Raw genomic sequence first — 144179 nt, 5'->3', positions numbered from 1 at the left:
AGGTAGGAAAATATAAGTCCCCATTTCGTTTCACACATAATGCGCAAGATGTATAATTTTATCCTTGTCATTTACCGAATATACTAAAGAAGGATGAAATAATACATCATGCGCAACATATGTGAAACTAAACCACCCATAGGTATCATATAATACTTGATAATTGGAAAGAAGGACAAAATTGAATAAAACTTCAAATTTTATTCAATTTTATCAGCATTCTGTTCCAATTAGCAAATATCGAAATGATCTAAATTAATTTTGTATTTTATTGTATTTTTAGGTGTATCGAAATAAAATTTTTTTGTAAAATAGGTGTAATTTATGTAACGCGTTAACGTGATAATTGTGATTTGTATTGTAAACAAATGTTTATATTATTGGATACGCAATGTAAAATTTATGTGAACTTTGTCCAGATAAACGCCATCAAATTTACTTTTGTAATTTTTCATATAATTATTACTAATAACTTATATGTTTATTAGACTATTAAGGTAATATATTATATGTATCGGATTTAAATATCCTGTATTTAATAGCATTTATCTTGACTTAGTAAACCAATTTGTTACTTCATTGATGTAAATTACACGAAATCGACGAAACATATGATAATAAGAATTATTGATTGATCTAAAGATTTTGGGGCACATACATAATTTTAAAACATATTTTAATTTAAATTTTATTTTGAATATTAAAAAGTCATTAATAATTTTTTTTTATATGCAAAGGTCTCGTTATTGTATCTCGCGTCAGATAGTTATCTGTGAATGCGTGGTTTATACCGATGAAATTATTTTCATAATGGAGAATTATTCTTATCGTTGTTTTTTGTAAAATCTTTATAAAGTCTATTTGCATGGTTCCGTTGGAGATTCTTGTTGTAAGATTGGAATTAATCCGGAAGGTTTGTAAGCTGTTCTCGGGAATAATAATTTTGCCAATGAGTCAATTACATTTATATTATCTATACATTTTAAAATCAAGTTACGAAATGAATTCAGTGTAGCATATTTTGAAATACAATTGTCTTCGCTTTCTTAATTCTACTAAATGTTCTTCCATTAGTAATCATACTAGTAACAATACTGTCTCTTAATGATAATAAAACTTCAATATTATATGTAATATGATTGTTTAAATTGAAAAATCACATTAAGTAAATTAATTTAAATTTTATACAAATAATTTACTTTATTTTATTACTTATACTTTAATGAAAATGTGGTTACGAATGTATATACTTAATTCTCTATCTGTTAATTGTTTTAAAAATTATTTTCAGGTATTGGACATCCCCCGTCATTCTAAGATATTAATTAATTTAATAATTGCAGCTTATATGTGTATATATCTATGTTTGTAATAAAATGCATGTATTATAAGATTACATTTAACAAATTTTGATTTTTGTCGACTTAGATAAACCAAAATGCTTTGTACTCTTTCAATAATGTTATTGTAAATATATGAATTTGATTAAAAATGTGTGGATGCAAAAAATTCGAGATAAGTCGAATGGGTACCCTCATATTAGCGGGATTATAATAATTAAAATGTTTAGACATACAGAAATATGTATTGGAAATATTATCAAATTTTAGATAATAATTATTTCAATATGAAAATAATTCTTTAAAATCCCACTATTATTGGGTTCGGCTTATCTCGAATAGTTGGTACCCGAGAAACTTTGTACCCACACATATAAAAGATTACAGTAATACGTGTATTTTATTATTATTAAATATATTCCTTCGTAACTACTATTTCATAAGAAAATAATTATATCCATTTCATTTTCAATAAAAGATGATTTTTAGTAATGGCAGAACATATTTTTTTTATTACAAAATTTAATACAATATTAAAAGTGCGATGAAAATGATAAATGACACGCTGCCAAAATTATCGCATAAACAGTGTTGAGAAAATTCCAGATTCATACCTGTAACAAAATCTTGTAACGAGATCCGTTGGTGTTTGACGGATTGCTTAATTTTTCTTTGCAAAGATTTTACGACGTAGAAACGGAATACATTAAATTCGCTTCCTACTATGAAGGTTTTTCTTCTTTGTATCGGATATTAACCGGCGCACCACAACATAAATCTATCAAATTTCATTAGATTATACTTAATAAATTTTATAATAATAAATCAACATTAAAAATAAAAAAATATGATTCAATTATCGTGAATATTTCATTCTATTTTTTATTATTTCAATAACCATTGATTTACTAAAATTTTGTGTTATCATACGTATTTTCGACGTTTTCGTGTCCACATTAACATTTTTTAATTATGCTCATTTTTAATGTATTTTAAACAGCACTTATAATTGTATATATTATTGTATATTTTAAATAATTCTTACTATTGTATATTATTATTGTAATATAATACTGTTATTGTAATATTATTATTGTATATTATTATTGTAATACAATACTGTTATTGTAATATAAATATAATTATTTTGTATTATAATTATTGTATTAAATTGAATAAAAGAATTATATTATATAATTAAAGATTGTATTTATTAGAAAATTGTATTCAAAATGTATGTATATAAAATAAAATAATTAAAAATAAAAATAGAAATAAAAAAAGAAAACAACATAAATACTTACCCGCAAAAACAGGCTGTTATATTTACAATGGCCCGTTTTTTGCGAATGAGTATATTAATAGAAAGAAAAGAGGACCGCCGATAAAATCGGCGGGGGTGGTGGAGGGCCTCTAGCTCGTTCTTGCTAAATTACATCTTAAATCATCATCTTAATATTATTAGCGAATATAAAAATAATAATAAATATTTCTATAAAATCTGTTATTAATATAAAATGAATGATTACAGCTAATTTTATTTAATAAAATGTATTCTAGCAGATTTCTGAAACATGCTTCCAAGTTGTATCTTTAGTAATAACATATCGCGATTTGTTCTCTATCATATTCTGCGTGGCGTCGGGTTTCGATACCACAGACAAATAATGAAATTCAAGATGTTCCAACCCAATGCGCGTTGCATCGGAAATCCTTCATTGTTACTGTGACGCGTGTGTTCGATGGTTGTGTGTATCCTTTCGCCCTTTCGTTTAGAATACTTTAGAAGATCGGATATCCAACCGGTTCGCACGTAAAACGATTCCTTTTATTTCGATTTTTCATCGCTCGTCTTGTCGTTCTCGCTCTTCTTATGCTAATACTGAAGAGTAAGTGCTGATAAACTGTCATGACAAATGATATAAAATTCTAATTAACATTAACCGACGCGTTTCTCATTTTACCTCGGTAGACAAATTACTTTTTAAACGGATCATTTTAAAAATTTATTCATGAAAAAGTTCAATTTTAATCAATCAATTGTTTGTAACGAATCTAATTAGTTTTGGTATCAATTTGTTATTTCTTGATTTATTGATAGCCACTCTAATTACGTCGATGAGTCAAGTGTGATGCGCGTTACGAAATATTTTACTGGGAACGGCGCAACACATTGCATCTTATCAATGGTTTATCAGCATAAGCAAAAGCTGTATGTATTACAATACCGGCGCGCGGCGCTTCAGCTCATTTCGAGATGATAATTGATAACACGTAAGTAGTACCGTGGGACAACTTGCCGCTGCAGCTTCAAACTCGGTCTAAAAATCAATACTGTTTCTCAAATTACAAAGCACCACGTAATCTTGCGATTATTTTTTATCTTTTATATTATTTATTATTTTTTTAAATAATATTTTATTTTGCAACTTTAACGAATGAACGTTACTGTACTCCACATACAGAAAAATACATACCATACGCAAATAATAAATACATATTTGTTTCAAGTATATTTCAACAAAATTCATATATTTATCTGCAAATTTATCGTAAGTTTATCACACACAAGCATAAAATTTATTAAAAATATATTTTGAATTTTAGTATTATAAATTTAATACTTTAATCTTTAATTAAGATTATTAAATTAAAACAATTAAATTTTAACTTATTATATGAAGTCGCTTTTTTAATTAATTTCATAACGTTCTTCAGAAGAAAATAAATTCTTGTAAGTATATAACAATAAACTTTTCTGAATTTATAATAAGTATATTTTAAGATTATTATAAAAAAAGAATTCTTTGATAGAGATAATCATTATTTAAAAAAAAGAAAATAAATTGAGGTAGTAATTTTTTTTCTCAACAATAGAATGATATTCTTCTGTATGTATTTCTCACTGATTTTTCATTGAAAATTTGAATTAAAAAAAATATTTGTTGATATTATCGATATAAAAAAATTATTCTGAAAATATCAGGTGTTCTTCCAATAATAGATTTTCTTATTTGAAATAAATTCTCTGGAGACTTTAGGAATTTTTGCATTGTTAATCAATTATCAAAACTAAGCTTCAAAGAATAGATTTCAGGTCAGAAAATCTATTATTGGATACACATCCAACCTTTGGGATAATCTATATAAAGCGCAGCGTAACGGATAGTGATTTCCATCTGAGAAAAGGCTCAGTGAAAAGACATCGAACCGGTCCGCAAATATTTTCCACGTCGTAGTTAACGTCTCCTCTTTGCGGACATAAACTTGTTGGCTACGTCCGCATGCGTGGTGCAGCATCTATGCGGGCGCGTGCAGTTTGTCTGGGTATGTTAGAGAAACTAGGTAGCCTTGAAGGGGACCTCCGTTTTCTGCCCGCGAATTCTAGCCATCTGCGTGTCTCGTCGCTTTTATTTAAGAGGCGATGAGCGACGTCATTAATTTGCATAGCCGGCGCGCCTATCGCAGTGACCTTGTTTGCTGTGTCATCGTTTTCGAAGTTGCCGGACTTCGAGACATATGGGGTGGTATGCAAGTTTTAAGGCCTTTCGATATACAAATTATGAACTATTTCTTTATATCTTCCAATTGTTTTTATAGGAGCATTCATAGCATTTTTACAGCCTTAATAAAAATTAATACTTTTTAAGTACATTGTTATTTAAATGAAAATTTTCTATGAAGAATGGTTATTGATTCAAAGAACATGAATTCCGAATAATATGAACTACTAGAGTAAAGAAATAAGAGTAGAAATAAGGAATGCGGGTTAATAAGAAATTAGTAATTTATAGTTCGTTTAAGTTGTTATAATTAAAAGCACGTCGTAAGTGCCGTGTGTTCGAAATACGTGACTGGCATAAATTTATTAAATTATAAAAATAACATTAGTCTTTAATATACACAAGACTATACTTTTATGAACGCAGTTCAGATTTAAAAAAGTTAATTTTATTAATTGCTTATTACTGCGTGAAGTAATCTCATATTTGTTATTAAATATATTATTTTGATTTGAAAATTTTAAAGTTAAAATCGCCATGGATCGTTCGATCAATTCGATCAATATTACACTAATTTTTACTTATTAAGGACATTACTTTGAGAATTTAATAGACATTCTCGTCGACGATAACGATTATTATGGCGTGTTTCTCCCCACATACAACCATGAATAGCTTCGCGCAGAAAAAGTTGGAGATTAGGATGGAAAGACGTCGTAAAGAGAGCCTGAGTAGTCGCAAGATGCGATTCCATCATGCTTTTATCTGCCGCACATTCCACGACCAAAATATTTTCAGAATGTGCTTAAAAGACTTCGCGAAAATCCTCCTTATGTTTAGCTTTTTCAATTAATTACTGTATTTTCTTGTAAATTTGTCAGATTATTAAATATTTACGGTTTTATATAATTTTTAATTTTAATAAAAAGTTTTCACACACACACACACATATATATATATGGAGTAAATTAAATGATTACATGAATTTTAAAAACGTATATTTTAATGAATTTGTGTGTGTGTGTACGAAATCAATTTTTTGTGAATATTTTAATCGATGTATAACTCATTTGTTTCTTAATAACTCATTAAAAAATCAAGCAAATAATAACAGGTAATTAATTGATTTTTTGAATTCTCGCTCTAATTCATTGTAAAATAAGTGAATGGCAGGGAAAGTAGCAGAACTAACAGGAAGCAAAGATGTAAATACTTTATCGCCTCGTTCGAGCAATGACTCTTAAAGCGGTGGAGTGTTTCGACGACGGAAAGTGTTTTCCAGACTTCGTGTTCTTCTTTCGTTCAAAATCATGGGATTTCTATTCCTGGAAATACAGTAAACCGCGATGGGCGGAGATCGAGATCGGGTTAACAAACGGCCGAGGGAGAAATTACATGACCCTTGCTTTATATCATTCTATTTTAGCTCGCCTTTAATCAACCTAATCCTTTTTATCAAGTGTAGTCTTTCGTTACGTAGATTGCGTTACGCCGAATTTTCACCATTAATCAGCGTGACTGAATACCTCGTTTTGCAAATCGGACCTTTTTTTACTTACATACCGTGCCTTTCTGTTCGCATACTCGCCAACATAGCTGAATCACACAAAGTCGCATGAGTCACAGGCGTCGCGGCGTCACAACCTTTGCGACGCGACGGTCCTAGCATGAAATTATTTATTGACGTCCCGTCCAATAAATTATTTCCGGCAGGATGCACGTTGAGAAATAGCGGCGGCAGAGTCATCGTGTCCTGCCTTATAAACTCGAGGACAATTTCTGCGAGACAAAGTGTCATGTGGAGCTGGTGCCACGACGCGACGTGGCATTGTTCGGTTGGTTGCAACAAGGCGCTTTCACGGTCGTTACTACCGCTGCGTCGAAAAATGTCCCATAGAAATATAAAAGGTATTCTTTCGAAGGATTTCCCCGAAGGATACGCTAACTCATAGCTTTGGCTCTTTACACAGCAAAAACAGTGGGTCGCACTCGAGGTTCTTATCTCGCATATACTTGACCCTCGGGAAAACGTTAAGCTTCTGCAGCGTGATACATCATTGAGACAAACATTTTTGGAGCCTATACTTTAGAAAATATTTCGTATATCTACCAATCCCTATATCTATGCGTTCTGTTCGACAGCTGATATAATATTTAAGTGAAAACCCTGCCGATGTTTTCACAGGATTATCTGGGAGGAGTAAGCGGACAAAGTATAAGGATATCATGTGTCGAAAGTATCGAGTTAAACACTCCTAGATTTTCTGACCTGTCATCGAATTTTTGTATTATCTACAAAATATTTACATATTTGATGATTAATCAAAGAATTTTATTGAATATTGAAAGAATTGATTTTTTTTATTTTTCTTATTATTATATTTTAATTCTCAAACTTTTCAATATATTCGAATTATATTACTTCCTTCGTAATATTTACGATGGTTGTTAATTAAATTAAGATAACTTTTTCTAAAAAAAAAAAAATAGAAATATAATAGTACTTTTTATTAATATCTAACGATTATTTAATTATTAAATGAGATAATTTAATAATAATGACTACGTTTACTTATACAATTATGTTATAATTACTAACACAATTTACTAAAGTCTCTTGTGCAAGTATTCCTTAATAATTTTTCACACAATACAATTCCATATAAGACACTTTATTGTTCGAGAGCACACAAATGGGGTTGCACGATCTGTGTTCAAGTGTCGGATGCAAGGCCAAACACTCGAAAAAGAGCCTTTCTTTCCACTCAGAAGAATCGTTATAATATGGTGGAAAGAACGACCTAACTATTACCAGCTCGTAAACATTGCATCGCGTGGCTGTAAAACGTCTCGCGAACCGAATATATAGGATCTTTCTGCCATCGCAAGGATTGCGCCTTATATCGTTTGCACGGTGCACATTCGCGACAGTGTATAAAGCGGCATTTGTCCCGCGGGAACGTATCGCTGCTCATCGATTCGACGTGGGCCGACGAAAGGCGAATTTACAACTTCCTTCCTCAATGCGATTCCAACATCGACAACGAGCTTGTGATCTATGATCGAACGAACAGCGAGAAGAAGGCGTGAAGCTCTCAACGGTTCAATAAAATACAATATTAAAACGTAAAGTGTGTGCTCTTATGTTTGTGCGTCATGTTAATTCAAGCGTGCTCAATAGAATTACGCCGACGCGATGGCAATAATGCAGAACACCAAATATTCGTAGAAATCTGCTACATCTCTTGTATCGTATATTTTATTATATAATAACGTTTTTTTAAACAATTTTAATAATTTAAATGGGAAATTTGAATACCTGAATATTTTAGTGCATATTTTAAATTATAAAGTATGTATTTTATTTTTGCCATAAGTAATAAGCTACATTAATCGAGAATGTCAGTGCAAAAATTAGATTCTTTGTGAAAGTTTTGAGTCTTATCTGATTTTCAGACCGTTTATTTCAGTCGCCGAGAACACGCAAACGCGGCGAGAAGTCGCAGAATGCCTGGTGCATTAGCTACGTGGCGATAAATCGCGTGGGAATAAGATTCGCGACACTCAAGTACCATCGTTTTCTATTGGCGGTCTTCTGCGAAAGGGTTTCTAACTACGCACCTTCGTGGAAAAGTCTCGCGGTGAAAACGATATATTTCTATTTGCACGGGAGAGATCGTGCTAACGTTAAGAGTCGATAGATCTTTGCAGTGTAAGGTCGAACGAAATCGCACTTCTAGCATGAATTCATATTTGCAAAGATAGATGAAAATTTTTCTCATTGATGTAGCAGCGATTCGTTTTAGCGGTGTAATTAAATCAGGTAGCTTTAGCATTGCAAAGATGGAATATAATTTGTAATACTTATTTAAATGTGTGTAAAATTTATTCTGACTGTATTTTCTATGAATTTTTATTCACTTCTTAATATTTTATAATTGAATTGAATTATTTGTTGTATGTCACTAAAGTTCTTAGATCTTATTTCTATTATTTTTCTACTTTTTATCATTTTTTTCTTCTATACTAGAATACAGCTATTAGAAAAGTAATTTAAATACAAAGAATAAAAATTAGGGATGAAAAACTTTATTATAATTTATAACATATATTGCTGTGTAAGCTACTTTTGCAGTACACGCTTTGGAAAATTCTGCCGCGGGCGAGTCTCCCACCCCTGATCGTATCGACAAATAAATCACGACCGTCACACAGAAGGGGTAATAAATCCGATGGGACTTTTTCTAATTATACGGCCTGCTTCGTGCTTGCGAACGGCATTGAAGGCGCCTGCTCAGCCGCCGTCCGTTAACAACCGTTCGAATGGCGTATAAAACAAGTCGCTGCGACGTTTTCATTGCGAGCAATGCGAGGGGGGACGAAAGAGTGTATAGTATACCGGAGGGATGCAAGAGAGAAGAAAGTCACCCTCTACGTGAAGCCTTTAGCCAAATGTATACGGTCGTTACGTTAGTCGAGCGTATGTTGACGGGTCTTCGGCTTTCCTCGTGCCGCTCTCTTCTGCTTCTCAATTTCGATTTAAACAAGCCGGAGACGTGGCCGGCTTGGCCGTATTTTTAGTACCGCGAGATCGTTTGAATCTCCTTGCTTGTCGACAACGGCATGCGCATGTTCCCGGCGATGCGATGAGTTAAAGAAGTCTGTTGTAACACATGTGATCCTACTGCTTTGCGGCTTTTTTATATCCTTTTGACATGATAACTTTTCAACTAAAATCTATTACTCGATATAAAAATGAAAATATTTAAAATATTTTTTTCTAATAAATTTTATTTTTAAAAGCAAGAGTAATTTTAACCCTTCGCGTCTGTGTAATCATATTTTTACTGCAGCCCAAGTTTTTTTTACTGTTCTAGACTTTCAAAAAGTGTGGAAAAATTCAAATTACTTTTCACCACGTCTGTCACACACACATATCACTAAATAGTTCTTTGACCAGATATTTTATGAGGGAAACCGGACGTCCTTTATTTTAGAGGAAAATGAAATTTCATTTGTGCCACCTAAATTGCAGACAAAAGGTTAATTGTCGTCTTGTATACATATGTACGTGAAATAGAACAGAATAATTTAGTATTTTAACTTATACTTTATCAAAAAAAGACTTGGTTTACAGTAATTACACACATCCTTCTGTACCTTATAAATTAATGGCTATATAACTGCATAAAACATAGCAACTGGCAAATCTATATATTTTATAAATCTATTGTACATGGAATAGTACAACAAAGGAAATTCTTATTATAAATTTTTTTATTATAACATTTATTTATCATACTTATTATGACATTTGCACGCTACATTTTATTATTAAATATCAAGCAAACACTTCCTTCTGAGTTATTAATGAACATTCATAAGGGCTGATGAAAAGTATGTTACTTCTGCCTAATACATACCATACTTATTCGCTTTAAAAAAAGCGTACTATCATGTGGATTTAACGCATGTAGGTCGCCCTTATACTTAAAAGCTATAACTCTTCCTCCGTAGAAAAACTTTCTTTATCGTCTCGTTAGTACGTCGTCGTTCGAGATGAGAGGCGATTATTCGGTGCCTCAAGAACTCGGAGTGCGTGTCGAATCGATCGGCACGGTCGAGTCGAGATCGGAATGACTCGTGAGCCATGACCAACTATTGATGCACTATCGCATAAATGTTCTCATATTATTCCGCTCTTCCTCTAATGACTGTTTTTCCCTCATGACATTATGACAGAGCGTATGATTAATCACGCAAACGCCATTGAACAAGGCAGTCAGGATTTCTTTTATGCAATCAGCTGCGATATAATGACAATAAAATCCCTAATGAAAATTTTTTGTAAAAGTTTTTATACAAATTGAAACACATTTCAAAAATACTGAAAAAGTCTACATCTTTTCTTATTATAGAATCCTTTGTCTATCTAAATTCTTAATTATTCTAAGATTTCTCTTTCTGAAAAATTAATATGCATTTTCAGATTTTTCATAAAATTTTATCAGAAATTAGAAACTATAGAATGAGGAATCTTAGAAATCTTAAACTACTTTGAAATTCATACTAAAAATTTTTTTTAAAAGTTGTAAAATTTATTATAAACACTAACAAATGCTGAAATTTATATAAAAATCATATAAAAGTCAATTATATGAAAAATTCTCTGAGAAAAATGTTCATTAAAGATAGCAATGCACTAATTTCTAATTTTCGGTCTTTTATAATAAAAGGGCAATAGAGTAACTACTTATACTCAATCATTTAACATGATACCAGAAATATAAGTCTATGCTATTATTATATTTACAAGTTAAAGATAAAAAGACTTTTACGTTGTATAAACCGAAATATATACTTTATTATACAATACATTTTTCTAACACATATAAATTTTACTTTTTGATTTAATAACAGTTCAATTATCAATTAGTCTTAATATAATTTATACGGATTTATTTGTTGAACAAGTTTTGTACATAAAAATGCACGAACGAATACATGTAAGTACAGTTCAGGGTTGTTCAGGAACACGAAAGTACTCGTCACACGTGTGATCACTGTATGAACTTGAGCATTTTTAAGATATTTTTCTGGAACAAACGATGCACCCAGTTGACTCAATGTGTACGTCGGTGTACTTCAAATCGTGTACTATGTGCACTTCGGCCATTTTGACGCAACATTTTTGAAATTAATTGCGGTACTTTATAGATCTAATGATTTTTATTTTAAGTGACCTAGTACCGCGCGGTGTGAGAAAAGGAACTTCTTTCTGAGAGCCAGGAGACTTTTTTCTCGTTCAAGCGAGTGCATATTCTGATGTGTTTCGCGGTGTAGTCTCTATGGCATTGTCCCTCCCGATGACGTGACAGCCGTGACTCGCTTAGCATAAAACAGCGTTGTTCGATCGTACTTGTTAGCATATGCAGTGCGATAGCCTTGCTCGCTCGGAAGCGACTTGTAAAACGCGCTCGTAGCATTTCCTTCTGTTGACATCACAATAACGATATTAATTATGCTATGTAAACGCGGAGAGATGCGGTAGCCGCACTCGAGTTGATGCTTTACTTCCTCGCCATCCGTTATTCACCATCAAATACACTTGTCACCGTTGCACCTTGATGAATTGGCTATTCGCCAATCACTTCCGATTCTGCATCGTTTCTCTAATGGAACTGCCAGTTTGCAAAGCGAAATATTTATTGTCAATACAAGATGTCCAGAAATAAGATATTTTTTATTTAACTACACACACACAGGCGTTTATTTCGAGAAGGAGTTTAAAAAGGTATTTAAAAAAATATTTCTAATTGTTTTTTTTTTTAATACTTTTTAAATTATATAAATGACAAAAGTGTGAGAAGCTATTTATGTTGAAAATTTTATACCGCGGTTATTGTTTAACGGACAAATTAGTATAATTATTGAGACTATTTTTATATATGTTTTATATTTTTACGAACGCGTACAAAAGGTGTTAATAATATAAGGTTTTCTCTCTTGTCGCTTCTTCAAAGGTCGGGACACTCTTGAACTGAACAAGTTACAAAAATTTCATCTTCGCGTTGGAGATCTTCGCAGAACATGCTTGCCGTTACATACATTCTCTTCCTTCTCACTGCGGCATCGTCGAAGCGTGAAAATTGCAACGTGACGTGAAAATGTTTCCTTTCAACCGGAAAGCCGCCGGTCGCGTCCGTTTGTATGATAACTTGTAGAATGGCTTCCTAACGAAGACACAATATCGGCCAATTATGTACCACAAGATGCAAATTTGCATCGCTAATGGTGTGCACAAAGACCAACGGATTTCTTGCGATGGTCGAGCTACCGGCAACTTCTTCGGAATCTTCTTCCTATGCTTTCAAGCGTGTGCATTTGTGGCAACTCCGGTTATTGAATGAAACATTGTTATTAATCATACAATTGTAAAAACGTATCGGAATTGTATTCAACGTTTAATGAATCATTTGTAATACTGCATCATTTACATCGCAATTATTGTAATTTTATACATTATTATGGCTATATGTTTTACAGAATTTCTTTCACTGTTATCATCAGTATTATATTAAAGAATCTGATCAAATATCAATATTATGAAATTTATGTAAATTAATTTAACACATGTTATACATCTTATACTGAAAATTTAAATAATAATGATCCAATAATAAGTAAAAAGATCTTTTGGATTTTAAGTAAAAATAAAATTCAAATTTTTGTAAATATTATAAATAAATCTACAGATTTTTTTTGTGTGCGTTATAACAGGCTAATAAAGCTGATCTTTTGTAACAACCTTATACGTTTAATTGTTTTGTCAGCGCGATTGAGCCAGTTTTTGATAAAAATTATTAATTTTTTTGTTGCGATATAACTGAATAGCATTGGGGTTATTTATCTCAACACACATTTAATTACACATGCATCGATGTTAAACTCGTGTATGTATTAAGGTACAACTAAAAGGCGTCGCAAACAGTGTACATTGATAGTTCATTGATAAGTGGGTTTACCCAGATGTGTGGTAGCTGCGTGGTACCATCGCGACACGCCGCTTGTGCTTTGCAACCGGCAGCACCTGCAAAAATAAATATGATAAATAACGTGATAAATGGTTTTTATCAAGTGACTTCCTGTAAACGGCGTGGATATGAGTCGTCGCTGAAACTTTACTATCACGTGCTTCGCATTTGATATCCTACATGAAAAACTAGGATTGTGCGTCGTCGAATTATTAACTTATTAGCATTCCTAATCACCTTTATTATGATACTACACGATAGGATCATTCTTGAACTGCACATTTCTTTTCTTTAAAAAACTAGGAACACATACATCATGTAGTTAGTTATAACATTTATACATATATTTATATTGCGATATTTAGAACGCTTAGCAAAGCATATTTTATATGTATCTACATTTTCAGATGGTGCTACGGCATCATAGACTTTTATTCATTTATTACTTAAATAATGAAAGCAATATTTATTTTGTTAATTTCTTATATTTTAAGTAATAAAAGATATGGAAGAATGTCAAAGGCCGGTATTCATAGTTAATTTTTATTATTTAGGACTGTCTTAAGATGTCGTATACTAATTATAAGAGTGCCATATTTGCATCTTCAAATGTTACTTTTTAATAATAGCCGAGGGCAAGGTACACGCGAGTTAGAAGCGCGCGACGGCCCTGAGCGCTAACTTCAACCTGCTCTTCTGCAAAAACTACTTGTCGGACGCAACTTTATCACAGGAAAAAGTTGTTTGTTTTAGCATAAAGTATCACGTCTTGTACTCCAGATGATGGAATTTAGAAGCACCCAATATATGTATTATATATAATTTTATAGCAATCTTATGTTAATTTTATTTGTAACTTATTCATTATATTTGTTGATAAGATATTCAAAGAAAAAGAAAATTTCGACAATTGTTATTTATTCATGACAATTGGTATGTTACGTATTCCAAATAAATAAAACAAACGTGATTTATGATGTACTCGCGATGTTTCCGGTGCATTATCTAACGTGCCGATTGCGCCAGCGAACACGTAGAGTTACTGTTCAATTCCGACGGTGCAATTAATTAATCCCGGTATAAAATAATTCTTAACGTAACGAGGAAGTACTGAAAGTAACTAGTTAGAAGGTAGCGGTCAATTACGGGCCGTGTGTCTTGAGGTTACCGAGGGCCCAATGCAGTAACTATCGCATCACTTGCATCAGGCAATGGCGCGTAGCGATACAATATATAGAGTAAATAAATTTTATACGTTTAGATGAACATAAAAGCGCATTTTAGTATTGTATTTCTTTCGACTACAAACATTTACAAATTACGAACTCTTGTAGATTTCATTGCTTAACGTTTTTTAATAAGTAAATATTTTATTTGCAAAACTTAAAAAAAAAACATTAAATTTATATAGTTTTTAATTATATAATAATTTAAAAGTTACACGCGATAGACTTTTTGCTTATTTTATATATAAATTTTTATTTTATAAACTATAATATTAACACGTTGATAATTTTTACAAGTCATAGTTATAACTTACGTTTTAGAACAAAGATAAGTTATTGTAGAAACTATCTTAAATTTAAGTAATTTAGAAATTATTTGTAAGTAATGATTATAATTTTGTATTTTAGAGAGATGTCTAGAAACGCGCGCGTTTAGCAATATTTTGTAAGTTTTATAATCCTGTCATCGCGTGCTACGAGTTAAAATTGATTAGGATGTGAAATAATTCTTAGAGCAACGAGAAAGTAGCAAGAGCAATCAACCATCGATGCAAACGCATAGTAACGTCGATGATGTAACGAGTGCAATTGACCTGAGTTATCAATAAATGTGAAATGGCAGTGTGCAGTTAATTCATATATATAGATAATAAAAAAAAAAGAAAGGAAGTTGTATGACTGTGAACATAGTTTTGTCTTATTAAGGATACGCCGTTAACAGGTCGATATATCACCATTGTGATTATGATTCTAAGATACTATAATATTACGCTAAGATGCACACCCACGCACTTTTCGCTGTTCTCATATGATGATCGCAATTTTTGCGTTTTATTCATTAACTAGCCAGGTATATCGCTACGTCAGTTAATGAGCGGCAATTACCGAATATGCAACGTCGATTATCGCGATCGTCGGGCAAGGTCAGCAATTAGTTGTGCATATTACTACAGCAGTCTACAGTACTCACGTTATTATCAGATTCAATATACTACTTACGTAATAATTGTAAAGAAAACTACTAATAAGCTGTTATAATGGATTTTTAAAAAATTGTGATTCTCAATATTCAATAATCCTATTAAAATTTAAAAATATATATATTTAAGATAATAAAATTAGAATATATTAATTATGAAAAAGTCGATATAGGTACTTAAATCAATATAATATCAAATTATATCTGTAATAATTTAAGATAATTTTAAACATTTCTTAAGTTGCCACTGTTTCTTTTCAATATTCAATATATTAATAATAATAATTTAACTAAACCAATGAAGTTTAACAATTGAACTCAAGAAAATGTATTAAATTCAACTCAAATTTTTATCTAATGGATAATGTTTACTTTGAAATTAATAATCAAAAGTAGATTATAATTTTGACATATATAGAGATTAAAGGTAACAAAATGTTATTTAACACAAGTAATTAATAATAAGTTCTTTTAATATCTAATGTCGTTAAGACAGCATATGTCATGTAAACAGCGAATGTCTTTTTTGTTGAATATTTAAACGGAGAAATCCGCCAACGACTCAATCCGCGTGTGTCAATCAAAAGTTAGTTACGATGTACAGTCGGTGAAATAAGGATGGCCCGACCTGGGTCTCGGTTTAACATACGGTTTCCTGATTTTCGTGGCAATTTACCGCAATTTGCCGCCCACGCGCGAACCAAATGCAAAGCGCACGTAGGTCGTATAATGCAGACGCGCGCCTCTTTATAACACATCGTCCGACTGGAGTTCGTTTAAGCTACAAATCAGACGGATTCGCGCTTCGCTCGTGGGCGATGATCGGAGCGGTCTCGATATGGATCGCGGCTCCGCTTTCCTGCTAATGAGTTGCTCGTATATAAGGTGAATCACGAGGCGGCCGCAATACTTCGGGAGCCAGTCGTAAAAGTCATCTTTAGCAAAAAGATTGCCACGAACACGCACGTCCGGTTCTTGACATGCATTATGAAAAGTATTATTCTTTTACTGCACGAGGTGTAAAACATTACAAACATGAAACGTGTAGAAAAATAGAACAATGTGATAAAATAAAAATGGATAAAATTTATTAAGTTTTATTTAGTAATGCTGTATATGTCATAAATATATAAGATTGTTTTAAATTATCTTATAATTGTATCTTTAAAAGTACATAAATATATATATTATATATCTTATTTTAACTTATTAATATACACAATGATTTTTTGATTTTTTACTATACGAATGATATGGGTCATTTGTGTTCCGGGTTAATTTTCATTACCTTAACAAAAATTATTGAGTGATTTTTAATTTTTACTTCAACATTTTTAGAACGTATAAATATAAGATTGTATATTGAAAATAATTGTACATAAATGTTATAATTATAATATTACCTATTTAATGTACTTATAGTTTTTCAAAGAAAAGAAATATGTAAGACACGAATGATATTCAATCGCGTGTGCTAACTTAAATAAGTATACCGTACTTATTGATGCATAAAAAAATGTAGTTTTTATAGTTCAAATATTAACGGTGTTGAGATTTCGTAATTTTACTGAATCCCTGATAAATCGATCGATTAACTAATTCGATAATCGGATCCGTGGCTTTCCAGAAAAGGTATGTAGACCTTCTATGGAAGGTTGCACCTGAATACGGCATGCAAGATATCTTCTGGTAGAACACGACTTGTATTCCTATTATCCAAGTCGCCTTGAACTTGATTCGGTCGTCGGCACATGCCGACGACATTCTAAAGACGACGGACGAAACCAGCCAAGATATAACCAATTCATCGATCGATTCGAGAAAGATCGTCGTCTACCGCAAAAAGTTGTCTTGATGGAAACTGAATGAACTGTCTATCACGACTAGCGTTAAAGCACACATTAATAATTGTCGCTGTAACAATGATCGAGTAAAAATATAAAAAAAGTTTTTTCTTCCCATCCTACCAAATTTGATAGGAAATTATTAAATGATAATTAACTTTCCATTCGCAATTATTTTTTAAATTCTTCTATCTACAATCTAAGTTTTTTATTCAGTTTAAGTTTTTTTTACTGTTTCAGAATTAAAAAAAATTCAGGGTTACCTTCCGACATCTCCATTAAATTAATAAATCATTTTTGTGAAAAGCTTTATTATAAAAAGAAATTAAAATTTGAGTAAAATTGAGTGTGAAATTAGAGAGAAAATTACATTTGTTCAAAAAAAGTCGAAATTGTAATAAAATTTTATCAGAGGCGCGAGATTCTAGTTTGAATTATCTTTTATTCAAAAAACGCGAACAGACATTAAAATTTTACGGTCTTTAAACATTAAATTAGGTTGTATATATGCTACGATTACGCGTAAGCCGATAGCACGCCATTTTCGAAACGCTATTAAGGTTTAAGGGTGCGTCTCGGTCGGACTTTCGAGATTTAACGCGAATAAAGGTGCTCTAGGCACGCACTTAAAATTACCTCGGACGTTAAAACTGTAACAAATTAGTCGTCGGCGCGGCTGTACGACGTCGTTACACCGGCCTGTCCGCCTGTTATTATTCTCCCTTTCATCGTTTAGTCGCCGCTTAAGTTTCGTGCTCGCCACTAAGGACGGACGCGCCTTCCTCTTGTCGGTGGCCGACCTGCATCCAAATGATTTTCAGAGTGCATTGCAAGCGTGTGCAGTCGCCTTGGGCCGCGGAAAGATCGTTGCCAACTGTAAAATCAGACTCATGTCATTTAACTCTTGACCGTTCTGTGCTGAAATAATGTTACATGTTTGTGTAATCTTATGGACCGAGATCTCATTGAATCCGTTAAGACTTAATGTGCCTACGAACAAGCAGCGAGAATTTTTTGTGAGCGTTGCAGATACTGACTCGTTACACTTCATTGAAGGTAAAATCGCGAAATATATTAAGGACATTGTGTGTTTTACAGGCTTAAACATCGTGAAATTTGCAATTAGCTATCTTCAAATTTAATAACTTTACGTAGAAACAATGCAAAATTCTATTTTGAATGTCTTTGTTAATATAACACAGATCTATACGGTATTTTCTTAAACTGACGATTTATGTAATACATTCTTGCTAAGCCAAGAGAAGTTGCAATACGCGATATTACGGTTTTTAGGTTTTATTGGCTATGTGAAGTTGGCCCCCCCACTATTGTAAATCTAAAAATGACCATGACCATTCGTTTGGTGGTCGTTTGGTGGTGTTTGGTAGTCCATTCCGGACGTTTGGTAGTCAAAAATATAATGAGAAATGTCAAAAAAAGAAGAACGCGCGTGAAGTTAGCCCCCCCATTTCTAAAACTCGGCTTTGCAGACTGCAAATGCAATAATGACCATAAGCATTCGTTTGGTGGTCGCTTACTGACGTTTGGTAGTCCATTCCCGATAATCGGTAGTCGAAATTATATATTGGTAGTCGAAATTATAGCCGGAAATATCAAAAAAAGGATATATGCGTGTGAAGTTAGCCCCCCCATTTCTAAAACTCGGCTTTGCAGAATGCAAATGCAATAATGGCTGTAAGCATTCGTTTGGTGGTCGCTTACTGATGTTTGGTAGTCCATTCTCGAGTATTGATAGTCAGAACTATAACTAAGTATATCAATAAACGGCATATGCTCATGTATTTTACCTGATTATTTCTAAAACTCGGCTTTTTCGATTACATATAATATATAGGCTAGCTGTATTCCAAAATAAAATTTATTAAAAGAATTTTGTAATTTTTTGGACATTGTTATTTTTTTGGAGGTGTGGATTAGAAATATACATATATAATTAATTAAATTAAAAAATGTGTGTTGGTATATCCATATTATTTTTTCTCGTCAAAATAAAATTTATTTATTATATAATATTAATTATAAAATAAAATTTAATAATATAATATATATATAAAAGTGTGTAACAAAAAATAAAACTTTTATGACATTTATAAAAATATCGTGTGAGCGTGCGTGAGTGCGTGTGCGTGTGCGTGTGTGTGAGTGTGTAATATTTATCCTGACGAACTTATATATTGCTGCATGTGGTTCTATCTTTTGTGGTTCGCGTTTTTCCTTTTTTTGACATTTCTCATTATATCTTTAACTACCAAACGTCCGGAATGGACTACCAAACGACAGTAAGCGATCACCAAACGAATGCTTACAGCCATTATTGCATTTGCATTCTGCAAAGTCAAGTTTTAGAAATGGGGGGGGCTAACTTCACACGCATATATCCTTTTTTTGATATTTCCGGCTATAATTTCGATTACCAATCATCGGGAATGGACTACCAAACGTCAGTAAGCGACCACCAAATGAATGCTTACGGTCATTATTGCATTTGCAGTCTGCAAAGCCGAGTTTTAGATATGGGGGGGCTAACTTCACGCGCGTATATCATTTTTTTGATATTTCCGATTATAATTTCGACTACCAATCGTCGGGAATGGACTACCAAACGTCAGTAAGCGACCACCAAATGAATGCTTACGGTCATTATTGCATTTGCAGTCTGCAAAGCCGAGTTTTAGAAATGGGGGGGCTAACTTCAGGCGCGTTCTTCTTTTTTTGACATTTCTCATTATATCTTTGACTACCAAACGTCCGGAATGGACTACTAAACACCACCAAACGACCACCAAACGAATGGTAATGGTCATTTTTAGATTTGCAATAGTGGGGGGGGCCAACTTCACATAGCCGGTTTTATTCTTATATTTTTGTTATATAAATAATAAGTATACACTTAAAATATCTTATCTCTCCACTATTATTACTTATTTATGATAGATTTGATCTAGATCTAGACAATATAATCATCGTGTTATTGCAGGATATGGCGAAACTAGTTGTATCAGTGTGGTCTCTCGTTACCGCAACAGAGATCGTTAGAACGAAACAACTAAATTGGCCGGCTACCGTTTGGAGATTTCCTCAATCATTTCATCAACCGTCATCATCAAGCTTGGTCGTACTCTCATGGACCAAACCAATCTCACGCGATCTCATCGAGTTGTCGCACTAGGGACTAAATTATGTTGTTGCGGTGCAATTTTTAATATACAATTGCTTGTTCTGACTTCTTTCAGTCTAAAAAAAGTATTGTGCAGCTCGTAAAAAATATAAAAAATGCATTCTTAGAATATCACACACGTGTGCAAGGAAAATATTTTAATTGATAAAATAACTACACATATCTCTATTTAAGTAATTTAATTATTTTTATTAAATTATTAACTATGTTATCTTATTTTATCAATAGATATTTATACAAATTTAATTAATATTTTGACTATATTATTTATATTTATAAAGATTTTATCACTAAATTGTTATTTATTTATGGTTTATAAAAACTGCAATTTTAACATTTAAACTATATTAAGATATTTAAAAAGAACGATAAAATATTAAAATAAAAAACGTTAGACTTTTATTAAACCCAGTGTCGAAACATTTGAAATCAGCTGGACAGTTTTTTTTTTTCTTAAGCCACATTATAATTTTTCAGTATATTAGGATTGTCATTTGTTTGACTTTTTATGTGACAAATACGGTAAATCAGACATCAAATTTACTTTATAAAACTTTCGTAAATTCCAAACGACCGATTTCGAAATATCATCGCCGAACGTTCGACTTTCGTGAATAGCAAGATGATTTCGTGTTTGAACGGGCAGCTCTCGCTCATTAATCTAATCGATAAAATCGCAAAGTAATCGATAGCCGCTTGCAGTTACACCGCAATCGCGAACTCTAATACACACAAACGACTTTAAGCGTAAGTAACTGTTACTTATGGTGTCGCTTACAACCAGTGGCGTAGAGGATGTGGTCTTGATTGCGTCTTTTTCCATATACAGAATGATTCGAAAGGCAAGATCAACCGGCAAGGTTATTAACAACACGCATAAAGTAATGTATTGGGTTTTCGATGGTGTGTTCTAATTTCACTAAGCAGTGTATACTAATCAAAGGATTTGAGAGAAACTATTACTTATACTGTCTTATAAACACAGAGTAATTTAAATGCACGCGTAAAGGGAAATTAGATTTCTTTTTGTTCGAAGACGGAGAACGTCTTTCATCGCCTCGTAGAATTTTTTTTCAAGATGATCGCGTAATTTATGCAAGACTACGTTATGATTCCCTCTATCGCAATAACCAGCCACCTGGCCGATTATATTATTATTCCCACGACAATATCCAATCTGAGTCAATGAGGCTTCGTGATGTTTCGCAAAGAAAAATACTTCGCCTTTGACACTTTGCGAAATCATAGCGTGATTGTAGAAAATAAAGCTCAGAGTCGGGTATTAACACCCTCGATACTCTCGACAGGAATTCCAAGTCTTCGATTCAGCGCGTGCTGATTGATCTTTCGATTGGTTTAATAGTCTGCATTGCGAAATTGGTCGTGATTTCTATCACTCCGCTCAGATATGTACAAATCGTAATTCTATAGCGCGAAAAACGATACACAATGATATCAGAAATTGCAACTGGACGCAATATTCTCTTCATAGTTGTTATTTTTAAGGTACATTTTTTGCTTGATGCAACGAAATTCGGAAAGAATATATTTTATCGAATTAATCCTTAAATATCTTTTCGACGTGACACCCATATTTTTCCAAAACTTTTTACTTTTATAATTTTGAAAGTTGGCTAATCTAATCGGCAGATTTGAACGCTTAAGGATACTTTTTCTTTAGCGTAAAAAATAACGTTAATAAGTGAATGATGTTTAAATACTAACGATAAAGAGACCTTATATAAAAAAAAAACCTTTTACTTTTATTTTTCTGATAAATGCAAATTTTTGAAAATAAAATAATTTTCTAAAATGTTTGTTTTCTGTTTTATTGTGACTTTTTTTTATTAATAAAGATACATTTGCTTGTTACCGTTATATTTTTTTATGTTTGACGTTTCAATTAAAAAACGAATTGTTATAACATTTCTATAAAGGTATATGCAATCAAAATTGAATTGAGTATACCGTATTGAGTATGTTATATCCTATGAGAAAATAAACGGTGTTTAAGAGTTAATATAAGGATTCCGCAAGTAAACGATTGCTATAAAAGCAGAATCCTGTCTATTACCGCCTCATATAGCATGCGTGTCGCTCTTTGATTTAAAAATATTTGAGATTAGACTCGATTATCGCGGGAAACCGCTTATGGCGGATATCGATAAGAAGCAAAATGTAAGATTTTTCCTGGAAAAAAGAGTATAACGTCTAATTCTGTTGTATCATGTCCGCGACGAACTGATCCGTGCGGCTTTCGATGATTACGTTGTAGCGATGATTAACGAGTGGCTTTCGGTCCGCGTGTATCTCATTAATCGTCCAGCATGCACGGAAGTTAAGAACTTACCGGTCATTACCGGAGGACATAGTAACCAAGTGGCTAATGCGGAATCCTTGAGGTGATTAATGTCGCGGTCGTGCTATTACCCGCTACGATGATGGAGATGCACTCTTGCATGTGCAATGTGGACCTCCGCGTGCGATGGCACACTTTCTTGTTATGAGACTGCATTAGCCACCTTGTTGCTTTATTCTTTTGCCATTATTTGCAAAGTTAGAAGGAGGTTGAAGATGCAAGCGCTTGCGAAAATGCTAATATCATGAAATAAATCTCCACGATTAAAGAACTATAAACCGTTATGTACGTATAATGTCGCGAATTAAAGATTTATTTGTCAGCGTCGCGGTGCGAATATTTAAATAATTTTCGAAACGATACTGTTTTTACAGACAGCAAAGAGAAATCAGTTTCGCGTAAATTACTGATTCCGTAAAAACGCGAATCTGCTATACGGAATAATAATACAGTAGGACGATTCTGATCGAATCGAAGGACGAATGTTTTACTCCTCAATCCACGTCGGACGAGCGGCATTACTTTTGTTTGACTGTTGGCGATCATGGCAACGGAAGTCGAAGAAGCGGCAGCAAGTTTTTGTGGAATTGTTCGACGCATAACAAGTGGAAAGTATTCCTCGAAGCTCGACTGAAGCTCGATCATTGAATGATTCTGCTCGCGAATATCACACAGCGCATCGCCGCGCCGCTGCGTGATATTCGTTTTGTTGGTCGCGCGGCGAGACGCATGCAATAAATTTCCATCGGTGTGAAAATTCCGCAATCTTAGAAGCTCGACAGACTATCCACGTGGGCACACGTACGTGATCCCATCGGAAGTCTATTAAGTCTCGTCGGCGTGTGGGCACGCGTACGCTCACCCACGCGCGTGCATTCGCCTGAGAGAGGTGTTCATGTGCGATCTTCGCCGGTTTCGCGATGCTATGCAATAATAGTAAAAGATAGAAATTAAAGTTAGAGATTTCACACATTTTTATATTCTCGATAATGTTACCAAAGGTCAAACTTTCTCTCCAATTAAATTTATTCCATGTAAATTAAGGTCTTGATATATAAACAATGCACTCTGGACAAAGAGTCTGCGGGTAGTGATTGAAGAAGAATTAAAATGCTAATTGAAAATGGATAAATAAAAGTTTCCTCGTTGAAATCTGTTATAATTTATTTATGCGTAACTACAGTAAATATTTATTATCTTTGAAAATGCAAAAACGCACTATTTATCAATTAAGTATTTATAATTGAAGAAATTACAATCTGATCATCTTTTCTGTATTGCTATAATTACTCTACATATTGTATTATTTTGTGAGTGTCGCTCTATTTGAGTTTCATAATATCGAAATATATAACTCGTGTCTCTCTCCGTATACTATATCATATTTTGACATGAAGCACTTGGCTATTCATCGTTCGATTACTATGAGATTTCATGCTTATCGCATCGCAAAGCATATGCATTTGTTCTGACTGACGCTTTCAATTCTCTCCTCCGCCACTGTGTACTTTGGTTAAATGTCAGTTGTATCGTCTATCAGTTTCCGCACTTTGCTCCTCGATAAGACTATACTTTGCACTATTTCGCGTGGCTATTCGCCATCAATGACAACGAACATCGAGCACCGCTCGGCTCGAGGCTTAACACGCGTTGCTAGATATTAATCGTAGACAGTGAATTATTGATGAACGATCATAACGTATCGCGGGCAATGCGTGGATGAAAGGCTGGATTGTTGACGTCCGTTGTTGCGACCGTTTTCTGGGTTCCGACGGAGTCACGTGTTAAGTGTGTGCGGTTCGATTGGAATGCGGACGAATTAATGGTGACAGATTCTTCGGCAACGAGTATACATGCTTGTCCTAATTTTGCACGAACTAGAGAATCTCTAATTTCGAAAATTCTTAGAATACTTGTCGTGTTGCGATTTCGCTATTTGCCGGATTAATCTGCCCTTTTTTCTCTCCGGCGTTAAACGACATCACCCAATGACTTTTCGCGTGTTACGAAAAAGTTAAAATTATTGCGGGACTAAAAGGACGGTACAGTTTATACAGTAAAAAATAGGTCATAACAATTGTATAGATTACACGAAAATCTTCGAATTTCCTGACTTGGTAATGTTATGTTTAGTTATTACCCTCAATGAGCGACATTCAGTTGCCTTCGGACAGGTTCCTTACAACTCATAAAGAGTTCGCTGGCCCCTCGGCTTGAGTGTCGCTCAAGCGGTGCATCAGGATGAATCACCCAGGACCGGATTAAGATATTTTGGTGTCTTCGACAGGATAATCACGCGATGAAATAAAACTATACGTTAAGGTACTTTCAACAATCAATTTTTAATCTGAAAGATCAATAAATATGTTCATCGATAATTTCACAATTGTACATAAAAAATGTCTACAAGGAAAATTTGATCAGATAAGCATAGAATTGCATTATGAAATTTGTACTAGTAGGCGACTAGTGGGCGAGGTGGAATAAGGAGAGGACTTACCAGTGTCGCGTCGTTTCTTTATTCCATCTCTCCTTTATTCTATCACTCCTGTAGAGATGACTGATCCGCACAGTCATTTAGGTTTAGTGAACTCACGAATCCGAATTCAATACACTGCCAACATTCACATCCACTCATAAGTTACGTACACTTATATGAACACGTTTTTTGTGAGTGATAAACAGTTAATGAGAATCGAAAGTAAATTCTAATTTACGAATAATAGGAAGAATAGGAACAAGAAGTTATACATATACATGAAGCAAGATAGCGAAAGCTGAAGAAGCTTTTCCTTCATTCTTTAATTTAAGAAAATAATTTATTTTGATTATTACATGTATAGTAAAGTGATGAGTAGAGTGAGAATTATATTACATATATATGTATATTAATCCGACCCTGGAATCACCTGGGCAAAGGCTGTTTTATTATGCAAATACGCGGTGGTTTCGCGCGAGCCACGCCACGAAGATACTAAATGCACTTGGTGGATGCACACGTTGGCAAAGATGCGTTTGTATCGTCAACGAGTCGATCAAGAGATTTGAAGCTACATACGTATATCTTGTACTAAAGCAATTTTTAATAAATCGTAAATAATTATGCTAAATTGCAAATAATTATACTTAAAGGCTTAGTCGAAGGGATTTTCTATTCAAATTAATATGCATTAATTGCAATGCAATTTATTGTGAAATTATGAAAATATTTGAACACAGTAAAAATTGTTAAGAGGATACTGTCTGTATTACATATAGTTTTGTTATAACTTTCAGATCAATTTCAAAATTTCACACACATTCTTAAAGTCTATTTTTTAATTTAAAGTTACGATGAAAATAAATTTTAAGGATACAAAAGTTATAATGCAAAATGTATGAAGTATCTTCTTGCGCATTTATATTTAGAAAAGTAAATTAATATTTATTGAAGTTATGCATATCAATAAACTTAGTATGAAGGAAGTATTCACTAACGTGTAATGTTGTGTTTAATTATTATCGTTGCATGGTGGACGATACATCTTGCGAATGCGTCAAGTGCAATCCTGAATTATGTATACTTATTTGAGTATCGACACGTCGTCTACGGGTAACCATAGTCAATATAGTGGCATTGCACGTTTTATGGGCATGCCATACCACGTGAGTAATATTAAATGCACTTTGTGAATTCTTAATGGGGATGGGATAAACTGCCATCTCGTAACGATCTTACAGTTTTTTTTACTTTCACGGTTGGAACGCCTTTGATCGATGTATAATCAAGGGCTGACGTTCTTCGACGAGTTCCTATGTACTGAGAACTCAAGGAATGCGAGATAGTTGGCAAGTGGCAGAATATTAAATATAGATAATATCGCGAATATATTTTATTACATTTGACACATATTTGCGCGATGAGATATAGTATTTTTTATCTTCTTTTTCAGTCGACTTTGATTGAAGATTTATAAATTTCTGGTATAGTTTAAGAATTACTTGGGAAACGAATTTTATTAATACTATACCTATCGACATTAAGGGACACGTATGATTTGATGCAATATTTTATAATTTTGCATAAGATATAATAATATAATATTATATATTGTTTGTAAAAATATTTTCTCAATTTTAATAATTACATAAGAAATTGTGTGTGCAATGTAATAAGTAGAAAGCGAAAGAATCGAATAAATGTTTCTATAAAAAAACCTTTATTCGCCGATGTATTTTCTCAATTGAGTCAAGTAAATTGTTCGATAATGAAAATTTCATTGACACTCCATTCAAAAGGCGTCATCAGCCCAACGATGTCGAAATTCGCCCTTCGGGGACAGGTTTAAGTGCTAATGCAGCGGTGCTGCGAATTGCATTCGCGCAACAAGTGCACAGCGGCTCTCTCATCGCGGATATGATCGTTGAGAATGGCACACTTATACTCGAATATTGACACGTCGTCGATTGGCAGGCAAGACCCATCGAGAGGCAATTTCCGCACTCTTCGGAGCATTGTTGAATCCCCGGATGACAATGGGGCGCGTGGGCGTCGATGACGGAGTAGTTGTTCCTCGAAGGTGTTTAGAAATCGAAGGGGGGCGAGCAGCGACGGACGGGGACTATTGTCTCACCCGTTGCATTGGTGACGAAGCAACTGCGGCGATTCCCGCTCCAATGCGTTACACAACTCCCGACGAAAAACGCAGGGCATAAAAAGACGCGCGTTGAGACTCACTGTAGCCCCTTAATACGAAAGAAGCCACTTTTCGCATCATCGGCACTCGTAACGATAAAACCGCGTTTTTTACGAGGACGTACGAAAAAGTCTGGATGATTCTTCGCGCTTGTTCCACGAAGCCGACTAAGTAATCGCGATAAATTTCGTCACAAAATCACGAGTCGACGTCTACCTGCGCAAACTTCGCCGATCGCACTGAGCGAAGTTTTGGACACCATACACACACACACACACACACATATTTACGGGATTAAGTGAATTCAAACAACTGCGATTTAATTCCATTTTTTTTCTGATATCCTTTTTCTTAATCGTCTTATACTGCCTGAACTTTAAATGTTCATTTCGGATAAGATAGCGAAGAGAATCGAATGTGTGTGTTGAAGCCAAGCAACAAAAATTTAAACATCATGTTTTGTAATTTTGAATAATTTCATTGAGAAGAGTATATCTTTTATTTATTTTTATGACATCTCTCTCCCTCTTTTTCTCTCTCTGAAAGAAAAACTATTTATTGGTAGCATTATCTGATTTTTTGTGTCGGATATAACAAAGTTACTTTTCATAAAATTTTCTGAAATCTCACTCTATAAAAAGTGAATATTGAGTAAGTTTTAAAACAGTTTTAAAAAAGAAGTTTAATTTTCGGTCTTTGAGAGTGTTACTCTAAAAGTTTTAAAGAGTACAAGAGTTAAAGGAAGAACTTTAGTGATAAGCAATAAAGAACCTCTCTCTCTCTCTCTTTCATCAAATAAAATTTCGTTTTGTTGCAATTCGCTTGATCTTCGGCTCGAATCAACCTACCTCGTAGAATTTCTAGATAGAAATAGTCGATACGCAACGTCCAGCGAGACACTTTATCGCGAGTGACGCGGCTGCGAGGCTGCCTATCGAGAGAGTTCATCGAAGAGAGAATTAAACGGCGGCAAACCGCGACGATAGTCTATCAATATAGATCAGCATATAGTCGTGATTGCATATTATATCCGTAGCTATCGCCCCTTAACGATCGCGGAATCATTCCGTAGCTCATTGACGAGCACCATTGTCGAGCTCGTTGAACGATTCCGCTCTCGTTCCGCCGCGAGGTTTTCCTCGGCGCGGCTTGAAAGCGGACTGGTTTTTGTGGCGCAGCCGCGTGCGCGGATCTCGTTAAATTCCATCTCGTTCTATCGGCGATCGGCGAGCGAGATCTCCGCGGATTCCTGCACCGCTCTGCGCGCAACGCCGACGAGTGTACCTGTATACCTTCTCGCCGTCCGTATACCCTTGTGTAGGTATATATCGCAGGTGTGGCTTGCGACAGGATGTGTCAACGCTTGTGGAAGCTGGTCACGTAGGTGCGTGCGCCGCGATTGTGGCCAGTGCATTAACCCTGCGAGGATGTAATGAACAAGACGACCTGTCGAAACCTCTTTCTTTCCTCCGGCGATACTTCGGCCTTTCGGGTCCCCGCAAAAGGAGTTACATACGATAAATCTGCCAAGCGATATCGGAATGTTCTTTAACCAACAGAAAACGTATGTCGCGATCAGCCTAACACCAGAAACTTGATGAACAATTTTGTTTGCCAGCTGATTCTGTAATTTGTTTTCGATTGTATAAATCTTTGACTTTATTGTGTAAAGAACTTATTGCTATAATGAGTATATAAATTTTTTTATAATACATTCAATGTTCAAATGATAATAATTAGTATATGGTACAATTTTACTTTTAGTATGTAATTTTCAATTTAGATTATCATAATGGTAACTATAACAAATATAGGTATAAGCTTGTAGGGGGGAAGTCTTTGCACTGTGTTTTAATTACAACAACGCCATATATCTCCGTAATTTTTACATGCCCCCAATTTTTTCACCCGTTAATTTTATAACTTCCCTCACCACACTCCCTTCCTGATCAAGGAGCAAATTTACAAATCGACGACGAGACTGTTTCGATGACAGCAGCTCATAAATGAATCGATCCATTTGTGAGCGCAGACGAGGCGGACACTGTCGATCAGTTTTCTTTAAATGCCTCCGAGCAAGCAGTTGTAAGATCTACGGTGAGTTTAAGCGTCTCGAAGGTGTGAAGGTGCAAAGATTTAAAATGTAAGCTCGCAAAGAGAGAGAGAGAGAGAGAGAGAGAGAGACGACAGCCGCAATGATCGAGAGCTTTATTATGCGCTTCATTTGTCGTCCGCGAAAACCGATCGGTTGAAGTTTGTCCACGGCACTATATCAGCAAAGAGCTATTAAGGCGGAGCGATTAATTAATCTAGCTACTTTTCCCGAGTACGAATTTTAATGGGTACAAAGCGCGTGCATGAGCTCAAGGCCGACAATTAATTGCAGATTTAAATACGGCACGCCCGAAGCGTTAAAACGAGACGAGAAATTACGAAATGAATTTAAGGGGAGTAGCGGAGGAGGTGGAGCAGACTACCCGAGGGGTTTACGGACGAGACGAGATTCGAGCTCTGAGACCAATTTCGTCGCGAACACTTTGTGTAATTCGTCACGGCGCTACGACACGACGGAACGTTAACCTTCCCACGACTAGAGCGCGAGCTTTCCTTAATGGCTACCCTTTCTAAGAAGCCGATCTAATTTGGTTCTCTGTGTTACGATAATAGAACTGACGCCACGTCTGTAATATACATTGCACTTGCATTTGTACTACAATTCATACTACTGCCGCAAATTTGGAGATTCAATCAACGGGTTAATTAATTCTGAGATTAGATTTCGTCTTTCTAGTTATACATATAAATCATATTGAATAGATTTTATATTTTATTTCTGCAGTGATATTAATAACTTACGTTATATATATCAAACTAATTCAATGGTAAAGTATGATTTTTCATGTTTGCAGTAATAATGTTGCATGATTATAATTCACTGTAAATCTGTGAGTAAATTGTGTTACAATTTTTATTTAAGAGCATCAAATGTGTCTGAATTCTAGGATATCGGTATTTTCACTAAAAAAAAATACCAAGTATTAGCTTTTGTTGATTAACATGAAAAGTATTGATTCATTACTATCGGTAATCAAAAGGGGTTACAAATTTTTAAATTAAGTCAAACTGACCGGGGAGATATCCAAATTGTTATGGTTCAAGTTGATGTTTATTCGTTGGAGTTTAAAGAGAACTTAACAGTAGCAAAACGTTATACGTGGCAGTCTCGCAGTGGTCATTTCTTGAATCCAGGATCGCGATACGAAATCGTAAAGATCAATATATGAACGTTATATTGTGTAACGCTACTGATGTGGTATTGTGAACCAGTCCGTAACTGGTTACGCGAACCAGGAACGGAGATGTGGTTTCTTGGTATTTAAAATTAATAATGTTCTTTAAATAAAAAAAAATTTAAGGGAGCGCAGTTTTTTTAATTTCACACAATGTATGTACATTTAAAAAATTGACATTGTTTCTACTTAAACTTATTCTATAAAATTTCTTAACAACTAAGCCTTCCGACTTTTAAGTCTTGTAAGCTAAAGTTTCGATCCGTCCCTGGGGGGGTTACAAAGTTTCATAGCAACTTGAACTCATTCGAGCTATCTACCGGGTTTACCTGGTCATAAGCCTGATCCTTAACACGAATACATACCGTACATGAAAGACTCTAAATATCGTGATTTCAGTGCTAGCTGTGTTTGAAAATGTTAACTTTCCCACAAAAGATGCGAGCAACTGTCTTGACGTTTCAGTTTGTCGCTTTTGCACAGAGGTTATCACGCTTCCACGTGCGAGTTCAGCTAGATCTATGTGTCTCCAAAGGCTCAGATTTGTAGTTCATAGCAAAATAGGACAACACTACGTTTGTCTTCGTGACAGATTTAGCGCTGAACGTGACAGTAAGTTTTACTCGTCCAAGAAACGACATAAATGAGAGATGAGAAATGACTCTGACTATACTTATTGTTAATAAAAATTTGGCATCAGTTTAACAAAATGTTTATAATTATATAAATAAAATTTAAAAAATTGTAACAAAGATATATATTTATGTCAAACAATTATATGTAGCAATTAAAGTTTTGTTATGTTTTGCTCCAAGCAATCGTTTGGTTTTCTCTCTTTCTCTCAGAAATATAATTTTTATATTCACTAAACAAAAATAATTGAGAAAGTGTTACGTCTCTAAGTCTTATTATATTTAATCGTTAAATATCTCACTGTAGGAACAACACTATTGGCGTATCTAATCTAATATAACTCTTTTATAACTTTTATAAACATATACATATAAATTTTTTTTCACAAAACACTGAACATTAAAGAAACATATTATAATAAAGCAAATGTAAATATTTTTATTAATAAAAAAGTTAAAAGCAATAAAAAAAGCACAATTTTTTAAGAAAAAAGACGGTCATGTTACACAAAAATGCGTTTACAGATTGATATACATATTAATAATTTAGAAATGAAACATAAACTGTTAACATAATTTGATATAATATTTTGTATCATTTAATTTGGCAACGGACAAATGTTAAAAATTATTATGAAAATTCAATGAATCTTCTATAAATAGAAACTAGCGATGTTTATTACAATATTACATTCACGAATATATATATATATATATATATATACATATATACAGCTACTTATGTGGAGTGCCGTAAAACGCATGTAATGGAATATATAAGGTAAACGAAATAATACGACCGGATAACCACATAAAATCCGCACATCGATAAAGTTAAATACCGATGTACGTGGAGACCTTTGCTGTATCTAAACGATTCTAAATCCCTCGATATGTGTTTCTATTCAGTGTGAGGAGCTAATATGGTATTTTCCAAGGAAACTGATATGCTCTTATATGTAGCTTCAATACTTTGTTACAGGCGTCTATTCAATATAGTGCCGATCAATGAGGAAATAGGCACATTTATTTTCACAACAAATCGAGACCACCTCTCTTGCCAGCCTGGACTTTAACTCCCAAGCGACACATGTATTGTATCATAAACAGCATGATTTCAGTGCGACCGACCGCATTAACTCACCGCGGGTGACAAACCATTCCGCGTTCACTCAAGCGAGAATGTTTCGATGAATGATACACGATGCAATTATTTCATCCACGAGTTTCGATTACCTACAGACGTGATTCACAACACGTGTACAGAACTACGCGTTAAAGCGTGAAATAATTTCATATCAAGCGCATTAAAAAAAGTATATTGAAATTTGGGGTACACTCTTGTATAAAGAAAAAAAATTTCAGCGAAATTAAACTGGAATTTGATAAAGATGTGAAAAACTTTTAACATATATTTTTTTATTTGAGTTGTCTTATAATATATAATCTCACTACAGTTTATAATATCTCTTTCAATCATTCGCAGCGTCTTATATAAGATCGCTTAATTCACATGAGGTTTGAGAAATTTCCCATTAAGTCCAAAAAATTGACTTTAATATACGCGTAAGCTGTAATTATATACTTTGCAATTATACGCAGTAGTCTTGCTTTAACGTTGAATCGACTTAATTGCGAACGCGCCGATATGTGCAGCCTGAGATTCTCATTTTTTCATGATCACGCGAGAGACTATAAGGGGCATTTGTCGGCCAAGTAAATTGGTCGGCATGCGAAGAAGCTCAGAACAAGCGCTGGTTGCTGGGAATACCAGCGCCCATTCAACAATGGGCCACACTTTGTGGAGAAAAATCGCCACACACGAAGCTGTGTGTTTCTCGATGGAGATGAAAGGAGAAGAAAGAAGAGGTTGAAGAAACATTAACAAACAATGGTTCTGTTGGTTTGCGTATGTGTAAGAAATAACGTTCTCTGTGGCAAGCGTCAGGGACGATGAGATTTTTATGTATATAGGAGGATTAAGAAAAAGGAGATGACGTTTAAAAAATAGAAACTGGAAGATGCTTCCTTCGAGATGGGATTTATGATTTATTCCGACCCTTTTTATACAATTATTTTGTTATTAACATTATTCTGTAGTATTTAAAAGACTAAAGATTATATAACAATATTTTTTATTATATTTATTACGAAATTATTAATTTCAAAACTAGTAAATCATGAAAATATTAGATTAATATATATAGATTATTATATATATAATAATAATATTAATACACACAAAATTTGATATTTTATTATAGAAAATTTTATATAATATTACAAAAAATATATATCTTTGTAAAATATAAAATAGTAATAAACACGCCTAAAAAATATATCATTTCAATCGATAATGTAAGAAGCTTTTAACTTTAAATTTGCTTTAAATCTGTGTTTTAAATTTTATATACTTCTAAAAATAGAACTATTGTGATAACAGAATACACGTCAGATATGTTAGGACATTCGCAAAGATATAAAAAAAAACTTTGCCGTGGCGTATGTATAACGTCTAACCGTGTGGAAGAAGCACTTAATCATCCCACGGTACGCAATTATTCTAATGAAGGGACCAGACGCAGCTCACATACGAAGGAGAATCTTCGTTGACCGACGGAGAGCCAGAGGCGGTGTTTGGACCCCCCGTGTTTTTTGATACGAAGCTTTACTTTGGGCGTTCTTCTCGTACTTGTCACAAAAATAATGGCAAACTGTACAAAATAATAAAAGCAACAGATCTCGCGTTGGTTCTCTCTTTCTATCTCTTTGACCGGTATAATTGGTTCTTACATTTAGTCTTAAGATGTCACGAACCAATCAGACAAAGTCATATTAACATCTGAAAACATTACTCAAGGCGATCTTAAAATCAGAATTGACTATGAATGCCATCCCCTTTTCTATTTCCTTGTTAAGATACTTATTAAAATCCTAAATGTGCATTTTTTGTTTATTTAATTATAAATGCTATTCTTATAACACAGAAATAATTTTTCAAACTAACGTTCTACAAATACTTAACTTATTTCAAGCGCACTGAAGATACAGTTTTCTTTTTCGCTCTAAAAAGGAATGTTGTGACGACTGCAATTACTTGGTCGACGCAGAAACATTCCTTCCCATTAATTTTAGTAATACAAAGACGCATGCATCCTCTTTGCTTCTGCTTCCCTGCCTCTTCTTGTACTCTTTTTCTCATTTTTCTCCTTCACGGCTATTTACGCGGTATTTGTCGCATTGTTGACTGTGTCGTTTCGTTTCCGCGATAATTGCGACAACGAAGAGGCCACTTGACTCGTGCCACTGGGCCCTTAAACCGTGGCCTCACTCCAATGCCCTTCCGCTTTAATGGTTCTGCGTGCATGTGGGAAATGTCATTATTGTTTTGTAAATAAGAGAATTATGTGAGAACACAAAGAACAAAAAATTAAAATGGAAAGTGAGAAGAGCAGAAACATATACAATAAAAGTCAAGTCCAGAAAACATTAACTGTTCTGTCATTTTTATATTCTGTATGAATATAATTTGAATTATGATAAAGTTGTAACTTAAGGCCTTATTTTTAACATTATTCAGTATCACACAAATCTGCAAAATCTAATTTTATTTTTTGAAATATTAAATTTTCGTCCTTTTTTATTTAATATTAAAAGGAAGAGCTAAAAACGCTTTCAGATATCGTCAAGATAAAGAAGGAGAGGGTGACAGAGTGGGCGGACAAGAGTAAACAGGGGAAAAAGAACGAAATGGAAAGAGAAATGTGTTGCGAGCAGCGGAGGAGAAAGATACGCAACGAGGATACCGCTCACATCAAACGGTACCGCTGCACGGTAGGAGACTGCATTTTGGACTCGAATGATAATGCGGAGGAACGAGTTTTCGTCCATGTCGACATAATCGCGTTTCCTTCCGCCGCTATGGACAATCAGACGCAAGATAGGTGAATTCATTTCTCTCAGATTACTAATACAGAAAATACTTTTGTAGATTTAACATTGAAATTTTACCTGAAATGTAACTCACCAGTAAAACAATAATAGCCTTGAATATTATACATTGCCTATTTATGCGTATTATTATTTTATTATAGAGAGAGTAACTTCAACATGGTGTATATTACACATGTCTCAATTTGCTGAAGATTGACAGAGAAAAAGAAAAAAAAATAATAAATAGAGAGAGAGAGATTTATTAATAGTTATATACACCCATCACTAATTTATAGGCAAGTGGCATGATGTAATATTCAAAAGTAATCGTGAGAAATTTCCATCGAAAATTTTGGGTTTTTAATTAAATTGCGGTATTATTTGTATGATTGCAGATATTAAAGTATTCATTAAAGTTTTATGTTATAATTGTATGATTGATTTATACATTTAGATAGTAAGGACAAAATCAATCATTTTAAAGAATTTTACAACAGCTGCGAAGTAGCTTTCTCTACTGAATACAATCAAACACTTAAATACATAGTCTGTAAATATTTTCCTATAATAAAATTGCATGTTTCATAAAGAAAAGACGCACAAGAAACTTTTGATGCAAATTTCTCGCGAATACTTGAATATTGCGTTGCGCTATTTGCTCATAAATTAGTGGAAGATAAGTACTAAAGCTAGGCGAAATCCGTGTATTGGAAAAATCAACTACTTGGCTTTTTCCATGTAAGTAAAATGTTTTATTCGAATCATGCTAGGTCTTTTTAACATTTTGGTATGTGAATTTCTATCATGCCCAGTTTTGTAAACTGCGCGCCGGTTTCATTTTTGTTTTAAAGTATAATTTTAAACAAAATAGAAATAGTAAAAAATATCACAGAATCTTCAAATTAACCAACAGTTTGATGATCACTATATTACAGAAATAGTATACTTTAATAATGCATACTCAATCTAATTCGATTGCTTATAGCCTTCATAAAAATAACCATACTAAATATTTTTTATAAATTAAGTAAATAAAAATAAATAAAAATTTTGAATTAAATAGAAATAAACGGTACAAAGCTGAAATGTATATATCCTTTTTAATAAAAAAAATTAGAAGCAGTAAAAAAGGTATTAGAAAGGCATTAAAAAAATTGAATATGTGGTGTGTGTATACTATACCGAAAAGGCACAAGAGTTAAAGCATCTTAAAATATTGAAAAGAATTTATCATGAAAGAGAAAGAGAAGAAAAATTGATGTAGCATTACTCATTCTTTTTATATTCAAATTTATTAAATATCTCACTTTCTATTTACAACCTATTACCGTATTTTCTTGTGCTTATCGAGCGTCCCAATTAAGAAATTTTTCGACAAGCGATTTCTCTGTTTTTTCATAAGTATTCGTAACGTTACAGCACGCCTCGTGGCGACGTAATCTCGTGTCGCGGCTTATCAGTTTCCCGTCGCTGCTCGTCCGCTAGTTTCTCTGTGTCTCGCTTTGTGTGGTTGTTTGCGCCGCAAGGAGGGACCGCAAACGGGGTGTCAGTGTCCCATTGCGTGAGATAATACATTGGCTTGCGCCATTGCACTCTTACGCACAATGGTCTCGCCAGCCTTTCGTGCCCCTTTGTACGGTCCCCACCACCTCGTCGCGGCCTCCTTCGTCTCTCGATGCAAACGCTGCATAACAATGTCATTCGGCGTGACCGGCCGCTGAATCATGGGGTCGGCACGGACGACGGACGTGTTTCCATGATCGAGCTGGTCGTCGACTCCGCCGACGCGTAACAGCACGCCGACAACGAGACGGGTCTTCGCGCCGTCGACGCTCGTTAATCGGGATGTTGCAACGCATCATTATGCGCATCCTGCTTATACATTAACGTAATCAGACGCTGAGGGAGCATCGCTACGAGTACTCTGCTCTTTTTTCGCGACCTAACTATTATAGGTGACGTTTCATCTTGCTTTACGTTTCAGATCAGGGCATTAACCGCGTGTAACTTTTATCTTTTTACTTTCCATTTATTCTGATACCGGATATATGCTTTTTTTCACGAATTACGGAGCGATTACATGTCAGATAAAGAGTCACATGATCCCGAGAAACGTTGAGTTTTTACGTGAAACTTTTAATTTTTCATTTATTTCCGCTTCTAAAAACAACTTGCGCGATCTCTGCCCAGCGTAAACGCACTGCCTCTTATTATTTTTTTACGACTATTCAGTGTCAGAACTGTTGCGTCATTCTATCTTTATTAGACACAAAACGAGGACAGAATAAAAGCTTAATTCTTATTCAACACGCAGCTCTATTTAAGTCTGAATTTACTAAATTAAATTGTATCTTTGGTGTTTAAAAATTAGAATGATATATATATTTGTGTCAGAGAGATTTGTCATTTTAGTCGTATTTATTTCACTTTTAGGTATAAAATATTAAAAAATATCTTTACAATAAAATGAAATGCTCCGTAACGTACGGTCGTTATTAATAAAAGCATAACAGTATCTCAAAATAATCTCGATATTACATTTATCGCAAACCAGTTATTTTCCACTTTAATTGAAAATACTTGTGCTTTAACGCTCGTAGTCCCGCAATTCTCTTCGAGAAAATAATAATAATATATATATGTATCCTATATATTTTCTTGCCCGGAGGCCCACGATAGTAATTTATAATAAACGCGCGGTAGCTAGCGTATTATTATTCAGATGCGTACCACGTTGCACTCTGTCCCGCGCGATTAGTTCGGCGAAGATGATTAAACGAGGAGAAACTTCCTGTCGGGGAGAAAAAAAGCATCCCATAAATATTACGTCACGGGCGCGGGTTAAATTCTACTCGGAAATCTCGTGGACGCGCGATGTAAACGCGCGGGTTACATAAACTTATATATCCTGCGGCCGGGAATCGTCGACGTCAGTCAATCCCGGGGCTAGCGCCTCGTTGCGAGCAGTTAATTACAATGCATTTCCGTACGTCGCGTAGGATTAAATGAACTGTCTAACGGTGCCCCGTCGTTAATTCGACGATCCTGCGCGACGCAGATTTCGTAAGCGGCGAGCAGCCGGGATTGATGTTTCGGCGATTGCCGGATTGCATGTGATCGAGAAAAGCAACTCGTTAATCCAGCGTTAGAAGTCTATGCATCGTATCTCGTACGTGAAATATTTAGACTTTCACTTGGTGTGTGTAATTTAGATAAATAGACAGTAAATCTGGAAATATATTTAATCGCAGCTTTTTTTTCTCTCGATTGTGAAATTTAAGAAAAAAATTGAGGAATATGCACATGGGATACTGTATTACTTATTGCAGGTATGCATTAATTTATGTCCACGCCGTAAATCTTTATTGAACTTTTTGAACAAAAGCGTAGATATTTTTATTAAATTGCAATATAAAAGGTCTGTTTTTTGTGACTAAACTAATGTACACTTTTGAACTTAAAGTGATACAGGTATAATATATGCATAGACTAAAAACCAGTATTTATTATGAAGGAACGTTTGTGCTACATTTCGAATATAATATTATTTATTTATGAATTAATTCTTTGTTATAATATTACGTTGTTAAATTATATGATATAAACTTTCTTTCTTTCTCTTCAATTTCGCAATACATCCGCTTCGATGTATTCGTTTCGTCAACTGTTCTTTCAATTATGTCAATTATTTCTCTGAGGGAAACTCTAACTATTTTTTAATAAAGATCTTGTCATCGTGTCCAAAGTAAAGATGGTTTGCTAAAGTCGCCCGGCGTCGTCACGGTGTATCCATTGCTAATCGTCTCGCCATTGTCCGCGCGACAGGCGTGAATAAGTCGAAGGAGCGGCGAGCATTTTCAAAATATTTCTTTGTGCCTGTGTCCACAGAGATAGCGCGTCCATGCGACGGCCGTTGCTTAAAGAGTGTTACAATAGGAATCGGAGTCGGTTACGGAGTGTAACTTAAGCGAGAGGCCACGAAGGAGACAGTTGTCGGCCATTACGGGGCACTCAAGAATCTCGTCTGCATCATAAAGAACCGATGTTATATAAACTTCGGAGCTTACTGTGTCGATTCGCCGACGTCAATCCGCCTTCATTTCTCGTCCCGGAGTAGTTAATTACGGTGCATTATGCGTTATCCATTAGGTCGCTTGACTCTCAGTCTGAGAGTCTCAGACGTGTACGGTATTAAGTCCGCTAAAAGCGCGTTGTACCATTTCATTATGAAGGTCAGATAATATCCCGATGATATGTATCATTACTCAATCTGACGCGGTTTGCATGATACAAAAACGAAAGAGCACTTCAGATAATTTTTCAATCCTCGAGTAGAATTTTTTTACGTTTTCATAGATTAAAAACTTCTTTTTTGAAATTCTTTTTTCGCATATATGCAGTTTGAATTTGTTTTAATTATATTTCTAATTTTTTCATATGAAATATTTTTCTTGGAATTCTGAGTAGTGTATTAAAAATTCCATAAAAATGTGATAATTCAAACCGATTGAGATAAAAAGATTAACTTATACTAATTTTTTACAATTTCAATTAATACGAATATATTATAATTTGTAATATTGTTAAATCTTTTATTTATCATTTTAATATTTATCGTATTTTACATTTAATCAAAACCTTTTTGAGATTCTTTCTGGAAACTGATGTATTAGAAACTGTAAAAATTTTTTAGAGTGCAACCAAAATTCTATTTGGTATAATAAAGTTCTGAAAACGAGGTGCTAACTGTATAGAACTTTGGAAGAGGCTCCATACACTTTTTTTGCATAAACGCAAAGTAATTACGGACGGTATGTCGATCGGCAAGGAAATCGCCAATGCGTATGCACGGTCGTTAACTGCAGGTGCACTTCGTAAGTCCGATCGAATCGAGGCGCCCGGTTCACTTTCGACGATCGGCATTCCGCAGATACCGATGACGATCGTCAGATCGGCCGAGCCCGTCGGATTATAAATCATACGAGAGTTTCCGAATTAAATGCGCTCGGAATACCATAATTCGATTCCAGAGGCTGATCTCTGGACGCTGCGAGGCTCGATGAATATCGTTCTCTTGCCGGACTTTCGTGCGGATTAAGATCACAACGATGGGAAAGCTTTATATTTTTACGGATTTAATTCCATGGAAGTTTCACAATAGGCTTTAAAGGTTTTGATTCCAATAAAAAATGTTTAAATCCGATCTTTATTCGATAACTTTTTTATTTTTATGTATGGATTGCATATAAACATACAGTAGCTATAAAAAGTAGATGAGTTAAGGATATATGTGTCACATTTTATTTCAGCATTACTAAAAGTATAAAGATTTAACATAGATTATTCTATTATTACATCTGTTTAAACTGTTTTAAACAGACGTAATGTATCTCTGATTGATTAATTCAGAATATAACACAATATCACAGAAGATCATATTAATACTTTAATACTGTATATATTTTAACATTTGAAAAACTTAGTATTTTAAATAAATAGACCCTAAGTATTTGGCATATGATTAAATAAACTTATGTTAGTATAATACACCTGAATATTTATGTAAAATCGCATTTTGGACTTGTTTGCGAATTTGATAAGATCGTAGCATTATGAATTGGCCGATATTGTATTTTTTAGCTGATTTTTTGACTAATACGTTTGGTTAACATTATATACTTAAAAAATTTTTAATGTAACATTTAAACATGTTTGTTCTGTAATATTAGATATTTAATTTTTGAGATTAATCTCGAAACTTTTTACAATAAACTTCGCAGTTCGGTTGTTTTTGAGTTTAAAGACATACTGAGATTTTGCATCAAGATCTCAGTTAAGCGGATACAGTTACATATAATGCGTTTGTTGATTTATTTCATGTTAACAATATTCAGTGCATTGAAAATTTTGTTTCATTCAAGCGTGTACGTACCTTGTATGTATTTCTGATTTGTAGGTTCCATTGAATCCAAACTCCAGTTAAACTCCGGACCTGATTGGCGTAAATGTAATATTAATCCTTTAACATATCTCGATCGGCTTTCGCCCATCGCTCGAATTAACATAAGCTTTTATTTATTGACAAATTCGGGACGACGCAACGACCTCTTCCGTAATAATCCCTGTGGCAGCGGCGCACCTGCGCCGAACAATTTGTAACACATTAATTGTGAGCCAGGGTTCGGCGAACTTTTGTGAGCGCCATTTGATATCGTACTACAAGAAACAAGAATTAAATTTGGAAAATAAATCTAGAGCTTAATAAATCGTAAGAATTTTCCAAGACGTCAGTCGATTCTAATAACTTTTTAAATTTGTTATTCACAATTGTTCAAAACATTATTATTACAAATAATATAATAATAAACCTGAACATTTATTAGATAAATGGAATTTAGAAACTATTTGGGGGGAATTTTCAGATAGAGTTGCGTTTCAAGACCGACGATTGTTCGGCGCGCAAGTTGTTGGGGGGGTGGGAAGGGAATACATATACATATATCACTTTAAATAATATATTGCGAATAATATTACTACGTCGACCCGCCATCAGAGGTCTATAGATATTCGCTAAGATTCTCGCAAGTGCTTTGATACGCGTATATCTGTATATATAGAATCTCGATTTAATAACTAAAACAGGCGTCTAAGGTAGGCTTCCATTACAATACCTTACTGATGAGTCCAGTATTGGAAGCCGGGACGAAACGCCAACATTACGTGATATTCTTCGCAATATATTAGAATTAATAGAATTAAAGATTTTAATGAATCTCAGGCTCGTAGCCCTATTCTCATATTAGTTTCGAACTAAAAATATTATTATGAATTTGACTGTAAGAATTTTTATTTTTAGATATCAAATATATCGCAATGTCTAACAAGAATCGTTATGCGTTCCTGGAAGCTACTATTTTACCTGCAATTACGAAGTAATCTGTATACTTGGTACGTTTCAGTAATCAAATATTCAAAATGCAAACATCGTCGGTTTAACGCTGTCCCACTAATCTCATCTGAGCTATCCGTTCCCTTCTCTCCGTCGACGCTCGAGGGATCTTTCTCTCGTCGTCTTTTTGGGGGATTTCTGGTTTGGGCGGTCGTAGGAAGTATCACGGCTGGGTGGTCCTCCGGTGGCTGCATTGAGACGTCAGCGTTGAAGTAGCCTGCGCTAAAACCTGCGTGTGTTCCTCGAGTGAGGAGTACCTGCAGCCTTGCTATGTTCCGATATTTGGCTGTTTATGAATAAACAGCCTAAATGCAGTTTGGAACAGTTCAAAATCTTTAGACCAAAATCGTGGACCATTCGCGGAGATGCGACCAAGTTCTTCCATTTCAACGCGAGCGATAACATCTGGGCTGTGCCCTGATAAGGTGACGGCAACAAAAGAAGGGAAGGAACGCGATGATAGAGGAATGTGGAACAGAACGTAGCGGCGGAGAGATATGTCTCGATGGAATGCGTGCGCGTGATAATAGTAGGTATACACTTAGTCGTGAAAGTAACAACCGTAAAGTTATTTCGCATCGTACGTGTGTGTGAATAAATACTTTAGCTCGAGCTTATTCATTTATATTGCGAACGTATTACGTTCCGTGTTATCTTTGGAATATTAATGCTCTAAAAATTCGGCGGCTTTCTATCTTTAGCATTCCTTTCAACTTTCTTAAGATCTATGTGTACTTAGGTCGTATTGAATATCCTTGTGCAGTTATGCAAATCGCACCATTACGGAAATGTACGAATTTCCATGGAACGTCCAGCTCTATGATCGTCGGCGACTATTCGCCGGATGGTGCGGCTTTCCCATTTAGCATACATTTGCAAACAAATTGCCGGCTGTGTTTGCTCGACGATATTATCGCGGGACGCCGCCTTAACGGGCTTACGTTTATGCAAAACGAAAAATTACGCGGGCGCGCATGTGGACTGTTACTTTCTTACGTCATGCTATTAAGTCCTCTGTGTATAAAGTGGCTCTGCGCGCGGAGCCTCACCGTCGAGCACGGAACGTATATTATGCGATTTGACACGAATGTCTAATCGCAATGATGGGGCACCCGACGTTAACAATTCGTAATAGCCGGGAATTACGTCGGCGATGGGCGGAGAGATGCCGCGGCCACGCTCGAATAGTCAATAGTACTTGAAGCGCTTAATTTTAGCGCGCGACTCGGAGCTATGCAGGTAAGAAAGCTCGTATAGCACAGAAGTTTGCAGTTATATTGCTGCACACGTTGCAACATTACATATTGTGATGCAATGTTTCATTCTAAAAAATATTGGCATAGATTCAACGCCTCTGGTATGAATTTAACACCTTTGCGGTGTCTATAATTTTCATTGTGTTGGCGTTAATATTAACACCAACATGATGTGGATTTAAAACCCATGATGTTAAATTCACATCATATTGGTGTTAAAATTGACACCAACACAGTGAGAATTATATGCACCGTTATTTTTTAAAGACACTGTTACTCTTTAATGTTTAAAAACACTCACATTGTTAAAATATATTTCTAAAAAAAGCCCGCTTTTGCTGCAATGTTATAACAATGTTATAGCAACATTTTGCAATGATTTTACAATGTGCAATCTTGCAAAGAAAGATTTCTACAATATTGTTGTAACCTTTCTGTACTATATGGGAATGCATAATCACCGGTAGTTATGCACGCAACACTCGGCCGCAACGATCCCTCGAGGAAGCAGCACTTAGCAAGAGTGGCGCTGGGTCTTCGATATTTGCATCTTAGGGTTGTAACGAGAGTTGCGTTTTGAGCGAAGTGCCAATTGCGGCTTGAGTTTCTTTTATTTCTGCCGCCGTGAATTTGTTGCGGCGCGGCATAGCGAATAGCATTTCACGATAAACGAGTCATGAAATTTTCGCGAAATGTCTGCGGAGGATTTAAAAATGAATTTGCACCAAGTTTTGCAAGTGAAAATGAGATCGCGTCCTATATCCACTAACGGAAATGTCACAAAGCTAGATATCTTTTTTTTTTTTTTTTTTCAAGAATGAGGAAATTGTAATAACACGTAAATTGATCTTCGTGCTAAAATGAACGTTATGCAGCCCGCGGCTGTCACGACGGGTTGTCCTAGGCTGTATATATGTATAGCAATTTATTCGTCATTACGGCGAGTGTAAGAAATCGGTAATACTTTGGCTCTCTTCATGTTATACTCATAATATTATATGTTACAGCTTCCCCTTTGCCACGCTAAATTAATCTCTTTTATAGTATTTTTTCTTTAAATTTAAATATTTATAGCCTTGTTATGAATTTAATTTTTACTCTGAATTTCGTGTGTTTTTTTTTTTTGCTCTACTTTGTACTTCTATAGTCTTTTTGAAGTGTTTATATCTTTCAAGCACAGAATAAATATACTTATCTATTGTCTAATAATTTATCACTTAGACAATGCATTTTTACATCTTCATGATTAAGGGCATCTTAAAGCAAAGCTCGAATTCTAACGAAATCGCCAGATATCGCTGTTTTACAACACCTCGACATATCTTTTATATATTTCGCTGAATCCATTATTGAAAATTGGTCAAATTAAAAATAGTAAATCTTTCTAAACATTAATTGATAATATAGACATTTTCAATGTTTAGGTGCAATGAATTTAACGTTTAACTATTTGTGTAATTACTTATACAAAATAACGAGTATATGTATAAATAATATTAGATACTAAGTGGATGCAATTACTTTATGTACATATATGGCACAAAAAAACTTTCTTTTCGTTCCATTTGTGACTGTAAATGCGACAGAGGTGATTTCTCTATATTTAGAGCACACTTCCTTTTAAAACGCCTCAACTGGAACACTCTTTGGATTTTATTTCCTCCTGTGTTTTGCGAATAAGAGTTATCGCCATGTATGCTATTTTCGCGACGAGCCGCTTGAAGCGCGTTCTCCACGCGCGTCGGAAGTTCCGTGGACTTTGACAAATGTACTCGCGCCATGTTTGTCCCGGCAGTGGCTTGCCCTCTCGGAGACGAAGACCTCGGCTCGTAGGATTAACCCAATTTCATCTTCCCACGAACAGAGCGGCGTGCTCTTCTTCTCGAGAACGCCGCGCCGAAATGCTCGAGGCAGTTCTCGTTGCAGAAGCTATGGTCGCCTTGCACGTGATACTCACGTTACCTTCTCGTCCTTGTTTCGTCTTCTGCTAGGAATAATAAGCGGGTACACCCGCCTCTTACCGGATAAGGAGGCTCCCGACAGTCATTAGAGCCGTCCTTCCTCTGCGATTCATAGCGCGTGATAAGATAATGCACATCGTCCATGATTATGTGTGCGTTCAATTTTGTTTGATCGCACCGACTACGCGTTATGCTTAAAACGCACGCGAGAGCACCTCGGTTAGATATTAGATAATTCGCCTAAATGATGTACTAATAATGTTAATGCGCGAGTAATTTGACACGGTACTTAAATTATCTGACGCCAGTTTTAATGTAGTGACTTGACATTTATCAATGGCTATTCTTAATCTTATATATTATCTCTGAACCCTCCTTGATAAATTGCATATCAGTTCCGAGATACACAATACATATTATAAAAGTTTATGAGGATTGCAGGCTCATAAATCTATTAGTTACTATAGTAATATAAAAAGAAAATAAAGTCAAAAAAATTTAACATATAAAGAAAGAATGGTTTTACTGAAATATCTAACAATTATAGCTAAATACAAATTTGGAAATAATTTTGTACAATATACAAATAATTATGTAAGGCATTTCAGCTGATTGTTAGAATGTTATGTTTTTGTATCATGCTTGAGTATTTTATGTTAATAATCGTTATTTCTATTATTTTACTCAACTAACTTATTTCTAAAACTGTACCTAAATTTTTCGATAGGATCCATTTATAATCTTGGAAAACGGGTAATTAAAAAATTACACTTAAATACTTCTCACGTTCGGTTTCGTTCCTCTACCAGCAGTTCGTCTCTGTCAACATCGTAAACTATTATATTACCGATTCCCATCGTATCCCTATATTTGCTGGATGTTGGTCGTATGAGTTCTCGTCTCCAACGCAGCTAAGCTCACCAGTCTGTCCAATGACGGATCGTCGAACCACGATCGGGATTAATTCCTACGAGGGACGGGCCCATGTATCGGTATCGACGTGCATACATACAGTACGTGTGCCAGCTGCAGCGCCTCGCGCATCGATCTCGCAATACGGATCGACGGATTATACCGAGGTGGTTGGTCGGGGCCGCTCCTATAAGGCCCTGTATACACGAGACGAGGCGCTCGTGACATTGCACTGTCTATGATAATACGACACGTAAACTCCATAATCCGCTCTACCAGCGTCGCTCCGTGCGATCTCTCTCGCGAGATCCATCCGCGTGGGAGATCCACGACTTTTACGGGCTCTCGCCGACATATCTGTCTGGAATTTTGCGGTTTACACGGGAATCGCGACGAACGATCGCATGGAAAAGTTCCCTTCTCGTGAGAGAGATACTTTCTGTGAAAGTAACGCGTAAATACCAAAATTTTAATTTGACTCACTAACATGGGCATTGAGATAAATAAATGGCTTAAGAATTATTGTTCTTAACCAAATATTAGCTCTTAAACAACTATTTTAATTTAAATAATCAAACATTATAAAATGAACTAATCTGTAAACGTATAATTGTACCTTAATTATACGTTAATTAAATTGTTTCTTTCGGGGAAATTGTAAGATTAATATAAAAATATTAAATCTTAACGGTGTTAATTCTCTGTAATGAGAAAATAAATTTTTTTTTCAATGAATTTATACATAAATTATAACGTTATATATTTATTGAGTGTGAAATTGATTCAACACCATAACATTTTTCACAGTTATAACAATAAAACTGTCAGTATTAAATTTAATAACGATTTACATCGATTCTCTTTATCTTCGCGTGGACCACCATGCACGCTACAATAATTCTTCATTCACATACACCCGGTATATAATAGCACCTCTGCGCAACAAGCATAGTAGCTTTAACACACCGTGACACCCTGAGGGTTCGAATAATTTCAATAATAAAAGGGATTTCGGTATTATATAATACAGCGGTGCTCTTCATATCCTTTGATCTCTTGAGCATCCGGGTTCTCTCAAGAGCACTGGCGGAACCTCCGAATCTCTTTCGCAAGGGAACGGGAGGAAAAGCTGTCTCGCGATCGTGGGAAAGCGTGTCTCGCACGAGTAATAAATGCATCACGACGACACGACCGTGCGAGCATTTCTCCAATTAATCGCGCCGCTCTCGGAATTAAAGACCAGGCACAATTAATTTATTTGCCTTTTACTCAATTGCAGAGTGAGAGACAGATAAACTGCGAGCGATATAACACACTGTAAAACTTGGCGTAGTATCAATTAACGATTGCGCAACCGACAGTGAACGCGGTTGTCGTTATTCGGGTTACGGTAACCCGCAGAATCATTATTGATTACGTTTGCGCTCGCCGCAGTTCGCAGTTTACGAGCGACAGCTAGTACATGTCTATGTGTTCTTCGTTTATTTACTGCGACCATGACACGTATTAATTGCGAGAGTGGTAATTTAGATTCGTCCTTGCGAACGCTTGGGTTACAATATACAGGTGCAGATGGAGAACTGAACGGACGTGTTCGGTTTCAGTTTTGCGTAATACGAAATTGGACACTGTCGGCCTATTTACGGGTTCCGGTGAAAAGCGCGTGGCAGGAACTGCGTTCATTATACCGTCGCATAGTTCGCGTCAAAGTGATTGTTACGTACCACACGGTCATCGTTCGAATGATTCACACATTTACAAATTAAATCCAAATCGATTCGATTCGATTCAGGGTACGTATTATGGAACTGTTTCGAATAGATTTCGATCGAAATTGTTCCGCTTTTCCTAGAAAATACAATACAAATCTTGGGAATAATTGAACAATTCCGATGGGAATGCTTTCCAATTAATTTCATAATGCGTACTCAAATAAGCTCGCGTGAAAATCATATTCAACTATTTAACTAATAGTTTTATTATATAATAAACATTTATTTGTACAAAGATTAATTAATTATATGTACAATATTTAAAAAATATTTAAAAATGCAATTTAATCTTCAGTCTAGGACAGTATTTCAAAACTGATAAATATAATTATCGTGTAATTGTTTGAATTAGCAATTGTGAAAAAATCAGATAAAATTATTATTAAGACATCTTGAATAGGATTCTCTTCACCTATTTGTATTTAACAATACTCAGTTTATTTTCACTTAATATATTGTTTTAAAAAATGGTCAATTCCAATCGTGTGTATGTATATTACAGCTTATAACCCGGTTTGAAATGTATTTTTCTCTAGAGAATTTAATAATTTAGAAGCCTGTCTTGTGTGCAGTTTCTTTAATACGAAAGTCATCAATTTCTACGGCTGTCAACGATTCAATTTAATATCCGTTAAATTGATTTAGTAGAGTGATACAGTTAAATGAAACATAATAAATGTATATGAGAGTATCCGCGACGGATGTGACAGCGAAAAAAGCGATCGCGAGAAAATGACAATTCATCCCAATTGAGGCGACCAGTTAGTCGCAATTATCACGGGCGGTACGCGACACCCTCGCGTTACTTGATAGCGCAATTAACGTCGTTCAGTCGGGACCCCGCGTGTGAAACACGCGCCGGTGAACGCGAGCGAGCAAGCGAACGGACGATCGCATTAATCGTTAACTATCTCGTACAGCGCGGAGCAACGACGCTTTAAGCCGCCTGTAAAGACCACATAATGGTGACAGCCGTAAAGTTGCACAGCCGTATCCAATTAATTTCCCTCTACGGCCGAGAAACGATCGTGTTCGTGGCGCGAGCCTGTCTCGTTCGTCCTGCGGAAATCCATGAAAATTAATTTGACGCCATGAAAGTATCGCGGATCTTGCGACACGCGACCGGACGAGAGAGAAACCTCGTCCGAAGGATCTTCTAGATCTTTGAGTCTCACTGTTTTGCGGTGGTAGAATCTCGTTTTATAGGGAGTATCAGTTGCGAAGAAATTCAAAACATGTATCTGTAGCAGCAAATTTAGATTTCTATAAAACTCTAAGAATCGTTCCATAAATATTGATTCAAATTATTTGAGACTTACGTGACATATATCGATCTTTCCTACAAACGAAATTAAAATGAGACAAAGTTAAATCTCATTTAATTTTTTTACGAGAGTAAAAATATAGAGGTAGAAATCTTTTTCTGAAATATCAAAAATAATAGTTATAGAAAAATAACTAAACCTTTTAACATTTGGCACTTAGATAGCTTTAAATTATATTTAGAAATAATTATTTATGTAACTGATAACATTTAAGAAAAATAGTCTTAAATCTTTGTAAAATATAATATACAATACAGATATTAAAGTTTTATATAATTGTCTTAAATATCCAACTCAGACAATTTAGGAATTTAATTCGTAGAAGCAGAATTTATCCATGTCCGTTAAAAATGCAATTCATGGAAGATGCACTAATTAGGCATTAGCGTAATTATACATACATTTCCTGGCCACCGGGAAAGTTAATGAAGTAATTCGATTTATTAACTCAGGTTTTAATTTAGCGTCCAAATTATCTCTTGACTTATTTCTCTGACGTTGTTGCGTGTTATAATTGAGGTATAAAGTACTTGAAAACTTCGCGAGGCTTGTTATAGAAACCGTGGGATTCGCGATGCAGCAAGGAAATGCAGTTTAAGTCGGTCGAGGTCCACGACGCTTCCTCATCGCCTGAGAGCAGCTCGCAAGTATAACGGGTGTGATACAAAGTATGCGCGTGGCTATGACGTGACAGGAGGTTCAACGAGGACACAATATTCCTCGCGACGTCCAATAACTCAGGCACTCGTTACAATGCGCTCCTAACAATTATAAATAACCTGCGGTGAAGAGGTTTGCACGAGACATGATCTACGATCGTGGATTATTTACAAAGGATCTTCTATATTAGAATTATTCGTCGAGTTTTTCGAAGGAGTCGTCTTTGAGCGATTAAACGGAGTATTGGCATCTTATAAATTTGCAATAAAAAATATATAAATATTCCAGAGCAATTTGATATCTAAGAAAAAATTATAAACTTTAATAATTAAATTGAAAACTCAGATAGTTTAAAAAAGGAGAGGAATTGTCGTATCATTCGGTCAATGACGGTATAATTGCATGCAAGAGAGAATATATAATTGTACGAATGCGTGAGTGCATTACCGTGTAAATATCATGTGTATTGTTACAATCAATGAAGTATATGCGCAAAGAACGGCTATACGCTGCTAATATGGAGCCAGGTCGCAGCCAGCTATTGCGGTTTGTGCAATGCAGGATGCACTAATATGGTCCCACGAGCTCCGATAGAAAGTGAGATACATACGTTATGAGACCGTATGTCGGTCCCTTTGCATATACGCACTGCTGCTCCAAAAATCTACGTCAGTTCCTCGAAAAATTTCTTTTTTCTTATTACGTCGTGTGAGGCGCAGCTTTGTCATCAGAGTTCGCCGAAGTATAGTCAAAATGCATTACTTTCTCCGTTTTCATCGTGTATGAAATTAAAATTAAAATCTGAAAGGTTAAAAACTGTAAATATTTTTTTATATAAACTTAAAAAGAATTTATTTTTAATACATTACTTTTAATATACTTTGTGGGTAAAATTTTTTTCAATTTAAATTATTTTTTACTAACAAGCCATATAGAATAGAATTAATAAGATTAAATGTGTGCTTAAAGATATTGATTATTTATTTAAATCGTAATATTGAATTAAAAACACTCATTTATATCAAACATGGTTAATATTTTAACTTGTTCAATTAATTTTTTGTAAAAATGAAATTTTTTTATAATAGTTTAAATTTTGCATTTTTATTGATTAATTGAGTAGAAAATATTCTGATGAAAATGCTAGTATTTTGTTAGTACAGTTTGTTTAATTACAATTTAAAATAAATACAAACACTATATAAAGAATTAATAATAAAGAACGAATTCTATCGATGCCAGAAAAGAAGGTAAAATAGTTTTCCTGCGTGCAAGCATTCTCATCAACGATAAAAGGTAAGGAATGAAAAAAATGCACATGAATAGATCGGATCCATTTTGGTTCGACAAGTATGAGGTTATTATTCGAAGAAGTTTACTCAACCATATCTGTCCGAATGATTATCGCCCAACCTTAGGGCGCCTTAAAACCTGAAGCAGGGCAGGCGGCAACTTAAGTGTTTTCTTAAAACGTATCCATCTCTTTTTCAACGTACTCTGATATTCAAGATGAAATTGGAGCCACTGACCGATGGTGTTATTTTTCCTGAGGAAGATTGAAGGATAAATATTCAAATCTGTCCAAACTTTAATTTCACGTATTGAATAAAAGCTTTTTTTTTTTTTCGTATAAATTATGTGTGAATAAGTAATGTGCATGTGAATAAATCTATATCGATTTTTTCATGTTTATGCTACGGCAATAAGATCAATTCAAAAGTAAACACAAAAACATCTATCAGGATGTATTTAAATATATATCACGATTTTCAAAATTTTTGTCATCGATATCTGATAGTTAGATAACTAGACGTTAAACGTAAAAATTTTCTTTTTTAAAGTTTATTGCTTTAATTTTAATAAATATAAATGAACATATAAGTATCTAATAAAATTAATTGAAGATTGAGAATTGTTAATGCGATCCGCAATTAAGAAATGATGAAAATATAATATAAGTACTTATGATACATTGAGAAAGAATTGTATATATTTGAGACTAAATTAATTTAGTTTATCTTTATTTCCTTCGTTAGAAAGAATGTATGTATGTATTCAAATTATATAAATATAATAAGTTTGACTCACATTCTTCATCGAAAGAAATAAAAACGATCTAAATTAATAACTTAGTCTCAATTGAACAATTCTTTTCTCAAGTGTATATTTCACGATTTTTAAAATAGCTTCTCATCATCGATATCTGATAACTTGATAGCTTATCTGGACGCTTATCGCTGCTTCATTCATGAAAACGATAAATATATGAACTAACAAGAAGTCGGAATGGAATTCGTCGCATTACATTAAAGTGTAAGTGGTAGAAGATCAATTTCTATTTTACAGGGAGATGAGTCGAATGCCGCATAAATTTGATCGGACTTTCATGTACCTACATGTCGTGATCTTTTATGAAACTATAATGCTCGCTACGGATCCAACATGAGATCTTTACGACCATTACGAGTGATTCCATTCCTTTTAGCTCGTCTTTCTCTCGTTTTCTCTTGAAGCGCCACAATGTCTCCTTCGGCTTTTCCATCTCCTACTCAATTAATTCGCATTTCGCTTGGCGGAATCGTAAATCGTGAAACTGGCTTAATGAACGGTGGACAACAACTCGTGAAACGCTCGGAGACGTTAAGACTCATCCAAACGCGGCGATTGTAATTGGCAGACAGAGGGAAGGGAAAGTCGAAAGTTTGTAGTGTCCTTAAATGGCATTCGCGGGCGTAATTATTGTTAATCACGAAAGTACAGAGATATATGATTAACCACGTTAAATTTAAGTGTCTTTAAATGTTGTATTTACGCGAAAGCACATATGAGAAATTATGATAATAAATTTATACTACAGTAACAATTAATATAATTATAATGATTGTAACAATTGTTGTGTTACAGCAATAAGTCCGCAAAAATTTGATGAAAAACTGTTACTTCTGGAATTATTCTATAAGTTAAATTATTTGATTTCAAGTTAAATCGTACATTAAACAAATGCAAATAATTGATGTATAAGGAATATTGATGCTTTTATAAAGAAATAACACACATATTTTTTACTTCTCAATCCTCTCTGTAATTGCCATTAATATTGTTTTCAAAAAGTAATTATTATATGATATTGTTCAGCTTTCGTATGTATAATAATTCATTGTATATTGTTTATTATTACATGTTGTATACATTTTCGTAAGATTTAAGATCCCAATGTCGACAAGTCCGTTTTTAGCTGTTACAACGCATTTACATTCTATTGCGACGCGTCGGGGACCAAATACCTGTACAGATCATCGACGTCCCGGAGATTTACGGCGTGTCACGTGAGAGGTCGTCAGCCAAATTGTTTCACATGGATTTTCAGGTCGAGTGGCCGGTACGCGCACCGCGCGGCCGCTGCCCACACGCGACGTCTCCGCAAACGCATTGTGGTTTCTAGGCGCTTATTTATGCACGGCCCGCCGTTTCCGCCCTTTCCGCTTGACGTTTAGGGCCGTTGACTCGCTTGACTTCGTCGTCATATGGCGAAGTCGCTCTGTCGATGCTCCACCGCTGTCACTTTCTCAGTCCGCAGACTTTTATCGCAAACAAATCTTACGGATACTCAGTTTTACGATCCTTTCGATTATACAAATTTTATTAATTTAAAATGTAGCATATTACTAAAAAATTATATATGAGCGCATATGATGGATTTTATTTTATTTACATACAAAAAAAATGCAGAAGAAGAATTTAAATTAATAATTGTATTATACATATAAATATACTTAAAAAAGAAAGGGAAAGATAAATAGATAGACATCGTTATTTATTAAGTTTAAAAAATAATACATAATTATAATAATAAACAAAGCATATATTATTAAAAACTGAATTAAAATAAAAATAATGAAAAACTAATAAAATAATAAAAATAAAAATAGAAAAATAATGAGTGAGAGAACGAGAGAAATTAAAATGTATAAAATACTTGTAGTACGGTACTTTTAAACTACTTATATAGGAACGTTTTCCTCTCAACACTATCAGTATAAGAAGAATGTGCCATTCATACTTTTATACATCGTTTATGGACGCGTTATGCGGCGTATCAGTCTTATCAGCACTTCTAAGCCGCCTACAATTTATGCACGTGTATGTGCGGCTATCGGTATAAGAAAGGAAAGATTGCGGCCGCAGAAAACGCTACTTGCATTATCACAACCACGAAAACATTAAAAATTAAAAAAAATGTCTATAAACTATAGTAAGTAAAGAAAAATAAAAATATTATATATGCTCGAATTTAACAAAATAATTTTTCTAATGTATATAATTTTCAAAGTAAATACATGTATACATTATAAAAAAATAGTTTTTAATCATACGTATTCAGCAGTTAAGATTAAAAAGATAATAAATTTTTGATTAATTTTCTTGATATTTACTTTGTATATTATTTAGTATGTTCCCACAAGAATGAACGAGACGAATTCATTTGATGATACGTCCGAAGAGAAGACAAACGTTAATGGTTATTATCGCGTATTATCAGCTTAACTTATATGTTTCAAATACTGCCGGAGGCAACGATATAGACACGCGCGCCGTTAATCCGTGAACATGCGCCGTTATTTCGCGAGAATTTGTCAAGTCTTCCGCGGGCTCTCTCCGCGCTCACGATAAACCGCGTCGCTAATTGGATGCAAGATCGAAGCTACGTTTCACTAGGACGAATCCATTAATATCGTCTTCGACAGATGGGCTCGCGCGCAAACCCGGTGGTCCGACGAGGGAGGATTTCTCGCGTCGTCATTAATCACTGAAACAGGAACCACGGTGCTCAGGTCGCGCTTAGAAAGCGCCTGGTTTCTCGCTGATATCAGCGCATCATCGAACTCGCGATTTTCATTCCGTCATTTGTAAGTCAAACGGTATAAACAGTGACTATTCGGATGTTATCCAGAGGAATGATTCATACAGTCATTTGGACTTGTTAGTGAACTTATGGACTCGAGCTCTCAACATACTGAACATTTACATACATCTACACATTCATATATGTATGTATATAAATGTGTGTAGGTGCCAAATAAATTTATTTATTGGCAATACATTGGTTAAACGTTGAGAATATATTGAGCTAATATTGAGTCAATGTTTGGCTACTGTTGTGTCAATAATTGTGCTATCAGGATGTATATGTAGGATTTATATATAGATGCACATGTGTTAAAAAATTTCATTAAGCTGAAAAAACATAAAAATTTCAAAAAAGATCATAATTTACAATTCTGCATTTAGCATGTAACGCTTTCTGGATACAAATAAGAGAGGAATCGAATATACAATAATATATAATCGATAAATTCTATACATGCTTTCCAAATTGTTTGGAGTAAAGTTTACTTTCTTCTCCAATCTTACTTCAAAGAATTTAGAGAATATATGCGCGCGATGAAGTCTATTATAGTTAATTACCCGATATATAATTATAATTATAGACGCGCGCATTGCCGGTAAATTCCCATAATTTCTACATTAAATTTTTTTGCAATTGAGTAACATAAATTAAAGCTCTTTATCTTTTTGTAAAATATATGCAAATGTTATATAATGATTAATTATCATGGAGAATAGGTGATATAAAAATATATATATCAATTATTATATCAGTTATATTATCATATAAAAATTTACAAAATTACAAAAATTTTCTTGCCATAAAATTTATCTTTTAATTCTTATATGGCAGTACCATTTGTAGATAAATTTTCTTTACTCGAATAAAGTGAATCGTCATGCCATCTATTGTATGCAGTTGGTACAGCATAAGGAATATAAGAACTGTTAGCACAAAAGTTGTTAATTATCTTCTTTTTGTAAATTTTGTCGGCAGAAAACATATTTTCAATTAAACATTTTTCAAGTATTATTTTATACCATATAAATAAATATAATTTGTGTATATCGGGAAAGGAAAATAGAAAAATGACGTACAAAATTACATTACATTTGTAATGAAAGCTAATAATAATAGAATATTTATTTATTCTTAATATAAATTGTTTGTATAATATAAACAGATGCTCCTCTATACATCGAGTATATATAAGGATTTATAAGTATATTATAATATTATATACTAAAATTTTAATAGAAAAAATAATTTGTAGAAAAATTGTATAATGTATAATCTATATAAAATGCTCAGAATAAATGGCCATGTAGAAGGCCTAACATGAATTTTTAGCTAACGTGATGTTATTATATTATTATTATTATTATTTTGATTGCTTGTTCAACGAGATTCTAAGCTTTTCATGCTTATGCGATAATCTGGACGGATGTTTTAAAAGGCCTCTCTCAGTCTTCCTTTATGAAATAAAGAATCTTACTTTCTTATCGACCAACAAGTTAAATAACTATTCAGGCTTAAGTAGAAAGGCTCCATGACATGATTAATGTTAATTAAATATTATATGAATATAACAAATATAAAAATATAATTGGGTTTTGTTTGTCACGATCTAAAGTCTATTTTAAAATGTTTAAAAGTGTTATTAAAGATAAATACTATCAAAAACATATTGTATTAAAAATATATAATAATCTTTAAGGCTAATGTCAAAATTAAGGTATGAAATAGATGAAAAGATGAATTTTGTTTCCTTAAACATCTGTTGAAACTTTTCAAGTGTTAAATTGGAGAACTTTGCGTGATTTTTTTTTAACAATTTACGCATTCTTATGTAAAGTTACGTTTTATGAGTAAATGGAAATAGAGATTCTTCCTTACTTTGGTCGCAATAGATATGTACGTATTATGTTCGTACGTTGTGCTTTTTTTTAAGGCCACAGAAGTTCTATGTTTGGAGATTGCAGCTTTGCAAAAATTCTGTACATCGACAAAACAACCAGCCAGCAGTAAATCTGCAATAAAAATAAAATATACAAAGATTGGATATAACTTAGATAATACATTAAAATGTAAAATACACTTACGTTGTAAGACATCCAAAGCCAATTGCACAATGTCGCAAATACAGAGTCCAACTAAAGTAAAAACATAAAGAAATAATGTGATTGCAAGCTTTCAACACTTTAACAGTGTTCACATTGCTAAAATAAAGAAAAAAAACTCACATAAATATAATAACCGCCTAAAAGCCACAATCCGAAGGCTAATTGGAACAAGCAAACGATGAACCATCCAATGAGCCATGGCAATAACCATCCACGTACGCCTTCTTTTACGCCATAAACCATTAACAAGGCGCATATGATCAACAGAACAAGATAGAAGATGAGGAAGCCTCCAACAACTTGCATAGCTAAAAATTGTGGGCGTTTCTTATTTTTTTAAATAGAAATGCTAAGTATGTCATAATAGTTAAAAATGTTAAAAGCTTATGAACTAAAGTCAAGCAGTATATAAGTCTATAAACTAATACTCTTACAGAAATTTAATACTAGTCAATACTGAAAGAAAGTAATTAACTCTGTGACACACTTATTTTCAACACTTTGAAGTGGCGCACATGGGTTATTTCATTATTTGTGTCCAATCCGATTTTGAGGTTTGTAACGTGTTTGAAAAATTCTGTAAAAATTTACACATATTCTTTAACGTCCTTACTGAATTATTTTGCTATGCAGACATTGGAAAAAGTGTTTAAAAATAAAAAATAAAAACAATTAGAAATGGTATGAGGCACGAATGAGTGCTGTTGATTAGTTAATTACTTATTTTAAGTACAAAAAGCATTCAGTACTTTTAGTGCTCTAAATAAGTAATTAATTCTGTAGTAGTAAATTGACCAGTATTAAATTACTTAGTATTAAATTTCTGTAATAATAAACCTATAATTAAGATTAGAAGTTACGATTAATCTTTGCTTAAGTAAACTATTATATATGTATACATACAGAAAAAAAGTACAATAAATTTGATTAACTTAATTATATAACTTATGATTAGATAATGCAGAGATTTTAACTTTATTTAAATAAACAGTTGTTTATTTGCTCTTGTCGAAGTAAAATGCCTCCTCTAAATACTTTAATACATAGTCACATATATTTGCTAATAGATTTTTTAAGAATTATTAATTGAAATTATGGTATTTACTTAATGTTGCAAATATTAGATATCGCTTTCAATATCGAATGAAACTTGCGATTATCTCGTATTTATTTTGTATCATTGTTTTAAAAGAAGTATAAATTAAAACTTAAATCTCTTATTTACAACTACGCACTTTAATGTAACTAATTAAACAAATAACTAGTAATATTTTTCACGTGAGTCGTTTACATTAAATCAAATATTACAGTTCAAAAATTTTTGCAAAAGAAGAAGTAATATATTATATAGCTTAGCTTTCTTAAATTTATATTTGTTTCTGCAGTACTATTATTATATGATCAATATTATACTTACATCCCCTTACATCAGCCTCAAATAACGGATTATACAGCTGCGTGGAATCGCCACCAGCCAGTTGATAGGATATTAGCGTAATAAGCACTATACTAATCGCCTGCAAGAAGGTAATTATTGATTACTCGTATAGTAAAAAATTTAGTAAATTTCGAGATGTTAAAATTATATCTGTTAGATATCCTTTAACATTGTTTTACTACCTTGTGATTTTATAGAATTTCTTATATTCAATTAAGAGACACTCACCACTGTGTAAAACGCTATAGCCTTGCAGCCAGTCTTAACACTATTTGACCAAACGCACGGCGTCCAGTAAGATTCCACGATCGCCATTGTTTACACTAAAATCAAAATTTGAATATGAGAAAACGTAAAGCGCGCTTTAATTTCACCGATCATACGATGATGTTATTGAGCGACAGTCGCAAAACTTGGGCGTCGTCGCGCACCAGAGTTACCAACGTAAACATATATCAAGGGAATTACAAGTAAAAGCTTTATCGAGATTAAAATGAAATTGTGCCGATGCACAAAATTAATTCTACGTCCGAAAAATTTCATTAATATTCGTTTGCGATACTTCCCCAAACGCCAATGTCGAAGATGCGTTAAAAATGCGCCGATAATTAATTAGCGTTGCAGGCTCATGTTACAAGAGGCGGAATGATTCAAGCACGTACATTGGATTTTATTTATGTAAAATTGCCAAGCACGTATAGGAAATTTAAAATACAATCACAATTTTTAAATCAGACACGACACTTCTCTTTTGGTGCGACATTGATGTGTTGAATATCAATCGCGCGTTCTCCACTGCCATGGCACACGATGCGACGATGGAGTAAATTCATATCGAACACCAGAACCAAGCCGATTTCAAATATCGTTTTTCTCTCGCTTATACTTACGATTTCTTGGAGGTGCAGATGAATAAAGTAATTTCAGTCAAATTTCTTCTGCAAACGTTGACTTCCGCCACGGTCACCTAGATTCGAATGCTCGAATCGCCTCGGAATAACAGCAGAACTGACAAACAGTGCCATACACGCGTCGATGGACGTACGGTTAATGGCGTCAGGTTCATCATTGGAGTCCCCCTCCACTTTACGAACAGGTCACGATGCCGGCTGTTTCCTTTTCGTAAAGCCTGTGTAACACGTTGGGTCTACCTGTGCTTCGAAGAGTTGGCTAAGTTTGCCACATATATATACCATCATAATATCAATAAACCGTGATTACAAGTATTTGTATTTAATTATTTATCAGGACGCTTTTTTAAAATAATTATATATTTTTGAATAATAATTTTGATAAAATTTCAAATTTTCTTATTTAATTACTTACATAACTGTTTTGATTTACAAAAAGTTTGTATTTTATAATTAATTTTGAATCATGGAAAAGATTTGTTATACTCTGCAGAATCATATGTGTTGCTCTTTTCGTCTTTCCTACAAATTTTAATATTTATTTTATTATACAAAATCTTAGTGTATCAAAATAATAGTACATGAACGGATATATTTTTAGTAAAGCATATAAGAACGATTTGAACAATCTAGTCTTATTTCTTATGCATGATGAGAGAACATATTTATCTTTATTTTATCAATATTCAATTTAATAAATTTATTGATATCATAATAAATTGAATCAATGTGCCAGTAGTTAGTGACACAGTGCGATTAATGAACGAAACATAACTAGAAATCGCTATACAGTGTTTGTGGCGCCAGCTTTAAAGTATGCGCCGTCGTCGTCACAGTCTTACTTCTTAATAAGATACGATCGTATTTATGTGTATCATATTTATTCATTATATTTAATATCATATTTATATATAATGTTATTATCTATATAAAGTAACTTACACAAATTTAAAAAAAAAATTAGGAAATATTTTAAATAAACGTTTAAAAATATAGCTAACACTTCTATTTGTGTAAAAATTAATTTTTCTTTATTAATTCGAGGAAGGATGAAAAGAATACAATATCTGTTTTATACATAATTGAATTTTTATATAAAGATTTATATTGAAAATGATCGATTTACAGTACCTATCAAACAGATGCGACAAACTCGATGTACCAACTCTATCGCAATCAATACTTATATAGCGATTTACTATCTATTAATATCTCAGTGCAAGGTCAATCCGAGTAGAAATAGAAATAACTACACTTATATCTCTTATTAAGACGTGCATTTGAAGAGTAGCGCGACGTTACTTTGTAATTCGTACTTTAAAGGTTGCAATACCCTGTGAACAAGCAATAATTTCCATGATTCTTTATATTGTAAGATTTATTTTAATAATTTCTTTTATACCAATAAAAGACTAATCTCCAAAGTAGAACACAAAATTATAATAAAATAAAGATGACGTCAAATAAAAATTACTTTAGGAAATATCACAATGATGTCATTTAGTTTAACGATGATTTTGTGATAAATCTTTAACATGATAATGATTTTTAAGTAACTTAAGAGGGAATCTTGATTTAGAACTTTCAAAAGATCAAAATTGATTTTTTTTATAGTAAAATATTTTTTTAAGGTATTATTTCAAAAATTCGAAAATTTAACGAAGTTATAATTGATTTAGTAGATAGCTGTCCGACCGTTCGACGTGTTGAAGTAAAGAAATTTCTATCCGCACAGCACGAAGATTAATTTATGTTTGAAAAACTCGAAATATAAAAAAAAATAGAATTTTTACATTTTTATAATAAAAAAGACCTAATTTATGGAATAGTAGATTAATCAGAAATTAACTGCATGTATATATACTAAAAATTAATCAAAATTTAAAAAGAGCGTTTTTTTAGAAATCATATTTTTCAAGCCCATTAGAACTTAAAAATTAACAAACCGATCGGTTTTATCTTATGGATAAATAAATAAATAATAAATAAATATTATTTATTTTTATTTAATAATAACTGTAAACCTATAAAAGCAATAAAATGTTAATGATAAACCTTTTCGCTTAAAAATATGTCAAAATTACGAAAAAATATAATCTTTTTTAAAATAAGGTTTTTTAAAAAAGTTTTTTTGTAATTTTTTACCTACAGCGAGTTTACACAGGAGATGCATTAATAACAAAAAATAATAATATATATTACTCTTTTGTTTCAGACTGTTTGGATGGGTCCTACATTGTCAACAGTAAATCACACGAAACGTCTCGTATGATATAACGTACTGGCAAATTTCAATAAATTAAAGAAATTATTCTTTACTATTAAATATGTATAAAATGTATACATATGCTTTTAAAATTTCTAGTTTTTTTAAAGTTATAGTTTTTAAAAAAAAATTCAAATTTTTTCTCCCATTTCTAAACGTCTAAACCAAAATGCCTCCTTAACTTGATGTCATTTTAATCTTATTTTGTATTCTAAGTCAGGGATAAATATTTATAGAAATTGAATAGACAGAAAAAATAGATTGTTTTTTACTGTGAGGATTTACAAATACACATGTATGTAGACACCATCCCTTCCTAAGGTGATTTAATTTTAGCATTTATAATAATCTTAAGATAAACTTACTGTTGTTGTCACATTTATTATCGAACCGTCTGCGTCATCGGTGATTAACCCGCAGAAAATGTAGTGCAACGGTTTCGTATTACCTGGCCGTGGTTTCCGTAGCGGATCGCCATGTTGGTACCGCAGAGGAAAACAGAAACCGGGTAGATTGAGATCAATCGATGCTAATGCGATTGTCGAGAAAAAGTGGAGTTCGTACGATGCAGAAATTGTGTTTTACATATGACACGTTTTACATATACGTTTCACGCTTTCACGAAAGACGATGTAACTTAATCGGAATAAAATAAGCGGATAGTGACGTGAAGAAAAGAAATTAAAGGGTCACGTAGATCAGGAAAAATTTTGGACAGACATGTTCGAACGTTTCCTTTTGTAATCGACGTACGCGGAGATCAGAATAGTTTGTTGATTGGCCGTCATTGTCGGCCGGCCATGAGGAATTTCACGGGGCTCTATGAAATGATAAAATCCATTCACTCCGGGGAGGACAGTGCCTACATGCGTCTATAAATCCTCACAGTCATTCGGCGCAACAACGAACAGCGTAATGGATCCAGACATTCGTCGAGATAGCGGTGCTCTAAGACGCCGTAGATCATCGACAAGCAGGATTAACGTCATTTGGATTAGCAATAGTATAAGGTGCAAAGGTATATATCCAGTCGGAAACGACGCGACGGAACGAATATTGAGGAGCTGATCATATCGGATAGCAATAATGACGAAATTATCATTGAATACGATTAAACTGCTATTATACTAATGCCATATGCAACCATTTCTAGATAATAATATAGAAAGGAATTTTCAGAATCATTTCAAATGTGCATTTATCGGGTCCTAAATCAAACTTCTGCTTCAGACATCTGGAGTTCTAGGTCGATCATTGCCCTCTGAAGTAAACTTCTTCTAAATGAAACCGGGCGCGCCCGCCATTCATCAGTACTCGCCCACTGATAGACACGTAATTTCGAACTTCCCATTAACCCCGCCACCGGGATATTATCAGCGCCCAAACACGGAGCAAGAGATGCGTTCCGTATAGTCTTCTCTCGCCGGCTGCTAGTCGAGAAGCTATAAATACATGTGCATGTGCGCTAGATATACAGCTCCCTCCGTTCTCCATTCTTCTCTACCATTTTCTACGATCGTCCGCTATCTTATCGATGCCCTCACGGCAGCTTCCTTAGCATCCGCTGGACCACTGTAAACTGCCTCTCGATTTAGGCGTCGGACTCGGACTACCATGCCACTCGTGCGGCACTGTCAACGTTGCCACCTTGTCGAGAAGTACTTCAACGGAGTCAATGGTTGGAATGAAGACAACTCTGGATTGGCAACGCCGCGAAATCTTCAACCAACACCCGGCACGTGGCTCTTCTCATGCCCCGGTCAAATTGAGCAAATCGGAATAATCAGTAAACGCAGCAGCCATTCCGTCGCGCCGCTTCTGCCGATGAATGTAGATTTCGATGTATATGCGTGCATGTGTGGTGCAGTGTGTGCGATTGTTTATCTGACTTGTTTATCGAAGACTACTAACAGCTTTTGGCTGGCGTTACTTCGATTTCATTTTGCATTAAGCAATAAAATCGCATCTAGTATAAACGTTGCAAGAATATTATAAGAGTATTTTACCAAATAAAATTTTAAAGGTGATTAATTTAAAATTGCGAATAAAATCGGTTAATATAAATGCAGTTATTGCAGTTGAATTTAGACGTTGCAACAGGTTTATATGTTGAGTGCTTTCAGACTTTAACATTATTATCTTTATGATAAAACTTATCGCACGGTTGTTTAATTTCGCAATCAGCTGAGTTTGTGGAACGGAAAATATTTTGGCGACGCATTATATTATCAGAGACAGGAATGCGCTATTTGTTTGATTACCAAACCGAATTTGATGTAATTCTCCTCGGTGCTTGTAACTGCTCGGGTGAACTTGACGTACTCGGAGTACTAGAGTCACTCAAGTTGAACGAAGTATCAGCATCAAAGAGAGAAAGAGAGGGAGAAGGAGAGAGAGAGAGAGAGAGAGAGAGAGAGAGAGAGAGAGAGAGAGAGAGAGAGAACAGAGAAGTTAAGATATGCTACGTTCGTGTTAACTCTAATATTTTAATAAACTATATTGAATAGTTCCGATTTAATCATAAAATGTTCAAATATATAAAAATACAGATATGTTAACACAAATGTTAGTTTATATGTAAGATAATACGCGAAGAAGAGGTTTCTCTTACTTTCAAAATATTCCTGAACGCAAACTCTCTCGTGAATTATCTGCGAATGGAAACACGACCCTTCGCACGTTCAGCCAACGACTGTATGACGCCAGATACGCGGTCTGACAATGAGTCGAGGAATTGATAAGAGAACAAGATTCATATCTAAGGACTATAATAATCTTGTTTGCAAGACTTAAATTTATTACTTACAATTAGCTTTTTGGGATAAATATAATACAATATATGCAAATAATGTTGTCAAGTTTTAAAACTAATTGATATTGAAAGGTACTAGCATTATTAAAAATTTGTTATAACTTATTTTGTTTTTACATTATTATAATTAATTTTTATTTTAATTTTTACGTAATCAGTTTTTTAGATATTTGTTTTTCCATAACTATGTTTTGCAAGTAAAAGTGGATGAAAAATGGGGCTTAATAGATACTACAAAGTCTATAATTATCTTAGTGAATCAACTGTTATTATTGAATAAAGGTGTAGGTGTTAATATCAAGACTGAAATATCGCATGTTCTGGATACCGATCACGTGCTCCAAGATCGCGTGGAAATCACTTTGCTTCGAAAGCTAATAGCGGCGGAGGTCCACTGAGTTACGTGACTAATATCTTAATATATTCCGCGAAATATTTAGCCGGCGTGGCGCGGGAGCAGCCACGCGATGCGATGTTTGAATCCGAGATCTCTCCCGCCCAAGCGAAATAAGAACCTCAACTAAGAAACCTATAGATGCACGGTCGTAATAAATTTCCTGATAATACTATAAGGCTTTTTAAAATAAAATCTAAAAGAAATTTTCGCAAAATATAAATTATTAAAAATAAAAGTATAAAGAAAGAAAGTCACGATTTTCTGCGTTCTAAAATTTAATAAGCTTAATAAAGAGTTAGTTTGTATTTATATTCGCACAGAGTGGAGCAGGTAACTTGATACAATTGATAGCTGTGTATACGAAACTATCTGTACAAATTACATATAATATTCTTTAGTATAACAAAACTATTATTAAATAAATAAATATATTAACTATAAGGCCAAGTACGAGCGCAACGACGGTAAAGATGTTAAATTAATATTCCTTAATTTAATCCATTAAAATGTAAAATTAATACAAATAGCAGAACAAGTTTCTTGGTCTTTTTCAGCAACGATATCAATTAAAAAAATAGTTCAGCATGATCAAACTACAAAATAAATAAAACCATAATTAAAAATTCAGAACAATAAATATAAGAACGTGAATTATGAACAGAATAAAAATAAAATTGGCATATGAACTATTGTTGTAAAATTATTATTATTAATTGAAGGCATGGTCGGCAAGGAAAATCTCGGCCGACCACAGCTTCTCGCTCGGCGGCCACCTTTCGCCAAGGGAGAGTTAGCGCGAAGGGAGCATAGGAGCCCCTCCGGTCAGATTAGGCCCCGTCGGGCCCCTCTCGCTCACGCTCCGCGCCGTCGAAGCCGTTCCTTCGTGCCGGTTTGTGCTGTCGGGTCCGCCTTGCCTCGTGCATACGCGCCATGGTCTCTCGCGTCGAGTCGGGCCAGCTTCATCGTGGTACCCAGTTGGATCCGGACGGCCATTCGTCGGTCCCGTCGTCGGCACTTGTGAAGCGAAGCAGAGTCGAAGCGGTGCCTCGGCGCGGCGCGTTCTCGCGCGTCGTGTCATCGTCGTCGTCGTCGTCGTCGCCGTCATCGTGAACAACCAACCGAACCAAGCCGAGCGTGGACTCTTCGTGTATTCTCTGATGTAACCCCCTTCTCCCTGCATCCGTGAAACCGCATCGCGGCCGTCTTATATCGCTACGATTACGCACACACGCTTAAGAGTCGCGCCGAGCGGTCCCAACATCCGCGATCCCGTAGATCGCCCGCGATCGTCTGCGACGCGTCCTCGCGCGCGCGTCGCGAGTCTGCCACCGGGACCGATCCACGCTGATCGAGACCAAAGCCGATTTCGAGAGTGTGTCTTTTGTGCGCGGCCCTCGTCTTCTTCCGAGGAGAGAAGGACGTGGGAATCTGTGAAACCTGTGAGTCTTTATGGATATGTGGATTCAGATGTGTTTTCGATCAATTACACGAAAATCAGAGTCTCATTGCGCTAATTAAGAATCTAATCTTGTTGTGCATTTTACGTAGTATGTCGATTTTTATCTTGATGGAATTTTTTTAGAGTTTTATCTTTGTTAGAAGTTGACTGCTATGTTAAATTTTTAAGTGGATAAAACTTTTTAATCAAATTTTTTACACATAGAAAGCAGATAATAAGCAAGTGAGACAAATGCTGATTGATTGAAAATTTTTCACTTCACTGACTTTGCGCGTTAAACGATTCCTCTTTTAGATGATTGCAAGAGAAAGACGTATGAGAGTCTATTGAGGGGAATGAAGTGAAGTGGGAAAGTACCTGCGATTCGTATCGTGCGAAACTGTTGTCGGTATCGCGGAGCGAAAAGAGATTACTCCGATATGTGAATCATAGTCGCAGTTCATATTTCACGCGGAACATCGTTTCTTTCTGACTTGGTGGTACACGCAAAGTCCTCGCAAATCATACTTCCAATACAGTTCAGATTGGGTCGCTCTGCGGATTCAACGTTTCATTAAATTGCATTCATAAAGTAAAAAAAAGAAAAGTATCGCGTTTATTGCGAACGTAATTCACGGATTCTCTCTCGGTAGGTGCTGGACTCGTGGCAGCACGATCAGATGATAAACCGGAAAGAAACGGTTCAAGGCGAGCAAGAGAGTCAAAATAATGTTAATTTAACATCATATTGACCGCGCGAATTTGTGTCATTTTTTTTTTTTTTTTTTGGCACGATTCGGTCAATATGACATTATTTTAACTTTCTTGTTCTCCTTGGGGGTCTAAAGACGGAATCGGGAAGAAGTGAAGTATCTAGATTTGTAGAACGGCTGCGTTGTGTTGATGTGTGCCACGGATATACGTTGTGCCAGTGCGCGCAGTTGAGTAAGATCGACGCGGTGATTTGACTGGATCTCTCCTTCGTGATCGGGATCGAGATCGCTGATTTTCCCGAGCGACCAACGCAAACGTCGCGGTGAGTGCGCGTGCACGCGGTGAATGCGGGAGCATCAATGAAAATCCGCGAGTTTCCAAGTGCTGGCGATACATTTCATCGGAAGGATTTCTCATCATGGATGTCACTCAACGATTGTTGATTTTCTCAGGTGGAATCGCGCGCAGGGCACTGGCGAAAGTATTTTCGATCGTCTGCAGAAGTAAGTCCACTGTTAATCTACAACTAGTAAAAGCGTGGTGCCGGAATGTATGAATGTCGGACGCAAGGTACGGTTCGAAGATCACGGAATGCGATGATCCTACAACTTTCTGGATGTTACATGAATTAGACTCTGAGAATTCGGAATAAGACTCTTATATGGGATAAACCATGAGAGGTTTAAGAAATGTGGTTTTTGTATTCTGCAATCCTAATAAAATACCAAAACTCTAGATTTTTATGAATTCTGAGATGTCAACAGAATTAATAAAAATGCAAAAAATCAAAAAATCCATCATATAAAAAGTAATGTAAAGTACTAGAAAGTACTGCGCTAGAATTCTAGTAAATTTTATGGAAATGGCATGTCCATAGAGGAACAGGCGTCCACTTATGTAAAATTTACTTTACTTTTCGGGTAAATGAACGATCATCATATTTCAAAGTACCTTTTACATTCCGTGAAGTAAATTTTGAGAATTTGTACTTGAGAATAGTATTTATGATTGACTTTACTAAAGTAATAATCTTGAATAGATTTATTATAATTGCAACGTACTTCTCCTTATATTTCTTTTATTTGATATTTTTTACTTTGAGGCAACTAAAATTTGTCAAAAACAACGACAATATTTTTATTACTAGATTTACAAGATTATCCATATTAAAGTGAAATTTTTACATTGATACATATTATGTTGATATACATGTACTCTAAATTTTTCCATTAGATTTATATTACAAAATTAAATTTATATTAAAAATCTCATTTTATATTTAGTGCTGGATGTAAATGAATATAATTTTAACCTTATATTCATATTAAATACAACTTTTATTTTAAACGAATTTTGGAATCTTTTCTTTTTTTTTTTTGCAGATTACGTTTAGCGTAAAATTATCAAACATGGGTTTCAAAGATAAAAATACTTTTTAAGTTTTTGCTTTAAATATTTATACGTTTAGAATATACTGAAAATGTGAGAGAATAATTATTAATATTAAGTAAAAATTGATAACGATTAAAATTGATTAGTACAAACAATCAGTAAAAACTCGCTTCTTCCTGTCGATGAATCCCTCGCTTTCGCATTGCAATGCGCGCTTTCTTGGCCCTGAAATCGAGCGCGGCGGGGCGCGACGCGACGTTCGCCGGCGCGTCCTTGATTTTCGCTCGATTAGTATCCGCGCGCGGCGGATCGCCCGTTATTGAAGAAGGAAAAAGTATCGGACGTCGTTCCGGTTGGTCGTTTCGGTTCAACGGCCCTTGCTGAAACGGCCTGAACCAGAGGCGACTGCACGCGTTCGTCCGCGAGCTCGAGCGCGTGCGATGCACAATACCGATTCTTTCCACGTTGCGACGAATGGAGCAGCGCGGCTTCCGGGATTGCTTGGGATCACCAGTGAACTTTCACCGTTCGACAAAAAATCGCGATGTTTTCCGCTCGAACAACGCTATGAGACGAGCGAATGTTATATTCTTAAATGCCGATGCGAACCTCTTCCATTGTCTTCATATCCGCGATCTACGATATTTTTCTGTTCTCTTCCATCTGAAGCTGATGTCTAGTATGGGGATCAAATTATTATTTATTATAAACTAATTAATTGCTAAAGGTTACTGCTATTTGCACATCAATATTTTTTCATATTTTCTTTTTCTTCAATGGTTCTCAATAACATTTAAAATAAATTAATATGTATATACACACACAATTATTATATATATATTGAGTATCAAATTAATTTAGAAACACATGCTTTGTGAAATTTTTAGTACTTACCATATTTAGTGAATATTATTTGCTCTATTTCCTCAAATTAATGATCGAAGCCTATATGACGTTATCGAATGATGTGAAGTACGAATTGTCTCAAGAAACGAGAAAGCAAACAAGAAGAAATTCCATTGTCTGGTTCACTGCTCCTTACAGTTGATTATACAAATGGCGCAAGTTTTATTTTTTTTTACTAAGTTTATTGTATCCGTAGTTACGTAAGCGTCTAAGGAATTTCGCGCACAAACGCAGTAATCAGGTTCAACACCTGATATCCACACTTGTATTAAAACAGCTGTGAAGGTGTACAACTCAGATTTCCTTCATTGCAATCATCTTGTCTCTCTAATCAGAAACAATCATAATTCTTGTGTTTTATTACGGCAATTATAAAACAAATTTTTATTATTAATGCCGGCAGCTAAATGTTAGAATAAATTATTTTAAATTTCAAGTTGACTAGAAAATTTAATAGCTGCTTTATGTAAAGTGTAAAATTCAGTGATTAAACATAGAATAAATTATTAAAAATTTATTATTAAACAATGTTAAAAGTTGTTACATTTATGAGCAGTTGAGAAAATCTAAGGATTTTCACAAAAATTAAGTTTTAGGGTAGTATTTTAATTAATTTATATTTAAGTCCTATTTTAATAAAAAAAAAAAAAAAAATATTGTTAATTACAATTACAGTAAAACTTGAATATTAGAAGAAGTTATTATTAGAAAATAGACAATATTCATATAAAGTCTCTTATAAATTAAATAACAGATAAACTTAATGACACCATTGTTATAAGACCTACGCTCGTTTATCGATTAGAAAACACAGTAAAAGCTTATTATACACAATATTAAAGATACACCCGTGCATAATTACTTATCGAAAGTTACAACTACGTTGTTATAAACGATGAAATAAATCCGAAGACGAAACTCAGATTAGATCTCGCAGTAATCTCTACCACCCAAGAAATGTACAGCGATGTATTCAAAGAGTAAAGGTCCTCGGTTTCGCTTGGCGCAGCTGATTAACCCGCGTTTCTCTTTCTCTCTTTCTTTCCTTCTTTCTGTCTCTCAGATCTTGTTGCCGATGAGGCTGTTAATTCCTGTTGCGGCGCGCCCCGTGAATTCCAATCGACGGTCGAAGAAAATCAATGGCATCCGGTGCGTTTTGTTCGCGGACACGAAGAGGGATGTTCCTGGTCGCGGCCACTGGCTCTCCAAAGACACGACGTATAAATACCGGCTCGTTGTGGGTCCTCTTCTCCTCCTAAGCTGCCTTCTCGTCTCCTCTTCTGCTCCTTCCCTCTTTGGCCCACAGAGTCTATTTAGATAATCTTCCGCTTGGCGGGAGCGGCACTCGGTGCGGCAAGGAAGTCTCTTCTTCGCGGTGGCTTTCACCAAGGTGGATCGTGTTCCTCACTTGTGCATCACCAATCTTTTGCCCCTGCTCCTCCTTCACCTCCGGCTTCTCTCATGATCACTTCAGTTCCCGGTGAAAATTTTTGGCATCCGTCGTGCCCGTGCGCGAACGTCTGTCTCGTGATACGTGCAACGACCTTGAAGAGAACTCCGAGGAAAACCTCGAACAGAACGTTTTGAAGAGCATTGAAGAAGACTTGAAGGGGGAGAATCCTGAGAGAATCTCAAGAAGAATCTCGAGGACGCTCTTAAGGGTTGTTAAGGAGAACTCTAAACATCATCTTTAAGAAAAGCATATATAATATTTTAAGAATTTCTCGGAAGATATATACAATATACTTATGCATTATCTTGAGGTGAAAATACTGAAAACAAGAGAGTTAAGAGAACAATAAAAAAAGTTTGAGCGAAACAATATAATTTGTGAAAATTATTATAAATAATCGCCGGATACAATTTTAAAATAAAATTAGCAGAAGAATCTAAACGTTCAAAAGAATCTTTAAACAAAATTTCACGATCGAATTTAACACGAGACCGGAAGTTTAGGACAGATGTACAATGTGATAAATAACAAAGCACATTACATGTGAATATGAAAGGAGATTAGATGTTTGAGAAAATAAAAGATAGGACGATGGGACTTACTGGTGATAGTGAATTTATTCTTGGAGGGTACGTATACCTGGTGTGTCGATCCTGAATCGATTCACAGGTTGTTTGTTTAGTATAAGACCGATAAGGATATTTAATATCATACCTAGATAAACGTAACAGTGGTTTCAATTACTTCTTATAAACTATAGCTCAAAAATCTTATAAGCTTGCCTGATGTTCATTCAAATTTGTTCGCACATGTGACAAAGCGGCATTTGTGAAGTTTATTACATTTATTTTCAATTTAATAATAATTAATAAATTATTCATAATTAATAAATTACTCATTGCCAAATCAAAATTTTTTAATTATGAATTTTTATACATTTTTTGTTTACATATCTCATAAAAATATGTTTTTCTTACACGCACGTTTTGGTTAATTAATATATATACTCTTAAATATCTTTAAAATAGTATTTAAAAAATTTACATTATTTGATTTTAATAAAAATAGTGTAATTTTACTTAGCAATACATGGCAATTTAAAAATAATTACAGATTTCTTCCTTTTTGTTGCATCATCACGAGATCAATGCCAGTAATCTTTATTCCTCTTTGGCATGATTCCGTGAGAAAAGAAGCAATTGTTTATAATCGACGTGCCAACATTCCATCGTAAAATTGTTATCTGACAAACATTTGACGAATTGAAACTCTCAATTGTGAGACGTTAGAATGTCTTGTTTGCATGATAATGAAGTCATCATTATCGAGTTTGATGACGATGATTTGTCATTATATTAGCTGATTTATGATAGACTGCTTGTTCATGCCATTTCTACCATATAGTAATCTATAATTTTCTCTCTTGCATAGTTAATACAGAGTGATACACTCCGTTAAATTATCGTGTTTTAGTTACGATGTGCAATTTTACATTATAACAAGATGTGAAAAAGAACATTATCGTTTAAAACATGTTCGAGATCACTCATTCCATAACGTGTTTTCTCAAAGCTACTCCCCGGGAATTACTTAAATGCAATTACTCTTAAATAAGTGTTTCATCTGCGTTACTTCCGCCGTGCAAAATTGGCGAACGCATCGCGAGAAATGTCCCGGCACGCGTCATCATGCCGCCGGCGAGTAAGATATAAATATCGCAGTCTCTCTCTCTCTCTCTCTCTCTCTCTAATTTTCTTAGGAATGAAACACAGTTACTCACCGTAGCAAAAATATCACATCGTATCTTGCACGTTAATAACGATTAATTAATGACGCAATCCAACCCATCGAAAATGGCACGGGAGAAAATAAGTTTCGTCGGCTTTTCAATGCAACAGCGATGTCTGCTGCAGAAAGAGGATTACAGGAGCAGACAGGTATCCTCTCGGCCGCCGGCCAGTTTTGTGCGGCAATTTATAACGAACGATTTGCAGTGACTTATGGAGCAACTCTCGATCGATATGCAAATGAGGGGACCGCGCGGCTTACGCGATCGTTTAGGCTTAGATCACGAATTAATTTATTTGAAAGCGACGAACGGTCTCCGGGACACCGCACCATTAGATCGACTTAAATTGTACTCACTTAATTAAGCAAAAAGTCGGAAATACGCTATTAGTTAATTATTGGGCTACTGACTTTATAGATGATCTTTTAATTTTCATTTTATACTTTTACAATATTTGCCATTTATTTGGATCATTCTTATTTAATTAAATGGAAAACGTAAGAAACGTAATGTTATCAGGAATATTTTAAATTACGCTTTAATCTACATTTATAATACTATTATTTTTTTTTTTTTGTAAACGATATCTCTACATTTATACATGTAAATTATAAATATTTCATTTATATTTTTATATTGTATATCTTGTAACCTTGATATCGCTCAAAAGTATAAAAATATTTAATTTTACTCTACCGTATTCTGTCATGTAACACGAAAGACGTTTCGCGTGAGCAGATGTTTCGCGACAATTAAAAGTGATTGACGCGAATCTGTCCGGCATGCGAATTGCAGTTTAACCCTGAGCAAAATCGAAGTACGAGCCCCAGCGATCGGGATGTTCTTGTAAAAGGTTAATATGCGTCTTTCTATATTTAGAAACGTTTCTCTGAGAGAAAAATTTTGAAACTCCCGGTGAGCTGGCTTCCTTTGCGTTCTCCATGGAATAAAGGAAGTATTACGTTGGCGGATCATTTGACATACAGGCGATTAGCAGTTACGAGATTCTATTAGCCTGCCTCCGGCATAAGAGTATTCTGATACTCTAATAGATATTTTAGTAAAACCTATTTAGATAATAAAGCTTACGCGTCGTTTCGCAACACAGAAACTTGTTGTGACAAACGAGCAATTTAAATTGCAAAAAATTGCAGACGCGTTCTATGTCACACCTACTCTATATTTTCTTGTTTTCAGATGTTCCACTTTAAAGTAATGATATTTTATAAGTAATGAAAATTCTGTGTCATGTGTCTTTGTGTTACGTAATACATATTAATTTTTACACACAAATAAAATATCACAGTTTATAAAAAATATATTATTTAATATTTCAAAAATTTGCAATTATTAAATTGAAATAAAATGTGCCATAATTTTCTATATCATTCTTTTTACACAACGTACGCGTCGTTATTAATTTAAATAATTTAAATTTTAATTAAAATAATTTAAAGTATATCTCAGAAGAAATTTTTATCAATGATAATTTTCGATTATTTGAGAAAAAACTTTATCTCTGTTTCTAAGGAAGGATACCGTTGTTTTTTATTAAAAAAATATTTCTGAAGTTTACGAAAAGTAATTTGTAGAATTTGTTATTTACATGAGCGTTCCATTTTCAAGATTTTGCATTTAAGTGTGAGTTCGGATCTTGACAGAAAAGCAGAAAGCAGAAAAGTAGTAGCCAATCAGAATTCGCGCTGCTAATCGACAGTTCCGGCTTTTTGAACTGCTTACTATCAGCGCGAGTTCTAATTAACTGTTGCTCTTCTACTTTCTGCTTTTCTGTTAAGGTTTGAATTTAGTTGTGTTTCAAAACTTATCTCATGCTCGGGATATTACTAGTAGTATCCTTAGCATGGAAATATATATATATACATTTAGATTTTGAATTTTCACACATACACACAATTTAAGATTTTTATTATTTATAGCTCGAAATTATTGATATTTATGACTAATATTTTCATTTCTGGCGACGTAAAGTCGCGAGTCCGGCGCAAAACTGTCGAAATACGACGAGAATGTACTTTTGACGCGGATGCTTATCGTTTCGCAAATAAACCTCATGAGGCGGTGCATTGCGCTGCGATGACAAAGCATCGCGAATGTTTATCGGTTATTTGTACTGGGACGAGTTGCCCCTTCATGTGCAAATAACATCCTGCAAAATGGAATGCGGCTGCTTCTTTTTATTTGACGTTTTTTCTTTCTCGGGACTGCATCGAGCCATCACCAATAATAACTAAAATTTTGCGTTATCCATATAAAAAATATGTTTTACAGAGAATATATGTTTTTTATTGTAGAAATAAATTGAGATAACAGAGTATCACAGAAAAATTCATTTTGTATATATATTATAATTGATACTTCTTAATTTTGTATCACAGTTTTAACGTATTCAAATATTAATATAACATAATGTTATTTAAATATTTTGCATTAAATTAACAGTCAGCATTTTTTAAAACGCAATTTATAAATAAATATAGAGAAATAAAAAAATAAATTTTAAATTTTATAAGATTTAGTATTTAAATATTGTTAAAAATTTTAAATTTAAGATGAATAAAATGTATTTGTGTCAATTTAATATCTATACATATTAGTCATAATTTGTTATCTCGTTAACTCGCTTTTATAACTGAGTGAATTGATTCAATTGGAAGACGAGATCAAGCAGAATGGATTGCGACGTACGCGTTTATAATAGAAGCGGTCCAGCTGGAGTCTGCGGGAGAGTCGCGCTTTCGTTTCGGTTTTCTTACGTGCTCCGCGTGACGGACGAGACGTGATCTTCCTTTTCTCTGCGATCTTGATCTTACACGAGGGCAAGAACTCCTTCGATCAAATAGCAACGCGCGAAGATGCATTGCCCGCGCGTGTTGCCTGCGATTTTGTTTTTCATCCTGGTAATTCTTTGCTCGCTTCGCAATTTTATATTTAACCATTTTATGCACGTTTTGAATATATACGATAATCATTGTATAGAAAAAAATTCGATATTAACACCTTAACAATTTAACAAGATACAATATATTGTTATAAAATTAAGTATTGTAAATATTAAGTAATACAGGCGATAGTTTAAATTGAAATATATGGCGCAATAAATTTGGAATACAAGTATATCGCATCGGAAATTGTAATGTGAATAAACATCCTGCTGGACGATATTGACTTGGCCTTGATGTAGCTTCAATTATTTGTAGAAGCATGTTTATCAATTGGACGCCACGCAGAAACAGTCCAATTGCATTTTTATCTTGCAACTTTCACTCAGTTTTATTTTAATAAATCATATTCAATGCGATCATATACATTTTTAATTACTTTATCTTTATATAACAATAAAAATAAATTCAAAAAATCTTATAAATATAATTATTATAAATATATTTATCTCTTTATAAGAATTATTGATTACTTATGAGTTTCTCTATCTTATGAAATTTTTGTGTACAAGATTCATCAAAAACTGTTACATGAAGTAACAGCTCTCGATCACAACATTTGTGAAAGGATTTTAATTAAAAAATTATTATAGAATATAACTTTATTATTTTATTATAATATATGTATTATTTCTAATGTCATTCTGTAAATTTTAGTGAAAAAATAAACTTTACTTGAACATGTAATGGTAAGGATAAGCAGAGGCGCCAGGAATAATTTTTATTTGTCGCAACATGTTCATTGTGCATTGAAGGCAAACAACATTCTTGTCGATCCGGCGACCGATTTTCACCGACGAAAATACGTTTTCTGTCACATTAGAAAAATCCAAACGATGGAATGGATAAGCGCCAAACGGCACAACGTCGCCAATAAACACATTTTTCAAGCCGTCGAGGAAGAAACAATTCTTTTTTCTCTTTTTTTGTTGCGATTAATTCACCGGTGGCGTCTCGGCGTTCAACGACTCGCGATGTAAATCCGTCATCGATTACAGATAAAGTGACGCAATGAATATCTAACAAGGCTAGTACTCGCGGATCTTACATTACGGTAGCGATTCTTATGAGTAGTAAATAAGGTGTGCTTTTATATGGATAGTCAATAATGACGCGTGACTGTTCTCGAAGAATACAGTCATGTCCATATACTTAAGAATTGTTCACACATACATCGGTAATAAAATACCGTTTAAAACCGAGATTCAATTTTTTCCTATTTATTAAGCATTCTTTTTGGTTCTATTTATACGATATTTAATCTTTCATCTGTCATATAAAATTTTCGGACATAGTCTCCAACCTGAGTCATTGCAAATTTTTCTTATTATTTCGGACTACGTAAAAATCTGAAAATATCTATATACTCTTGTATACTTCTGAAATCTTTAATAATACAAGTTTTTACTACAATAGATATCGCATTGTTTTTTAATTTTTTTTTTACAAATTTAAATGTAAGAGTTTTGAAAAAAATCGGTTAAAAATTTATAACTTTTATATGAGTGAATAAAAAGATATTTTTAGACTACAATACTATAAAAGTCTCTAAGAAATATCATGTCTCGTTTAAAATATTTTTTTGCTGTATACTAAAATGTTATTATGAATAATTTTATTATTAAGTTGTATACTATAATATTTATTTATTTCGGACATACTATAAGAATTGTAGAACAATTTCGGTAAATTTTATACAGTGTCAGGAAGTTAATTTGAAGCTTGTATCGAAAGTTTATTCAGACTAAAAAAAGCTCTTCCGAACTGAAAGGACGATTATACAGAATACATTGGTTCTTCGTGTATTAGCGTAATAATACATGGCGCGCGGCGATGACTTCCGGCATGGCAAAGCGTCCCGTTTGCATTAACGGTGATAATAAATTCGGAGCGGGATTTTATGCAAGGCCTTGCACGTGAATTCCAACGAATTTTCATCCATTATACCTGTCAGCCACGGTCACGCTTATCTACTTAAATGGACATCCATTAAATGTGATTTCTTTCAACTTCTTGGATATAAATCGCAATTAAATCTGCATTCTTATATTTTTGTTGAGCTTACGATAAACTTTGTTATTTATATAAGTAGTTGTCAGTTAATATCTTCTTAATACCAAATAAGAGCAAGAATAATTCCATAATAAATCTTGAAAGTCAAGTTGAAAGTCTGATGCTTTTTTAATTTTTAAATTTATAACGTTGTTTTAAAAGTAACGGCAAATTATAAGATAAATTTAACAAAGAAAAATGATAATATCTTCGATAATTAAAAAAAAAAAACACTATTATAGTAAAAAATTATTTAAATTGTTTAACTTAATTATTTTAGTTAAATTAATGATATACTGAGTAGGAGTAGTGGTTTATAGAAATGATTAAAAATAACTTAAATTCGACATAATTTGACATTATGGATTATTTTAAGTATAATTTAACAGCGCACTTCGCTGTTTCATCGAATCGTTATTCATAACGGAAACGTGGGAGACGTATGTAGGTGGCAGATCGAGATTTATGCAGCATAATCACAGTTTTGTTTTAATCACTTGCTTATTTATTCGTGCGTGATAAACGACCAGTAGACGATCTGTGAAACTCATTGATTCAGAAAACACCGCGACAATCGCGTGCTTTAACAATCAACTGATCTGGTGATTAGCAGGCACATCTCTCATTGATCTATGAGTGGAAAACGTGCAATTGGCTCATGTCAATACCGTAGGGTTTTAAAAATGCGTATAAAGCGGCATTAAAATAAAACAACAAATAAACTGGGACAGAGAGAGAGAGAGAGAGAGAGAGAGAGAGATTTATAATGAAATAGAAAAAAATATTTTAAACATAAACTGCTTTTATGTATCAATTATCAAAAATTATGATTAATTTGAAAAATTATAAAAAATTGTTATCACTTGTGCATTTATTATACATTAACTGAATTTATGTTTAAACTTTTCAATTTTAATTTTGAATTTATTGCACTGTTATTGATATAATTTGCATTTGTATTGTTTTATGCAAAATTTATTGATTGAAATATACAATTAGAAAAGAAAAATTATGTGAATAATTGTGATGCATGTAATATGTTCCTCACTATGTTTTGGTATAATTTAAACTTATTACTACAATTATTCACGTTATATTTTACATCGTATTGTTATCTTATATTATATTTATTATTACAATTTTTAACAGCGTTTAAAATTTTTTAAATGCAGAAGAAATAAGAAAAAATCTGGATAGCATGCGGTTTATGTGAAGGCGGAGATCTATGTATGGAAAGCCTGTCGGATAGAATTTATATTCTATAATTTGGTTTTTTAACTTTACATAGAAAGAGTTATACTGGCGCGACAGCGACTTTTGGTTATTTTTCTGAAATACGCGTTTTGTCATAAATTGTGTAGATGCCTTCACGATGCGTTTTTACGATTCAATAACGGTATCAGTAGCAGTAACGTTCACTGAAACGTATATAGACATGTATTAAAAAATTAGAAAAGCAGAAAATTATTAAAATTTTAAGTCTCGATAATACAAACAAGATTATTTCGCTTCACGATCTGGACATTACGCAATAAGACTTTAAATAAGTATATATCTCATTTTATCTTATAGATGCAATTCCTTGTATTTAGATGCAATTCATGTTACCTTGCAGAAAATTTGAAAAATAATAATTATTTGTTGTAAATAGTTTTCACATTTATAGAATTTATCTACATATTGAAAGTAAAGTGAAATCTCGAAATATCTTGTGTCGTTCATCGAGAATCGCGAAATTGCTCCGAATTCGCGCAGTTTCTTTTAACGACCCGCGGATCCGTGATCGGAAGACCTCCCTCGAACGTCAGCAAACACGTTCCTAGACCTGACAAGAGCCAAGAAAGAATTTCGCGGCCGACATTGATCGTGCAACGGCACGTTGCGTCGGTGACCTCGTCGCTTCCGGTATAGCGGTAGCGGCGTGACTGTCTGCGATTCTTTTAATGGTAGCGACTCACAAATTCCGGCGAGCTTCATTCATCGACGATGGCGTACGATAAATAAATAAGATCGTAGCCGACAGTTATTGGGGAATGCGCGAACGTTCGCAGTAATTTACGCAGCGGCCCGCATTTTGCGTGCGTAAGTGCGTGATGCGTCCGTCGCGTGAGCCGCTCACTCGTAACTCAACCGAGATCGTTAATATCCCGTAGGATGAATCTAGCTCGTTAGTCCTCGTACAAGGCAACCAAGGACAATCCACGTGAGCCGTAATCTCTTTCGTGCGAGGCAAGATTCGTCTTTCTTTTCACTTTATTTTTGCAAGTATCATCCTTCGCTTGATCGTCTTTTTAGTTCGTAGCATAATTTGAATTTCAGGGTGAAGGAAGGATGAAGAATGCCCCGCGCTGGCGGAGGAGATGGGGGTAGTGGACCCCAGAGGACAGGAGGGGGTGGCTTTGGAGGATGGCTGGGTGGCGCTGCAAGAGCTATGACAGGTGGAGGTGTCGGTGGTGGATACGTTGTTCTGGGTGGCACCAGATACGGTCTGCGGATCTCTCAGGTATTATACTTTATCTATTATTTTACGGCTATAAAACGTCTTGTTAAAATCATTTTATCAGAACATTTTAGAAATATCAGATTACAAATATAATGTAAAGGAAATAGAAGTTTTATAAAAATCTTCTTGATATTATATTCAAGAGGTATACATATTGTTTGTTTATATTTTAAAGAGTTATGAAAAAGTTATATTTCTCTGTTTTATTTTAATTATATATTTTGATTTTGTGAATAAAATTAAATAATATAATTTGTAACTTTATAAATAAAAGCATCAGATTATTGCCTTAGTTAGAAATTAAAATTAAAAAAGCATTAAAAATTAAATTCCTAACAAAATTTTTTTATATCATTATATAAAGAAAAGTTGCGATATTTTCTTCTTAAACCAACTGTTCCCTTTGAACTTCGTCTAGTAACGACCTTTGATCGCATTGCTACAGGAGCGATCCATGGCAACAAAATTAAGACGTCTAAGGACCTAAATTTAGAAGGCAATCATACAAATAGAATCCGCCAGTCACTGACTTAAGCCGATTTTGACTTTTCAACTCTTATCTCTGCCACTCTTTCTGACTTTGCGCTTCTCTTTACACGGTTTGTCAGCGGAATAATATAAGCACCATTGACGTCATAACGGCACGTATGGTTGACGTGACACATCTCATGTGACACATTCGCTTGTCGTTATTTGCCAAATTCTATTCGAGATCCGTATAAATTGTCGCTATTTATCGCTTTATAGATTAATGATATTATCGATTCTGGTGACTTTCAATAATATTACCTTGGACTTGGTGATATAAAAAAAAGACTTGCTGGAATTATTTAGAAGTGACGTGGTAAGGAAGATTTACGAAATGCGAAATGTATCCTCAGAAAAAGTACGCTTGCCTGTACGTCATTTTTTTGTAAGTTTAAAAATACGAGATACATTTGAGACAGCGCGGAGGACAGAATGTCCCTAAGTTAAGGGACGTGAGAGTAATGGAAGGAAACGAGAACAACGCACCGGCGCAGACAGAGAAATAAAGTAGATATGAGGATGTACGTATCTGTGAAATACAAAGACATAGCGAATAAGTAACAAAGATATATGAGGTGTTCTAAAGAGAAAAGTAGCATAATTCTATCTTCAAAAGAACTTAGCAACGATTTTTCTTCGGTATTTAATTTGAATCTTTTACCTCAACACTTTTAGTTTTAAATTAGAACGTCTAAATAAGACTATTTTTAATAAATTAAGCATACACGATGCTTGGTATTTTATGAATCACTTAAAAAAAATGAAATAATGAATGTTGAAGCATACACAAATTACTTTTGAAATATTCCATTTATCTGAATTTTTTTTTTTTAAATGACTATTAACACAGTTTCTTTTATCATATAGTAGAATAGTTATAAAAAAAGATATAAATAAGTAATCATTTTTTTAAAAAGTCGGATAAAAATTTAAGTTTAAAAGTATTTAAAATAAAACCAGCAAATTTTTATTAAATATTATACTGTTAAATATAAATATCAGCCTTATTATTTAACTGTCTTATATGTATTATTTTTATACGGAAATAACTTTCCACAACTTCACTTTTTACAAAGACTATAACACGCACCTGATACATCTTTTATATGATGTACAATATTATATAACTTTTTATTTCTAAATATGAACTTTTCAGTTAATTCAAAAATAACGCACAGGTCTTCCAATGTCTAATTAATAATTTTCGGTGAAAGAAATGAAATTAGTTATGGAAGCGGGAGGGGAGAGGAGGGTGAAATAGTGATACATGTATGTACCATTGGAAATGAATTCATGATACATATCGTGCTGCTCGGGGACGAAAAGATTAAGCGACGATGAGAATTGCTTCATAAAGAATTGGCAAATATTTTTGTGTCTGTTTCAGGAGACCCTGCCACCGATCAACTCCAGAGAGGAATCGCAGGAGCGCCGGCGGAAGCGGAATTCGCGGGAGAGCGACTCGCGGGAGCGGCTGACCGAGAAACCAGTGACGGAAAAACCGCCGATAGATCTAGCGGCCAGCATCGCCGATTGTTGCTGCATCGGTCCGCGATCGCGTCTTCCGCTTCCTCGGATACCACCGGCGATCACCTCTTCGACCATGTCCTCGATGGCGACGGCAGCATCGTCGGCGTCATCGTCGTCGTGTCCTTCGATTGTCGCCGGTGGTTATCCGTCCAGGGAAATCGCCGGCGACTGCTCGTCGCCTCTTCCTGCTTCCACCACGAGCGTCGCGGAGACGACGTCGACGCTCGCTAATAATAGTCGCGGCGCGGTGCAAACATCGGTGGGGAACATCGGCAGCACCAGCCAGCAGCAGCAGCAACAACAGCCACACTACCACTATTACCAGCAGCATTATCCACACGTAGCGGTGGCGGCGGTAACATCGTCGTACTCGCCACCGACGACGACGCCGTGTTCACCCTCGACATCGTTCGGCTACTCGTCTGGCGTCCCGACGACGACGCAGACCGTCTCCGTACCGCGGCAGCTCGCGCAGTGGACGAAGCATCAGACGCTCAAGCTGCAGGTACTTGCTTCAATCGATCGTGTGTCAAGATCGATCGTTTGTTCCTCGCTTGTTTTAGTTCAGTTAGTCATTCGGATCTTCGTTGTTCCGTTATCCGCGAGTGGATTATCATTTTGAGATGGGTATTCGACCGCGTTTGCTATAATCTGCGCGAGATTCAAGTTTCGCGCGTAGACTCGGTGAGGTGCAAAAGGTGGTCACAAGGGATACAAGGTGGAGTGGCTTAGGTCTGGAAGACTTTGTGTCAGCAGCCCCGAGGTAGGTCTCAAGGTCACCGCTAGGAACTTAATCTCTTCAGTGACATGGTAAATTATATCGAGCAGGTTTAATCTTTGAGGTGTACTTTGTCAGAAATAGTTATTGTTTTAAAGAAATTTTTCATTTTCTTTTCTTCTTATTTGATCAAAATAATCGATAACTCTTATTTAAAAGAAAAATGTTTTTATTAAGTACATCTTTTAAAAAGTCCTATTCCTCTTTTTCCAAATTTTGTGTCTAAAAGAATTTTTGATTATAGTACAATTAAAAAAATATTCAATACTTATTGATTATAATCTAATTTTATTTATACTTGTGTGTGTGTGTGAAGGATCTTTAATTAAATTAAATGCTTTTTCTCACGAACGAATTTTTGTTTTGAATTTTGTGAAACTGTCAAAACATCTTCACCTCGAAACATTCACGATTTTATCGCTCGAAGAAAATCCATTCGCTTACAGAGAGGCGTGCCAAAATTCACGCTTGATCTTTCTGCACATTCGAGCAACTTTTCTTCATTTGCTTTTTAAAATCGCGCACTCGCGCGATCGCTTGATTTTTGGATCACCTCATGCTGTAGCGTCGCGCCACGTCGAGAAGGAAAAGATAAAGACGAACGACGAAAATAGAATATCGCTTCTTCTTTGACTAGACACTTATGTTCGCGCACGTATGAGTTTTCGACGTGCTATTAGGCTTACTATTTTACACATTCGCCTACGTGATATATACTTTGCATGGTTTTACCGTATATCATTCATTATACATAAGAATTATGTACGGTTTTTCTGTGTTTGATGAAAAATGCTTGCGAAGCAAATATTTGCTAGATTTTTATCATATACGTAAGTAATATGTGTAGTTTTTCGAAAATTAAGAAAAAACTAAAAGTCTTTTATCTAATTAAAGACCTGATCTTTAATACTATCTTACTTTTAAGCAGATATCTTAGATGATTAATCAGTTATGATTAGAACCATATCTAAGAATGACTTTCTATAATATTTACGGACTAGAATAATTTTCTATCAATACAAATAATTAAGTAATAGTGTCTCCATCATACATAAAGGATTTATCAATGGATAAAATAGATAATGAATGAAAATAGATAATTGGGAGAATGGAAAATAAATATAGAAGTTCTACTGTCTTTAGCTTCATTCGTATCTTGGTTTCACACTCATCGGAATTATTGCAAGACGAGAGGTTTATTAATTTTTCCCTTGTCTGGCTACAGGAACCAGCAGTGATAGCGGTGGACCGATTGCACAGGTTTCGGTGGAGCGGGGGCGGAGGAGGAAGTGGCAAGAAATCCTCTTCCGGCCCCCGCAGCGAGAAGGCTGAGCGCCTTCGCGAGCTCACTGAGAAGCTCAAGGGACCAGCACCGGTTCCGCCACCCAGAAGACCGTCGCGAGTACAGGCTTCTTCCCCTCCTCCTAGCGGATACCAGCCGTCCTCTCAAAATTATCCACAGGTGAGGAATTCCAACGTCATGGTGACGAGAGCTTGACGTCTATTGCTACGTGTAAACGAACGATATTTTACACAACTGAATTTCTCTTTATAATACTTTTGAACGTTCTCTATTGCTAAGAAAAAGAATACCTACTTATTTTTTACAGTTGAACGTTATTGCAAAATTAGATGTATTTAAAAAAAAAATAAACGAAAAAATTAAAAGAAATGTAATGTGATTTTTTAAATATTATATACAAACATATAAAGGAAGTTCTTTTATTATATTAATAATTGTAGAAATATCTTTGCGTTGCTAAAACTAATGGTATTATATTAAGATAAAATATTTATTATTAAGTTTGTGTTGTATAAATATGCATACAAATTAAAAGAATTTTTATCTACTTTCAATATGTAGCATTTGAAAACATAAAAGAAAAATGTCAATTATTTCTAGTACGTAATATTTAAAATATTTAACTTCTTTTTTGAAGGAAATAGAAAAGAGTTGCAAATATATCAAGACATAATTTGTAGGAATAGCCAAACCATTGACTTCTCATTAATAAGTTTCAATGCCCATCTTGTCTCTCATTCTGAGAAAAGTTTTACTGAACTTTATGATTCGCGAGATTTTTTTGTTACTATTTCGCTGAACTCGGTGCATGTCGAAATGTATATAGAGATGATTGTTCTTTCATAATCATACAGAGATTCACAAACGATTGTCATTTTGTTCACATTTAATTTTCATACATTAAATTTCTATTATTTTGCTATTTTCGATAAATTTATTGTTATAATGTTATTAATTCGTAACAAGAATTAATATACATGACGTCAAGTTACGCAAATTTCGACAACATTTAATCTACGATGATACTTTAATCGTTCATGATGTATAAATTATTCTCTGATTTATCGTCTACATGATATTAAATATTTAATTAAAATCTGCCTACAAATAGAGTGGGTGTATGCAACTCGAATGCGAAATTGCACACATTTTTGGCAGATTTAACCTTTTCAGATTTTGCATGCGTTGTAATATACATCAATTAACGACATCCATCAAAATTATTCGGTTCTTTCAACAGCCTCTGATATCAAAATATTTTAATGTACGTGTTGGAAAAATAGTCAAAATTTTAAATAAAATTATTTTTTTAGTATGAATTACTTGTTAATATAGCGCTCTTGTGAATTAAATAAAAAACTTTTTTTTTAACATATTTCCATTCTGAATTGTGTCTGAAGGGTTAATTCGACGCAACATAGAGTCAGATTAACTTAATTTTTTGTTTGTTTTTCTCAGTCGGGCTCGAATCCAAATTGTGGCCGTTTTGAGGGTCGCTCGTCTCACCGTAGTTGTACGTACGAGGGCAACCAACATGGTAACAATAATCAGCAATCTCAGCATCATCAACAGCATCAGCAACAGCAGCAAGAAAATCCGAAGACGATGGTCCGCAGTGAGAGTGTCAGTGAAGAGTGTCTCAGTGATCGGTCGGGAAACAGTGTATACCGGAAGCCATGCCATGATTCGAGAAAGACCTCGAGATCAGGCAGACCAGAGAGAAACAGTGATGACGTCAGTGACCTCAGGAGCAAACCGAATGCCAGTGCGGAGGCGGCGAAACACTTGAGACAGTACAGTGATTCCGTGGTGGACAGTGCTACGAGTGTGGACGATTTGTGCGATAACCTGAACGTTGCTTCCGTTGGCGGCAACGAGGGGGAGGCCCGGGATGCCATCACTAGGTTGGAGCCGCGTGGGCTGCTTACCTTTCACAGGTCCGGCGCGCCCTATAGGAGTGCCTCCTTTGGCCAGGTGGACTTTAATCAAGGTAAGCTTCCGTGTGCTGTGGAGACTTGCAGGCTGAGCTCATTAGAGGTATCTTGCGAGCTAAGCTTAATTAAACCAATTACAGCAAGACTGATATACAGATTGCGTTTACTGTAAGATTTACTGCAGTGGCATCGTGCTAAGCAGAAGGGAAATCGAAGATGTCCTCACGCGCGATTAAATAGAGTTCTTTGGCTATATAGCTTGGTCGAATGTTTGAAAAGCAAAATGTTATTTTTAAATATTTGATTATAATGCGGACAATGCTATTTTCATCCTCGGAGTCCTTCTCTTAATCCACCATCTACACGTGTCTTCGTAAGATACTTTTGGAAACGCGGAACTGAACGCCACAGTGACAGTTTTGTATTAGGTTTCAACCCTGAACTACATACCGCAGTAGTTTTGGTTGCATAATGAAAGACTACAAATAAGAAAAGCTCTAAGTGCGGCTGTCAACAAGATTCGAATTTCTAATGATAGTAATAAAACATTTGGCATCCTTGACCTGTATGTGTATTACTTCGCTACCACAAGGTTTCAATCGCTTTGCATTATATCTTTAAAAATAAATATTTACGCATCCTCCATATATAGAATTAAATTTTATTTAGATAATGAAAAAAAATTAGTGCTTGCACCAATTTATCATAATAATTTTTGTATCTTTTCGTAAAGAAGTATATAAAAAAAAACGAATTCATTTCTAATATAAATATTAAATTTATTTAATTAGAAATATATTATTTTTTTAATTGTTAAAACAACAATACTTCATACAATTCAAATAAAGCATAAAAGTGAGCAAAATATTATGACGATACCGAAAGCGCGAAAATGCAACGCCCATTGGCAAACCGGAAATATTTCACACTTCCGTGGCAATAAATCTTTCGAGACACTTTTTACGTACGAAAGATGAGCTGCGAGGACGGATAACCATGGGTGTTTCGAAATATCGTCGCCAGAACTTTTCTGCGCTTGCCTAAATTTTTTTACTTGAGTGGACGTAGAAGTCAAATCTACTTATCTGACTTTTCTGTATATGTTAGGTACAAAGCTTGAATAAATTTTACCAAATAATAATTATACGTGATATGTGTTCGGGTCTCTGCATTTTTATGATCAATATTATTTTAATTCGAAATTTCTAATTTATTATTTGAATATTGCAATCGTAATTAACTATCCAATTAATATATTCAAATTTATATATTTATAAAAAAATTTAATTATTCTTTAACACAAAAATCAAGAAAAATATTCATTTCTGGATGGTTTGATTTTTTTAAATTTGAATTTATATTTTTCATAATTTTATCATTTTAAAAATAGTAAATAATGATATCTAGGCTTCTAAATAATGAAAACATCATAATACTAATAGACGAAACATTGTTGCTTATTTACAACATTGGAAGTAAAATTTAGCAAAATTGCATTGACTTATTTCCACAGTTTAATTGTGCAGAATAAAATTTTCTATCATATATATTTTAATTGGTTAAGCACGTTCCGCGAAACTCCGCCAACGAAGTGTGCGCTGTTTCTCGCGTCTTCGTGATCCCTCATCTTGCACAGTCTGTTTGTTATTATTGGAATGGTCCACCTCCTCGGTCTAAGAGCACTGCCAAACTTACGTGACACTCGAGGAGGTAATTAGGATATCCTCTAGTGCTCTCTGCGTCTCTCGTCTTCTCTCACGACCGAGAGGCGGCCTCACTGTTGCTCGGTGCAAGAGTTCTCGAGTTATTATTGAAAACGCTCGTAATATGCATCTCTGGAATACGTCAGTCAAAAGGTATCTGCAGAGGCCTACTTGAATTTATACAGGAAATTTTCTTCCAATGCAGTTAACACAGTACGATGATTAGTAGCAGTATGTACAACGTATTTTATTGGACTAAAATCTAAATCTATCTTATGTCTTTTCTATTATTTATTTCTCTAATTTTTGTTTACTTCGAGAGAAAAAGTTTTTATCACAATTTAGTTGTATTATTATTATTCAAAAAAATATTTTATTAGCGCGTTAGTAATAATACATTATATTTTTACTTTTGAAGCTTTACAAGAATTAAGAAATCTTTTCTGTACAAGATAATATATGATTCTAGACTTGACTATTTCATTACAAAGGATACGTATAACAACTTTTATTGTCTATTATTTAGGTAGATTTTCCATTTATACGTATAATACTATAATTACAATATTTTAATCTTACAATGCTAATGTTGCTTCTCATAAATATGATTTGCGTAATAATTTTTCGTAATTTTCTGCAAGATGCAGATTTTACTTTCAGCGCAAACTCGCACTTTCCTCTTCCAGCGAATCGACAGAAAACTCAACCGATCGTAACATCCAATCGCTCCGAGACCAAAGACATTCGAGCGAGCACGTTACCCCGTCGTCGGGGTGATGTCACTCCAACTAGCACAACACCTCAAAACAGCCCCAATCGACAGAGTCCAAGGACATCGACGCCCAGCGTCGACAGCGCCGTCGGCTCTGCCGAAGGTCTGGGTGTTTCTCAGCAAGGAAATCACGAGGAGATCCGACCCAGAAGCGACGGTTCAGACAGTCTGGCAACATCCAGCGCACTCACCAGCCCAGAACCACTAGTTCCTGAGACGAACCAAATCGAGCCCAGAGTCGAAACGGACGCGCCCACCGTTGAACTCGTTGGTCACGAGTCCGTGTACCCTATCGTCGAAGGGAACATCGTGGAGGAAACCATTCAAAAAGGTGAGATTTTAAGAATACAAGTCTTTATTAATATGTATTATTACTTTCATAGGCCTTAATATCACTAAGAACATTGCAACTGCCTTTAATTTAAGAAAAAAGAAATGAAAAAATGTTTTCATAATTATTATAGAAGTATACCTTTATGTATACTTAATTTTATTATTTAGAAGAAGAAATGGTACTCTTTACATTAAGTCGGTAACGGGGTTCGTTTTTTAACATAATTAGATTTCATTACTTTGTCATTATATTATTATAATAATGCTTTTAAGGCTTTCACGGATATATTTGATAATCTTCAAAGATACCAGAAGGTTTGCCAATTATTGCCGTATTTTTGTCTTATTACTAATGCCAACGTTTAGTGAACCTTTTGCCGTTCACTTCATCAGGGCGAGGAGCGCACTGATATATCATTACACTCTATATTTTATTGTATGTTTTACTGAAACTTTTATTCACTATGTTACATTAATTTCTAATTTCTGGATTATTTTAACAAAAAGAATCGCGTGTGTCTTTCTCGGTATATCTTACCGTAATCTCGAGGCAAAGATGCAAAGTTTTCACTTGCGATAGTGGTTCGATTGTATGCGTGAGAGAGATATCTCAGTAGGATATAAAACGGAAATATACTCGCGTGGGAGTCCGCGAGTGCCCGAGCGAAATCTGCTTACCCGAATTTCTTGCGCGGCGTTGCTCATCACGAGGAAACAACGGCAGGAAGCGAACGATGAACAAGACGATGAAACGATAGTCGCGGCGGCGACTTCCTCGTGATACTGTCGTCATCAGCTGAGAAATTCGCGTCGGTTTATCATTTATTGTGAATAGAGCGCGGTTCTAACCGTATGAGGACGGGCCGTATGTGAAGTCATCAATGAAGATGGCTATAACTCAATGACGCTCAAACGTCTATTTCCACTCTGGCACCCACCGTTCTGAAAATAGTGTCGGCGCAAAATAACATGAAACTTGCGTGCACCTTTGTACCCGTGCTCCTGTCGATGCACCCAAAATAGTCCTCGTTCTGTTCGGCGTTTTCCAACCCCCGCATTACGCTTTGTCCATCGTCTCTCTGACATCGCAATATATATATGTTCATCCGCTTGATTTGATCCCATGTTAATAAACTTTGTTCTTTGGGATTGTGTGCAACAATAAATTCACACGCGATTTACTTTTTTCAATTTGGAGAAGAAATGAAACGACTGTGAAATTAAACTTAATGTTGTTAAATTTAGCTATTAGTGATCTCGTAATCTAAAACTTAAGAAAACTCAAGATATATATTTAAAATCATTTTATAAATGATAAAATATTTGATACGCACACAAACATAAATGCACAAACAATTTTTTAATAATTTATTTTATATTAAAAATTTACTGTTTACAAACAAAATAAAAATAGTTTTATGTAGCATCAGAGAGAGGAATAAGAACTTAAGGATTACCGAATCTAGAGCTAATAAATTTTCGGCTTCTTAGCGGAAGTATATCAAAGCCAGAAGATGTGCGCCTAAGAGAATGTTTAAGAATTTGCTTCTATTCTTATATTCTAATCTTAAAATGTATATCTTGAAATATAATCTTTACGTATATATACAAACGTTTCGAATCTAATTCATTGTATAGCTCCGAACAAAATGTATTTGATTTATTGTGAAAATTTGAAGCTTGGAGCTTAAGTTTCGTTAGTTTCAATATATCTACATAAGATTCCTATCTGACTGTATAACTAATTATCAGAAATATTAATCTATTTTGGTATGGATAGGCGCCGGATAAGAATGACAGAATCGTGAAAATGGTTTTTAGAAACTAGGATAGAGCCGCACGAGGTGATCATCACACCACCCCCGGAGGAGCCGCGACTGAGTCAAGCGAGCGAAGGCAGCGAGGCGCCGAGCGAGACGCCTTCGGAGGCGTCCTCGCCATCCGGCAAAGCGAGACGATACCGGGGAGACACCAGCAAGAGAAGGAAGGGCGTGTACATAACTCAATGGCCAGAGCCTTTGGACGCGGACAGGAACAAGCTGTCGGCTCAGAGCAGCGAGGAGAGAGACGAGCCACCTGCGACGCCCAGCGACCTGTCCGACTGCGAGGGCCACACGCCTCGAAGGTAACCGGAGAACCTACCAGACCCATCGAAATAGAACGGAAGTGAGCCTTCGGACACGAACACGCGACGATTTAACATATTTCTTTTCCCATTCTTGCATTAATAATAATCTTAGCAAGACTATCGGAGTTTTACATGTAAAGCACAGACGATTTTTACGTCCCGATTGCTGGCTTGGTTTCTTTTTGTAAAAGAGAATTCTTTCATCGAATTCACAGGCTCATCATCATCAGGCTTTAATATTTTTTAACTTTAAAAGCATCTATGAGAAACTTTTTTATAAATCACGTACTCGAATGTAACATTTAGAAACTTATCTCTTATTTTTTGAAAGTGTAAACTACGTACGTTTTCTTCGCATTAATTTAGTTTAAAAAAAAAATTTTTTTTTAAATTGAAGTTAAAATTTTGGTTTGTGAATCCTTAATGCTCGTATCTCACTTACAGATATTTATAAACAACAATATTTTCTTTTTTTTTAAACATGAAAGGTACAGCAAGAGGCCCCTTCGCGGGCCCTACGGGCAGATGCTGGAGGCCGAGATGGCGAAACCGCGCACCACCGATATCGCGCTCGAGGAAGGTCTTCGTCCTCGCAGAAAGATCTCCGCGAATCTCTCGTACAACGCGAGCAGCAACAACAGCGGTTCCGAGCCGCCCACACCCTGCCACCATCGGACGACCTCCAGTCCGACGAAACTCGAGGGACTTCCGGGGCCGAGTCCTGAGCTGCTCGCGGAGCTGCTGAGAGGGTCCTCGGAGAGGGTGGCTCGCGCACCGGCGCATCGAAACGTGAGTCAGAGATTATCTTGCTTCGATATAAATTGCCGGTTACAGTGCCCCGGCTACATTTCGCCCATTTTTCGCGATACGACCGAGATAAGAGCGAGGGAGGGCCGTAAAGTATCCGCACGATTCGTGCAGCGCATTTGTTATCGAGACATTTGATGCATGCACAATGCACGCTCCTTTTGATTAATGAACGAGCGATTTCGTCGGACAATTTTTTCTTGTACATTGTACGATATTATTACATCAAGTATAATATCATATATGTATATATAAGTTTATATAAAGTGACGCGGTTATTTATTTTTCATGAATTTATAAGATATTCTCTAAAGCTGTCAAATTTATCGAATCGTGTGTTTGAAGGCTAGTTTGAAATAATACATAAAAAAATTAATCATGTCATTCATTCTCTCTGTGGGAGAAGTATTTTATTTATATCCTACGCTGAATCATGAATATGACTGACTGGTTCTCGTCGACAAATACTTCATGTTTAAACGTATAAATCTCGGGATGAGGCGGTCACATTTCGCGCTAAATGCGTGGCATGAATACGAGCCAAAGAATTCTGACTCCGCGTCTTCCTCGAATTTCGCTTCTTTTCTAAATATCGTACAAAGACGCTGATCGCAGGCTTATCTCCCTGTATCGCTGACTCGTGCATCAGCGTTGTAACGTCTGGCAAAACGAGAGGCCACGCAGAGGTAAGCGCCGGTAAACCGAAATCTACAGTCCAAGCGAAACGAATCGCCGTGCACTCGCGTTCGCGCGCTTGTTCGACTATACAGCGCCGAAAACATAATCTAATAATAATATACGGCCATATTTCTCGGATGAGTCCGTGCCTTGGCCAGTGCACTCGACGTTAGTGTAGAGCCCCTATACGATTCTGGTACGGCGGGGGCGTGTACGTAGATATTCCTGGCAGGTTAGGTGTACCTGGGGACCGACCGGTCCTCAATCGCATCGATGCGATGATCCGCCACGACCGTCTTGGCGCGATCTCCACGACCTTGCGCGGTATATACTCCTATCACCCTACGTTGAAACGACGTTTTTTTCCTACAAATCTTTTCAATGAATCCGTTTCACTTATCTGCAGAACTCAATTGTATTTTTGCCATACGTTAAAAGAAAAATTAATTAATATATAGACTCTTTTTTTATATAGAAAAATATATTCTGGAAATATTTTTAGCGATTTAATGATTAGGGATTTAAATTAGCTTATACCATGGTAGAATAGAGATTTATATTATTGATCATATTTTCTCTAAATTTTAGAAATATTGTGATAAAGTTGTTTAAGAAAACAAGGCCGCGTTGAAACATGTCTCTCTATTATTGAATTCTATTTCACGAGATAATTCTACTTACTAATTCTATTTGCAATTTATGTCAGATTAAATTAGATTTAAGCGACATCGAAGGATAGCATCGAAGAATTTTCCGAAATTATGTCTAAACAGTTTTGATAATTTTATAAGCTTGCGCCGTTCTCTTGTAAATTTCGTGGTAGAACTTTACACAATTCTGCTGTGCTCATGCAATGCACGCGTCCTCTATCTACGTTTGCCGTTTAGAAAGAACAACAAAGAACCGCGGGAAAACGATAGACCCGTTTTATCCATGAGTCCTTGGCGGCCGCAAATATATCACTTAAAGATGTCGCCATAACTTAGTCACGTTCTCCATGCCGATTAGAAGTCAAACGGATCCTCACGACGCAGTCAATTTGTTCGTGATCGTCGGTCGATAGGGTATCGAGCGTGAAATGTTAAAACGTAGCTATCAGTAATAAAGTTCAATTGCATCTGAGCGTTTTAATGTTATTTGCTAAATGTGGCGCGTGAGAACTTTTCAATTGAAGAAAACTGAAATAGAAATGTAAATATGTTCCGTCAATTTCACTGATATTATGTTGAAGAAGTTTTGTTATATGTTTTTTATCTGTTACATATTAAATTAGATTCCAATAGTTACGCGCCGACGCCCAGATTTGTACTATATTTAATTGTATTATTTAGAAATGTGTGGCAATCAAAAATAGAAGTAATGCAATTTAAATTTAATTCCATCTAAAACGATTCGCGCATATACAGGTCAGGTAAAAAAAAAAAAAGGAATTATTGAAGATCTTGTTGAAAAGATTATTTCTGTTCATGTGCCGTATTAAAAATAGATTTGCAGATATGCAGTCGGTTCAACAACGAGGAATGCATTTCTTCTTAGTGGAGGAGATATTCCGTGAATTTCTTCGCTAAGATTTAAAGCGCGACTGAATGTTATTACGAATAGCGTTCGCGGACGAAGATTAATGAGGATTTTCGAAAAATTTATATCGTATTGCGACGATACACAAACGGCGGAAATTAATCACAGTGAAAGAAAGCAAAGTTGTGTTTGCCGAGAGAAAGCAGAATTGTTTATGACGCGAAGTGGAATGCATTTATCCCGATATCTCTGTGTATGCCAGTTATAGTCATCGCGACGAGCGGGGTTTCACGAATATCCTCAGGGACGTTTTTATATCTGTGACGCGACGGAAAACATGCGCTGATACTCACAGGTATCAATCGCGTATTTGTACGCAATCGCGTTTTCATCGGAGAGAGAGAGAGAGCAGTGAACTATTTCTTCCGCGAAGAGACCTTCCGCCGACGTCATGTTTACCGTTGACGTCACTACGCCCAGGCGTCGTGAATTTTGCGTTTTCATTCATGAAATCCCCGAGAGCGGAAAGTGACGTAATACTAAACACCTACTGCCATGTAAAGCTCATGAAAGCTCATTGTTGAGTACTTTATAAGATCCTTTTCAATGTTTTACTATTACACGAAATCTAATCTTATTTTTGTAAACATCCATCGCACATTTCGCATTTTTATCGGATTGATAATTGTTACGAAAAAGTTTTTTAACATTGAAATTTGAAATAATGATATCCATTTGATTTAAAACGCGAGAATATTTTAATAAATTTAATAATAAATTTTGGAGTTAATTTTTTATTCAAAGATATAAATTTTATAAACAATTTTATTGAAAAATGCGACTTTAGTAAGGCAATAATATACAGTTGTGAAAAAATGAAATTCGATATTCCGTAAAAATTAAAAAATATTTATATATAAAAATTCACACATACACATATTACAAATTGGATACAACTTTAATATCTTCTTTTTGATTTTATTCTTACTAGAAAAGAATAAATATTTTTTATGTATTTTGTGTACATACTTTATTATAATATTTACTTTATTCAACCAAAATATTTGGCGCTTTAATATTGAAACAACAAAGCGCGGTACTATAAGTATACGTCCAAGCATTCCGGCGATGTATTCTTGAAGTAGCAAGTTTCCGTAGACGTGATGGAGTAGTATGCACGGTACCAGGAGTACAAATTCGTTACTTTATCGACAGCATTATCGGTAGAAGTTTAGAGAAACTGCGGCCCCAACGGCAGAAATTCGACGCGCGAGAAAGCGCGTCGGCGCGCGAGAGATACACGACAGAGTATAATGAAAGGCTCGTCGGCCGGCCATAAACTTTCGAACAATAGCGTAATCGTGGTTCCATTGACTGTTAAGAGGTGCGGACACGACTAGGTACGTGGGTGGTATCGGTAGGTACCGACTTTTATTACTCGCCGATTGTATATCAGTCTCCCCGGAGTAGACCGTAAAGGAATCTCGTGCACGCGCGATATTAAACGTAGTTACGTTCGATATCGTTGCAGCAATTTCCAAGACTCGGACAAACTCTCTAACAGGATCTTCTTTAATACCAAAACGATATAAAGATAATGCAAGCTGCGTTTTTCTATTGACTTTCAGATTTTTAACACACAGCTTAGGTTACCATAAGATTTTTTCTATTTTATTTCTCAATTATTTTTCAAATATTGGTAAAAACGAAAGCAAACTATCGTTTTTCTAAGCAGTACGATTTTTTTCAATACGCTATATAATTTTATTCTGAAATATTTTGTTTTATTTATGTTATTAAATATTTTGTGATAAAAATCTTCTCGGTTTACAACTGTGCGATACAAGTGCCTTCAATTTAAAAGAATTTGAGAGTTGATTGTTCTCTCTCTCGATGCGCGTAAATAGAAACGCGCGTCCGTCATAAATCAGTAACGCACTGCTTTCGCAATACTTCGCGACATTTCGATCGGATCGAAGAATGATCGTGAAACTGCGGCGTGATGCATCTGTATATGCGGAGCCTCGTGGCAGGCCAGGATGTTACCGGATAATCTATGAATAAACCGACTAGTGCAGCGCGCGCACTAAGTAGTTGCACCATTCGCTGCGGGGCACGTTACCGGGAAATATTTAAATATTTAACTTACGCGATGGTATAAACCACTTGGCCGCGGCTGATGCCTGTAGTTTCGCAAGCGGCGGCCACTCGCCGTTGCGCGATATTTAATTCGATCGAATCGACCTTAAGATCGCGCGCAAGGCACTTCTGCCTCTGTTGTGAGTAAACACAGAACTGCATTTTCGAACCTCGCTGCTCAACCCATAAATGTGCGTAACTTTATTATCGCGCTATGAGCACAAACCTACTTGTTTGCTCGCACATTTTCGTAATATTTTATATTAGTCACACTTTCGTGCGTATTAGTCTGAAAAAAATGCGAATTGAATGCTTTAATATCGGCTGGCATACAGACTTTTTCGTTTTATTTTTTTTTTTTTAGAATATATAATTTATTTTTTATATTCTTGTCCTTCGTTTTCTAGTTTATTAAGAACTTTGTTCTGTATTTTGATATTAAGGAAAAATGTTCTTTAAGCAATATTTTTTTATACAATACACACAATGATACTACTTGGAATAATTATTACTTAAATTCTTGACAAAGAATGAAATGCCTCTCAAATTTCCGGCGATTCTCAAATGAATAATACATTTCTGAATATAAGCTACGAAAAATGTATAATTAATATTTTCTTTTATGTTAGAATGCTCGATTATTTCCGTAGATCATAAAAAAACATCCATGTGAATTCACGAGCCGGTAATTCGTGTACAGAATTTACACACAGTGAGAACAATGCGACGTAATACGTTGCATTCTGCAGCAGCGCGATAAACTCGCTAAATGCGCATCCGAAAAATACGAAGCAGCGTTTCGATGCTCGCCACAAGCCTGGGCGCAGACTAAACAAGCATCGTCGAAATAAATATAGGCCGCAGGATGTTGCAAAAATGTGATAGAATAATCCAGCGAGTGTGCGTGCCAAACCTCAATCACGAGCACATTCCGCGCGCCTTTAAGAAAAATCGTCGGCGCTTCGCCTATCTTGATGACACTCGCGTACGACCTTTAATCTAAATCACGTTATCGTTATTATTTTTTCATTTTAATTTTCTCGTATTTGAAATATCAAAATGTTCTTCGTAATGTCTTTTCTGAGAAATCCGTAGGAAGCTAAGATAAGCTTTTAATAATTAAGTATTGCGTCGTTCATTATATGACACTGTATAATCATGCCATATTATGTTTTTACTTTTACCATTTTTAATTATTAAATTATTTTTGTTATAATTATATTTATTGTAACATGAACGGCATCAAGAGGACGCCTGCACGGAATACAGGAAATCCGAGTTCGAATCTCGGCTGGGATAATATTTTTTACCATAAAAGTTAACAGTTTTTAAAATGTGTTTACCATTAAATTATTAACAGCTTTCTAAAATGTTTATTTACAACAGTGATAGAGTAAATTGCTTGCCAATTTAATTTGTGATATTACTATACTCCAGCTTCGGTTTAGAACAATTAATTGGTGTACGGTTAGAAAATCGCTTTCATCGAATGTTTTTCATTCACGTTAAATTATTTTTATACGTTTATATTAATATACGCGAGTGCAATATCTATGAGTCTCTTGAACATGGTTTAAGTAAGTAATTCTGAGACTAGAAAAGTCAAAAAAATGCAAATTTCTCTAAACAAATGTATCAAAATCTATAATGACTATAATCTATAATCTTTTAATAACAGAAAATACTGAAATTTGATTTAATGAGATTTACGTGACATTTAATAAAAAGCGAAGGCGGTTACAGATGATCCAGTTTATTCAGAGCTCTGATCTTTACTACGTTACTTAATATACAATTTAATAAAATTATATATTCTATATCTGTCTGGATTTAAAAATAAAAAAACCATGCATTGAAAAGGTCTTCTTTCTTTCCGCTTCATGCTTAATGATTCCCATTGGAATGCATTCCCAGCAGCAACGGTTGTGCTGCTTCCGATAAACGAGCGCGGGTGGCGGAAATTGATTCTCGTTGTCGAATAAGAAAGAAGCGTCGCCTTAATAGATGCCCGTTTATTACGAGTGTATTCGAATTCGCTTCAAGTGCCTATATCGATTCCTTTCGCTGCGGTCTATTGCTGGTAAACACAAAAGCCGCGCGTCTCCGTGAAACGACGTAGTCAGCCGGTCATTGTTCTCGCACGCTCGGCTTGCATAAATCGTACGTTCAACTTCTTTAACGGAATCCTCACGTGGACGAGTTTATTCGGGCGTGAGTCCAGGCTCGCCGCGGCGCGGAGACGCGCTCGCGGTCGCGAGCGTGTGAGCGAGCGCACCTTGGAGCGAGTTTACGGGCCAGAATGCCGCTCGGCTATGAATTAGATCTGTTATTTGAAAGAACAAAATGTACGGTTACGCGCGAACGACTTGAGAGCCGTAGTCCCGGTCGAACATCGTCGTAAAATCGAACCGCGTCTGCCGGCAGACGTGCGACTTAAATTTAAATGCGACCGACGACCGTTCGCGACGTTAAGTGGTTTGCTAAGCTTCAATTTCTAGCATGGCATAAACCTGTGCATATTCTCGAAATTTTTGCTTTTCATTAAATTTACGGTGATTCTGTTTCACGATTTTTATCTTTGAAAGACGAATAATCTCTTTTTTCTCTTTTCCTTTATTTTTAATTTCGATTCTAATTTTTTATTTTTTTTTTGTTCTAAGGGTTAGAAAAAAGCAAAGAGTAAGTTTAACGGAGATTAAGGTTACTCAGGTAGCATTTATATTGATTCATATACGTTTTATATACGTCTTCTATAAACGTATCTAATGTTAAAGAAACGTATATAAGATATAAAACTAACACATGTACTACTGGGAAATCTACATTAGTAGAAAATGACATAAATCGCGAAAAATAAACTAAGCAAACTACGGATTTTATTGATATCTTCAATGGTACATAGACTCTAAAGAGAAGTTTCACGATGCAAGGCGATACCTTCTCACGATTTTTATAGCACTAAAACACGTATCGTAAAATATAATCTTTCGATCCTGATCTCAAGAAGAAGTTATTGATAAAAATATCTATAAATAAATAATAAATAGATAATGGTAGCAATGTGAACGCAACGGTAACAAATTATATATCAGACCATATTGCATCGTGGTTGCTTCTACATATTTCTGCGTAATTGAAATTGAATATATTACTCGACTGGGAATACAGAAGAGACCTATTAGTTTTATCAATCTAATCTCTTCTTTACACGCAGCAATTTAATAGAAAACAAAAATTAATTTTGGATCGTAAATAAATTAATTTTTTAACTATTTTAACTCTCGATGGATTTACAATTTTTATTATTTATTTACTTTTCATTTTATTTTTTATTATTATATTATGTGTTTGTTTAATCTGGATTAGACCTCTTTACCCAAAAATTCATAATTAGTTTCTTATATTTAAGATCGTCTTAAGGATGTTATAAGCCGATCACACAGAGCAGTATTAGTATTTTAAGACTACTTAAGATGGTCTTAAAATAAGAACAAACTATGAATAAATATTGGCCTATATATTGATTTTATAAATGGAGAGAAATGTGTTCATTGATCCATTATATTACATTCTTTTATGTCATATCAGTTTATTATTCTTTTCTTCAATAGCACGTTTACATTATTGATCTGTATTGTAATTTTTTCGATACTGTTGATGAAGAGTTCTGTCTAGCACAAAACGTTCAGATTTAGTAATTAATTGTGATTTTTTTCTGCTTTTAAATAAACATTGCGTTTGATACTTTAAATTGCTTATTTTATTTTGGCTTTGTTTTGTTTTATTATATAATATTATAGTTAGATACTATCACGAGCTCGATCCGCGATGCAATCATATTGTTCTCTTTTTATTTGTGAGACCGAATAAAATAAAAGAGCCCATCAGATTAAACAAACATGTAATAATAATAATAATAATAATAAAAAACAATAAATAAGTAATAAACATTATAAATCCATTGATAAGTTGAAACAGTTAAATATTAATATATTAACGATTTGAAATTAATTTTGTAATAGTTTAGTAACGATCTCCGCCCAAATTGATTCGGCATTAAGAGGACCTGTTGCACAGTAACGAGGTTCGAAAGGATTAACCTGGCGCCTCGACGCAAGGTCGCGTCTCGTTTTCTCGTAGGACAAGGTCGTAGGAGGGGAAGGACGGTGGCGGTGATGCAGGATACGGCGACGGAGCGCGTGTAATCCACGTGAAAAGTATGCGCCGGCGTCCTGACGCCCGGCTTCCGTCCTCTCCACCGCCGCTATTCTCTTGGACATCGATCAGCTTCCTGGTAGCTGTGCGACGGGTCGCCAGTTTCAGGCGTAACGCCGCGTCAAACTGTTGCTCGTTGCGGAAAAGCTGTGGCGAGACGGCACGCGGAAATCGTTGTTTCGCACCGCGATCAATCTCGATCCCAATATCGAGCTCGACAAATCCGGACGTCCGTATAAGAGAATATTGTTCTTGCAGAACGGTTTCTAGATTTTTTCCTCTCTCGCACTATTAAAAAAAGAAATCTCGATAAATCGATAATAAAAAAAAAAGTCTGCACGATGTGATGCTACAACAGGTAGCTAGCAGATAACTCGGGACCGATTATCGTGAGTGTCTCGGTCTACGCGATTCCGGCACGTCGCGCGAAAGCTTCGATGTATGCTTTATACATCGAAGAGCAATCTCTCGATGTTAATCTCAAATCATCCAAGCTCGTGAGTAATTGGGATTAGATGTATTTTTCGAATGTATGGAATAAGAATCACTTGTTACAAAAAGGTTTTAATTTAACAATGGATGTTTCACGCTAAATGTTTTAGCGACCTTTATTTCACGCGCCATTTATTTTGTGCAACGTGATCAGATTAGAAAGGTGAATTGTATTTCCATCGAATTAAATGCTTCAAAGTTGTGGAAATAAACGATTTGGCTTACAGATAATTTAATAGGTATCGTAAGTTTATTTTTGACAATAAACAATACTTCTGTCAGATGCAGCTTGCTATAATATTACGCAATAAAGCCTTAGGGCATTGGCGAAAATTGTTTGAAGTTAAATAATACTCTTCTCGCATTAAATAAACAATCCTTTCGTAAATAAGAGTACTCTGAAAATATCGATGAATCGCAAAGTTATCAGCATTTTATATTTATATTCGTTGGAAAATTCGGCGGGATCGAAGAAGAAATAAAGCAAGCCTGGCGCGTTTGTTAGAATCCAACAATACGTCTATTGTTATTCGCGAACAGAAGCGACGATTACCTCGTTCGAATCGATCCTCGATCAATGTAATCGTCTTGAATTATATCATCCCTCGATTTGCTCGTGCGGCGTTATATTATTTTGTGCCATCCGTTTGGTTAAAATAATTGTAGTCAGAGTTGTGTAGGTACATGAGATATATGGCTCTCAGACAAGGTCCAGGTATCGTTCTGCTTCGATTTACGATTCTTTTTTATTTCCTCTCTCTTTCTCTCTTTTTGGCGAGAATTGAAGTAACGCGGGCGACCGAGTGCAATTACAGGCGCGTCGCGACGCCTCCGTCGTACGTAACAGGTTGTAATTTCATTCGAGCCTCGTCGACGTGCAAACTTACGTTGAAAGTGTTTACTTGCGATCGCGTGGCACTCTAAAGCGACACGAAGGCGTACGGATAAGTACCTGTAAGTAAGTGAACGTTTTTCAACTCGTTTAAGCACGGTCGCACGCGCGCGGCCAAGCTCTTAATGATCAGACATTTAATATACTTCGTTATATTGAGCAATCGATCGCCCCATACAATTTTTTTTTTCTTTCAAATTTCTGTGACTTTTAACAAGTTTTCTCCTCACGGTACAATTAATATACAAAATTAATATCTTATTGTATTAAATTCTATTTTTACAATTTAAAAAACGGAATAAGACACTCGCATTTTTTTCGGCGTTAAAATTTTCTAAATTTTTAATGATTTATAATGTAATTATACGCATTACTCAACTTGATCTTAAAATTTTCAATACTCTTTTCTACCTAAATTTTTTAATACCTTTTCCAGGAAATGGTTGCACTTTTTTCTATATTGCATTTGCTATTATATGCATTTAATGCTATAAAAAGAACGACAGGTAACTGTAGAAAATGTTATTAAAATATGTTTTTATCACAAAAAGGTCTAATGTAATATAATATTTTTTTTTTTCCGCAGTTGTTGCGTGTTTCTGTGAGCAACTCTTAATTATTCCGTGCGCGTATCTAAGAGTTAATCAAATAATGTCGATCACACTTTGTGCCACTGGAAAGTTACGCTTGAATCTTTGCTTTGGTCCCTTTGTCAGACAAGCTTTATTCAATCTTTCACGCATTTCAAGATCTCTTATATTTTTATATTTTGTGTTTATACCAAGGTTACTTGTGATATTCTGGCTACGATATACATTTCTTTGAAACTAAGTTAGAACTCGTCATGCAAGTCTGATCGAAGCATTGTCAAATGTCGCGTCCGAATGTCGAAATCGTGATTTTTCTCCTTCGACACGTTTTAGTATCAGGAAATGTGCGTTTCCTTTTCCTTATGTCACAATCACATCGTGAGAACGTCTATTTCTGACCTTGTCTCGTTGAATCATCTCAAAATTCCGTAAATAAACTGCAACGAAATCTCTTTGCATGAATCTATCTCTTAAATCTATTTAAAGTAACGTTTATTATTCATCAAAGCTGATTAATGTTTTACATAATGACGAAACAAACAGATGTTTTGCAATTTCTACAATCCATCCCTTTAACAATGCATTGACAAAAATTTATTAAATTTATTAATACATATTTCTTTGTATAGTATCAAGTAAACATTTGCTTACAATAAATGAATGTTTATTCAATAAAAGAAATGATAGTTAAATCAAATAATAATGGTTTTGTATCAAATAAATATATGTATATGTTTACGTTTATAGTAGATATTCACTTAAAACTATTCAAATATTTATTAAAATTTAGTGTTCTTTTTAGTATGATTATTAATGATATTAAGTGTAGAATTAATTTATTCTTATAATTATATATATACATATAGAACATTGATCTATCAGATTACATAGTTCCTAATTGTCACATAAAAACGTTGATTAACAATTAAATCGTTCTGTCTGGTGTATTCGGTATTTGTCACGTGTGACATAAAACTAAGCGCTTGCATAATAGAATATCGCTTTATATAATAGAATTACAGTCACGTAATAAAGTCAATTGGAACTGTCAATGCGCTATTAGATAATTTGTTTTCTTTTTACGAGAAATGCTGGAATACAAACACGCGTAAAACATCTTTATTTTCAATTTTAACAAATAATATAAGTTATAAATTATTTGGAATAAGGCTCAATAAGTTTTTTTAAAAACTAATATAAAGAGACATGAGCAATGAGCCAATAAATTCGTTAAAAATCTTTTTAATTGATCTAATATGTTGCGAAGAATATCACGTAATTATGGCGTTTCGTCCCAGCTTCCACTACTGGACTCATCAGTAAGGCATTGTAGTGGAAGCCTATACCTTAGACGCCTGGGAGAGTTATTCAATCGAGATTCTATATGAAGAGACATACGCGTATCGAAGCACTTGCGAGATTTGCGTATATCGATAGAGACCTCTGATGGCGGGTCGACGTATAAAATATAAGTTATATAAATTATATACAGAAAGAAAATTTGGAGCATATATTCTGCAAAGAACTTATATGTATAGTTTTTCTGTTGAAGAAACTTAATTACGCACTTTCTGCTTTTTACCAAGGTGAAGACTTATAGCTGTAGGGATAAACGTCGAGCGTTTGTGATCTAACAGTACGACTAATTAGCAAAGGGAACTCGCGTAATTAAGCGATCGCGCAACGGATTGTGCTCGTGCTGCAGGATCAAGGGTTCACTATTGATTCAGTAACTGGGTCCAATCTGCTAGAACGAAGAAAGATCGGAGCGTGAAGAAGAGAGAGGGACAGAAAGAGCAGCACGGATGAGCTTGCAAGCTCACGGGACGAAGCGGAGGGTCTTTAGTCACGATGCTAAATATAACGAGCGGTCGGTCGGTTCGTACATGACGCGTTCGACGCGTTCGACGCGTGATCGTCCGGAGGCGCGAAAGCTCCGCGTGCAAATTCCCACGAGCTTTTAAAGAGGCTCTGTCTGAGCGTGTCGAGAGTAGGCGTACAGACACCCTGAGAGACGCAGCTTTTTTTTTTTTTTCTTCGACACGCGCACCGTTTTCAGATCCGACGCACGTACGAGCGTCGATGGACAGCCAAATTCTTTTCCATTTATCTCGAGTCGGAACTTGCGCAACTTTCGTTATACCGATCGCACGGGGTGTTCGAAGTGTATATTGTTCTCTCTCTTAATATGGGTTTTCCCTGAAAAATGACACTGCTGGAAATTTCGCGAAAATACACGATTTTCGTTTAAAAATAAAGAAATAATATATGCGAAAAAGATTCTCTCGAAAAGTATCGTAACAGTCGATACAGATTGAGAATGCGAGAATTTTTGTTTTCATTACTTATTTTATTTTTTTTCATTGGTTTCTTGGAAACTCTTTATTATGAAAATTTCATGGAATTTATTATTAATTTTCTCGGAAATCTGATGTTGAATATAAATAGGTAGAAATATATAGAAGAAACGAAAATATATATATATGCGACTTTACAATATTAGTTAAGAATCGAGAGTCATTTGGAATGTCAAACTTCTTTTATAATAATTTACAATAATAATTTTCCAGGAAATTACATTATTAATTATTTAAATTATATAGATGAGAAACGCGCAGTAAAGAGGCTACATTTTATTTTGTATTTCATTTATAAGATTTATAAAACTTACAAGCAATTAATGTACAAATTATTGTACATTAATTGCTGCTTTATCGATACAGTTTACTGAGTCGAGAAGTATTCGAACGCGATCAACTTGAAGTTCGTAGGAAGAGTCCAAGAATAAAACGTTTGAGTGCAGCTTTTACGTGCGAAAGCTTAAGAGCGCTACTTTGGTTTCGCCCCGGCATTTCCGCCAAGCGGAATAGATTAAAGTGAGAGACCGGAAACGTGCGAGACGCGAGTGCATATTCTACAGTTGGACGCGCTTCGCGGTGCATCGGTTTCAGAAGATTGCGAAACTACGCACTTTCCGCGCGATCGCTCGGATTACTATGCAAGTGGAGGGCGTCAATGCTTACGAAATCTCAGTACAGGTGGCCTACGTGGATGACAATGGACGCTGATCACAAGCTCGTCAGTCAGCCATCGGTGGATAGCGAGAATAACGAACGCGTCACCTCCGAGCGCGTGGGTAGTTCTTGTTTTTGATGTTTATAGACTAGGCACAGCTAATTCTGAATGAAAAAGCATTCCAAGCGTCTTGAGTAAACGTTAAAACTTTTGACGTACTACCCTGCGAAAGTACTTTTAAAATAATCTCAACTGTCTCATTTAAAAGTCAGATAGATCAGATTTCTACCTTTTCCAGTTTTTTCCTATTTTTAATCATAAAATATGTTTTTGTAAAAAAAAATGGACATATATAAAGAAGTGCGTTTAACTATTTCTGTATTAAGTATGTTAAATATAATATTTATATCTTTATTTATAAAAATTAAAGACGTGGGATCTAGAAACATAGGAAAAAATAAATATAGACAGTTAGAAAGGAAAGGTATAATGTGATTATAAAGGTAAAAATGCTTTTATGAAGGATTTTCAGGTAAATTGAAAGCGGTTTATTATATCATATATATTAGTTATTCAGGGTTAAAGTACTTCGTCTTTCGATGCCTCGTCGGCATGTGTGCATCACATAATGCCGACATGAACCTTGCGACTTGTAATCAATGTTGCATAACGATCATAATCAAACGCATCGCACATACGCACGTGAAGCGCGCACGTGTACATGTTTCGAAAGCGCACGTGCGATCTTCATCACGAGACGATGTAATAATCGAGCTATGACAGCTGTGCTTGGTCGCCTCCCTCTCTTTCTCCATCTCGGTCAAACGTTTCCTTCTCTCGTAATGTTACTCAACGAGTACTCATCTTTTCTGATTGTCTTCTCTGCGTTGCAGGACACGAGGACTCACGTGGTTGTGGAGCTTTACGATACAGAACGATCCTACGTGGAGGCGCTACAGATACTAGTCAATGTAAGTATATATTTATTGATTAATTCGAATCTGAAGAAAGATCGATTCCTCGTAAAATACAGTTCTTTAATATAAACAAAAAAATTTCTAAAAAGATATTTTTTTGTTTAATTAAAATTCTAACTTGTTTCTGACTTGTATATAACAATTATCAGTTGTTTGTCATCGAATGCTCATTTCTTCTTAGAATTTGATTTAGTTTTTTCTCTATAGAACGTACGTATACCTACATTTTTTTAATATTTTTGAAATCTTTGATGTTAGCGATCATATAATTTTTCTCAATTTCCGAGACTTGTAAGAAAGAAAAGATTAAATATATAGACAAATTAACTTCTTTCAAAAGAAATATTCCGGACTAGGATGGTCAAGAGGGTCGATCGATCTCTCTCGAGTCGCGACGTTGAAAGAAACGGCGCTACACCGCCACCGTCGTACGTCGGAACTGCGATTCGTCCTTGCGTCTTGTAAACAAACACACCCCCGCTCGTTTATTCGCTTTGATTGAACAACATCTTCGCTTCAGCGAGCTGTTGCTCGTTCGATCCAAGTACGCCGTTGTTGTACGTCCGGCATGTTGTTTTCATTAAATTGCCACTCCCGACTTCATAATCGCTTTTCGTTAAACACCGGAAATAGGTTTGAATACCAGATCGTGACGAATAATTACGGGAAACAGTCGATTTATGCGCTTGCATAATATTACAAAAGACGCGATTAAACACGTATTGTCATCCCTCTTTCCAAGGTTGAAAAATTGTTACAAAAAACGATACATTACTAATAAATTTTATATTGCAATTTAGATAATGAAAGTCATTGTTTAAATCAATGTTTCTCAGACAATTTTATAATGAAATAGATTTATTAAAATATTATAAATAAATAAAACATAAATTAAAGGCTATTAAGAGTCAAACGCAGTTAACAATGCGAAAAAAATTTTTTAATAATCTTACAAATTAACATTAAGATGCCCCGTCGAATCCCCCGTGCGACGGGGCATCTTAATGTTAATTTGTAAGATTATTAAAAAATTTTTTTCGCATTGTTAACTGCGTTTGACTCTTAATAGCCTTTAATTTATGTTTTATTTATTTGTTTTTAACAATAAAGAGTCCATAACTAGTTTATATAATTTTATTAAGAATTTTTAAAATATTATATATGTAAAATTTATATGTATATATAATATAATACATACATAAACACATGGGTTTATTTAATCAACATTATTAACTGTAAATGTACGATATAATTAAAATAAATTAATATAATAAAATATAATTAAAATTTGAAATTATAATATTTGTACGATGAAAATTTTATGATACACCAAATTCTGAAACAGGGTTTAATTGATTTAATGTGATGCAATTGTAAAATTAATAACATGTATGAAGTTAATATAGATAATAAAACTCCGGCAGTATAAATGGTTGTATATTTTTATCTTCGAAATATATATGAAAATTTGCAAGAGAGAATTATTAGCAGTGCACAATCCGTTAAATGCAACAGGCGGCAGTTTCACCTTGCCTACACAAGGTCGCCTTGTATTTGTAATCTGATTTTCAACACGCTTGCGTCCTTGGGTCAATATTTTGTTTAATGGCACAATGCATCTAATATCCGCTGAAGGGCGGATCACGAAATTGGTTACTCAATGCATTGTGCAACACGACTCTATGTCAAGGTATCACTTCGCTCTATCGCGGAATGATAATGATATTCTTTTATTCCATCTAAATCCGATATGGATATTCCAGTTTGCATTCAGTCATTACTTATCACTTCTTTTACTCCTTAATTTCAACTTTACTAAAATTAAAAGCTAAAAATGCTTTTTACTTTTTGTTATTAAAGCCTTGCGGATTTCACGATTTTTCTAAATTGATTGCAATTTGTATTCAGGCATTTGGAAGTATCAATTTTTACGAAAGGAATAGAATTTTGCTACACCACACCACATAAATATGTGGCTATTTACAAATTTTGTGTGTGTAAACATTTTTCCATTTATCCGGTATTAAAAAACTAACAAAATATATTACATAAATATAATGATTTCTTTACTCAATAATATAAATATAACATGTACATAACAGTTATACTGTTGAGCAGAGAATTATACAACATTGATATTATGTCATTACACTCTTACTACGTCATTATATTATTATATCATGATTGATTGATGTTTACTATTATACATACATTATATAATACAGCATAAATAATTTAAAACTTTAATTGTACCTGAATTGTAGAGTATCTTATTTATGTGAGTTCTCTTATTTGACCTCTGAGGATGATTTAATGCATGCTGAAACGTATAGAGAGTTGTTTTGAATTTATTAAATACTTTAATCAATTTGTATAACTTCGTAGTCTGTATAGTGATCGAATTTATTAAAAACAATATAATAATATAATCATAAGAACAACCGGCGCCAGCGTGACCTCATGCTCTTTCTTATGTGTTTGTGACATACATTTTAACTAGCTCAGCCTATATGGTATATCTAATTTTTGAGATTTTAATAGTAAGGTAATTTAATTTATTGAATTGATCGAAATTTATGGTACTTTTTCGAGCACATGCATGAGTCGCTCGTGACCGGAAATCTGTCGGACTTTCGAACACGTGTGAAACGCGAGTCACATTACGTGCAACGTGCTCCTGTACAATTGCACAGATTGCTGCCAGCGCTTTAATAAAAGCTATCTAGACAAACATTGGCTGTAGAACTGATAAGATCGACTTTTTTTTTAATTAATTACGCGATTTATATGCTATATTAATTGCATTGCTCTTTCGCAATGCGATATAATTATTGAATCAAACAATTACATTGATGCACACAACGATATTGTCTAAAAATTAATATTACTTTATCAGACGAATTGAGGATGCCTATCATCATTATGTCAATCTGTCCATTATTAATAATCACTTCAAATGATAATACTATAAATTTATGAGCTTTTAAAATCTCATCCTGGATGTAAAAAACATCTTTCGCGCGCGCATGTAATACTTTTATGTACAAAATGTAAGATAAGTAAATAAATGTATGTATGTTACATACATACCATATTTTAAAGATTACTTTTCAAACTTTCTGATACATTTTTATGTTTATATCTTAATACAATTTACATTTATTAATCCAACAGTATATTAATATAATATAATTTTCTTAATTAAAGAAATAAAGTTTTTCTTAATCTTACTGTTTTATTTTAAATAAAAAGAGATCGTGTATGCAAAAATCATAATGCATGTTAGACAAAGTACTCTCTCTCTCTAAGGTGTTGAAATTTAACAAAGTTAGATAATTGAGACATACGTTCTTTATCAAAATTGACAGTGTATAAATAATAATAATAATCTTTGATCGCTATCGCCCTAAATCACACTTAAATGCATAGGATTAAACCAAGGTTCTACTATTTATGATTTCAAAATAAGGCGTGCTGACTTCTTCGAAGTTCAGCCGAGGCGATTTTTATCCAACATTACGCCGGAATTTAAGCGTCACCGTAAACGGCGCGTACGACTAGCTTGATTGTCATATTTTATAAACAACGCGGTTGCCGCACAACGGGAATCGTTGTCGGCACATTTACTGATTATTTAACAGTGGCCTTGGGATGAAGGGAGGAGGGCCCCCGCATTTTTTACGTCGACGAAGTGACCTAGAAAAATAATAGGCGAGAAGCTATCAGCGTACAAATAAACCGCGAGAAATATTTTTTACCGCGGTGGGTTACGGTATCAACGCGTTGGCGTTAATTGAATTGAATTCATTTCTCGACTCGCGGCATTGAAATTCTAGCATTTAAAGCTTACAGAGTCTCCTTCGGTTTGAAGGACACGAAATGAGCCCGAAGGTCTACCGAGAATGCGCGTGCAAGCATTTTTTGATATAATGTAGATCTTCAGCTTAAGTAATAGCGAAGCTAAATGAAAATTATTAAAAATTAAGTTCCGTTTGCAAATAACTGCAGACAATTTAATACACCTTTACTTATTTAAAAGTAACAATACTGTTGATAAAAAGAAAACAGAGGATTCTTTTTTCAATATATTTTCAGCTTAACCAAAACCTTAATAAATAAATAGGCTATTGTTACATGTTTGAAACAGTATCTTGAACACAATATTTTAAATATGTTTCAGAAATACTTACAGCCCTTGAAAAGTCCCGAAAATGCCGGTTTGGTGGATGCCGCAACAGTCGACGAAATATTTTATCAGGTAAATGTGATATATAGTATTATAAGGTATAAGCAAAACTATTTTCGTATTTTCGTTGTTATAATAAGTATAATATGTACGTCGCACTTATTCAGTGCGCATAAATCCATGCCTCGTCGACGGGTTATAATTCAACATCCGGGAAGTTCCGCGGAACCAAGGAACTCCTCTCTCTTCGCGGAGTTATGTTTTAAATGCTGCGTCGAGTTGTATATAGACGGAGGAGGTCTTTACGATCTCCCGACCGACCAAAGATTTAGGACTGAGATCTAACCACGAAGTTGATCGATGCCGCGCGAATGGCGAGCACCATTGACTGTGAAACACTCTCTGCTTAATTCTTCAAAATTCATTTAAAGCAATGATTAACAAATTGTGATATGTTAATTATTAATGAATTGTTTCGAGAAGTAATAGAGATCATTAATATAATTCATTGTTATGGACATTCAATTGAAGAAGAGCTTAAATTTACTGAACATTAATGATATTTATTGTATAATACCAGAACATATGTAGGCGTTATTATTAGATAATAATTAGAATATACGATGTATTTATTATATTATACATCATACGATTATCATTTATTTTTTAATATAAACGATAATAAGTAAAATTAATACAAATAAATAAAGAGAACAATCCAAAGCAGATTTTGGTTTGTAATAAATTAATAATATTTTAAGTGAATTTTTATATAATTCTTAGTTTATGCATTGTCTATATAAATTATACATTATTGAAGATAAAAAATCTTACTAACAAGATTATAAAATTTATTTAAATAGCGTCATAAAAACTGAGATGAGATTATATCACTTCTCTTGTTATTCTATTTTTTAATATAAACAGTAAGATGTAAAAATTGATAGAAAGAAACAAAGACAGATATTGAGGACCAATATTGAAGGCCTTGATTTCTAATAATATTTTTGTGTAAATTTTTACAATTTTCAATCTATGCATTCGCGATATAAATTTTATATGTAATTTATAGCGAAAATGTTAACAAAAAATTCAGACATAACAGTTAGCTCTTTATTTGTTTGATTCGCGTTTTAATCGATTCTTACATTTTCAACCTGATCTTGTATAAAGTATTATCTGATTGCATGTCTATTAATCAAAGATAAAGTTGTCGAAGGGAAATACTTGCGCATTTTAGGTCCCTGCGCTTCTCAGTCATCACGAGATATTCTTGGAGGAGTTGCGTAGGCGGCTGGACACCTGGGAACTCAGGCAGACGATCGGCGACGTCTTCCTCGATGTGGTGAGTTCACATTGTTACTAGGTGCACAAATATCTCCAGCCGGACACGTAATAAATTACACGAGCAACAGTATTCGTTTTCCTTTGCCGTTGAGATTCCCAGGACGCCAGCAGAATCGACAGACACCGTACAGTTAATTCGCGGCGCGTTCTTCTATTCGGTCTACGTTAATAAATCGACCAACGTCGCGGCCATACCACCCCTTATATAAACACGGAATATTTTTATCTTTGAAAACACATTTATTTGCGTTCCGTATTTTTTCCGTGCATCATGTAACGTATAAATTTACAGCGATTGTTTCGCGATATGCCGTGATATTTCAGGATCTTCTCTAAAAAATAAGATACAACGTGAGACGAAAATCGTTCTCGTTTCTAGTTTAGCCATCGCGAATTAATTCTGGCGTATTCGACGCGCGATTAATAAGTATTATATAGACAGAAGAAATTTTGATAGAATTAACTTGCGTAATTTCAAATTTTTATCTTATTTAATAAAGAGAGTAAAGTTTAACGAGTTCTTATCTCCGAATTTGCGTACCCTGAATTTAAACATGTTGTACCACGGATTTAAACTTTTTATTGATTATTTAAAAATAAACAAGAAATCTGCCACATACTTACATTTTTATGAAGTAAATCTTTTAGCGAAATACGTATATATTGCAAAATAATTTAAATCTCAAATTTTTTAGATAAAATAATGAAACGCATTTAATTAAAAATTGAACATGGAGAACATGAATTTATTTAGATGATGTTCATTTTAAGTAAACCTTTATTCAAATATTTCCATAATATATCTCTCTTTAACTTAACGAAAAGGATTAAGTAATAGTTGAATACTTTTACTATTTTAAATAACATCTTTTTAGAGAATTACGTTTTCGTACATGACACACATTTTCACCGATATGTAAAAAGAGCTCGTGTCGCTTTGTAGTTCACGAAGCCGGTGGTGCTGGAGACATACACCCTGTTTCTGGACAATTGGAAGTCTGCGAGGAAGGCGATAAAAACAACGTGCCAAGCGAAGCCGGCCTTCGCACGATTTCTCGAGGTACGCTGCACATTCTGTCCGCTGCGACTCTATATACATATCCATATACACACACATACATACATATATCTTTCTCTCTTCATAATGCGACGGTTATTATTAAATACGAAACTTTTTCATTCCACGTCGCTTCTTAAAGCGTCGCGATCAAACCTGACCTTTCGTAATTTTATCGATATAATTAACTTGTTACTTGACTGCCGGTGTCACCGTCGCCTACTTACCGCTTAGATTCTCATGAGGCTGGGTGCATCTTCGACACACTTGGCAACTCGCGCCTCGGGGCTTACGAAGTATCGACCGTTTTAAACACTGAAATGTGCTTAAACTGTCAAGCTTGAAATTGTCATTGTGCTTTATCATTGTTGATTCTGTAATACAACTTAAATAGAACACAGAAGTCATAATAATATTATAAGGATATCTTCCTTACCTTATTTGTCACTTATAAGTTTATTTTTAAATATAAAATGTCATCATGACATCTTATGACATTTTAACTTAATGTGATTGTTTATTCTACTCGAGAGCACACAAAGAGTAAAAATTAGTGATTTTGCTAAAAAATTATAAGTTTTTTTGAATTCATGATAGTTTATGACATTATATACGGGTGTAATATATATTTCTTTAAAGTGCTTTCTCTAAAGCGATTAGGTATATTTTATTTTAAAAAATAAAATTTTTTATTATGTAAGATTCCGATTGAATCATTATGAGATTATTGTGACTACATAGTAATAAATATTACTGCTTAGTTCAACTTACTTTATTTAAATATGCTCGAAATAAATTATAAAAAGCTCGCAGAGAAGGTAGATCACACTTTGTTCCGATTAGACAATGGAACGCGAGCACAAGGGCAAGCTGGGACTGGACCAGCTGCTGATCAAACCAGTGCAGAAGATCCCGCGGTACGAACTGTTGATTCAGAGGTTGCTAAAACACACGGATCCGACGCATCCTGATTACGAGTTACTGCAGGCTGCGCAGAAAGAAGTGCACGAGCTGGTCGTGAAGATCAACTGCACGGAAAGGGAGTCGCTCGAATGGGAACAGCAACAGACGACGTTGAGGGAGGTCCAGGCCCTTGTCGAAGGTCTCGCTGGTATCGTAACGAATGACAGGTAATAATGATCAGCAAATTGATATTTGTTGTAATTTTTGCACTAACTGCGGAATGCGGATGATAGTTCAGCTTTGTTTTTTCGAAGACAGCCGGTCTCGGATTTACAATCGATATTGTATAGCGTTTGATTTACGATCATTTTGCAACGTAATATCTTCAGTTTATGATCAATGACCGTAATGCCATTACGATGAGATGATAATTCCCAATCATTTTCTCATTTTTGCGTTGACGGAGAATATTGAAATTGAATTTCACTGAAGCGTCCTGGAAAACAAGAGAGTGGAAATAAGTCTACAAATTGTAAAGTCAATCGCTCAATTTACAAACTGGACTGGAGTGTACTCAAAGTCATGCTTCATCATTCATATTTTCTTTCTTTTTAGATATTAAGTATAAGCGACAATTTTTTATAAGGTCAAGCTATAATAATTACAGTTGCTAGGTGTTTATGTCACAATAACATTATTCATGATATTGTTTCATGACATTATTATAATATATTTAAATAAGTATAAAAATTATGTGCTTTTGTCACACAAATATTATAGAATAATCATTTGAATTGATTACTAGGAATGTAAATAATTAAGAAGATGCGTACCATTTCTATAAACCATTTTGAATAACGTTTTCCAATAAATTATCGACTATTGCTGTGACAGAAATGTCGTCCTACTTCGCGTGCCTTTCAATCTGTGCCAATCGTCTCATACGCGTTACATAGTTTTTCCACTGGACTTATTTAGCCATCAGAATCGGAGTATTGATTACCGATAATGATGCGTGCTGTAGCGGAAACTGGCCACGACGCGACAAAAAGATTCATCGAATTCATCGTGTGACACGTTGTCCGCTTTCTCTGCTGTAGAGCTTTCGTCCGACACGATCTGGTCACCATAGCGTCGAATCAGGGCACACGGAAGGAACGGGCTTTATTTTTATTCTCCGATCTCCTCGTCATCACCAGCATCAAGCGCAGAAGCGGCACAATAAGAAAACCGTCAACGTAAGTAAAATATACTTTAATAATAAAGACAGCGATTGTTATAATATTTTATTTAGCTGGATGACAAAATATATATTTTTGCGAATTTATTTACTTAAATCGAGCTTATTTCATCTAACATTTTAATAAAAAGAGTTTAATACATAAAGTTTATAAATAAATATATATATATATATATATTTTTAAATTACCAAACATTTATTTAAAGCTTTCTTAAAATAATTTTTATGTTTATAACATAGCTAATTACAACGCAAGTAAACAAAATTGATATAAATCTTTTCTGGCTATATTGTCTAAATGGTAGAAAGTAATCTATAGAATATACGAATATACAATATTAATGTAAATCATCTATGTATTATATAATTTTTTACACAAAGATAGTTAATAGAAAATTTCTACGACAATAAAAATACAAAAAAGATAAAAATTCACAGAAGCACGTGCCCGAACAGTCTGGTCGGTCTGCTTGACGCAAATAAGTATAAAATGTTGATGCGAATCTCACTGGATGATCTCGAAGTAATGAAAGGTATCGTAGAGACACAAATTTAGTATATTACTCATCGTTCGATGTATACTACCCCAATATCGTTTCCAGCCAAAGACGAAAATTTAAGGCGAATGGCACGCGAAGTCGACTATCTCCGAGAAGACTGCACAAAGTTGACTCAGCTGCAGGAGCTCGCCGCAGCTTTGCATGGTGCCAAGCAACAGTTGGAAGACCTTATCAAGGATATGCTGAGTCAGGCCCAACGGCAATTGGCAGAAAGAAACGCGGCGCATTCCCAGTTGGCTTGCTTGGAACTTACACTCAATACTCAGTAAGCGTGCTTCTTGAAAATTAAGCAAGATAAATAAACATATATTTGGGGGATTAATGATAAAATTTGTTCTAAAGTAATTTGTGTTTAAGACTATACTCGAATCCTTATTTGCTGCATATGTCAAGATAAAGTAAAAGCACAATTTTTGCATCGGTACATCAGTTTATATTTTTATTATTTTATTATTTATGTGTGTAGTCATTGAAACCAGGAAATTGATGACAATAAATAAATTTAGTTTGACGAAGGATATTAATGAAAAAGCGTTTTATTTAATATTACAAAATCAACGTGAGATCTTTCGATCATTCTTAGAGTATCTTTCGATCACGTTTCTAACAGCGTGCTTAGAATCGAATTCTTAAATCATAATGATCGTGGTTGCAGTATGACTCACATTACACTTATGTACTTCGTTTGCAGAGCTGGGATCGAGAATATATCTGTCATGTTCGCGAAGCCTGACAAGCGTGCGAGTTGGGAGGAGAGCTTTAATGAAGCCAAACAGAAGCTCGGTGAGTAATATTACTTTTTCACGTCGATCATTCCACGTTAAAAAAAGCTATTTCTCATGAAATGATTTATTAGTATTAATATAGATATTCTAAATATAATATCTTTTGTTATATCGTTTGATGGAGCAATGTAATAACATATATTTTTAGATACATCTCGAATATTTTAAAAATAGATAAATATAATTTAAATAATCATAACTATCCATTTTGAAAATTTTTATATACAAAAATGTTTTTAAAATAAAATATTAAACAAAGGATTAAATGAATGGAGAGGTGTATAAAAATCAAATAGGGATTCAAAAATAAATCTGACGTTTAGTTTAATACAATATTGATTATTGATTTTAACATACACATTCTAATATACACACCAATTCGAGTTACAAAATCTTTTGTAGTTTGTGTAGTTAAAAATAATTGAAAAGTACAGACATACGTACTTTCTAGAACTTTTAAAGTGAATCTCACTTTGTAGAGTGAAATCTCACTCTTAAAGATTGAAAACTGAGCCATGCTTTTTCAAGATTAATTCAATTTTTACTCTTTAGAGTTAGATTTCACTCCAAAGAATTTAGAGAGTATAAAATATATTCTTCTAAATTAATTTTTAAATCTGTTGTGTATTCTTTTTTCTATCTTTTTAATTAAATGAAAATAAACTTACAAGACAATTTCAAGTATTTTTTCATTTTATGTGTAGCGTTATCAGCTGACAGGAGACCATGTCCTGAATTCGTTGGGCCTCTGCCCATCAGGAAAACGCGAGCGGGTCTGCAGTTTACTTGCGCAGCGCCAACATTGGCGAATGGACAGGGATCGAAGGATGTCTGGGTATGTAATAGTGACGGTTACGTCGGTCAGGTGTGCGTGTTGAGTTTGAGCCCAGAACCACCGCAAGTAACATCGTGCAATGGAGTCTGTAACGCCAGGATACTCTGCGTCGCTGGAATACCCGTATGCACACCTGGGTAAGATTGGAAGGTGTTTAATATTAATTGTGACAAGACATGTAATTAGGTAACGGGTGGAGAGAAGTACAAGCATATATGAATTTAAAATGTGTTTTTTTTTTTTCAGTTCAAACTTGTGCATGTCGAACAATAGTCCGTTCGTTAATAGCAAGAATAGTATAAGCATATCGGTGCAAGACGTGGATGCTAGCAGCGGTAATATACAGTTAGACAGGTAATATTTCTCCCGCGGCAATCGCGACTGGCGCATAAATAATGATATTTGAGACTCGGCAGTATTAAGCGATTTATAATTAGCTATTATGATTTATTGATAATGGAAAATATTAATAATGGTCATATTATTCCTTTTTCATTAAGTTAAACATAAATTTTTGGAACACTGATTCAATTAATGCATCTCTCATGCTTATATTTGTAATTCAATATATTAATTAACATTTAAAGTTAATTTCAAAATTATTTATAATAAACTTATACTAAACAGACATTAATTATACTAAACTTTATTTTAATTATTACTCATAAAATTTTATCCTCAAGATCAGAGTAATCGTGTTTAAACAGAAAACTGCCAATATACAAGAATTTTTTGTGTTTATATTTTAATATTGCTTATGTTTAATATTTATCTTTGCTTGTGCATTTTGCAGTAGCTCGAGCTCCGACGATTCGGACTCGGACGACATTCCAAGCGCAGACACGGGCAGTGTGACGCTGAGCGGCGACGTATCGAGTATTGACAATACTATCACGGAAGAGGATGCGAATCAGCCCACAATGTGGCTAGGAACCGAGGATGGTTGCATTCACGTGTATAACTGCAACGATAACATTCGGATCAAGAAGAATAAAGTAAAGATACAGCACGGCAGCAGCGTGCATTGCATCATGTAAGTATGTGTGTGTGTGTCCGTTATTTTATTATTACATCAAAAAGATAAGAAAATATTGTTTTTACTTCTATCACATATTTCTATTTCTTTCCCACGATTATATTTTAAACCCTAGCTATTTGTGATTTTAGATACTTGGATAACAAAGTGTTCGTTTCTCTTGCCAACGGAGACATCACCGTTTACGTTCGGGACCATAGTACGTGCTGATCCTTGATTATTTGTTTTTATAATTAAACAATAAAATAATCTTAAGCGCTTAATCTTAAATCAAATTTTACTCTTCGTCGTTTTATTTGATTTGCTTCTTTGTTTTGCTTCTAGCCGGTGGATGGAACACTCCGGATCCCACGACGGTGTCCGTCGGGACGGTAGCGTCACCAGTGACCAAAATGCTGTCCGTCTCTGGGAAACTTTGGTGCGGGTGTCACAATAGCGTTAAAGTTTTGAATACCCACACCCTGGACATCGAGCACACGTTTGCTGTAAGCAGCGATACGAGCCGCGCCGTTTCCTGTATGGCAAACTCTGGAGGTTTAGGCGTTTGGATTTCATTACACAACAGCGCCGTACTAAGGCTTTTCCATTCCGGTACATACGAATGCCTAACCGATATCAACATCGCCCCAGCTGTTACCAAAATGCTTGCCAGTAAGTCTCAAATCTTGAATAATCGGATTAAGCGGTTATCTAATTAAATTAGCAGATAGATTTGAAGAAACAATTCTAAAAAGGACAGTTATAATAAGTTAATCTAGATTACTATATAAATCAAATAAGAAAAGAGAGAGGATCAATTAAAAAAAAAAAAGAATAAGTTAAAATAACGAAATTTTATAAATGTATTTAGAACTTTGAAAACTTTTATTAATTTAAAATTGCCTTTGCTAATTAGACTAGGACATAATTTTTATGTAAATGATGAGTTAACTTAAAACATTAATTATTTAATATTAAGATACATTGGATGTGACATATTTATCTCTCAAATATTGAAATAAATAATAACCGAATCTGATTAATCGATTGATAGAAATCTTAAAAACAAGTCTCAAGAGATAAAATTTGACATTTATTTTAACGGAAGCATTAAACTTGTTGCAGGTTGTGATGACATAATTCGGCAGCACAAGGCAGCCTGTCTCAGGGTCACCGCACTATTGGCTTGCAACGAGTTGCTTTGGATCGGTACGAGCGCTGGCGTGCTGCTCACCGTGCCAATTCCCCATATAAAGCCATCCACTCAGAGGATGTCGCAGCCACCGATCGTGACTGGTGCGTATTGACGTCATATTCTATCGCCTGTGTTGCCGTTATTATTGCCCCGCGATATAATTAGAAAGCTGGCTGACACCCCAAATCGCGCGCGATCTCCGTCCACGTGGAAGGATACAGGAGCGATCGATCAATGTCATGTTTTTTTCATCGCATTAAAATACATACATACATAACGTACATACAAACATACATCATTGCGTGAATATGCGTACTCGTATGTATACGCATATACATATGTATATAATAATATTGGTCGTTTGTAAGGTGGGGTTGGAAGGTCCAACAAATTTTTTAATTTTAATTGTAAAAAATGTAATTTTATTTTAAGTAATTTTTTATTGTCAAATGAAATATTTTTTCCCCCTGTTATGTAATTTCTGGAACTTTTGTTTAATAATGTCCGAAATGTTTAATTATTTAATAATGTCCGAAAATTTTTGCGAAATCAAATAATAAAATTGTAATGTTCTACATAGGAATTCCTCACGGACACACAGGACACGTGCGTTTTCTCACCTGCGTAGAAACACCGAATCCCTCGAAACCAGACCCTCGTCCAAAGGTGAATCGTTATTCATTGAAATCGAATAAAACGCAACAGAACAATATCAATCGTGGTAAACTCTTGGTGATATCCGGCGGAGACGGTTATGAGGACTTCCGCGGACCTCAAGCTTCGGCCGAGTTGCAGGCTGGTCGCGAGGACTCCACGAACCATCTACTGCTGTGGAAAGTGTGATACAATGTAGCACGACCCCAGGTAAAAGACCCAAAAAATGCCAGATAAAACATATAAATGTTCCGCCATGAAATTTTATTCAAAATAGATAAACTTGTATATCAATCATTAAATAACATATATGATACACTGTAATTAAACTGCATATTTCTTTATGCCGCTGTTATGTGTACAAAAGAAAGAAGATTAAATAAATTTGTATTATAAAGAAAGAAACGCGAAGGAAATTTTTACTCTTTTTTGTAGAAAATTTATTTATTTGAAAAAATATGTTTAAAATATGATTTTTTTCATCAAGACAGTTTTATATTTTTCTTTTTCGGCTTACAATTAGTTTTGTTCATTAGCTACTGCATTAGAAGTTCTCCTTAAATGTTTTACTGATATTATATGATAAATAAAATTTTTTATCATGCTGAACAACGTTTAGGATGATACAGTAACCATTTTACTTCTAGTAAGTATGCATTATTTTATGAAAATTTTAAACATGAAGTCCACATTTCTATATTCCAGTAGCATTTAAACGTTTATAATTTGTTTGTTATATTTATATATTAATTTGTATTTTTTATAGCAGGGATTTTATTTTATGTCAATTTTATATACATACGTCATAAAATTTTATTTCTTAACATAATAAGATTCTTTTATTTATTGAAATTCATGTATGTATATCATTTTTAGAGACACGTTTAAATAAGAGTGTGCTTCCAAAATAGCATGATGAGATATTGAAATAAAAAAATATAATTTTATTTTGTCACAAACAGTAAGTTGGAATGTATCTAATATAATCGTATCGAAATTTTTCATTCGCTCAAACTGATTGAAATTATTTATAATATCTAAATGATTACATTACGACGATAATAAAGACACTTAGTAATTTGTTCAATTCATAAAAAGAAGATATTTTAAATCTATAAAAATTGGTATTATAATATAATATTTATCATATGTAATGCAGCGAATCCAGTAATTATTAATAATTTTAGACATTACTATAATTATACGTACGTTAGTATGAATTTTGATGAATTTGTTAGTAGGTGTTAGACACCATCGTATCTTAGAAAGACATTATTAGTTGAGCATGTTCGATCTTGATCTTTCTATATATAGACATCGTAAATAAATCGTAGGAGAGGATAATCTGATTGTCTCTGAAAATAATCTATATTACAGACAAGGGTCGCGGTAAACGAAAACCGGCATGACACGCCGTGGGAATCGTTATATGTGCAACACGCAGACGGACGCCGTCGCTGTCGTCTGATCGTGGCCGATCAGGACGTATCGGCGCGCCGAGTTTTCAGGGAACGCGGGAAGGTTCTCTGGTTGGTATTAGCCGAGTGGATTAAGAGCAAGATGCGAGAACTGCATTACTCTCAAGACGTAAGGAAGTATCGTTTGCAGTTCACACGGGAGTCCGACCGATCGAGGACGGTCACGGATTTGTCTCTATCATCGTTGTGCAATTTATGAGCGGATCTGCTATTTCTGACTATGATCAATCACGTCGGTCTGATGTAAGATCATTTACCAACAATGAGTGCTCGCTGGCAGTGGACTTTTTGTTTTCTTAAATACATATCTGAAATTATTTGGACATAAATGTATAAAAGATGTTAGATGATGTTTAGATTTAAACGTTTGGAACATTTTTCCTTTACATTATTAAATTATTACTTATTAATTTACTTATTTTGCATGCATTAAAATATAATAATTGAAAAAATATACATATTTATCTCGATTTATCTATTTGCAATATCTGTATATAATTTAAACAGTTAATTTCTCTATGATTTGAGCACGTGCCTTTGGTAAATTATTAATACCGAATGAATCGCGGAATCGAATCTTATGTTGGAAATGGTAAGATCTGATCCTTGATGTAATTTTCGATGTCAATGTATGTTTGCCATACACGAGGACACAGTCTCGAAAATGGTCCACATATTAAAGTAACATATTTCAAAATAATATACAGGTCCAAAGAACGTCTATAAGAACGTTAATAAAAAAATGTTCATGAGATTTATAAGGATGGAATCTCTTTTAAGTGTCTTGATGCTTTTTAGGTGTTTATATCGTTCGGGTTTGATTCGTGCGCGTGTTTTTTTAGCTACACTTTCTAATATCTTACACGTTCAAAATGGAACAAAAAATATAATCAAACTTTAAAAGAAAAATATTGTCAAAAAATGTAGAAAGTGTTACTAAGACTGTATTCTAAAATTTACTGCCAGTACTAAAAATCTATAGTTTACGTTACGTGCATTATAGATTTTTAGTACTGACAGTATATTTTGGAAACGTAACCTAAGTAAAACAGATCTTCCATTTTGGACTGAATTATGATCAGGTAAAAACTATCGACGCTGAAAAATCGATGGAATACTGTACCTGGACGTTAAATCGAGCTTATATGTGTATATGTATTAAGTCTGGCCTACATTAAATAGCATATATAGAGATCTATATTTCTTACAAATAATGAAGTGCCAAAAAGAAAAAAAAGGGGAAAAAAGGAAACGAATTTCGCTCCTCATTTGTCGATCGACTGCGAAAGTATACTGACGTACTTTGTTATTTCCGGTACGTGGTATAATATGTAACTCGATGTGTTCGTGTTAATTGTTTAAGAGTTTATCGAGTTCGTGTACATCAAGTGCATTGAAGTTCAAAATAGATGGATTTATTTATTTGAAGCAGATGAAGAATAAAAAAATTTGAAGCTTTCGCGTATTAGAAGTGACTGTTTATATTCTCTCTGCGCGCGTGGAAGGTGCGGTATGTGTGCGTGCGTGTTTGTGAACTTCATTAACTTCTAATTAATCTGATTAGAACTACAAATCAGTAAAACAAATCAATAATCACAAGTCAATAGAAGTGCCAAAAATTCTGTCATGAAGTTGCCATCATGTATATCTCTTTCTTTTTTCTATACGCTTTATTTAAAAAATTATTGCAATATATGAAAATCTGTTGTACAAACTTACTGTGACGAATGTTTAAAGGCGATTGTATCTTTAAAAGTTATCTTTTTTATATTTGATTAAACAAAATTATTTTAAACAAAAATTAAATATTAGTAAAACAATTTTTGAGATTTATCCTTTGAATATATTTACTTATCTTATTTAACAATTTGTCTTGATATAACTATTTTGTCTATTTATTTTGAATTTATTTTTGAATCGTTTAATAATTATCACATAATTTCTAATGAGAAAAATATAAAATGAGAAATTCTACTGAATAAAGAAAAATAAATAATTCCGAAAGAATTGTGCATCTTTTGCTGAATAATATAATAATTTAAAACTATATTTATAATTCAAGATGAATATGAATCTGACAGAAATATGCAACAAAATCCATATATAATCGCAAGTGATTTAAATAATTAACTTTTACATAAACATACAACATACCTGTGACAATAATTAATTGATAATGAATCTCGAAATAACTGTATACAATATCATGTATGTAGTTATTAGTGCTTTGACATCCTTTGTTATCGTGAAAATCGATTATTGCAATAGCCAAACAGTTACCCGCTTTCGTGTGAACATAGTGACTCACTTGGCGTTGTAAATTTAATCGTTATTTAATTTGTTGCAATATAAAAATGAGTTGAGAAGAGAATAACCAATTCATAAATTAAATAATTGCGTTAAAAATTAATTTGTTATTACATTACACAAATATGATTTTTTTGTCTTATCATTTTGTTGTATTTAAAATAAACAGGTATTTTTAAATAAAAAATTATGATATTTGTCGATTTATGTAATTTAATAGTCTTTCCATTCTACTATTCGGCAATTCTATTTCTTGTATGTACATATGTCAGTTGTAATGTTAAAACTAGAACTTCGAATGCACTTGTTTATTGCATAAAAACGATATTTTCTCAGAAAGAGATTTCAAATTATATAAACTTTTTATCAAATTAATATAAACAAATATATGTGTATGTATATTTATGAATGATATATAATCGAGTATAACTTCGATCTTCAAGGAATTGAGCTCCAAGCTCCAAAATATGCAGGGTTTAACAAAACATCGCGGAAAAGGAGAAAAAAAAATGTAATGACAATTATAAGAAAGATGTAATGGTAATTTTTAACTGTAATTGAAATTGATTATTATTAAATCAAAATCAAGTTATATTATAAGACATTCTTCTGATATAATACGTAATTGTAATACTAAATGTAACAAAAGTAGTCTTTATTAAAAGCAATCAATATCTGTCTGCAAATCATAATTTTAACGTAGATAATGTTTTAGTTTATTGTTAGCGTATTATATTTATGCAAATATTTATTTATTTCTTACAAATTCATTGTACAACATTAGTGTAAAAGCGATCACAATAAATCACAATTTTCTCTACGAGCGACTATAATGTTACATCCTGCATAGGCGAACTTATGTATACAAATTTTAGTTAAACTTGCATTTGAGATGTGTATATTTTTTACAAGCGACTCGACTTTTCGACGGTAACTTATTTTCGACATTATCGGTGGCTAACAGCGAGTTACCTGCCGACATAATTGTATACTTGTATTATACACTTTAATTTCATTCGAATTTTGATTTATTTCGCGCTGCGCTTTACTGCACTTTGATCGTTATTGATTGGCGCGACGCGACGTCACGATATTTTAGATGCTGCACAGAGAGAATGCGAAGTGTATGTTTGCATTCTATTCTTTTTTTGTACACGAAAATATTCGTGGGTGTATGTCTGTCCTGAAGATGATTAAGTCGTGATCTAGATAATTTTGGATTAACGTTTATTTGAAAGTTGTTAAACGCGCAAGTGCTACGCGACGTTGTGCGGCATACATAATATACATTAACAAATGTATGTATGATATTATGTACAAATAACGATATTCGTTTAAAATAAAGTCGTTTACAAATATATCAACGACATTCCTACTCTCTAGGTTACAATTGCACACAACATGGAATATAGTATAGAGAAATATATGTACTATAATAGACTTCTCCCTCGCGGTACATACATTGTATTAAAAAATGAGAATATAATTTAGAGAATAATTTCAAAAACATGTAATTTGATAAAAATTTTTTAAATAATTTTTTTATTTTTTATAAGATCGTGTATGTACTTTATATCTCGTAAACTACATTTAAAAAAAGGTATCTTCTAAAATATTGTCATTTACATCCGCATTCTATATATTTTAATTTTTAGTATTAGAAATATATTTTTTATTTAGCCATGGGGTGTTATATATTACATACTTTGGTTATTTGCGCGATTAATTGCGCGTATTCCGTCATTCATTCTCGCGCTTTCGTTGTTGACTAGAAACTTCCACAAACATATTCAAGTATACCAATTACTTATTTACAAATTAAAATTTTTCTTTTTCAAACAATTTTTTAATCAAATTTTTTATTTTGCGTACGGAAAATCAACATCACTTTCGCTTGCCTTATGCAAATGAATGGAGTTAATTAAAAGTTGCGCGAATGTCTTCCAGTCGAAGCGATTTGAAGCATGTGATTTTACATGTGGATTACGTCGTGATTTTTCAATCGCTTTAGGAAAATCATTCGCATAGGCCGATCTCAGAGGGATGCTGTAACCAGATGCGAATCGTGTTCTTCGCTAACAGGAGTCGATGGAGCGGTGTTAGGTGTAGGTATACCATTAGTGCTGCAATGATGATCCATCGTACCTATTGCATGAAATCATTTCTATGACAGTGCTGCAGTAAATTTTAATTTTATTTTATCTCTTGTCAACACTGTGATCTTATTTTTTCTATTTTATTATACATAATCATCATATTTAATTATTTTATTTTTTACTACAATAATATTATGAAATTAATAACGTGAATTGATGCCTATTTTATGTAATTTGATCCACATACTTTTAATTAATACGTCAATTATTGTAACGTAATTATAAAATACATAATTTTTTTCAAATTTTAATTAATGTTCATGTATTGTTTTACCTGTAAAGGAGTTGGAGCGGCTTTTATAGGATGATTCAGGCCAGCAGATTCTACAGAGGGGCTTCAATAATCTAAATCTCGGCCGGGGCATTCGTAAAAGAACATAAATATATGGATCCAGAGTGAAGTGAATGCATAAAAGAATATCGGCTACAATGTGGAAGATTCGAATGCATTTTACAGTAACCGCCGTTTTAGGTAAATGCATCGCGAATTGAGCCAATGGAATAGAAATCTAGAAAAGAAATAAACGGAATTTAATATAATTTAGAGTTTAATAATTTAATCTATAATTAATAAAAAAATTGATATTTAGCCAATGTAGATAGAATGTTATTTCTATAAAGAAAAATATTTAAGGACGTGGAGAGATATTTGCTATTGTGTTATTAAATCTTTTTCTGTACTAAATTTTCATAAATGAAATAAATGGGCTAAATACACATATAACAGTGACGTCTTTAATTTAATCATATAAAAGATATTTGATTAAGTATGTCATATCTATCTATGCGAATTAATTTACTTCGCGTGTAAAATTTTCTGTCACCTGACATAAAACCGTCAACAGGATGAAATCAATTCAGAGACGATCGGAATATTGGCTCGCGGATGTCTCGATGGCTTGTACGTGAAACTATTCTCAAATATTGATCATTTATCTTTGTCGACCTTCACTTTTAGCGGAAGCGCGCGATATTTCTGTACTGGTTAGATGTAATAAATAATAATGATCATCGTTTCCGGCAAGGAGATGCTTGCTGTAAGCCAATCAATTTGTTTATAAAAATACGATCCAACTACTTACCTTGTATGAGAATTTTTATCTAGTATATTGTCATACTCTAATATTATTTATCATCAAAATTGTTATTATTTACTACTATTTCATCTTTTTCTTCTTCTTATTATCTATCTATAACGTAACAATTGTAGTAATAATTTATTCTGGAATTTTTTCATTGTTTTATCTTTAAATATCTTCCTGATAAAAACATTTCTGCATGAAAAGTATTTTTTTGTAAAATATAATATGTCATCGATGTTGTCATACCATGTATAGGAATATCAAGAGTCATTTCATTATAAAAATTGTTCCTTTATCTCAATACCATCAACATCGAAATGGATGATTTTGAACATCGTAAATATAACAGGAAATATCGACTTAAAACGATACTTAGTAAGCAAATCACGTGAAGGCTGCCGATTCTTTCGTAGAATTGTCGAAAGTAAAATCTATTCGCGATAAAAATTTTGCAAGGTATGCTATACTTGTAGCGACGAATAATAAAAAAGGAATTATCACTGGAAAAGACAGGAATTTATATTTCAAAGACTTCCCCTTTAACTACAAGAGAAAAAAATTGGAAACCGTTCTTCTTCGTGGAAACGTAACATTCTATCTTCATTCTGCCATTCAATACGGCGCATAAATATACGCATAAACATTAATTCATATTTTCTCCTATTATATCTGCACTTGTAATCCCTAAACTTTTAACAAATTTTTATTACGTATATTAGATTGTTCTTTTTCCTTTTTTTTGCGTTAATTGTTTTCTATTTATCTGTTTTATTTCCCTTCTCTGTCAGAGTTTGATAATAGGTAATTGTTGATGAAACGAAGGGCTCATCAATTGAATGACATACGGGCTGCGTTCAGGCAGCGCGTTACTCAATAATATCAGCATTATTGTATCATTCTATTGTTCATTAGATATAAAACAAGGATAGAATGATCAATAGCTGATAGAACGCTTATCTAATACAGCCGTACATGTATATTTATGACTTATTTAAATATAAAAAATAATAGCAGGAAGATGTTAAATGTATATACGTTACAAAAACACAAAAGACTATATTATTTTAATATAATTTTGTTACATTAATTTTTTTATCAGGTAAAATTTATATATATATATATTCTCTATAATTTAAATATTATTTTACTATACTTTTAATTATTATTTTTATTCTAACATGTATTTATTATTAATATTAATTATCGTTTTCACACAATTTTGGTTTAAACTATATAATCATAAATTAAGGCCATAAAAACTCACCATATGTGGCATCCAGCAAATAACGAATGATATTGATAATACAGCCATTAGTCTTGCGAATGCTCTTTCTTCAGTTGTAGTAACTGTGTCTAATCGATGTGGTGTATGTACTCCGGCTATGGTCAGCAAAGGTTTTGCCCTCGATGAGGCTTTGGAGATTCTCCCAAGAGCAACTGTACGACGACTTAATTTATTCAAAGCTCTAGAAACTGCCAAGTTGCACCAGACAATTGACAAACATAAGAGAGTACCTATAATTTAGAAAGGATTAAAGTATTCAGTAACCTGAAAATTATTTTTTTATAATTGGATCTTTTTTGTTAAAACTAGAAACATAATTATAATAATTGCTATAATTACTTACAGCAATTATTGTATAATATGTTTGTATTAAAATTGATAAAACAAAATAATTTGGCAAAGTAAATATCTTAGTATACCTTTTTAATAATTAATAATTAATTCTTTTATTATTTGCTCATTTACTCACCAAAAACAAACCATACATAAGCATAAGCGATATCGCTCGGCTCTGTGGCCTCTCTGTAACGTACGCATTGTTTGTCTTTATAATACAATCCGAAGCCCATAACCGGAAGACTGGTTATCGTTAATGCAATCAACCAAAGCGCCAACATACAACGCACAATTACCGGATACGTCACCTGCTGAAAGATACATGCGTGTCATCCATTAATACATCGAGACACGCCGATGCAGATATCGACTTTATGTTGCATTTTTTATTTGCGATAACTACAAATTGAAGAAACCAACAAAAATCAATTCGATGTATTTTATATTTATACCATAGATTAATGATAAAGAAAACAAGAAGTGACAAAAATTAAGTCTCTATCTACAAATTTACTTATGAACTTTAATTAATTTTTATTTCTATTTGTAAAGAAATGATTTTATGATTTTTTATAAGAAAATCTCTTCTAAAAAGATTACATGTGTGTATAATTGTTCATAAATATGAAAAATACCATTGCTGATTTATTATAAAAGTTTTAAGTTCAATTCGCTAATACTAATTCTCAAATGTTCATCGAGTTCGGAGATTATAAAACTTTTGTATATTAATACAAAATTCTGTGATTGCTGATTCTTTGTCTTGCAAGAACTTTTCGAAAAAAATAAAGAAAAGAGATCATCTAATTACCAAAAGAAAGAATAATTCGTCCAAGCTTTAATATCTTATAATGCCTTATATTATATTAGTTTTATTTTTTATAAAACACGACAATCGGGATAAAGTAAGAACGTATATGATATTTAAAATTTTGTCAAATAGACCTACTTTAACATGCGAGAAATAACACATGTTTGCATTGATGCCTTATTTTAATAAACTGCGTCATTCGAAGAATTTTGAGAACATCCTGCGCAAAATCTTTATAGAATTTTCAAGGTCAATCGTCTGCTCTTAAAATCGATGAAATGTACGGTAAACGGTACTTGTCTCGGATTAAAATATTACACATCCAAGACTGACCAGATATCAGGCCGACACCTGATAAATTTATGAATTTTTCGTCTGCGATTTTATATTAGTTTTTTACGTGATTTACGCGCAAAAGCGATATCGCGAAATTGGGAAGTACTATATCACAATTAAAAATATGATGTTTTATTAATATTTTAAAATATACAAGACAAATTTTTTTATTACATATATTTATAAATTTAGAAACTTATTAATCTACCATTGTGTTCTGATGAAAGGGTGCACAAATAACGTGGGTTGCACATTATTACTTTAATACTTTCCGGAGACTAACTTGAATTAGGTGGGGTTTTCTTGGGAAAAACAATATTTGACAAAGTGCGACCTAACAGTAGTAGTAATCAACTCCAATTACTTGCAATCTTGGATACTGCTTCTAAAGATGATCACTCTGTGTAAATTGACGTCAGCTTCTATCGCATTGCGATCGATATCTCCTTAATTGTAGCCGCCAAATTATTCGAATTTATTAATAAAAATTTGTATTTCGGGAATCTTAGTACTCCTGTATCAACATACAGTAATAATTCATGCAAAAATCGGTTTTAGCTCGTCAATAAATGTTCTTCTTTTTTTATTCCGTCTTTATCATAAAATACGATCGTTCTATAAGCGTCGTAACTTTGGCGTAGCGCACGTGTATAAATTTTCTCACACGCATTAGTTTGTTCGGAGTAAGTAAGACTATGTCGTAAATTATAACATGCGATTTACTTTGGCAACACGCTATGCTGCGTGGACTTTCGATGCGTCATTAAAAATAAAAGGGAAAAATTTATTTCTTCAATAGATTACAAAGTCACATAACATTTTTATTTTCTTCATTCAGAATATGAAAAAAACAAATTAATTCCTTTTCTGTATAAATAATTTACAATTTGTAAGCAATTGCGATATTATCTTAAACTTAGGCTTACCTTTTGGTAAACAAAGGGTCTGGTTAGAGCTAACCATCTCTCTGCTGCCATAACGATGGCGACGCAGCCGCTGAAAAGGCCAAAAAGTCGCCAGACAACTCGTAGAGAGCAAAATATTCTTGTAGATGTCACATCGCCCGCATAAATTGTAACATACATCTGAACTAACATCCCCAATAACGCTACGAGATCGTTGGTTGCCAAACAACGTAACATCAGTAAATGTTTACGGTTTCTTCTCTGAAATGAAATAAGTTGATGTATAACATCTCTTTTAACAATTTTTTATTAAAAAAATACCGAACTTTTCACTAAAACATATAAGTTGATAAAACATATTTTTATTATTATATATAATAGAAATGTACTTTTATATTAAATTATTGATACATTTTATTTTAAAAAAATATTAAATCATTGTTTATGTGTTTGTTTAAAATATTTTTAGTATAATTTTATACTTAATTACTTTTCTACAAAGAAAGATTTGGAGAAAACGCTCTAAAAAAGATATAATTTTCTATCGTGGAATCAATTGATTTGTGATCATTTGATTTTTTTTTTTTGACTTAACATGTCATAATCAAACAATTAATTATCAAACGTCTTATGGTTATTTACTTTACATTTGTATAATCAATTATAGGAAAGCATTTTATAATTATCTTTTTTGCATTTCTTTTCTATTAGACTCTTAAACATTTCTTGGATTTAATTAAATTACATTATTCTTAAAGATATTTTACTTAATGATATATTGATATATATTTTTCAGATTAAAATCTAATTTTTATCTTTAACTAAAAAAACTATTTAAGAAGATAACAAAACTATGCCAAAGATGAATATATTTTTAAAGAATACTTTAATCAACACATTAAGCAATTCTTTAACTTAAATATACTTTGTATTAATTGAAAAAGAAAAGAATTTTTTTATTTGAATAAAATAATATCATAATGTATATAATATATAATTTTTGATTTATTTTATTAATAATAATAGTTGTTACAATACATTACAAAAATTATATTAATTAGTATAAACTGATAAATAATGATATGATTTTCATTAATTACCTTGTCCCGATGAAAAAGTATAACCAGCGCAGATACGTTACCGATGACACCGGTTGTGTAGACAAGAGTCAGTACAAGCTGAGGTACGAAACTCACATGTTTTCTTCGTGTAATACTTGTCACTACGTCGGTCATCATTGTCTTATTAAACGAAAAAGTTGACAAGGTATCGTTCTTCCAATTATTCGCCAACATGATTGCGATATATATGAATATAAAAATTTAATTTCACCTATCGTTTATTTCTTTAACTTTGCTGAAAAACTTATCTTAATATGACGTAAACAGGCAATCTAATAAAGTATCCAGAATCGCGTCTGACCTTATAACTTGCCGTTTGACTCACATCAACTATAATCCAATGTAAAAGTAATTTCTCTTTTGAAACATGTCAATTTTAATTTTTACTTTCCTCTCAAGCTGTTGCGCGTTTCTGTTTAGATAAAATATTAATATCAATCATATTTCGATCACTTGATATACATTTTTTTTTCTTTCAGAATTGAATTCAGATCATCAGAATAAATCCAAAGAAGATGCATAGAATTTTCTCCTGTCATGTGAGAAATGCAAGCGCATTACATTATGCAATTTGAATTTATGGCATTTTTGTGTTTTCAAAAAGTATGCAATTTCTTGTTGTTATTTGCATAAATACTTCTTGCGCACACATATGTAATATAATATCTTTTTGCAGTATGCAAGAATTTTCTCAAGGAGGATGACTGAAACGAGATTAACAAGTTTTTAACAGTGAGAAGAACAGGAAACCAGAATTTGAAAATAAATAATAATAAAGATAATTAATTGTGATCAGAAGATTAAAATAGAGAATGCTCTGAATTGTGGTTATAACAACTCATAAAGCTTTTCAACGAAGTATCATAAAACGCCGAGAGATAGATAGATAGATAGATAGATAGAAAGAGAGAGAGAGAAAGAAATTTTACTAATGCTTATTAATCTCATTAAATTAATAAAGCAATTTGGAGATAAAGATTACAAAAATGTATACATACGAGTATTTAAGAATATCAATTTGCTTAATTTTATAACTGATAGTTGTTTACTCATTGTGTGTATAAATTCCGAACAATATGTGAAACAACAAAGACAGCCGATTTTATGAAACAATTATCATAAAAATTCTGAAAAATTTTGAAATAATTCATTAAATTTTCTGTACCTAATATAAATTGACCTGGATGAAACCGTGAATTTAAGAAATCACAATTGTTTCTTCATAAATTCAATCTTCAAAGCTCTTCCAAACTCTTCTTCGCCGTTTTAAATTCTTTAAGAAGTCTTCAAGATGATAATTTTGCACAATTTTGTTTGAAACGTTGTCTAGTAAGCGGTATTTTAATTTAATTTTCGTATTAATAAGTAACGCCGATCACCCGTCACGTTCTTCTCGTCGCAGGAAATCCTGGAGAGTCAACGATCGACGACGCGAACCTGCGAACTTTTTGATCGAAAATAGGTGTAAAGATTCTACAGAGTATCAAGAGATTCTTTCGACGAGTGGAGTCACCGCTTGACTGATCGAAACTACACGTAGGATTCAGTTTTGTTTACTCCCAAAGCCGGCTTGTTCGCAGTGGCGCCTGCGCGCAGAAATAATTGTCATCATTGTCATCCATTAATTATTATTAAAATTTATCAAAAACATTGCTAATGCAAATGTTAGATAAGAAAATATAATTCAATTAAATTATATACTTTTACAAAATTCTTTGCGTAGATTGTTATAACTTTGGTAATTTTACAATAAATAATTATTTTATTAAAAATAAATTGTAATTAAACATTTTAATTATATATTTTTTATTGTTAGAAATTAATATAATAAGAAAGTAATATATATTAAAATCATTTGTATGACTGCAAACTGTTTGTCTTTCTGTGTCTTGCAAACGGATTCGCGCAAAACTCCAATTCGTTGGCATGCGAATAATTATGAATAATGCATGTTACATGTGCTTTTTTGTATACAAGACAGCATACCGGTCAGGAACGATCTGCGTTAAATAAATGCCCTGCCCTTTCAAAGATGCAGGACACAATGAAAGGACTACCAAGGAATGGCAATGAACTTTGAATTTGTCAAGAACTGGATGCAATCCAACGATTGTGGCAAAATGATAGAAATTTATCTGGTTTCGATTATCAATTAAGAATTAATTCTATTAACTATAAACAGAAGAATTCTTCGGAAAATATATGTTAGATAGTCCAATGAATAAGTACATAAAAATTGCAAGTCAACTGCATATAGTTATGTTTCTTTTCTTTTAGTAAATTGATTATCTTTTAACTTTCTTTGTTGGTTTTTTTTATATTTCTTTTAATTATATATATTACTTAACGTTCCAAATAAAAATATATTGATTTATACACTCTTGGAAAGCTACTTAATAATAAAAAGTATTCAACATAAAGTTACATAAAATGATAACAAAAAATGTTATCATTATTAAAAATATAACTTTATAAATCATAAATTTGTTATTATACATTGCAAATCTTTATTTATACGATGCAACTTTTTTTTTATACAACTTTTAGCAATTTTTTAGTGACGCACGTGTCAATAGCGTGAACGAATCATCTGTATTCTCGCGAGTCAGGATGTGCTGCTTAAAACGAAGGTTTATCTTTACATGGTAAGCTATATAAACATACAATAGTCGATATCGAAGCTAACAAGGAAATTAATTTAAATAATGCAGTTGCATTGGTGCCATTCTTGCATAATAAATACTTAAATTGTAATGCATATGACAACTTTACAATCCGCGACGATAATTTTTGTTTTCTCACTAATTATCGCACTAGCAGATCAGAACGTCCTGATGATGTTCACAAGACGTTCACAGGATATATAAGATGTTCACAAAACACCTCCAGGATGACCCCAGAATGCGGTGAGCTCTTTCCTATACTACTATAAAAAAAAATTGATTAGATTGATAGATTTCAAAAAAGCATCATTGCAATGGGTCAACAAATTTAAGACGAATTTTGATTTTTTGTAAAAAAAATCTGTCTACTTCTCTCAAGAAACAACATGAAATCGAAGAAACTATGAATAAAAGATGCCGAATTTATCTTGATTTCGTTGATAATATTTATTCAAAGTTTGATGCAAAAATGAAATATTCAATACTGATCAATCAGTACTTAATTACACGCCATTTTCCAAATCAATTGATATACGTAAAAGTCATAAAATTGAATGTAATTAAAAAAGATGTCAGACATTTCTAACAATGCAAGTAAATTGAAATAAAGAAAATTGAGAGACATTTAATTAACGCACCGAAAAAAAAGAATTTCTTTTTAGGTAATCAATGGAACGTTAAAGATATTTAGAGAAATTCAATATATATTTTTTCTCTTAATGTTAAAATGCATAAAGCATATTAAATTAATTACATAATCCTTGTTACAATTGAATAAATTAATATAAAATAAAGAATAATGTTCGCTAAAGGTGCTAAAAATATCATCTAATTTAATTTAAAAAATAATAAGTTAATTATTTGTTAAGAAAACAGGTGTCTATAATATTTATTACATTTTGACATATTTAATATAATTTGTCATTTCTACAATAAAATTAATTATATATTAATAGAATAAAATGAAATATACTTAAAGTATAATTATAAATGTACTACAGGTCTTATAAGTCACATCATGTATATTTATACCTGACAACCTGACGCATACATATTTAATCATAAATGTGAATATACATCTTTAATTCAATTATTCACCATTACTAATTATTAAAACAAACTTAAAATGTATTTTTAGCACTTAATTAGTATAAATTTTATCAGTATATATATAAAATGTATAATGTATATATACCTATATAAAATTTATGATTATATATATCATATAGCGATTGCAATGTAAATGACTATTTAATAATAATCGTTGCGTAAATTTGAATAGATATCGTTCTTAATAATCTTAATAGTCAGTGTGTTGCCGTTACAATGTGTGCATTTTTGATAATGCGTTAGATAAACCCGTGTGAAACTGGCCCCCCAATATTAAAAAATCGATTTTTTTTTATGCATTCGGTTGCTCATCGTTTGCTCACGATGCTCAGTTGGAATTTTCGTTTGCTCACCCTCAGTTCAAAAGATATACGAAAATTATGTTTTGGGAGGCCAACTTCACCCTAGCTCCCCAATATTAAAAAATCGATTTTTTTCTTCATGCATTCGTTTGCTCATCGTTTACTCACGAATGCTCAGTTGGAATTTTCGTTTGCATCCTTCTCTGATTCCGCTAGTACTGCATAATTCATTGGCAATTGCAGTTTCCTCGATTCTCAAGGAATATGTGTCGTGAATTGACCTATAAATCGAGATGAAGCTGTTGCGGTGTACTCCTTTCAGGTTTCTGTCCGAAACTCGTTGTAGAGTTACTGTTGCTGCTACTCCACCGTCTACTGCATTCGCAGCTCTTCTTCGCGTGTAACCACCATGATTATAGTCTTTATCACCTCTTTGTTCACTCAGTTCGTTAGTTTAAGTCCACAATCTTACTTTAAGAGGCTGTAAGCAATAAAGCTATAAGAAATTGCAGGATGATCATACTAAATTATTTTTCTCATATTGATATTTAACTGTAATTGGTCAATTTTGTAAAGTTTTACGACTTACGGTCTTTTAAAGCAAGATTGTAAACCTAGAAAGCAATTTCATCGTCAATTGCGAATTTCCATCACAAAGTCTTAATTGGAGCGAATTGTTTGAATTTTGTTAAAAATACGATGGATCATCACTTTAGGACGCATTTTTAGAGTATAAATAGTGATATAAGAGAGTGATGATAAAGTGGTAAAAGTAATTTTAACTAGTGATTGTTTTAGAAATCGTTTCTACTAAGCACTACAAATTACAGGTCGTTATTCTTCGGAGTAAAATGGTCGAATTCGCATTCTTATAATGTTTGCGAGTTGCTCGTTCTTCTTTACGTTCTCTTCGAGATCCTTCTTAATAATCAAAATATTGTCTCTCCATAAGTCGTTGTTATTTATCGTGGTTTAATTAAAATTTTAAATATAGACGTATGAATTTACTGAAATAATTATTAATATATTAAGATCAAAATTAACAGTTGTTTAAATTTGAAGCGAATTGACCATATCACAGTGGAGACCATAAGACTGTGACATGAACAGTAGCGGATCCAACATTGATATCCTTACTGCTTAAGTTTTTTTTTATGTGTTAGAACTTTTATACATTTTACTCTAACAATAAGTGACACGAAACATAGAAAAAGATGTTTAAAGAGTGTCAATAGAAAAATACGGAAATTTAAATGCCTATTGTCTTTGAAAACCGATCTAATCATGTGTACATGTAATGTTACATATGTGCGTGTAAAGTATACATATGTATGCGAAAGCCTGTGAGTGTTTTCTTCGAAAGTATCGTACTTTTCAATTTAAGATATCGTGATGTAATAATAACCACGATATTTTAAATTGAAAGGTGCAAAAGAACTTTTGTATAAGAAATGTACAAACTCTCATTTCATTATATGTAAAATATTTTTATTACAAGATAATATTTATAATAAAGAGCGATATTACTTGCATAGTAAGAATCATTAAAATAATTAAAATTTCAAACGCAATTTGATGCTCCATAAAGTAGCGAAGTGCAGCCGTTAAACCTTGACCTACTCTCGGCCTTTGCATGGTCAAGTGCATTATGTGCTAGTAGCTTCTAGAATCGAAACGGTCGGATGAAAGTGCACGCTGTTTCCAACGAAACCATACCTCTCTCTCATCCTGAACGCAACCGTTGATGTGTAATTCACACCGGCCACAAACAATATGCTCAATCTTTTGATCGAGCTCCTTTTCTATTTCTCCTTCACTGAATGTACAGTATAAACAGGAAAATCAGTGCAATAAAAAGTCTATTACATCATACAAATTGTATGCAGGGTTGGATAGATGTTGATTTAAGATTTTTTGGAAATTACGACGATTCAATGTAATATTTTGATTTAATCCTTTTAACATTATAATTATTATAATTATTTAACATTATAAAATTATTTTGTTTAATTGTTATCTTATGAGTTAGTATCACATTTAAATCTTGGACACTTCTTCGTAATGCAATAACTTTTTTGTTACAAAAATAAAAAATATTATAAATAACTGAAGAGAATTATATAGTTTAAACTATGTGCATATCAATATATATCTACAGAATTTTTATATAAAAAAAAATATTTAAATATATTTAAAATCTAAAAAAATATTCTTGAGAGATACTGTTACAATATAATAAATTTAAAATTATTGAATAAACTCTCTCTCTCTCTCTCTCTCTCTCTCTCTCTCTCTCTCTCTCTCTCTTCTCTCTCTTTTTCCCGTTTAAATACTCGATTTAAATATTTTTTTATCGTTTTCTAGTTATAAAAATTGGGAAAACATGAATAGTTAAAATTAAACTGAGATTAAAGTTGATCTACGTTGGTAGAAGTAAATCTCAAATGCGTAATTTACTCTTTTAGAATAATTTTTTAAAAATATTTTAAGGTTTTTTAACAAATACCCAACCAGTATAATCGATTTGGTCGTCTTTGTATGAACGCATGTCGGTCCCGTTATCATTTCGTCCGAGTGGGTCACCGGCACCTTGCCAAGATTAACTCGCAACCATGCATCGGACTTGTTCCGTGAGCGGACCGTTCTCAGTGAAAACTTGGTGGGGCATGCAGGGCCGGCTTGTTTTTGCAGTAAGTACCCTTTAATATTTAGAATTTAATCATTTACATTTTTATTTTATTTTATTAAATTTTATAATTTTACGCATAATAATAATAATTCAAAGAATTGGTATTTCGAAACATTTTTATGTTCAGGAATTGTATATATTAATAATACGGAATTTCACTCTTAGAATGTTGTATTGGATGGGATATTCTCTTTGGAAGGGGATCAGAGAATGTATAGTCCCAGGACGTGGTCGGCCCTGGACGTCAGATGAAGTCTGAAAGTGCCCCGCGTGCTCGCCTTTGTCGAACATGTCCATATAGTATTAGTATCCGCGAGATCGAGTAGCTTGCTGCACGTTTCTCATCGGTGACCGTCGATCATTTGCAGCAAGGATTCGATCAGTTTGCAAACAAGTTTTCTCCGTGCAGTCTTTACGCTTCCTCGCGTTTATTTCTATCCCTCGAATCTGACGATCCTCTCAGGATCGTCTCGTGGGAGTCGACGATTATTTGAGATTCTTAGAATAGTGATAATTAAAACTGGATCGACAATGAAGATCGCCACTACATTATTCCTTTTCGTGGTCGTCGGTAAGTATTGGATTAGAACAAAAGTTCGTAGCGCTATGCACTTCAAAATTCAAACAACTGTAACTTTGTTAAAAATAAACAAAATTTAAAGTTTTTCCTACAAAACCATTACTAAAAATGTTCCTAAGATTTTTTTTATTACTAGATCATTGCAGATTAATAAAAGGAGTATTTGATTCTGATTGCTTATGATTTTGTTAAAAATTATACCAGAAGGTTTGCGGGTTATTGCCGTGTCTTTCTTCATTATTAATGCCAATGTTTCATGAACCATACCGTTCACTTCATCATTTGTTAAAAATTGTCACAATTCAAAGAACAGAGTTTTAAAGTTAAAAATTTGCTCTATTGAAGTATAATTGCCAAATTTTTTAAAAAGTATTTTTAAAAACATATAAGCATGATACAAATAAAATTAGTACTACAAACTTTTTGTTCCAATCCAATAGTTTGTTTCATTTTTTTGAAATAAGAGAAATAACGTGGCTAATAATTTTTTTCATTGTTTTATAAAAAAATATATGCTCTCACTTTTATGGAAAATACATGTAAGAAAGTAATGTTTATAAACCTTTATTAAATTACTTTAGCAATGCAAATTTATTTTTTTGTCCTCACATTGAAATAGTTAAAAAAAGTAGTAATAGTAGTAGTAGTAGTAGTAGTAATAGTTAGTTATTTAAATTTAAAATTTAAAATATTTATTAAGATAAATGTCACAAAAAATTATTCAGTTACGCTATTTCTTCCGTATAAGATGCTTAAAATGCAGAACTGACAGTGACTGTCAAATACATCCGGTTACTTTATCCTTGCTACATTGATATCTTCAATTAATATATTATTTTTATTATAGCTTAGTGGAATGTTTGTATTTATCGAGCAATTGTACATTAATAAAATTATTCTAAACATTTTATATTATTATAATAATAATAATATATACCTAAATCTTGACATATACTATCAATTTTGCAGCATAAGAATTGATTCGGAAATCATAATAAAACAATTAAATAATTAACTGTTCGATATATACAAATATAAATCTTTAATAATATTTTTTTATTTCGTAAACATCGGTTTTCAAATTTTCCTGTATAATCGTGTTTCAATATACTAAAATTTTATATTAATTATGTTAATCTTTGGTTAATCAAGAAGTTTTTGATCAAACTTTATATAACTAAATTGATAACGTGTTTTATAATTTCTTTTATAATTATAAAAAGTTATCAAAATATGTACTAAATTATTAAAAAAGTTGGAATAAATTATTAAAAATATATTAATATTAAAATAATTGGAATTAATTATCTGCGCTTATTGTTTATTGATATTATTAGAGATTCGAAAATTTATTTAATGCAATATTTAGACTTGTTATGAAGTTTAAATCAACGATTTGCAGTAGAATCGAATTTGAAAGCCGATCGCGTAAAATCGTCGGCGTTTTTACATGGAGGATTTCATTATATATAGCTGGGCCTTTCTCTCAATTTTATTACGCCTTGTATGAATTGCATAATTTTATTCTGTGCTATGATTTCAACGTCTGTAAATTATTCTTAACTTGACTGCACTTGTCTCACGCTGTAAATCGATCAATTAATCAGCGTACTTCTTCTTTATTATACTAATCGTCTTATTTCCCTCTAGCGAAAAAATTCCTCCGTTTGTAATAAAGTGTATCTAGCTGTACATATGAGTATTTGTGTGACGTTATATTTTAAACAGACATATGTTTTGTGAAAAATTCACAGCATATATAGATACGTGAATTGTGCAAAAATAAAGTTTTCCGTAATTTCACGCTACTGTTTGTAATGATCTGAGCGTGACTGCAATGGTTACGCATTGTGAAAAGTAGTCGGACTCCTTCAGGTCGATGCTGTAGTACGTTGCACTCGACACATCATTATGTGTCATGATGCGTCAGAATCAGTGGAAATCTTTTAAAGACTAACATATAAATTTTTACACACAAATTTTTTATATTTTTGTTTCCGGAGACAAATAAATAAAAAGTCTCTTAACGAAATACAATATTATAGTATAAATAATATATTTCCTATGATGATGATAATCTCAGTACATTTATACTTCATACCTTTACAATAAACATGTATAAAGCAAGCATGTAAAATAGTTCAGTATGTAAAAAAAATGTATTTTTATACATATGACAAAGATGCAATAACACTTTTTTTGTTAATGTTACATGTAACATTGCAAATTAGTTACCCATCTTTGCTGTATAGCAGAAAGGAAGTTATTGAAACTAGTCGGTGTACATATCGTATATCTAATATATGTGTACATAATGTGTAAATAAAAATGATGAAACAGTATGATTAGCCATGACTCTTGTTACGTTAACTAATTTATTCTCTTATACATTGCTCAAATATAGGCTTAATAACACTTTGAAAAAATAAAATCTATTTTGCAGCTCATTATTTGATTTACTGAAATAAACACATACGTTGTAATTTTAAAATATTTGATAAATAATTACTTCTTATAATAATATTTAGAATAAGATAATGTATATAAATAAGAAAACAATATTTGATTCAAAGAAAATTAATTTCTTTCTATTATTTCTTTGTTTTCAATTGTTATATACATACACATGCATGATTTTATCTTCTTTTTATTATTACTATAAATGTTTGAAGAATTAAAATAATTTTTAGTAATATTATATTTTTCAATAATTATAAGAAAGCACTTAAATATTACATTATTTGATTTTCCGATGATATCATCGTAAAATTAGAAGTGTTTCGAAATATATTCATATAACAAAACATTTCTTACGCGATGCGTTGCGCGCAATAATAGTATACATAACGTGTAGGCGGTCAAAAATTACCGCATTGAGAAAAGTATTGCCACTGATTTTGTTCAGTGATGCAGGATAGAAAGTGCGAAAAGATTGGATGCACGCATCACAAAATGTAGAGTAGAAAAATAGAACAGGCCGCCGACGAAAGTACGTAATTTCGATCACAAGATGATTGTCATCGAAAGTGATCTAGGAGAAAGGGATTGAAGTCGGCTTCGCTTCTTCAACTATAATTATGTATTATTTTTACAAAAGTGAAGAAGCAGAGGAAAAGATACGAGTATTTGCCGAAGTACTATGAATACTTTTGTAAAAGTTGCGGCATATATGCAGATCTTTTTTTATACATGTTATAAACTTAATATGTCAATGAATGACGCGCGTAATTAAAATGCATGATAACTTTCCCTGCGATTATCAGAAAAATAATTTTTGTACTTATATCTGCAATATTATGAATTAAAGTGTAACTATATAAGTTTTCTAAGCTTAAGAATTTGGCGTTAAAGTGAAATGTGTTTTTTCGGCGGCTAAGTTATAAATCGAGGTCAATTACTTCTGTATTGACTAACTTCTTAACTGGTTGCTAGGCCGTGTTTTATTGCTAATACTGAAAATTTATGGTACACGTAATATGAATCATAGATTTTTCAGTATTGGCGGTGTATACGTATCTCGGAACACATTTATTAAATTGTTACATATATGCTATCTATTTCTTTAAACTCAATAAAGCGGTACGTGACGTGAAAACAGGAGAATGTACCGTTTTGAATGACTTTAAAATGACGACGTGCCTGCCTCAAAAATTAGGCTGCTCTGAAGAATGACCGGTTGCTTCTGTCAATAATTCTTTTACCGAGATACGCGGGATGCGTATTTGGGGAATCAGGCCAACCTGTTTACATAAATGTCATCTGTGCACAACTTTCTATTTAGTTACGTCCAACAATACTATTGTTGTTAAGTTGACATCAGTCATTTATTATAAATCATAATATTGATAGATTTTTTTAGTTATATCGTATTATTTCAAATCAGATATCGTAAATAAAAATATTTTGAATCCAATGATCTGTAATAACATTTACAATTTATTTTAGATTACAAATTATTTTATGTGTGTTTCTTTTATAATAATGAACACCACAATAAGATATGAAGAATATATCTCGGAAAGTGAAATGTTATCTACTTTCCTTCATTGAACGATTTTATGATTAATGATTTATGCATAATTTAATGGGTCGTAGAATGTTTATTATTTTATCGTCAACAATTGTTAACTATGAGAGGAGAGATTGGCATAAGTTTCTAATGTCACGTTGATATTTTCTTCTTTTTTTGTAGAATCGAGATTTGATTATAGCGCAAAGTAAGATAATAGAGTAATATTATCGGAGTGGCCGGCAGTCAAGGTGAAGGCCAGTCTTAGAAAAGTATTACACGGTTTTGCCCGTATATGCGATTGTTATGTCGTTTGACGATGAGAATCTCGGTTAAGTGAAGAAAAGTGAATTTCGCCATCGTTCGCAGAACCCTATATAACTCTTGAGAATCATATCGTGACTCAGTTACATCAGACATCCCTCAAAAGCGAAACAGCGAAAGTATGTGCAAGATTTGTACCGCCAAATATCATTGTCCCCATTTTGGCTATTTATTTCAAATTAAT

The 144179-nt window shown here is 33.7% G+C and overlaps 3 protein-coding genes across 3 annotated transcripts; 1 reads left to right on the top strand and 2 right to left on the bottom strand.

The window, feature by feature from the left end:
• Nucleotides 1-57164: 57164 nt before the first annotated feature.
• Nucleotides 57165-59812, bottom strand: pasi1 (septate junction component pasiflora 1). The gene is made up of 6 exons (XM_018546052.1): nucleotides 59690-59812; nucleotides 59028-59122; nucleotides 58779-58878; nucleotides 57482-57669; nucleotides 57341-57391; nucleotides 57165-57268 (listed from the first exon to the last, which is right to left on the bottom strand). The coding sequence occupies exons 2-6, from the start codon at nucleotides 59112-59114 to the stop codon at nucleotides 57185-57187; spliced, it is 510 nt and encodes a 169-aa protein (XP_018401554.1). The 5' UTR covers nucleotides 59115-59122; nucleotides 59690-59812; the 3' UTR covers nucleotides 57165-57184.
• Nucleotides 59813-80227: 20415 nt separating this feature from the next.
• On the top strand, nucleotides 80228-122253 carry LOC108778754 (uncharacterized). Its single transcript, XM_018546008.1, has 24 exons — nucleotides 80228-80392; nucleotides 82308-82955; nucleotides 84454-84690; nucleotides 85990-86521; nucleotides 88855-89271; nucleotides 91095-91398; nucleotides 91890-92190; nucleotides 106641-106718; nucleotides 110905-110982; nucleotides 112151-112255; nucleotides 113201-113317; nucleotides 114158-114444; nucleotides 115318-115455; nucleotides 115899-115990; nucleotides 116060-116282; nucleotides 116709-116800; nucleotides 117507-117774; nucleotides 117884-117991; nucleotides 118431-118670; nucleotides 118805-118872; nucleotides 118998-119324; nucleotides 119778-119948; nucleotides 120428-120711; nucleotides 121879-122253. The coding sequence occupies exons 1-23, from the start codon at nucleotides 80228-80230 to the stop codon at nucleotides 120688-120690; spliced, it is 5259 nt and encodes a 1752-aa protein (XP_018401510.1). The 3' UTR covers nucleotides 120691-120711; nucleotides 121879-122253.
• A 3969-nt stretch (nucleotides 122254-126222) lies between these two features.
• On the bottom strand, nucleotides 126223-132492 carry LOC108778776 (prostaglandin E2 receptor EP2 subtype). The gene is made up of 6 exons (XM_018546043.1): nucleotides 132298-132492; nucleotides 131219-131458; nucleotides 129279-129456; nucleotides 128789-129039; nucleotides 126717-126951; nucleotides 126223-126431 (listed from the first exon to the last, which is right to left on the bottom strand). Exons 1-6 carry the CDS (start codon nucleotides 132490-132492, stop codon nucleotides 126322-126324), a joined length of 1209 nt encoding a protein of 402 aa, XP_018401545.1. The 3' UTR covers nucleotides 126223-126321.
• Nucleotides 132493-144179: the final 11687 nt, after the last annotated feature.

This window comes from Cyphomyrmex costatus, unplaced genomic scaffold (genome assembly GCF_001594065.2).
Source record: "Cyphomyrmex costatus isolate MS0001 unplaced genomic scaffold, Ccosl1.0 scaffold51, whole genome shotgun sequence".
Classification (NCBI taxonomy): Eukaryota; Metazoa; Arthropoda; class Insecta; order Hymenoptera; family Formicidae; genus Cyphomyrmex; species Cyphomyrmex costatus.
Note: the sequence above shows the minus strand (reverse complement) of the source record. Positions and strands in the feature narration are given on the sequence as shown.

Bases quoted from the DNA above. Each gene is read 5' to 3' on its own strand.
- pasi1 (XM_018546052.1), bottom strand. From the start codon at position 59,114: ATGGCGATCGTGGAATCTTACTGGACGCCGTGCGTTTGGTCAAATAGT. The intron at 58,879-59,027 runs GTGAGTGTCTCT...ACCTTCTTGCAG, and splicing joins CTATAGCGTTTTACACAGTG to GCGATTAGTATAGTGCTTAT. The intron at 57,670-58,778 runs GTAAGTATAATA...CACAATTTTTAG, and splicing joins TGAGGCTGATGTAAGGGGAT to CTATGCAAGTTGTTGGAGGC.
- LOC108778754 (XM_018546008.1), top strand. From the start codon at position 80,228: ATGCCCCGCGCTGGCGGAGGAGATGGGGGTAGTGGACCCCAGAGGACA. The intron at 80,393-82,307 runs GTATTATACTTT...TGTCTGTTTCAG, and splicing joins ACGGTCTGCGGATCTCTCAG to GAGACCCTGCCACCGATCAA. The intron at 106,719-110,904 runs GTAAGTATATAT...AATATGTTTCAG, and splicing joins CGCTACAGATACTAGTCAAT to AAATACTTACAGCCCTTGAA.
- LOC108778776 (XM_018546043.1), bottom strand. From the start codon at position 132,492: ATGTTGGCGAATAATTGGAAGAACGATACCTTGTCAACTTTTTCGTTT. The intron at 129,040-129,278 runs GTGAGTAAATGA...TCTAAATTATAG, and splicing joins TTATGTATGGTTTGTTTTTG to GTACTCTCTTATGTTTGTCA. The intron at 126,952-128,788 runs GTGAGTTTTTAT...TTTCTTTTCTAG, and splicing joins TTTGCTGGATGCCACATATG to ATTTCTATTCCATTGGCTCA.